Source organism: Equus caballus, chromosome 30, assembly GCF_041296265.1.
Source record: "Equus caballus isolate H_3958 breed thoroughbred chromosome 30, TB-T2T, whole genome shotgun sequence".
Lineage (NCBI taxonomy): Eukaryota > Metazoa > Chordata > Mammalia > Perissodactyla > Equidae > Equus > Equus caballus.
Window position 1 is genome coordinate 29,952,633 of NC_091713.1, and position 122,734 is coordinate 30,075,366.

The following is a 122,734-nucleotide window of genomic DNA, read 5'->3' on the forward strand; positions in this document are numbered from 1 at the left end:
ATCCTGAAAGGACTGTGTTATGAGATTGACAATGATAAGTTAGATATTTTCTCTGTTATTAAATATGTCACAATCTATTAAGGGAGAAAGACATGTCTGCAGTGGTTGGCTCACAAGGTGACAGTGGTTTATGCAAGATACAGAGTGGGACAATGGAACTATCAATCAGTTCTGCCGGGTTCATGGTGGGGAAAGACACACGAACATGGACACAAGGACACATATTTCCTTGGAAGACACAGCTGAGCTATGCCTTGAATGATGAGAAGGTATTTACCAAGCAAATAAAAGCAGGAATCTCTAACTTCAAAACCAACAGAGGGGAAAAAAAATAGACTCATTTAAAAAAGAACAAAACCAACTTCAATCAAAACAAGGCAAGAAAACAAAAAGAAGTATCAAACAGATGGGACAAGTAGAAAACGCAAAGTAAAACAGTAGATTTAAGACCAAACATATCAGCAATTACATTAAACGTAAATGTACTAAATGCTCCAAGTAGGAGTAAAATATTGAGAGCCTCGATTTAACTTTTGCTATGTGTTATTAATAATATCAGCAGATAGGACATCAGCATATAGAAGGATTGAAAATTAAAAAGTGGGAAAAATATCTCATTCAAATACTAACTAAAATAATACTGGAATAATTATATTAAAAGCAAGATAAACACATTACTGAAGATAAAGCGGGTTCCCTCATTATGATAAAAAGAATCGATCCACTGAAGGTTAACAATTCAAAATCCATATGTGCTTCATAACATGCTTCAAAAGAATGATTACAATATTATTCTATTCACATAGAGTTTTAACACAGGCGAAATTGCAAGATATTCTTTAGAGATGCACACATAGTTTGTAAAACTACATTTGAAAAAGCAAGAAAGGCATTACCACAAACATCATAATAATAGTTACTTCTAGGAGAGAGGAAGAATGGTATAGTTAGCAAGGACCACCCAGGAGTCTTCATGGTGCTGAGAACACTCTATCTTTTGACTGGTTATATTTCCTTGGGTGTTTGCTTTTTAATTGTTCATTATACCTCACATGCATGCCTTGTGCGCTTTTCTGGCATCTTATATTGATTTCAAAAATTTTAAACCTTAACAAAATTTTTTTTAAGACAGGGAATTATCCAGTGGGTATTTGCGTATGTGGATAAGAGCTTCAGAGGGAAGCTTGGGACGATGGAGAAGGAGATAGGGGAGTTGTCCTCTGAAGGTAACAGCAGAAGCCATGAGAGTGACGTTGCACCAGGAGAACATATTGAGGAAATGAGCTCTCCAGGTAGAAGTGAGGGAACACAAATATTTCAAGAACAGGGGGCAGAAGAGGAGTAATTGCTAAGAAGGAGCAATCTCAGAGCTGTGGAAGAGCACAGAGAAATGTAATGTTTCAGGAACAAAGGGAGTAGGATGTTTCCAGATGAGGAAATAGTTAACATTGACAAATTCACCAGCAAGGTGAAGGAAGATAAGAAATGACAAGAAATTATGGACACGGCAATTAAATACTCAGTTAACTTAGTAACAACAGTTTTAGTTTCTATCAAAACTATAACACAGAAATCAATTTATTTTCAGGTATTCTTGACAAAATTTCCATGTTTTAAAGACTCACAGGTTTTACTTTATCACCAGTCATTTTACCTTGAATATAAATAGCTGACAATACTGATTCAAAATTGGAAAAATTCAGCCCTTAATTCCTTGAGATACTGGTAAAGAGAATGATTAATAATCCAGCAGTTTAATCACAGAATGTGATAGAGACCGTCAATTTCCTCTCCATATTCTTCTCCTTTTCTTTCTTAATAAAAATACTCCAGTCCTTTAGATACTTTGCCACCCAACCAAAAGACTACATTTCCCAGCCTCCACTGCAGCTAGGAGGGGCTGAATGATAAGTTCTGGCCACTGACCTGTGGAGATTGCTAGCTGTACCCCAATGTCCATTCTCCTCTTTGTCCTTTGGTTAATATAAACCTCTCACCAAGCTAAAGCCATAGTGATGGATACCCAGCCACAGATGGCATTTCTCTCTGTGACCATCAGACCAAGACTGGACTGATATGTTAGCCTCCTAAAGATGACTGCCCTGGTCTCACTCCTCCCTTTCCTTCTTGTTGGCTGAAAATGGCAGCTGACAACAACTGGAGCAGCCTTGGAATCCTCATGTTGAGGGTGGCAGAGCCACCCTGTTAGCCTGGGTCCCTTGGATTACTCCATGAAGCGGAGTCCTCCCTACCTTCCACCATATTTTGAGCTCTCTTCAGTAAGCAGATTAATTGAAGTAAACAAGTTGCATGGTATCTCCTGGGAAGAGCCTTGGAAGGGAGAGAGCACCTTCTTCTAATCTTCACTCCCTCTCCTCCTTCCTAGAATGAGTGGTTACAAGTGGAGCTCCAGCAGCCCAGGTGGAATTCCCAAGGAGGTGCCCTTGGGAATTAGAGCCACATGTGGCAGAACAAGAAGATAGAAAAACCTCGGCCCCTGCTTCCATGGAACCACCATAACTGCCTGGTCTACCTACCCTTGCGGTAGTTTTCCTTTGTGAGCCACTACTCATGTTTTGTCACCCTCCGCCAGCCTAACCGAATAATTGCTGATACCTATAGTGATAGCACAGTCCTCCATATGGAAATGGATGGAAAGATGGACAAAATGGTAATGTGAGCATTGCTTCCCACGGCCAAGACATACAACCCAACAAATGTTACTAGATCCATTCAGAAGGGAAATGGGCCATGAGAACAAACATTTGTTAAGAGCTTACATTTGTCATTTAAACAGAGACTATAATCTTCACAATAATCCTACAAGGTAGGCAACATCACTAGTTTAAAGAAACTAAGACCTAGAGAGATAAGTGGCTTGGCATCACCCAGTGTATAAATGATAGAATTTGAATTTGAACACAGTTTTCATGAACAAAGTCCACCCTCCGTCCTATACCTTATTTTATTTATGAAAAAAAAAATCCAGACAGAAGATAAATTAAATTAACTCGAACAAAAATTGCTTTTGCACAAATACAAATAACTGATTCGAGTCAAAATAAAAGATTTTCTGACTCACCCTAGATACATGGGGCCCTTTTTTTTTTTAACCACACTTTTAAGAAATAAATTATTTTGCAAATTTGTAAGACAGAACAGAATTGAGCACTTCCCAGAAGAGCTTCTTAGATCAGTTTGTTTCCCTGAACCGAGGTGCAAAAAGATCCTATTATGCATAACATACTGCTTCTCGTTTTCATCCTGGAACAAACGTGCCTTTTCCAACGTTGAGGGTGGGAGCGTGGAACAACAACGTGTGCCACTAAAATAGTCCCTAGTGTCATTGTTTCTCTTATTTCAGATTCCTTGGAATTTCCCATTTTTGAGTATTCTTGGAAGGCTCTAAATGTTACTTTCTTTTGTTACTCAAAAAAGGAAAAAACTTGGATGTGTTCTCTGTAAGCTCCATACCTTGTTTGAATATTAAAACAGCGCAATAAATTTACTAATGGTAATAAAATGCATCGTAATCTTAGCAGTGAAGTCACGTAAATTAGCACATGATTACTTACTTTTGTAACAAAATTAACCTGCAAAAGGGGTATAAATGTATATAAACAATACCAATTAGGTATATATACATGATATATGATACCAATCAGGTAGATAGATAGATATCCCTTTGCAGCTTGAGTTCTTCACTCAACTTTATGATTTATTCAATATTTAATCTATGTTGATATATGTAGATCAAATTTATTTCTAATGCTATATGGCACTAGATTATAATCATATGGTAATACATAATGTGTAGTATTTAATGCAGCACAATTTATTTACCTGCTTCCTTATAGATACATTTCTAAATTTTCCTTGTTAACAATACTGTAGCAAATTGTTGTTGTTTTTTTCATTTATATTAGTCAGGATTTTTAGTTTGTTTCTTTTTTAGTCAGGTTTACTGAGATATATTTACACACAGTAAAATTTACCCTCTTTATGTCTACAGTGCAATGAACTTTGAAAAACACGTAGTCATGTAACTATCCTCAAAATCAAAATACAGCATATTTCCTTCACTCGGAAAGTTTTCCCCGTGCCTGGGGGCAGGGAATCCCCTAACCCGTCCCGAACCCCTGCCAACCACTGCTCTGATTACTCCCCTGCAGGTTTTTTTCCCCAGAATGTTCTATCAATGGAATCACATAGTACGTAGGTTTTGTGTCTACTTCTTTCATACTGTTGCAGGTCTCAGTAATTCATTTCTTTTCATCACTGAGTAATATTCCATTGAATGTATGTAGCACAATTTGTTTATCAATTCACCAGTTAATGGACACTTAGGATACTTCTAGTTTGGGGCCATTATGAATAAAGCTGCTGTAAACATTCAAGGACAGGTTTTTGTGTGGATGTATGTTTTCATTTCTCCTGGGTAAACATTTATTCACTTTACACCAAGCAAGTTTCCAATCTGACTATCCGATTTTGACTTTTCACCAGCAGTGGTTGAGAGTTTCAGCTGCTCCCCAACTTTGCTGGCATATGACATGGTCAGCCTTTTTACTTTTTGCCAATCTAGTCAGTGCGTCGTGTGTTGCTATTATTGTTCCCTGCTGAATAATGACATTGTGCATCTTTTTATGTACTTATTTGCCATCCCTTCATCTTCTTTGTTTAACAGTCCAGTCCTTTGCCTGATTTTTTAAGTGGGTTGTTCATCTTCCTATAACTGAGTTATAAGAGTTCAGGTACATATTTTAAACATACAAAACATACTGTATACTACTTTTAATACAGACGTATGTAGTAAAAGTCTGCATCATGCATGCATGGACTGAGTTGGACGTAGACCAACTTCAGGATAGTAGTTACTCTTGGAGATGGATAAGGAATGAGAGATGGGAGAAAGCTTTCATAATATCTGTAGTAAACTGGTTAAAAAGAAAGGATTTGAAATTAATACTGCAAAATACTAATACTCATTAAATGTGGGAGTAGGTCCATACATATTTGTCACATCATTCTCTATACTTTTCTGTATATGTAAAGTGTTTCTTTTTTAAATAAGGAATTACTCCTTTTCCAAATTACTAGGTGCCAGGCCTTGTACTCAGCCTCAGGAATACAGAGATAAACAGGAAGCGTCCTCGTTCTCATGCAGGGGACAGCAATTCTCAGAGTGTATTCCTCAGAACACCAGTTTCAGGAATGCTAGCAGGTGTGGTGGGAAGAAAGCAGTTTTGTGGTCAAGTAAGATTGGGAAACTCTAGGACCCAGAGTCCAGGGAAAACAAAATTAAATAGCTGTCATTATTTCAAGACTTCTTGGAAATCTTAGCAACTTATCTTGCTTGGGGAACTTCAAGAGGAAGATTAATGTGCAGTATTTCCCAGACTTATTTCATCATAGAAGATATTTTTTTTTCTTTTTGTAGATGATCCATCATGCTCCACAGAAGTCTTTGGGATTAAACTAGTCTAGCGTCCCGAGTTCTGACGTGGCAGCCACCAGGCCCAGAAGGAACCTCTCAAGCCACTCTTAAAATGGATTCAGAATACCAAATGGGCATTATCTTTGACTGAATGTGCAACGTCTGTCACACATACTTACTACTATTTTCAAATGTATATATTATGTTGAACTAAGAAGTACAAATTTCTCTCAAAGCATTAATAAACTCAGAGCAACTCTGTCATCAGGCACTTCCCTAATCACTGGATATTAAAAGTATAATCACCATTATATGTGAGTCTGAACTTTTTTTTACTTTCCTAATCCTGGAAAGATAGAGAACCACTGCCTAGAGCAGAAATAGTCTGCTTCAGAATCACGCGAGGAGCTAGTTCTCGGCCTCCACCCCTGACCTACCGAATCAAACTCTAATACCGAAGCCACTGGAATAACCGCTACCTTCTACTGAGCACTTGCCGTCTCCAGGCCCTGTGCCAGCTGCTTTCCATGCTATACGCCCTTTCATCCCCACAACCACCCAGCGAGTCAGGTGTTAGGAATCCTCCTATGTTTCTGATAAGGAAATTGACTCCTCTTGACTCAAGGTGATGTCACTCGCCAAGGTTGCACAGATGTAATGGATTCTTATTTTTATTCATCCATCTCTGCTTTTCTATGATAATTAGTAGTAAAGTCCTTACAAGGATACAAGTCTGTGGGAAGATCTGGGAAAGCTATGAAACGGAACGGAAAACAGAAGTATCTCCTTCCAACCTTTGTTTCCAAAATAAACTCAAAGGGCAGACCAGGAAGATGCAGCTGACATTGGGTCCTTGGGCAAAAAGAAGGTACACAACTGTGTCCAGTGGGAGAGGCCACCAGTAGACGGGGAATATGCTCCAACCTGATCACCCTGCAGCTGCCATTTCTACCCTCGCTGTAGTCACCTTGGGACAACTGTGTTCTAATTGATGGAGATTCCAAGAAAACAGAACTGAAGAATACTGTAGTATTATATATCTGAAAGTTGCTAAGATAATAAATCTTAAAAGTTCTCATTACAAGAAAAAAAATTAACTATGTATAGTGACAGATGTTTACTAGACTTATACAGATATCGAATTATGTTGTACACCTGAAACTAATGTAATGTTATATGTCAATTATATCTCGATAAAAAAAAATTTTTTTAAGAGAATTGAGAAAGAGGGAAGAGGGAGAAGTGGATTAGGGAAAGAAAAACGAGAGAGATGAGCTCTCAGGCACCATCTGCTCAGAGTCTGCTTTATCATCCCGTCCAGAAGATTCTGGGGCATGGGTGGAAACACCACCGCAGCATCCAAGACTAAGAAAACCGTGTGCCCGTGGTACCAAGGCATCCACTTTGCATTCCTTCATAAGCTGACTTCCACCCCCAAACCTAACCTTGCTTAGGCCAAACCTGTTTATTCTGATCACTGAAGAAAGGGAGCCCTTTTCGTTGCATAAGCAGAGAAGAACCACATTGGACTTTGCTTAATGTGGTTCCATTTTTATAAGTCATGCCCCTAATTGAGGCTTACCTAAGGATGTTAAAAATATGAGCTCACGTAGGGCAAAGCCATTCCGAGCGTTCTTCACAGGGCTAGTTAACAATTCGCATGTGTAGTCTGCAGATGAAATAAACGACCTGAATTGTTGAGATGGGAGTAACTGAAGCAAAAGGACCTCACTTTGGTAGAAATGAGTACCTGTTTTTAGTCATTAGTATCCCCAGGTAAGGCATGGGAGCTTTCTCAAGCCTCAGTTTTCTAATCTTAAAAATTAGTCCAGTTAATCTCAAAAAAACTCTTTAATTTTTAAATGTACAGAATAACCAAAATATTAATGCAGTCTTTAGGAGCTGAGACAATGGAAAAACACTTTGCATATTTTCTACATTTTTAAGCTTTTTTCTAATGGGCAAATATTACTTTTATAATTGCAGGAAATCTACCTTCATTTAAATCCACAGTAGTGGTTCTGTAGTCTGAAAAATTTCCGCCATTCCAAGGACGCACCTTAACATCATTGATTATCTTCCTAAACTATCAAAGATTTGAAATTTATTTATGCTTTGTTTCGTTTTGGTGAGGAAGACTGGCCTTGAGCTAACATCTGCTGCCAATCTTCCTCTTTTTGCTTGAGGAAGATTGGCCCTGAGCTAACATCTGTGTCAGCCTTCCTCTATTTTGTTTGTGGGATGCTGCCACAGCATGGCTTGACGAGCGGTGTGTAGGTCCACGCCAGGGATCTGAACCTGCGAACCCCAGGCCTCCAAAGCAGAGTGTGTGAACTTAACCACTAGGGCACCGAGATGGCCCGTTCTTTATGCTTTTTAAAAAACTGTCAGAAAGCCAAACACTTGGTGCTGGCCTGGATACTTTATTTTTCAGTTTATATCATTGAGGTTTATTTGACCACCAGGATCCCCTATCAAATTTGGAAGCCTCTGTTGGGACAAAAGCTTCAGTGGATACAGCTAGCACCTTACCGGTCACACACACTGCCCTAATAATGCCTTTGGGTGTGGGGTTTCAGAAACTCACATCATACATACAGACAATTCACTGATCTCACACAAGTACTAAAAATGGTAGAAGTTTTGGCGTTAGATTGGCCTGGGTAAAATTGTAATTTTGCCACTTTCTAGCTGTAGGATTTAGGATAATCCACTTACCCAAATTTAGCTTCAACATCCTTGTGTGTAAAATGAGAATTATAATATCGAACTCATATACTGCTATAAGAAACAAAAAGAGATAAATATGTAAAATGTCTACACAGTGCATGGGACAGAAGCAGCCAATAAATGTTAAGTTCCCTCTACACAATTTTTATTATGAAAACCTTTATTCCCATCAGAAACAACTAGAAGAGCTGGCTTGGGCCGCACTTATATGCTGTCAAACACAGATGAAAACTAATACACTCATTCAGTCATTCCAGTGTTTCTGGACGGCAAGTTTCGTTACATTCACCGAGCACTTTCTATACACCGTTACCTCTAATCCTCACAATGCCTGTACTGGGAGGTTATTTTTATCCGTTTTACCCTTGAGGAAACTGTGGCTCAGAGAGAGCAAGTGACTTACTCAAGGACACACCACAATTAAAAAGTCATGATTCTAACCCAGTTTTCTCTCTCTACAAATCCTATGATTTTACTACCATTCAGTTTTTATTTTCACACTGTGATTAGTGCAGGGTAATTCAGAGATGGAAAACTGGTTACCCCCTAAAGACTTGCCCAGTCTAGTAGCAGTGGTTGCTGGAACAGTGTCAGAAAAGATGCTGAAGCTGAACAGGGAATTCGCAGCCAAGATCACTCCATCTTCCTGGAGCGTGGAGAAGACCAGGTGTGCACGCTACACGCCACAGATTTGCCCTCCTGGGGCACTGCTTGGTGCCAGGGACATAGTTTGTGTTCACTACATACTTGTTGACTGACTGACCAAAGTACTATCTTCTAGGTTCCCTCAGCTGTTCTCAGGGTCAGCCAATTGAGGTACTAACATTTGCAATATGGGAGTAGCTAGACTTTTAGTTTTGCTGTGATGTTATAATTTGTTTATGCAATTTGACTTTCAAAAATTACAACGGTGTTCCACAAAAAGTATTAAAGGTCTCTTTGATTCTGATGAGTTGAGAGCAGAAAGGTTTAGTGTTTTATTTTCTGCAGTAACAATGGAAGTTATTGACTCCACTCAGACCATCTAAAATCCAAAATTATTTAAGAAACATCTAGAATGGACTATGCTTCATACTTATCTGCATAACCTTGGGAAATTGATGTAAATTTACCCTTCTCTCTTTTCTCCATTCATAAAGTGTGTTGAAAAAATTATTATTCTCCCACCTCACAAGTCAAACAGAGACTTTGAAAATATTTAAAATGAGAAAAATGAGACAATTTTGGAAAACCTACTGAATTCCTCAGAGATAGGCACAATACGCCTATTGCGCCTACAAATCGTGTCAATAATTATTAGGGGACTCTGGCTACCCCTGAGCAGCTGGTCTGCAGCAGAAACACTCCCCTTCTGCAAAAACATCCACTTTCTTCTCTCCAGCAAGAGGACTTGCATTCCCCCTACAAGAGGCGGGCTCCAGACGTTGCCCCACCCCAGACACGCCCCAGCCGCGCAAATTCTCACCCAGCCCCGAGGGGGCGTGCTGGGCTTGGGAGTCTGGCAGGCTCTGAAGCCGTTGGCAAAGAGATCCGAGTGTTCACGAGACAGTGAGACAGGAAGTGAGAGAAAAAGAGGAGAAAAACGTGTTAGAGGACGGACAAAGAAATAATCTCCTCTTAACTACGTTTGGTTAAAAGAGAAAGAAGGGAAAAGGGGAACTCAAAGATAGGTTCTGGACCTGCTTAGGAAAACACAAACTACCCTCACTCACACCCCATGATCTGCTGGGTCTGGTGAGCCTCTCCTGAAGGTGCAACTCACTATTTTTGTAAACGTGAATAAAGCAGGAGCCCATTAATCTGAAATTTGACCGCACGTGGGAAGAGAAGAGTCCGGTTAGCAGAATTCAAAACAGATGGAAGAAATTGAAAGCCCACGTCAGAGATGCATGGTCAAGTTCAGAGAAAGTCGGCACCCAGCTTCATCCACATTCCAATAAATACCTGGGACACCTTTTGCTTTGAAGCTTGATAAACTTATAAATTTCCCGTGTCCTTTCTAACCCCATCAAATTCACCAGTTGTTGCTAGCAGGGCATAGGATGTCGGTTTTTTTTTGAGGAAGACTGGCCCTGAGCTAACATACATGCTCATCTTCCTCCGCTTTACACATGGGACGCCTACCACAGCATGGCTTTTGCCAAGTGGTGCCATGTCCACACCTGGGATCTGAACCCGCGAACCCCGGGCCACCGAGAAGGGGAACGTGCGAACTTAACCGCTGCGCCACCGGGCCGGCCCCAGGCATAGGATTTTTTTAAGAGTTCCTTTTGTTTGTTAGATCCAAGGACCACAGTTCTCACCCACTTCAGTTTTTAAGTAGTATGAGGTGCCTGAACCCTCAGAGCCTTGGATGGGAGAGCAGACACTGGATCCACATTTGTGGTTCGTGTTATCCACAGCACCCGTCTGCAGAGACCAGCCCGACTCTGCAGCCCTGGACTTATCAGCCTGTAAACTGGGTGCTCACTCTGCTAATAACTGCAGTAAAAAATAAAGGGGAGGTGGGGCTGGCCTGGTAGTGTAGTGGCTAAGTTCGTGCACTCCGCTTTGGTGGGCCAGGGTTTGCAGGTTTGGATTGTGGTGAGGACCTACACACTGCTCATCAAGCCCTGCTGTGGCAGCATCCCACATACAAAATAGAGGAAGCTTGGCACAGATGTTAGCTCACGGCCAATCTTCCTCACTAAAAAAGTAAAATAAAAAATAAAGGGTAGGGCTGACCCCGTGGCTGAGTGGTTAAGTTTGCATGCTCTGCTTCAGCAGCCCAGGGTTTCGCTGGTTCGGATCCTGGACGTGGACATGGCACTGCTCATTAGGCCATGCTGAGGCAGCATCCCACATGCCACAACTAGAAGGACCCATGACTAAAATATACAACTATGAACTGGGGGTATTTGAGGAGAAAAAGCAGGAAAAAAAAAGAAGATTGGCAACAGTTGTTAGCTCAGGTGCCAATCTTCAAAAAAAAAAAAAAAAAAGGGGGTAGAAAAAAGATATGCCCTGATTATAATTTTAAAAGACAGAGAGAGAGGCAGACGTCTAATCAAATATATATTACAAACAGGTGTACAAAGGCAAGGCCAGCTTTGGGGAAATGGGAAACACGAACCTCTCTGACCGGACTGAAGGATGAGAAAGCAGGTGTTGACTCGGATGTGCTGGTGTAGGCAGGGGCTCACAGGATCACTGGCTTAACAGGGACCTGCTCTTCAGATCCTGGAGCAAGGAAAAGTTTACGGTGCCTTCCCCACCCACAGTGATACCATACCATAAACTACATGTAAAGAAATCCCACGATGTTCTGATTTCCCACGTAACACTATTCTTAATGTTTTTGTCATTTTATGATGCTTTTTGGGCAGAATTTAGCTTGCCTAATGGATGCTCTGGTAGTGGTCAGACTTGGTCATTCGCCCACAGTCAGGCAGGGCTGTTAGGCCTTCTGAACCAGAGGAAACAGAATACCAGGTACTCCCAGCAACAGTGGGCAGTCTGATCAGACATCTGGGCTACAACGTCTGTGCCAGGAGCTCCCAAGGCTACTGAACTGGTTCACTTTTCAACCTGGGGGGGGGGGGGGGGGGGGCTGGTGGACGGGGACTAGATGATCATCAGGATCTCTTCCAGTTAGTTATAAATAATCTTGAATCTAAAGGGGTCATGGAATGGGGTCACAGGATGAGAGAGAACAAGACACAGAGGGGAAGGAAAAGGAGCAGGCCCTACACAGGGCTTCACCTCCCCCTGCCCTTCAGTATAGCATCCTTCCTATAACCTCAGAGGTCTTCCCATCCCAGGGCCTCGCTGCCCCTTCAGTCCTCCAGATTTTCGGCCCAGGGCATAGGCATCAACACTAGTTTATTGGAACTGGGATGTCGCCACTCCTCCTGTATGGAGGCCCAGGGAGGAGAAAAGTCCCATATTGGAAATCTGAATTCATTTCCCGAGAGAATCATTATTATGCACCTGAGTTTAGGTTTGTATTCCTTTATCATTTTAAGGATCAAATAGGTTTTCGAGAACATAACTTCTCCTTGGAAGACTGCTTCAAAGGGAAGCTGCATTCTCAGTTCCCAACGAGTGACCTAGAAATAAACTTCAGGAAGACTGTCTTTATAGAAAAGGTCAGGGACTGTCTTTATATAAATAGCACTGTATCTAAGAAAATATTATGTGTATCTATTAGTACAGCAAAGTGAAATGAGTTGAGAATCTGGCCTATGCTTTTTTTAAAAAGTCATATATAAACTCTGATGCAAGGGCCGGCCCTGTGGCTGAGTGGTTAAGTTCGCTCGCTCTGCTTCTGCCGCCCAGGGTTTCGCCGGTTCGGATCCTGGGCACGGACATGGCACTGTTCATGGGGCCATGCTGAGGCGGTGTCCCACATAGCACAGAGGCACTCACATCTAGAATATGCAACTATGTACTGGGGGGCTTTGGGAGAAGAATAAAAAAAAAGAAGATGGGTAACAGTTGTTAGCTCAGGTGCCAAGCTTTAAAAAAAAACAAAAGAAAAACTGATACAATGTAAAATGTATCAACCGCCGAAAGAGAGACCTAAAGTATTATGTGGGATCTGAGGAGAGCACCAACTCCTTCAACACTATCTATTTGCTTGTGTCTGAGCTGAAGGGAGGGACTGATGAAGAAGAAAATATTTGAAATGGACTCTGAAAAATAACTCGAATTTCTATAAGAAAACTTGGGGAAAAGTGGAGAAGGGGTCTAGTAAGAGGGAACTCACATAAACAAAGCGTAAAGGAAGAATAAGGAGTGCATTTGGGACCTACAAGTTCAACTTAACTGACGCACAAGAAGTAGAGGGAGGGGGCCACCCAGTGGCGTAGCAGTTAAATTCACACATTCCGCTTCGACGGCCCAGGGTTCACTGGTTCAGATCCCGGGTGTGGACCTACACACTGCTTGTCAAGCCATGCTGTGGTAGACGTCACACATATAAAGTAGAGGAAGATGGGCACAGATGTTAGCTCAGGGCCAGTCTTCCTCAGCAAAAAGAGGAGGATTGGTGGCAGATGTTGGCTCAGGGCTAATCTTCCTCAAAAAAAAAAAAAGAAATAGAGGGAGAAATGGTTCAAAAGGTGGGCTCTGGGCAAACCGCTGAGATGCCATACACCACATCAGCAGTAGGTATAGTTTATTTGGTAGATGAGAGAGAGCATCTCAATATTCCTGGGAAGAAAAGAATTATGACTGGGGAAGCTTAATTTAAAGAGAATAAAGCAAATTAAAGGGAAGATACACAGCAATAGAATTAAATTTTTAATTAGTCTGGGTAAGGCTGGAGCAGCTGAACTCTAAAAATGTACTGGGAGCAACAATAAGGCTGAGGTATCAAGAAAACAAAAGAGTTCACTTTCAGTGAATATATAAAGCATTTTGCATTCATAAACTCTAGTAAAATCCTTTTTTAAATGTCAATATGCAGGGCCGCCCGGTGGCACAGCGGTTAAGTGCACATGTTCTGCTTCGGTGGCCCAGGGTTCACTGGTTTGGATCCCGGGTGTGGACATGGCACTGCTTGTCAAGCCATGCTGTGGTAGGCATCCCACATATAAAGTAGAGAAAGATGGGCACGGATGCTGGCTCAGGGCCAGTCTTCCTCAGCAAAAAGAGCAGGATTGGTGGCAGATGTTAGCTCAGAGCTAATCTTCCTCAAAATAAATAAATAAATAAATTTCAATATGCAAGTTCTGCTCCATGAGCTAAGGTTCGGTATAGTTTTTCGGGTTTTTTTAGGTTCTTTTTGAGGAAGATTAGCCCTGAGCTAACTGCTGCCAATCCTCCTCTTTTTGCTGAGGAAGACTGGCCCTGAGCTAACATCTGTGCCCAACCTCCTCTACTTTACATGTGGGACGCCTACCACAGCGTGGCTTGACAAGCGGTGCCATGTTCACACCAGGGATCCAAACCGGCGAACCCCGGGCCGCCGAAGTGGAACGTGCGAATTTAACTGCTGCGCCACTGGGCCGGCACTGGGATAGTTTTAAATTTGAATAAAGTACAGGGAGAAGGGAACCTTAAAGCTTTAAGGACGGCCCTGCCAGCATTAGGGTGGTGGCGCAGAAGTGCAAAGCGGTGACCATGAGTCATTACAAAGGTGAACTAACTCCTCAAGACAGCCCCAGAGTGTAGGAGCGGAAGGTAACGGGAACTGAGAGACGACTATGACATTTAACCTTCGGTGTCTAGTTACGTAAGGGAACAGCTAAGTCAGGAGGGAAGATGTGAGTGTACTTGGGGCCACGATGGCTTTGAGGTTACAGAGGACCATCCAGATGGAGAAGTTCCGCAGGTGGTTGGACAGGAACTTGGGAGAGACGTCAGACCTTGGGAGTCACATATACAGACGTCTGTGTTGAACCTGTGAGAATGGAGGAGTCTAACAAACAAAACAGAACGTCATGATAGGAGAAGCAATGCTATTTTCCTCAAAAGTCACAGAATCTTTTTTTCCCATCTCATCCCAGCAGATGTAAAGCTGTGCTACCTGCTTATTATGTGCGTGGGAGAGAACTGACGGGAGCCGGTAATTCGGTGAGGCTGTGGGAATGCAAGATCGGGAAGGCAGAGAGCAAGGGCAGCAGAACATTGCATTTATCATTGGCCCAAAGGCTTGTGCAGGAACCTAGATTCTTCCTGGATACAATTTTGGGCAGCCTGTTGCTGACAGGAAGTTTGCTTCCAGACTCCAAGGGAAATAGGTTAACCTGTTTCAGAAGATGGCTCACCCTCGTGTGGGCGCAGAATGGGAGAGGATAACACAGGGAGGTCCCAGGGACACTGTGGGAAGAACAGGTACGCCAAGAGCCATGAGTCAGAAGACAACTAAGTCATAACTCGACTGTGGTAGAGAGACGTCACCAAAAAGTCACAGATGGAGACATAACCGGGGCAGAGTCACCTCCAGCTGGGGAAGAATCCAGGGGCGAGGGAGAAAATGAGGGAAACCGTATGGGAGTACGCAACACTCATGCTACCTGTTTCACAATTCTGTTGCGTGACTTTGTGAAAATACTTTATAAGGAAGTTAGCAGAGGCTCCCTGAGGGGCTGTTAGCCTGAGGAACAAAATGCAGCCAAACCCAGTTTCTCTGTGAATAACTAGAGGATGCTTAAAAAGTGAAAGACGTTCTATGAGAATAAGAGTAAGCTCCTGTCAGAATCCTGGAGGGTCTGACAGCAATCATCAGTCTGATGAAGCCACGCCGAGTGAAAGCTACTGCAGTCTTAGCTCCTGGCACTTCCTCAAACACCCTGCTCGCTTCCTCCAACAGAGGTAACCTGAGAAAAGGAGCAACAGTGATATTCTTCTGCTCTTTGCGCACGACTCTGTCCCCCAGGTTCGACACCAACACAAAAGGCTGAAGCCCTCCCCATTCGGGAGGGACTCTGGATTCCATGAGGCCAACCACTAATTTGCCTACTCGCCTCCCTCTGTTTCCCACCCCCCAACCCTCACCATGTTTCTTCAGCTAGCCATCTTTCCCACAATCAGGCAATCCACAAATTAACTTGGCAGAAAGTAGTAGGAATTCGGGGGCGACTTTTAAAGGTGAAGCCCCACGAAACGGATGTCATGGTGAAGGGAAAAGAAGTACCAGTGGCAGCACATGTTGGAAACCACACTCTTCCCATCGCATTATACCTCAGAACACCAGGGAAGCAGACATACAGGCAGAAGAATAACGGAGCAATAGTTGGAGAAAATAGCAGGGGAACTCCTGCTAGAACCTGGTTCTTAGCTGGTACGGCTTTTCAGCCCGTCACTCTGGATGGGAGAGGATCCAACCACCACGGCAGTGGACAGAAAGCAGGAATATGGGCAATCCACTCCCCTTTCTCAAGAATAAGGAAAAGAAATAAAACAGAATGGCCGTTTCAGTCGAGGATTTCTTGGTTGTAAATTACTTCTTAATTCTTTTTTGTTTTTAAAGATTGGCACCTGAGCTAACAACTGTTGCCAATCTTTTTTTGTTTTGTTTCTTGCTTTTTCTCCCCAAATCCCCCCAGTACATAGTTGTATATTTTAGATGTGGGTCCTTCTAGTTGTGGCATGTGGAATGTCACCTCAGCATGGCCTGACGAGTGATGCCATGTCCGCGCCCAGGATCCGAACCAGTGAAACCCTGGGCCATCGAAGCGGAGCGCGTGAACTAACCACTCGGCCACGGGGCCAGCCCCAACTTCTTAATTCTATTCAAATTATTTTAATCATGAAAGGGTTATTAGTTATCTGCATAATGAAATAGTTCATGGAACATAGCTATAGATGGCATTCAGCTACTAGAAATAAAAACAAACAAAAAATCTTAAAAAAATACGGAATTCTATTTCTTTCTCATGCAACAAGCAGTCTAGAGGTAGGCCATTTAGGGCTGATATCAGCAACCAGCTCCTTCTATCTTTTTGCTCAGGCATTCTTAGCATGTGACTGTCACCTTGTCACCACAAGATCAACCTCCAACATCACACCAACGTTCTGGGTGGATCACAAAGTCTCAAAAACTTCAAAAAATTAAATACAGATCCCATTCCCTGATGAAAATTTAAATCACAAATTAATAGAAATTTACAGCTATCGAACACCTAACCAATTAGAATTTAAAAGACAAATGTCTAAATAACTTTTGGTCAGAAAGAGAATCAAAACTTATACTTTGCAGTGAAAAGCAATAAGTACATGACATGTAAAAACTTGTAAGATAAAGCCAAAGCTACACTCAGTCAAAAATCCAAAACCTTAGCCATACAGATTAGTAAATAAAAATAAAATTGAAAAACTTAAGCACTCCAATGAGGATTTCACGGAAAAAAACTATAAAAGAAACTAGACAATCTGGCTACTGTCAGCTCTCCAGACTCAACACACACATTGGCTTTGCGCACCCCAGACACCCTGACCTTTTCCACATTGCTAAAACATTCCACACGCTTTCCCGTCTCACAGCCTTTATACTTCCTTCTGACTAGAAGACCCCCCCCCACATAACCCCCAGCTTTTATCTAGTTAACTCCCACTTGTCCTTCAGATTTCAGATCAAACTGGCCCCCAGACAGGCCAGATCCCCCTGTTTTATGATCTCACAGAACTCTTTTCTTTCATAGCCCTTATAATGGTGCATCACTGTTTTTTTGTGATTACCTGATTCACATTTCTCAACCTTACCTGATGGTAAACTCCATGAAAAGAAAGATCATGTCCGTTGTTTTTGCCATTATATGCCCAGAACCTCATCAAGTACATGACACATTAATTATATGTTCAGTAAATACTTAGTTAAATTTCTTGATCCAGAGGGCATTGTCTCTAGCACTACAACCAGACAAATATCGTTAGCCTCAAGCCATCCATACCAATGTTCCTCCTTCTCATTGATGGAGTAACCTGATGGTGGAAAAGCATCAGAAACAAGATTTCAGCTTTCCCTAGAAACCAACATTTCTTAATATTTAAAAAGTTATTTCAAATGAATAACAAAAATATGAACACATCCATAGAAAAAGAGGCTAAATACATGACAGGCACTTCACTAGCAAAAGGAGTACAAATAGCCACAAACATACAAAAGATTAACTCCACTGGTAATCACAAGGAACATGGAAACAACGCCACTACTGCAGAGATAAGAACTACGTATATTTTTATATTTTTATGGAAGTTACTGTCAATTTTTAAAAATAATTGAGAACTACGAGTAAACCTTGACAGGTTTTACATGTAGAAATGACCAGAGAGGGAACACCGTTGTCTAGTAATGCTGTCCTGGTGGTGGACTATATCTCCTGCTTACAGTAACCTAAAAAAAACCAATAGATGCAATGAATAAAGTATCAACCAGACAGGAAGGAATCACCAGCCCAAAAGACAAGAGAAAAGAACAACTCAAGACAGAAAAGAGCACTTGAAAGATGCTTTTGACCTGTGGACATCTGCCAACTCTGAAAATTTTAACTTTCACTTTTACGGCCTCCGAGGTCAACAGGAATAGAAATGAAAGCCCTCCCTACAAAAAACACTGGGACTCTTAAGGACTATACACCAGGGGAAGGGACAACCACACTTAGACCAGCCGTTGCGTAGTCTGGTGGTCCAGGCTTCCATCACATGGGTAGCTCGGGAAACCTTGGGTCTTCAACATAGATTAGGATTATCCCGAATTTGCTGAGCTTTTAGGTACCTGGCGTAAGCAATGTAAACCTTCTCCGGAGGAAAGCTTCATCCTAGGCTTCAAAATATCCCTACAAAGAACTTTTCAAGAACAATGCGATAAGAACATCCATGCGTGCGCGTGCGCGCACACACACAGACAACTTGCACAAGAACTAACAGAAACCACAAAAATCAAAAACAGATCCACTTTAGGTATTGGAATTATCACTCACTTTGTGGCAGCATAACCTCATTATCAAAATCCAGGCAAAGTAGTATGAGAAAGGTAAAATGAAGGCCAATATTACTCACGGACACAGAGGCAAAAATCCCAAACAAAATATTAGCAAACACAATCCAGTAATACATAAAAATACGTACTACAGCAGGACCAAATTAGGTGTATCCAAGGAATGGAAAGTGGGTTTAACATCGGAAATAACTAAGTCAGAAACACCAAGCACTGAACAGATAAGACCGTTCCTTTGGATGTTCTTTAATAGATACTACGACTGCTATATCTGCACTTAATATAGCTGGCCATTCATTTTGGGGCTAACTCCTTGTTTTAGATACGTTCATAAAATATTGACATATTGAATTATGCTATAGCAGAGGCTGGAAAGTGGAGACTTTGAGTCAAATTCAGCCCACAGATGGTTTTGTTTGGCCTCTGGTATTTTAAAGAAACTGAAGCCAACATTTATAAATTGAGAAACTTCAATAAACCCAGATTTATGGCTTCTCTCAAAAAAATAGGAATATCTGGAAAATACTGGCCCCTCTTTTTACCTGGAAACAGTCAGGTACAGCTATGGAATGGCTCCCTTTAGATGCGGTGTGTGTTCTGTTTGCTAGAGTCTCTGCCACTCTGGCCAAGTGTCACTTGCCATTAATCTGGATGTGTTCTTTTTTCCCCCCCTTTTAGAGTAAACTTCAGAGAAAAATAAAATATTCATTGTTCTCTCTCTCAGATGAGGGAAATAGAAAAGTGAACAAAGAGGGGCCTATACGCCAGAAAAAGTGGAGGAAAGCACATCTGTTTGTGGACGTGAAGAATGTCACTTCGCGTTGGGTATGCTAACACCTAGTCAGCTTCACTCCTATGTATCACCCACCTGGCTCTCTAGGCATCAAGTTTGTGACCTGGGAAATGGCCTGGAAGCAGTCTGCCTCATTCTTGGGACTCTCCACATTTACAGTCTACCTCTTTAAGTGTTGACCTTAACTTTCAGAATGCAACCTTATTTCCCTAATTCCCACGTTCCTGGGGAGCACCGCGCTAGCCCCCAAATGCCAACGGAACTTCACAGTTGCAATCGCTACTTATTATCTATCTTGAACCTCAACTGAAAATCAGCTAACACCTCTGTTCTCTTTTCTCCCTTTGTTTCCTCCTCCCCAAATAAGCTGTTGCTGAATCTGAAAAAAGAAAAAAGTAGACAGGAAGGTTTACTCTGTGACCACAAAATATAATAGTCAGTTGGTATCTCAAGTGGCAGTCGATTCTCATAAACGTTTGTTCAAACTACATAAACGTTATTGCTGCATGTGGGACAAACTAGACTTCTTTTAGACTGTTTTGTCTAAGGCACTGGGAACAGCTACTTATCATGTTGTCCCTGTTCTTTGGGGAAGTCATCACCAGTGAATATTAGAATCCTGCAAGGGGAAAGAGCAGCCCAAGCCTGCAGAGCAAGACAATGTCTTTCCATCCACATATCCCCAACACAGCATGGAGTCTGACTCTGAGTAGATGCTGAGCAAACCCCTTTTGACTGACTGAATGAATGAATGAATGAACAAGCACATGCTCAAGCCTATCTTCAATCTGCCTTTTCTATTATAATACTATCATGTGGTAGTAGGGCTTCTGTCCTGACATATACAGATGCTCAAACATGTAATTCAAAATTCTTTAAATGGTAATTTTATCACAAGACCCCAGAACTGTCTACATTTATTTAAAGATGTATCCAGAAAGGAGTTGATTTTCCTTTTTGTGAAGACATTTGGAAAAAGCTATAAAGATTGTGTATACAAATGACTAAACGTGAAGCTGGAGATGCTGTGTTAGAATACATAGTTTATACTAACTTATACTCTTTATACCATCTTAGAGGTTAAAATTAGCAAGGGGTAAAAAGCTCAGGAAATGTAACTAAACTTTTTCTAAACGTCATATGTGTTTAAAAAAAAGTCTTATAAGTCTGCTTTCTTATGTTTAGACTCAACCATGAGAGAACAAGAGAGGGCCCAGAAGTGTGCGCGTCTAATACAACGAAGCTTTAATAGAGCAATATTTGTTTTAAGGGTTAGTCATATAAACAGATGTGAAAGCCATCTGTTTGCTCCATAAGTGCTACTTAAAATTTATAACAAAGGACAAAGTACATTTCAGCAGATAACAGAATATAGGCCAAGATCACACAATAGTTAATAGCACAGCAAGACTAGAATCCCAGGTCCCCCAAGTCCAGGTTGGGTGGTCTGCCCTCCAACATACTGCGCTATGGGCTTACAGTTTGAGAATAAAATTGTACGCAGAAAGTGTACTGTCTTAACTATGAAGTTCTGTTTACCAACTCAAGAATGTGCGGGTCTTAGAACGATAGTAGAGTGATCAAGTTACTCACAGAGGATATAATGAGGCCACCTAAGTTGACACACCATTGTCTTTGGTTGCAAATGTTAATTCAAGGCAATTTTAGCCTGAAATCTGAGAGAGTAAGTGCATCATCCAAGGTGTTCATGGTATTAGCAACCCAACTACTCCAATAAGAATCCTGTGTGCTCTAAGAGAAAAACTCTCCACATCAAAGGTGTGCAGGGCATTCCAGATGGGTAAATTACAAATAGACTATCTCAGGCATGTGATACTAAGAAAGGTCCTACTGGCAATATAAGAATAGAAACACTGATTCTTCATACAAAGGTGTTACACAGGTTGCAGGCAACAGTCCCTTCATTTGAAGACAGTTCAAAAAATTAAATTAAGCAGCCTCTCTAGGTGTCATTAAACAGCCAGATTAGAATAAAATTGAAACCCAATAAATATGAACTTAAACTACAATATATTTGAAAAGATTTGTTGATACAAAAGGGAATTAGGAAAATAGCAATCAGAAAAGTGATAATTACGGGATTTAAAATTTTGCCATTGTGTTTCTAGCAATCTGTCTAAGAATGCAGTACACTTTGACCAAGGAGGTGTGTAGTGTAGATTTGGTTGGTGTCTGGTATGGCAAAACACATCACAGGCTAACACAGCCTGCATCTCTAAAAAACAATTTCCTCTGGACCACTTGTATAGTCAACCGACCTTCTGGTCTTAATTTGGTTTCCTTGGTAAGTTGATTTACCAGGGAGAGAATGTACTGATAAGGCCAACAGGAATGTCTGGTCTGCCTGACAGTGATAATTGTGAAGTAGATTAAAATATTGCCTTTCATGCGTACATTAGTCTCCTACAAGTTTTATTAAGTTGTCTCAACTATACAATGTCCTTATCACCTTCAATGAGTGTACTCTCGATGCCTCAGGTCGTAAACTGAAAGGGCACATCTTGGACCTTGGTAACCTCACCAGGAGACACAGCCTGGGAGGCCCAACCTGGACAGCTGGTCAGTCTCTAATCAAAATCAGTATAATTACCAGCCCACAGAAAGCCACTGGACCCCAGAGTTCACGGTTACCACTTACTTCATGCATTCCTTAATAACTCAGTAAGTTTCCTAATAAAAGCTTCTAATAAATCCAGGGATTGTTTTCTCACATGAGTGCCTCCACCATGTAATTCTGTTCATAAGGCAATTTTCACCTTTAAGAATGGAGTGCGGGGGTGGAGGCAGGAAGAGAGGGACGGAGGTAGGAGGGGAGGGGAGCGTTGGGGGGAAAGGGGAAGGAAGAGAAAAAGAAACAAGTATTAATTCAGGAGCCCATTAGCTTGAGTTTCAATATGAGGTCTACTACTTACCAGCTGTGTGAACTCGAGCAAGTTACTTACTATCTTGGTGCTTTAGCATCCTCATCTGAAATATGGGGATAACAGGATCTACTTCATCTCCTGTGAGGATGAGTTAATATGCAAAAGTACCTAGGACACTGCCTGGCACATTGTGAATGGTTTTGCATTTTATTCCTAATAAATTTTCTAATCAAGTGCACTTTTGCATTTTGCTACTGAGACCGTAAAACTCCTAACACCAATTTTCTCAAGTGCAGAAAATAAAGTACAATGCCCACTCATCATGAAAGCAGTATTTACTCCCATGAATATGAAAATAACAAATGAAGCTGTGCTTGTTAAATTTTAACATGCACAGGAATCAACCTGGCATCTTGTTAAAATGCAGATTTTGGTTCTGTTGGCCTGGGGCAAGGAGATTCTGCATTTCTAACAAGTTCGCAGGGGATGCTGATGCCGCTGGTCTGTGCATCACACAGGCTATAGACGGTTTGATTCAAAAGAAAAAAATAACTAGGAGGAAGAAAGTAAAATAAAATATTTAAAATGACCACCAATAAAGAGTATCATAAACAGCTGTATTAGTATTCCTACAAAGACATTATAGGTATGCCTTAGATTGCACAGTAAATATATTACTCAAACATACGTTACACATATGTGTATATATACATGTGTATATATGTAATATATTTATAAATATATTACTCAAACATATATTATACACATATATACCTATAAACTGCATTTGTTTGTTTTATTCATATTTTCCTGTATTTAGGGAGCATCTTATTGAAAGAGATTCTGCCAATATTTTTGTTATAAGAATAACTGGCTAATTTATTGATAAGGTTTATTTATTTATTGTTTAGAACACAAAAGTAATATATTCTGGTAGGAAAAAATTCGATCATCTCAGAAACCTATAAATTTAAAATGGAAAATTTCTCCTTTAATCTTCCATTTCGAAGCCCCTTGGCTAATGACTATTAAGAATTTGGTGTGAGGGGCTAGCCTGGTGGTGCAGCGGTTAAGTGCACATGTTCCACTTGGGTGGCCCAGGGTTCACCGGTTTGGATCCTGCGTGAGGACATGGCACCGCTTGTCAAGCCATGCTGTGGTAGGCATCCCACATACAAAGTGAGGGAGATAGGCACAGATGTTAGCTCAGGGCCAGTCTTCCTCAGCAAAAAGAGGAGGATTGGTAGCAGATGTTACCTCAGGGCTAATCTTCCTCAAAAAAAAAAGAAAAAAAGAATTTGGTATGATACTTTCAAATATTTGTCTATTCTTATATATGCAAATATAAGGCTTTTCATCAGAAAATGGATTCATACTACAACACAATAACGCAACTTTCATTTTAAAAAATGTCCTAGACATCCTTCCATGTCAATACATAGACATTCATCTCATTTTCTTCAGTGACTGCATAGCATTCCAACATATTATTACTTATTTACCCTTCCCCATTGCCGTGCTTTTAGTTCTTCTCTGATTATTTAATATTACTAATAATGCTATGATGGATTTTCTTATACACGTCTTTGTATAGTTGCATGAATACATCTGTAATATGGTTCTTGGAAGTGAAATTGTTGTGAAGGACATGTACCACCTAAATTTTGAGAACTGCCAAAATGCTTTTCAAAAAGACTTCTACCATTGGTCCATAAACCCGCCAATTGATGCCCACATTGCAAGATGGATATTTGCAATCATTTTAACGTCTTGATAATCTGACAGGAAAGAGCCATCCCTTTCTTATTTTAATTTGCATTTTCTTGCTTACTAGTGGGATTTACCATCTTTTATAATGTCACTAGCCATTTTAATTTCTTCTGTGAATTATCTATTCATATCACTTGCCAATTTTTCTCCCAGGTTATTATTTTTTTTGGAGTTCTATGCATATTAGATATTAATCATATTTCTAATATACACATTAAATTTTGTTATGTATGATCAAATTTTATTTGTTGCCTTGCTGTCTTTTAAAGTTTTATGGTGGGGCCAGCCTGGTGGCACAGCGGTTAAATTCGCATATTCTGCTTCTTGGCAGCATGGGGTTTGCTGGTTCAGATCCCAGGTGCGGACATGGCACTGCTTAGCAAAAGCCATGCTGTGGTAGGCGTCCCATGTATAAAGTAGAGGAAGATGGGCATGGATGTTAGCTCAGGGCCAGTCTTCCTCAGCAAAAAGAGGAGGATTGGCAGTAGTTAGCTCAGGGCTAATCTTCCTCAAAAAAAAAAAAATAGAAAGTTTTATGGTGTTCATTGTACAGAAATTTTTGTGTGTCAAGTACTTCTCTCCTGGATTCTTTTTTGTGTTTTCTATTTCTTATTTAGGAAGCTTTTCCCTATCCCCAATAAACAAAATATCCTCCCATATTTTTTCTAGTAATTTCATTGTTTTAGTTTTAATGTTTACATCTTTTTAAAATTTTTTTTGGAGGAAGATTAGCCCTGAGCTAACTGCTGCCAATCCTCCTCTTTTTGCTGAGGAAGACTGGCCCTGAGCTAACATCTGTACCCATCTTCCTCTACTTTATATGTGGGATGCCTACCACAGCATGGTGTGCCGAGCGGTGCCATGTCCGCACCTGGGATCCGAACCGGTAAACCCCGGGCTGCTGAAGTGGAATGTGTGCACTTAACTGCTGCGCCACCGGGCTGGCCCCTGTTTACACATCTTTAATCACGGTGTATATCAAATTGTTTAAAAATATACTTGCATGAGACTTTTCCCACCGGTTTTATGGTTTAGTCAACACCATACTATTACTGCTACAAGGCTTAGAGAAGTTTATTATGTAAAATATCTGGACAGCCTAAAAAGAACATAGTCAGTGGTCCTAGCCTTTTCTCCATGTAACTTTTATTCAACCTATTTTCATATTGACACCCCAAGTCAACTTTTATAAACCATCGAATGATTAAACACTACTGCAAATTAATATTCTGAATTATTGCATGTTGGTTCTGCCTGTATGCAATCTACTTTCATGGTGCTGAGTCAGCACCAGAGAAGAACGTTCTCCTCATTTAGGTCTCTGCTCAGATGTCACCTCCTTAGAGGGACTTTCCATGGCCACCCTATCAAACTTCAGCTCCTTCCATACTTTTGCGCTGCTTTATTTCTTACAACTACTTGGAAAAATGACACTACATGGGCTTGTCTACTGCCTGGGTCACCATAAGGGCAGGGGCCAGAACCTATTCACCACCATATCTCCAGCATTTAGAACAACTGATATATGTTGAATAAATTACCAAAGAAAGTTCTCAAGATGTTAATATAATCAAGTCAAAACCAGAAAGTACTATGTATGCTGCAAGTGGTGAATCTGTATCTCATCAGTCACTGCATTTAGGCCAGTTAACCACGAGTTAAAGAAAACAACAAATTAAAGGAGGTGCATGTTTGACTGATTCAGGAATTCACGTTACTTTAAAAAAATGAAATTCCTCCCTAAAAGTCAAACTATCCAGTCTGCCCATTTTATTTCTATGCTTTATTCCTTATTATTAGAAGCTTATTAAATACATTAGACCATATTTATATAATGGAATACTAAGCAACCATTAAAAAAAAGATGTGATACAACCACATTTATTAATATGCAAAGAAGTTGGTGTGGGCAAAAGCATGCAACAAAATATATAATTGTATGACCCATTTGCATAAAAAAGAAGTATCAATGACGTGTGAGCATAGCACACGTTCTCTGGAGAACATACATCAGAACACTAACAGTGACTATCTCTGGGCAACAGGACTAGATTTGATTCTCATTTCTCGAAAATAAACACGTCTCACTTATGTAAAAAGGAAAAACTGCTTGTTCAAGGGCAGAAGAATGCAAGAAGGTGACTCGGTGGATCTGCACTCAGCACCAGGCCAACCTCCTCCTTCTAGAACACCTTCCGACTCTGCACAGGCTGGAGAGCTAAAAACTAACTTCCCAGACTCCCTTGCAGAAAACCTTGTGGAAGATCTGAAAGTCAACAGTCAGGCAGAGCCATCTGCCTGTGGCTTTAGCTATTCTGAATGGCACGCTTAGCCAGGGAGAGGCTGACTTTTTCTGCACCCCTATGTAGTTGCTAGGCGCCAAAAGATAGTTGTGGCAGGTCCCTCACATCTAGAACACAACCACTGCGGCGTGTTCTAACATCAGTAATTCTGACGGTGAAGCCCCTGAGTGGGGCAGAAGTTGCCGTTTCCCCATGGGCCAGTAATATATGTTCTGCTGGGAGTCGTGCCTGGAGAGCCCAACTTGAGCCCACTCCTCCTTACCTTTCAACGACTATGTAGGGAACTATGCAGTTTCAAAAACCCCAATATTAATCCCCATTCATCCTAAACTAGCTAGAGTGGTTTGTTTCCTGCAAGCAAGTTGTCAATGATACAAAAATGACAAATTGTGTATCATCAACTGTAAAAATAATTCATACTACATAAATCTGTTTCGGAAAGTGGGGAGAGCATGCAAGGCTAACACACAAAAACGTATATACACACAAGGGAAAAAAGGATCCCTAACTACATGAAAATGTTAATGTAGTCAACCCTCATGGTAGAACTATGGGTAATTTAAATTTTATTTTTGTTTATTTTTCTTTAAATTTTCTTTTTTTTTTTTTAAGGAGAAAACCTTAAAAGCCGTTTTTTTTTTTCAAAGACAAGAAACAACACCCTCGTACAGGAGGAAAAAAAAGAGTAATTTCTGAATGTCTCTTGAAATGTTTCAGGCAACTAAGAGATGAACTAAAGGCATCAATCTGCATGGAACACCATAATACGCACAGAAGTATGTCACATGGTCTAAACAGGGAGCGAGTCCCCATGGTTCATGAGCTCAGAACAAATATTTGTCTGTTCTAGGGGCACAGTCAAGCTGACTGCTCTCTGCTAGGAAAAGGGCAACTATCTTGGGAACTAAACATATGAAGTGAGACTAGCCAGTGCCGCAGCTGTTGGCAAGCTTTCTTTGTTTATAACAGCAGAAGCATATCCCTTAGAATTGGCTAGCCCAGGCATAAAAGAGAATAGGAGTGCCTTCACCTACCCAATCATTAAATGAGATTTTAGAAAACAAAAGGGCAAAAGTGAAATAAGCAAAGAAGACTTTCTTTTAAATGCTTTTTTTTTTAAGCTTTCCACTGAACATTTATATACTGCTTGAATTGCTCTTTATTCCTCCATTTTCTCTACCCATTAGCTTCATGACTTAGGGCTCAGACAAGGACAAGTCACACTTCTTTATTCACTGGCAGAAATTATCATGAAGGGTCACGATGCATTTGCAATCATCAAACAAGAAGCAGACAAAACAAACCATTCTTAAGCTATGGAAATTCCTGTCAAGGAATTTTATTAGAATTAGATTAATAAGCAAATATCCTTATAACTATTAACACAGTAGTCTTATAAAATTATTTTTTAAATGTCATTTGATACTATTTACTCTTGTAAAACCATCTTTCAAAGACAAGTTTTTAATTTTGATAAACAGTAATTTTGGATTTTTTATGGTTATTGATTTCTGTGACCCAAGAAACCTTTGGCTAGCCTCAAGTCACAAAGATATTCACCAATGTTTTTCTCTAGAAAGCACTATACTTTAGCTTTACATTTAGGCCTATGACCTGTCTCAAATTCCCTTCTGTGAGGTAGGGGGTCATGGTTCATCTTTTCCACATGGATATTTAGTTGTTCTGGCTCTATTTGTTGAAAAGACTTTCCTTCTCTGTTGGACTGCTTTGCTACCTTTGTCAAAAATCAAACGACTATATAAATGTGGATTTGTTTTTAGGCTCTCTCTTTTATTCCATTAATTTACTTGTTGATCCTTAAGTCAGTATCACACTGTCTTGATTATTGTCTACTACTTACTATCATACTCCTTGTATTGCTTTACAAAATTTAAGCCTCTATAAAAGAGGGTGTATAAATTAAGTTGAAATAAACGAATGGGATCAAGATGAGCCTAAAACAATCCTTCTGAAAATTATTTTTAAAAATTGTATCATGGCTTTGAAAACATTCCATCATTACTATCATATCTAGAGCAAAATATATTTGCCCACAAACAAATGAAAAAGTATAAATTCTTCTTTATTACCTTCAACTGAAATTATGTATGAAAAGTGTTTCATTAATTTTTCTACTCAATTTCCCACCAGGTTCCCTCAACTTAGTTATTTAATACCACAATGTAGTAAGCTTAAAGACAATCCCTAAAAAATTCACGTGTCTGAAGCTAGAAGATGGGTACACAGTCTCCCTTCAAACATTTAAACTTTTCCATAATAAAATGTTAAAAAGTCATGCATCAACTTCAGAAATGTGCCTAGTTAAAATAAAAAAAGTACATGATTTCCCTTATAAAAAGAAGTTTCATAAAATTTCTTTTAAAGTTTAACTTGGAAAAGAATATTAGGAGCAAGAATACAGTATTATTTTATAAAATAAAAAACAAAGCAACTCCCAAAACCAATTAAAAAAACCCATTGCAGGCAAACCACACATGTCTCTTGGAAGCTATTGGGCTGCACTAATTTTGCTCAAATTAGCACAGAAGAATCCTCCCCCACAACCATTATCCTTTTTTTTAAAAAGCAGATAGCCTGAACTGTCAAACCTCTGATTTTTTCCTAAAGATACAGCTTAACAGCTTGAAACAACGTTGCCAAACTGAGAGTAACACCAAAAATCTGTAAGATTTACAATTTGTTCTTAACCTGAAACTTTGCTTGGAAGCATAACACACACACCTTCCTGAGACAACTCTATAATACATTAACAACCCCAAACACTTAAAGAAACTTGCTAAGATAAAAGTGGGATGTTTATTATTTTTCTACCAGCAGCAATGAAAATCACTAGAAACTGTACTTTCGTCTTTTTCAAATGATCTGCATTTAAATCATACTTTTTCAAATAATTGGTATAGGAGATAAAATCCTCAAAATATTTAGACATCAAAGACAGAAATACTGATTTTTTTACCCATTAATGATGAGAGGAAACAAGAGATTCAGTTTAATCAAGATCTGACATTTATAAACTTTAAGCATTTAACTGAGCTAAAAGATCAAAAGATTAATTATAACAATTACAGGTAGAGAATATCATGTGTGCATTTTCTAGGTTCATTGGGTAGTTACACATCCAGAGAACCAACAAGAGTACCAATGTCAAATAACGGAATTTGAGCAAGCACTCTTAACATCACTTGTATCTAATATGCACTACATGCACATGATGCAGGTAGGGAAAGTTTATGAATCCATGCATTAACGACAAGACAGACTGGGACTACTGCCAAACGTGCACTGAGTCAATTAGGATGTTGCTCAAAGTTCTTTATACTTAATGGTTTCCATGAAAACAACTGCAGAAGCAGAAATGGGTACACATCCCAAAGCATCTTCTTCATTTGGTTTCCTGTGCTTTCTTTGCATTCTGTTTTTCTTTTGCCTAGAAATTAAAGATAGCATGCTATAAAATCTCAAAAGTTTACTTTAGATCATATTAAAATAAAATGTGTTTAAGAGGGCAATCTTAAGCTAAAGAGCTTGAAATGTATCATTTATAAGGTTTCTACAGCATTATCTTTTATAACTTGAGACTTGGAACAAACTACTCCTGGACAATTATGTAGTTATACTTTGTCCTCAATAAAAAAGGATCACGTTTGGTTTCCAGTTCTTTCTTATCTGAAACTGAAATGTACTATTATAATTGTAATAACTTAAAAATACGTACTCATTCCATAAAGTCATACTCATTGGTATTTCAAACAATATATTTAAAGATGTGCCCATTTCTCAATCAAATTGAGTATAAGAAAAATCCTTTATTAGTTTCTGCATGTTTGAATAAATGAGTTTAACATAAGAGTTTAAATGACTTTACGTAACATCACTAAAGGATTAGATATCTGTAGTGTTGATAAACCCTATGTATATGACCTAAAAAATGTTTTCACATTACTTCATTTGATCCTCACAATTATATAGCTTGCAGTAATTCCACTTTTTTAGCAGATGAAGAAGACAGAGAGCTTAGAGATGTCATCAAGTTTGACCAAAGTCACACAGCTAGTATATAACAAAACCTCAACAGAGGTCAAAGGACATGTGTCCTGTAGCAGTGCTTCTCAACGTACACACCGACGACCTGGGGACCCTGTAAAATGCAGACTGATTCAGTAAAATGCCTGATGTTCTAAATTTCTAACACACCCTCAGGCGATGCCAACTCTGCTGGTCTCAGATGACACCTTGATAAGATTTTAGAGTACTACAATATAACGTTCTTTCTACTATGCCATGTGAATCAGAAAGGAACAATTAAATTAGGCTTTTGCTATTAAGACAAAACTTCCTCAGATTAAAAAATTATGTAATTACAATCCTTTTTTATAATGTATTAGATAATACAATTATTATTCAACTGTTCGATAAAATTGAGTGCTATGCCTTAGAATATATTAAGAGTAAATATGTTATATGTACCATACAAAAAATAATAAAATTGCCTGCACGAACATTTTTAGTTAACCAAAATAATTTGTAGTATGAAATGTGTAAGATTTCTCATACAAAGAAGTTTCCTATTTCCAAATAATGAAAATACAATTCAATTTTAGACAATTTTAAATAAAAATAAGTACTTCTTTCCTTATTGATCTCTGAATAGACTCTGAATATAAAGAACGTTTAGTAGGGGTAACAATAATGAATTTACTAGTCTATGATATAAACTTTGTAATGTAATTAACTGAGCAAAGACATATAATGCAGAGAGTGTCCATATATTTATTAAACTATATAATTCAGATAAAACTAAGAATAACTTAAGTTAAAAATAACTGCCACCATTTCTGAGCACTATGTATTTTACAGATACAATCTGATTTAATTCTCATGAGTGTGAAGCAGGTGTGATTCCCAATTTACAGATGAGGAAATAGATAGCATAACAAAGTAAATAGCCTAAAAGCACCAGCTTAATAATAAGTAACATATCTGAGATTTAAACTGAAAGCTTCTATTATTCTGTTCTGCCTTCGTTAAAAAATACCACCATATTTCTAAATAGCATGGAAAAAATGTACACTGTTAAAAAATACTTTCCTTCTACATAGTATGCTAATGAGATATTAAAAACTGCTGACTCATCAGATAATTCTGTAATCGTAGATATTAATGTAGATATTATCGTGAATAACAACTATTCTTCTACCGTATTTCTATTAAGGGACAGAAAAAGTAAGTTCTGAAGATTATTTATCACCAACAGAATTATAATGTCCTAGTAAAACATGGACAAAATTCAACACTGTGAAGTTGCTGTGAATTCCCCATTAGCAACTGAATCTATGATTTTACACTATGGTAGATTATTGGTGGTTGCTAAAAACTTGGGACAGACAATGATTCAGAATTACACATAAAGGCTGAGATAAAAATTTAAGCCACAACTAGAAAGACCCACAACTAAAATATGCAACTATGTACTGGGGGGATTTGGGGAGAAAAAAGCAGAAAGAAAAAAAAAATTTTAAAGAATTCTAAGTATACTTGAATAAGTGACAGTTTCACAAATGAAATCTTAATCTAGCTGATTTTAGTTTATATTTTAAGGAACAGATGTGGTATGTGACACAAGAAGTTTTATAACTATATACTTTCAGTTACCTCCTGAGAGGTTTTTATGTAACGCACACTCAGTGAACTCATCAGATAAGGGGAGAAGCCTCATATAACAAAAGCACTCACAAGGCAAGATGCTAACCTAATTCATTAGGGCCATAAGCCCTTGGGAGAACCACAGCCTTCACCGTTTATTACTCTGTAAAATGCAAAGGCTTCCACAGCTCAACCACGTTCATGCCATCGCAGCTGTGAGCAGCTGCCTCCATTACTAGAAACCTGCACCTGGACGGGTCTGGCCTTTAGCAACACCGCCTAGCACAGCCGCATCTTTCCTGTTTGTTTCCTTCTACGCCTTCCACGCTTCGACCCCTTAGTCTACTGGGACTGGGGGAAGGGAGGGCGTCTCAACTTAATACTCCATTTCTGAATTCGACATATAATTTTTCTTAGAAGTATTGCCATTAAGTAATAACTATCACTATTAAAGCCTTTATATTGTATTTAATTATAAAATCTAATCTTAACCTAGTCTGTTTTTTAATTTTTAACATTTGCATTTATCAGCAGAAAGTGATAGTGAATATGATATAATGATTTCTTTTTTCAAAATAAGATGAACAAAAATACATTGGCGGTAAGGAAATGAAATTGATTTATTGGTAGAGAGTAAGCATTTAATTCTAACCATGGATTTGAAATTTTGTGGATGTGACATTTTAAGTGGCACAAAGCTATTCAGGAGATACCCTGTACGCCCCCAGGATCTTTAGCGTGACTTTATTCCAGCACCTATCAGAATAATATTCAGCACAGTACTATAATTGTTTATTCATTCCTTTTTCCAACTATGCCACGAGTTGCCTGAGAGAAGACCGTGTACATCCAGGCTTTAACAGAATGCCCAGAATATAGCTGCAGCTATATAAATGTTTGATGAGTAATTAAAACGTTTCAAAAATTTTAATCAAATAATGAATCTGAATTCTTTTCAGAATCTAGAGGGATAACAGATATTGCATATACACAAGAAATAAATGTATCTCAATATTGCTTGTGCAACATTACTAATCAAAGAACAGTTTGGAGAAATAGGCAAAAGCAAGCAGGTCAATAAAACAAACGCAAGCACAAGAACTGCCTGCGCTAGTGTCCCACTAACACTAGGCATTCATATACTGCCACCCTGTGTCCAAAATAATGTGAACTGAAGAAGTACAGATCTAATGCAAAAGCTGTGGTCTCCAACTATGCTTTCAAAAACACCTGGGGATATACCGTCAGTAAAATCAAACAAATATAGTCCTTTTCCTAATTTGCACACAAAAAAAACTTATTCACAGACCAACTTTAAGCAAAATACAGGGGCTGGCCCTGTGGCCGAGTGGTTGGGTTCGCCAGTTCAGATCCTAGGCCGGGATCTATGCCCCACTCATCAAGCCATGCTGTGGCAGCATCCCACGTGGAAGAACTAGAATGACCCACAGCTAGGCTATACAACTATGTACCGGGACTTTGGGGAGAGGAGGAAAAACAGAGGAAGACTGGCAACGGATAGTCAGCTCAGGGCCAATCTTTCTCGCCAAAAAAGCATATTTCAAAAAAAAAGCAAAATATGTACCTTTCAAATTTCTCTAACAACATTCGTCTGGTCCCGAATACTATTTATCTATACTTAAAATCTGACATATATAATTTAGCACAGCATTCTATATTATTATTTTGTTTAATATTTTTAATAGAGAAATATTTCATAATGTTTCATACAAAGAACACAGTATCTAGGTACTCTGCTTGTTAATCAACTAATTTTGAGAGTCAGAGGACCCTAACTGTTAATCTAAAACTTTAAAAATCAGTTTCCCATGTTGGACTTTAATAACTTTAATACCCTGAGACATATGAAGAGAAAAACATATGGAAAAGAGAAGATGTAGCAGTCTTCTGCAATAATTTTGGCATTTAATGCTAAAAGTTGAAGCATATATTTCAGGATCTGGGTACTAAGGTATACAAAAAAACCTTAACTCGCAACTCAGATCATTTAGAATTTATGATGATATAAATTAGCTGGCATGAAATGTATCTCGCTTCATAAACTGTAAAATTAATATGAAAAATATACCTACTATGTATTATGTATTCTGGTCTTTAAGTTAATGGTCCAAAATTTTATTTGTCTTCTCAAAGTGTTTCTCAAAATGTGGTACACAGACCAGCTGCATTAGAATCACTTGGGGAAACTTATTAAAGATTCTTTCCCCTATATCAGATTATCTGGGGAGTGGCCAGGTAACACATATTTTAAGAGTGCCCAGTGATGGTCACCTTCAGAAACACTGATTTACAGTATAAATTAAAAACGATTTAACTGAATTTCACTTTTATTCAACAAATATTTTATTTAAGTGCCTTACATTGAAGAAAAAAGTCTGAGAAATCAGAATTTTTCACTAACCTACGCTAGTTTTCCGTCAGTGGAAAGAATACTGGCTTAGGAATAAGAAAATCTATTTCTTAGTCTAGGCTACATTTTCTTCCCCCTTCAATGTCCATTCTAGTTCTAAATTCTATGAGAATTCAAATTTTTGCTAAACTAAATAAGAAAAAAATCTATTATTTCAATTATTAACATTAAAAATTTGTCTTCAGCTTAAAGAAAGGAAGATGCTTTAAATTCTATTCTAATATAGTACAACCTTAGCTCCTGACACTAAGGATCCTGGAAGGCTGAAGCAGTAGGGAAAGCTCTTATTTTGATTTTATACTATCAGGATGAACTAATGTCCATCTAGCATATACAATAGGCAAAAGCAGAAAAAGAAAAAGAAAAAACTTCAACAAATTTACCTCTACTCAAACCAAAAGAAATCTTTGTTTTTAGGGAATCTTAATCTAATTTAAGTATTCACTAGTAAAATACTCACCTTTTCCACTAGTGGTATTAACTGCTGGTGTTCTGCTAAAGTCTTTAACAGTTCCATAATGAAAGGCAGATAATTATGCTTCCTTCTGATGTTTTCAATCTGAAAATACAAGAAATATCAAACCAAACTAATTTTACATTTCCACTAAGTTTCTGAAATTTTAATTTTTGCATCCAACTCAAATTAGAAACGGGAGAAAATCCTCCATTCTCGTAGGAAAAATATTAGAAATAATGAGATTCTGTTCCCACTGAGAATAAAGAGTAATATAATAAAACATGTGGAGAGAGTTTCTTGAGTGTGGTTTCATACTCTTGGCTTAGCGAATAACAGAGGCTTTTAAAAATCTAATCTAAGATTACTTACGAAAACTTACCTTATGAAAGCAAACTCAAGAAGGCCCACATGATAAATCAACACTATTATTACGACGCCTACACATATAACCAGGCCAAGCCTACAGAGACCAGCTTTACTTTTGTGATCAAGAATAAACTTTCTTGGAATTATTATTCATCAAAAGGGGGTAGACAGTAGGGAAAAATCTGTGCTTCAATGGAAAATTATGCAACATCTAGAGCACACCCCCGCCCCGTTACTGATCTAGCCTCCACTGCCACTGAGCTGTTAAACACTCCACCTGGTAGGGGCTGAATTTACTTCCCTTCTCCCAGAGGAAGAAACAGTCTCCATCTTTTGTAAATTCATTTCAACATTCCTTTACTTCATATAAATTTGAGCTTGATTTCTCATTTGAACTACTTGTGACATCTTACAGGTTCCCTCAATTTCTTAATGAATTAAATAAAATCTTAACAAATGTTCACTTTATATCAATATGAGAATCATTTTATCTTTTTTTGAACAAAGCATTCTCAAACAATGTAGCAGGGAAAGATTTTGAAAATTAGTTTGTGTTTTATTTTAGGCAAATAGTAAAAATTAGTTAATTATGTAATAACCCTGCATAAGAAGATATAAATGATAGGTAGTTATTTTTAATATCACATAAGATGGAAGATAAACATTGAAGCTTTCATCCCTTACTTACCTGTCTCCATGACCTTGGCCTCTTTTTTCCTGCCTGGAACACGCGGGAGCCAGCCCCTACCACTTCTACCTCAAGAAATCCTACTTGTCTAAAGTCCATTTATTTCATTTAATATTCATTTGTTAGTTATATACGATGCAAAGCACTATGATGACACTGGTGAGCAATAAAAAGAAAAAGGACAATCCCCGCCTTCAACTGAGCTTCAAATGAATAACGATGCTTTTTCTACTGTGACCTACATTATAACGGACCATTTCCAAAGTCATACAAAATTCTAAGTTCCCTTCACTCTTTTACTCTCTTAAAAAAGCTTCTCAGAGAGATTTCGAGTTAAGAATGACATTATCAAAAACAGTCTTGCTTTTATTTTACTCTGAATTATATAAACGCTTAACATAACTAAAGTTAAATCAAAATTTTTTTAAAAACTAAAAGATTGGAAAGCAAAATAAAACAAATGAACCCAGTTGTGTATCAAATTGTTGAGAGAACCATACCAAGACAAAAGTTTTTCAAATGAATTTAAAAATACAGTAGTTTGTACATTCAAAATGGGATATATCCTAAGGAAAAAGTAAACTTAAGAAAAAAATTTTTCAGTTGTTTTTAACACTACTGGTATTGTTATTCTAAACTGTTATAATAGATATACACACATACATTATACACACATATATAGCCTAAAGCAAACAAGCAATCAGACACACGTATGCTATACATATATAGAGCACAAAGCAAATAAGTAATCATGTTAATGTTGTTAGGAACCAAGACTTTCAGCTTAAGAGAAAAGATTCAAATGCCTAACCTCAAATATAAAGCCCTTTAATCCTAAATTTGAGTATTAATATGAATTCACATTGTATTTTCTCTTCAAAAATCAAACAAGAAACAAACAAAAAAGCATTTCTTAGCTCTGAAAAGACCTAGAAATACAACCCATCAGGATCACTAAGCACCCTGAGCACCCAGATGGTGGTTTCTAAATTCCATTTCCCACCAAAAGGACCTCGTTGAAAAAATGGCTGATTCCAAGTCTGAAGCAGGAATTGTACAAGATGAGTCTGAGACGTCCTGTCATACTAGAAAGCAAGGAAGCTATCAAAGACGGAGAGAGCCATGTCACAAGGACTTAGGGAACAGCTTGAAGTGGCTCCAAATGGCCAAAAATGGGAGAATTTGAGCCTCAATAATAACTGCATTGAACTGAAGCATTAAAGAGGTTAAAAATCTGTTCGTAATAATACTTAAAAAAAATTAAAAAGAAAGAAACCTCGCTAGTTACCTCTGTAGGGTGCCAGGGAATCAACTCCTTATTCTGAAAACTAGTAAATGATGGGGGAAAAACTAGCACTTAGCATAGCGTCATGTCAAAATGCCCCACGCTACACTAAGCACGGAAGGAACAAATGAAACCTACCTTATATCTTTTTAACTTCTGCACTTCTTCTTCGATAAGTAGCTGGTTTTTGGCAACTTCTGACTGAATAGCACTTAACATATTATTACCCTGATCTGTGTCCATGGGTTCCTCCTTAGGGGAAAGAAAAAGAAACACACACCCTAACGATTGAGGCTTAAGTCCAGAATATTTTACAACGATAAACATATGCAGTTATTTTCAAATTCTAACTCTTAATATTGGTGACAGAATACCAGCCTACCAACTGCAATTTTAAAGGATAAAAGCCCTAACTACCACCTTCCCTATTTCCGTCTTCTACAATAATACATATGAATTTTTACCTAAAAACAAGCTGTACTGTAGCACACAGTATTGCTATAATCTTCTGTTAAGCTATAAAATAAGTTTGCTTAAATATACTCAAGAAAATGAGAACAAAGGCATGTAAAAAAAGGTCTTTGTCTATTACCAAATCTCCTCTCCAATCATATTTACCACATAAAGACAATCATGGAGACTACTAAAGATTACATATGAATCTAAACGTACCTGATTAACTCTGTAGGAAATACATTCTAACTTGCTTAATATACAATGAAATTACAGTAAACAGTTCATTGCTAACACTTATTCAGCACATACCATTTCTCAGTCACTGTTTTAACTGGTTCACATGTATTATCTCAGTTAATCCTCATAACAACTTTATAAGGTAAATACTATTACCCTCATTTTACATGAAGAAACTGAGGCACAAAGAGATATACTCAAATTCACATGTCCACTAAGTGGTAAAGCCAGGAGCTGAATCGAGGCAGCCTGACTCCAGAGCATACTCTCTTCACCACCACTCAGGACACTTGGTTAAATCTATGTTTTTTTTAAAAAAGAAAGAAAGAAGGAAAGGAAAGGAAATACTTTCCCTGACAGAATAACTAAGCTAGAACTTTGTACTTAAAAACATGGCCACAGGGCCAGCCGCAGCGGCCCAGTGGCTAAGTTCAGCACGCTCCACTTTGGTGGCCCAGGTTCAGCTCCCGGGCACGGACACACACCATTCTGTTAGCAGCCGTGCCGTGCTGGCAGCCCACATACTAAAAAATAGAGGAAGATTGGCACAGATGTTAGCTCAGGGCGAATCTTCCTCAGCAAACAAACAAACAAAAAAAACAACATGGCCACAAACCTCAGCAAGCTGTCTTTGCAACTCCGCTATCTTCTGTTCATATATCATTTTTCTGTCAGACACAATGGCCATTAAGTTAAATCGAATTTCACCTTCACTGTACCTAAAAAAAAGTTAAAATTTATAATGTAATAAAGAATCGTAGCACTATTACAATCAAGATCATCTATTGTGATTATCCCAATGATTCTCTGGGATAAACACAAATCTATCAATAGGCTAATGAAATAACTGACATTTTAAAAAAGCATTTATATATGAAAGAGTATAACTGCAGGAAAAAACAGCTAAATTTCATAAATCACAAATATTTTTTAAATGTTCTAAAATAAGGTTAGTACTTCCTAAATATTTAATATTTTTAATAGTTCTCATACTTTTATAAGAAATATGGTAACTCATTTACATAAGATCTCAGAAAAACTAAGACCTCAAATTTGTTAAATTAATTAAACTGGCATCTTTTTTTTTAAATTTTTTATATTTTTTTAATTGCAGTAACATTGGAATATAATATATAGCTTTCAGATGTATATTATAATGTATTTTGAATTCTGTGTAGATTACATCATGTTCACCACCCAAAACCTAATTATAGTCCATCCCCTGTGAGCCTCATCACCCCTTTTAACCCCCCTCCCCTTCCCCTCTGAACCACTCATCCAATCTCCATTGCTATGTGTGTGTTTGTAGCTGTTTTTATCTTCTACTTATGAGTGAGATCACACAATATTTGACTTTCTTCCTCTGACTTATTTCACTCAGAATAATACCCTCAAGGACCATCCATGTTGTCACAAAAAATGGTTGGATTTCATCATTTCTTATGGCTGAGTAGTATTCCACTGTGCATATATACCACATCTTCTTTATCCATTCGTCTCTTGATGGGCACCTAGGTTGCTTCCAAGTCTTGGCTACTGTGAATAAGGCTGTGATGAACATAGGGGTGCACATATCTTTATGGCTTTGCGTTTTCAAGTTCTTTGGATAAATACCCAGCAGTGGGATAGCTGGATCATATGGTAGATCTATTCTTAATTTTCTGAGATACTCCATACTGCTTTCCATAGTGGCTGCACCAGTTTGCACTCCCACCAGCAGTGAACAAGGGTTCCCTTCTCTCCACACCCTCTCCAACATTTGTTGTTTCCTGTCTTGTTAATTTTAGCCATTCTGACCAGAGTGAGGTGATACCTCACTGTAGTTTTGATTTGCATTTCCCTGATAGCTAATGATGTTGAGTATCTTTTCATATGCCTATTGGCCATCCATATATCTTCTTTGGAGAAATATATGTTTAGATCTTTTGCCCATTTTTTTTTTCAAAGATTGGCACCTGAGCTAACAACTGTTGCCAATCTTTTTCTTTTTCTTCTTGTTGCTTTTTCTCCCCAAATCCCCCGGGTATATATTTGCATATTTTAGTTGTGGGTCCTTCTAGTTACGGCATCTGGGATGCCACTTCAACGTGGCCTGATGAGTGGTGCCATGTCCTCGCCCGGGATCCGAACCGGTGAAATCCTGGGCCACCGAAGCAGAGCACTCAAGCTTAACCCTTGGCCACAGGGCCGGCCCCCTTTGCCCATTTTTCAATTGGGTTATTGGTTTTCTTGTTGTTGAGATGTATGAGTTCTTTGTATATTTTGGATGTTAACCCCTTGTCTGATATGTGGTTTGCAAGTATCTTCTCCCAATTGTTAGCTTGTCTTTAAACTGGCATCTTGATGGTAATTAACTATACTGCTTACTATACGCTTTTTTCCAAGTCATGATGTAGTTTTTCTTTTTAATTAATGTATTTTTAATATTTCACCTATACTTTATGTTTTATCCAATACGTATATACTTTTTTCCAAGTCATGATGTAGGTCCTATTTTTAATATTTCACCTATATTTTGTTTTTATTATATATAAATATGTAAAATAATGTGTAAAATGTTTGTATAATATTTTATTAATATAACGTGATTATATCCTACTGTAAAATTTCTGAATGCTGTTTCACTACTCTGATGCCAATGAAACATCTCATAGTACAAGCCTGTTTACAGTAGGGATTTAAGTTAGAAAAATTATCCACAACTTTATATAAATGGTGCTGAATCAAGATGAAAATATAAAGAAAATGTAAACCTGTTTTTGCATTAGTTCACCTGCAAGAGCTTCTCATACACAGTTCCGTTCACCAGAAAGAACAGGGCCCAGTATAACTCCAATGCTTTGAACTATGTAAAAATGTTGTCCTTAAAAATCTACTTGTGGGACTTCCATTTCCCTAGTCCTCCCACTAAGAAAATATCAAACTAAAAACCCTTGGATATAATATATATTAAAAAAAGAAAAAGAAAATTGTGAAAGGTGGAGAGAAGGCAGACAAGCTAGGGCATGAGGACTCAAAGATGCCACGGTGGTGAATTTCCTGGGCTATCTTCCTGCCTCATATACCCTGGACATGAAGCTAAAGAAGCCAGCAACCAAGAAATGCCAACCGACAGACAAAAAAGCGCCAACAAAAGTCTGCTCTTTCTCTCCAACAGGAAAGGAGCAACCTCATGAGACAGGAAACTTTTAGACAATAACAACTCTACCCATAGCCAAACACAACTGAAAAAACTGTGGCCCCAACCCTACCCACCAGCAAAGGCTGAACAGGGAGCCCAGACTTCCGTCCTCACTAGGCTGTAACACTGAGGCAGCAGGGCTGGTGTCAGAACAGGGTAAGCAGGAAGCTGGGACTTTCACCTCTGCAGGCGGTAATGGCACCTACTTGTGGTATGAGAGGAGACGAAGTGGGAAGTCACTAACACCCAGTGGTAAAGAAGCCTCCCCAGCTTCAGCATCAGTGGAGTCATGCAGAGAGCAATGACAGGGCACGCCTTCCCCTCCCAGCCAGGGTGGTATCAGTGGAAGCCCTGCTGGAGACTGGAACTCCCACCCCTGCCCAGGGGCAACAAGGAACCCCTCCCCACCTCAGGTGTCAATGGAGGTGGAGCGGGTAACCTGGACTTCTACTCCTACCTGGCAATAACAAGGCAGCATCCCTGATTTACCTTGCCAGAGCAGTGCCCATAAAACCCAGCTAAAACAGAAGTTCTAAATACCCAGAATCTTATTATTAAATACCCAAAATGGTCAAGTTTCAATCAATAATCACTCCTCATATTAAAAATCATGAAAATCTCAATTTGAATGGCAAAGATACTCAATAGATAGCGAGATGGCAGATGTTAGGATTCTCTGACAAAGATTTTAAAACAGCCATCACAGAATGATTCAACAAGCAATTACGAACACATTGGAAACAAATGAAAAAACAGAAAGTCTCAGCAAAGAAACAGAAGATATAAAGAAGAGCCACATGGGAACTTTACAAATGAAATATACAATAATAAAAAGGCCCAAAGAGGAGCTTTGGGCAGAATGGAGAAGATAAAGGTAAGAATCAGTGAACTGGAAGAGAGGACAACAGAAATTACCCAACTGAACCCGAGAGAACAGAGAAAACAGAGTCCCCCATAAGAAAGGAGAGAGCCTCAGGGACCTGTGGGACTAAAGCGAAAGATCCAACAGTTGTGTCAGAGTTCTGGAAGGGGTGGAGAAAGAAGGGGAGGTTGAAGAAGTACTCCAAGATAGAATGGCTAAAAATTTCCCAAATCTGACAAGAGACATAAACCCACAGACTCAAGAAGATTAGAAAACCCCAAATAAGATAAACACACAGAAATGCACACCAAGACACATCATACTCAAATTTATGAAAACTAAAGACAAAGAAAAATTTTTGAGAGTAGCACGAGAGAAACAACACTGTATCTACGGGGCAAAACAGTTTCAACAGTGGATTTATCATCAGAAAACATGGGGGCCAGAAAGGAGTGACATAACATTCTTCAAGTGCTAAAAGAAAAGACTGTCAAAACAGAATTCTATACACAGTGAAAACATCCTTCAGGAATGAAATGGACATCAAGACTTCCTTAGATGAAGAAAAGTTAGGAATCTGCTGACAGCAGACCCATCCTAAAAGAATGGCTAAGGGAAATTTTCTAAACAGACAGGAAATGATAAAAGAAGGAATTCTGGAACATCAGGAAGGAGGAACAATGGAAAAAGTAAAATTATGGGTAAATACAATACATTTTTCTTCTCTTAACATGGGTGAGTTCAGCAAGGTTGAAGGATGCAGAATAAAGAAAAAAATCATTTCTACACACTAATAATGATCACTCGGAAATCGAAAATGAAAATATATATCATTTGTAATTACTCAAAAGAATATAAAGTGCTTGGGTACAAATCTGACAAAACACGTATTAGGACTCATATGCTGAAAACTACAAAATGCTGATGAAAGAAATTACAAAAGATCTACGTAAATGGAGAGACATACCATGTTCATGGACTGGAAGACTCAACATAGTAAAGATGCCAACTTTCAAACTGATATAAATGTTTGACAGAATTCCTATCAAAATCCCAGCAAGAATTTTTTTAGATATAGGAGATTACATTAAAATTTATACGGGAAGGCAGAGGATCTATAATAGCTAACACAACTTTGAAGAAAAAGAATAAAGTTGGAAGTATCAGTCTACCTGATTTCAAGACTTATAATATAGCTCAGTAATCAAGACTGTGTAGCACTGGAAGAGAGCAGACAAACGGATCACTGGAAGAGAACAGCGAACCCAGAAGCAGCCCCACACAAACATGCCCAACTGGTTTTTCACAAGGGAGCAGGAGTAATTCAGTGGAGGAAGGATAGCCATTTCAATAAACAGTGCTAGAGCAATTGGACATGCATAGGCAAAAAAATATGAACCTTGACTTAACTTCACACCATACACAAAAATTAACCCAAAATAGATGACAGACTTAAATGTAAAATGTTAAACTTTACATAAATCTTTTAGAAAGAAGACAGTAGAAAATCTTTGGGCTCTAGAGCTAGGCAAAGAATTCTTAGATTTGACAACAAAAATATAATTCATGGGAAAGACTGATAAATTGGACTTCTTTGGGATTAAGAGTTTTTGCTCTGTGTAGGATCGCGTTGGGGGGATCAGGGGATGGTTTACAGACTGGAAAAGAATATTTGCAGGCAACGTGTCTGATGAAGGACTAGTAATAGCCAGAACTTCAAGGCTCAACAGTCAAAAACAAACACACCAATTACAAAACAGGAAAAAAGGCATGCAAAGATTTTCAACATCATTAGTCATTAGGGAAATACAGATTAAACCGTAATGAAATATCACTATCCACCTATCAGAATGGCTAAAATAAAAAAATTTGACAAAACCAAATGCCCGCAAAGATGTGGAGAAACTGAATCGCTCGTACATTGCTGCAATGCAAAATGGTACAGACACTCTAGAAAAGACTTTGGCAGTTTCTTAAAAAAATTAAACATGCATTACAATGCAACTCAGCAATGGTGCTCCTGGGCATTTATCCCAGAGAAATGAAAACTTAAGTTCACGCAAAAATCTGTACACAAATGTTTACTGCAGTTTTATTCATAAGAGCCAAAAAAGCAATGCAGATGGGCTTCAGTGGCCGAGTGTGTAGCCATACCACAGTATACTACTCATTGATAGAAAAGAATGAACTATTGGTACTCTTAACAGCCTAAATGAATCTCTGGAGAATTATGCTGAGTGAAAAGAAGCCAATCCAAAAAGGTTACATATTCTATGACTGCATTTATATAACATTCTTTAAATGACAAAAATTATAGAACTAGGGATTAAGGACGGAGGCTATGGGCAGGGGAGGGAAGCGGTTGTGGTTATATAAGGGCAACAAGAAGAATCCTTGTGGCGATGGAAACATTCTGTATCTCGACTGAGACACTGTTCTATAGTTTTGCAAGATGTTACCACTGCAGGGTAAAGGGTACACAGGATCTCTCTGAATTATTTTTATAACTGAATGCGAATATATAATTATCTCAAAATAAAAAGTTTAATTTAATAAAAAAAATAGATGCTCAAAAACAAAACTCTACAAAATAACTGTACACAGTATCTAACTTAATGGAGATTTGCATGTTTAACTTCTGTAAAGACAAGACGACATATTACTATGTAGAATTTAGACATTTCCTGAAATAGATTTCCTGAACACATTAATCCAATAAAAAGTAGATGTTCAAAAAGCATTGCTAAAATAACAATAAAATAAAAGTTAAAAACAAAAGTTTCAAAATCAGAACGTTATGCCAATGAGATTTGCTGAGCATTTACTTTTGTATCCTTTTTTCTATGACCGGCCTCACTGCACTGATCCAGTCATCTTGATTGCACGCCCCTAGAAAGAGATTTAAACGCATGTAAGTCAAACAAAATCAACATTAACCTTATTTCAAAAGTTTGGTCCAAAATATCTTTTCTTATAAATATTTTAGCAAATTCAGAATGGTAAAAATCCTTTTGGCATAATTTTTAAGTTTCAATTCTTATTTTCTTAGTAATGGTAAGGGGAAAGAGCATCCATTGCCACATTATTGTGTCACTTAGTAGGTGCTGGACAAATGTTTGAGAAAGTAATGAATGAGGGAGTTATCTCATTAAAACTCACAACTCTGTGAAACAAAGATAACTCCCTTCATTTTACAGATGATGAAACTGAGGGTTAAGAAAAACCAAGCCACGTGTTAGTGGCAAAACAAGGATTCGATCCTTATCTGTCTGACTCTCCACCACCATAAGTATAAAATAAAAAACTGAAATCCACATATAATGCAAAACCAATTCTACCCAGTTGTTTTAATCCTCTTTTTCACCATAAATTTTAGCACAGCCACCAGTTGTAGAGCAAAACTGGCTGTTCTGCTTTATCTTTTTCTTCCTTTATATTTGATGGTTCCAATGAATAGAGAATGGCTGATCAGATAGAAGCCAACAGAGGAAATGCAGAGATCAGATCAACTACGAAACTAGAGAAAACCAACTTCTACAGAATTAAAAGAATATTCTATTAATTTTCTGTAACGGACATAAAAAAAGCACTATTTTCAAACAGAGAGGTAACACAAATCCGCATGAGATAAACTATTGGTTCTACACAGGGCGCATGGTCAAAATGTACAAACAGAATGAAACTATGTTAAATTTATTTTAAAACTAGAAGTTTTATAAACAGCAAGTAACATTAGATTCAACTAAAACAGGTTTCGTTGGACTCAAAAATAGACCTAAAAAAAAAAGGAAAGCTTAATAAGGTAAAAATTAAAGAGTTAAAATCCTTTTGCAGACCTATTATTTTAGTACTATATCAGAACCACCAATTGTACCCTCAGCCTTGATACCCATTTATCATTTTGCTCAAGGTTAGAGTCGAGACGGAATCAGGACAAATCTAATCTCTGGCACAAAGGCCAACAGCACATTAATACACTATTTAAGTAGAAACTTCGAAGAAAAGTATTTTTATAAATTGTTAAACACTGAACTAAAGTGATTCTGAATGATCCAATTCCAAATGAAAATACCTTAATACAAGATGATGATAAGAAACGCTTACTATCCCTTATCAGCAGGTTAAAAATGACAAAAATAGCTTAAGTTCACTAAAAGAAGTAGTTTTTAAAAGTTAACTGGAAAATAAAAAATAAACTATGTAATGTATGGGTTAAAAAAATTTCTCTTAGAAAAAAATTCAAGATCCCAATTGAACTACAGGAGTCAACGTGTGCCTCCTGTCTGTTATTTAACTTCATAAAGTATGAAGAGCTGAAGGCCTTCGTGACGTTATGCTACCTGTGGTCCCCTCTGCCTTCAAAGTTTAAGCAGCACTGTGGCTAAAATGAGGGTGAACACTGAATCTTGCTTCCCGTCAAAACTGAAATACCAGGGATAGGAGCCAGATTACCTAAATCAATCGGTCCTTCTCTCAATCCGTCTAATTCATACAATCTTCCATTAACAGGAACATAACTGACAAAGTGAAAAGCATCTTCTTCTTTTGCCGATGTCTTTGCATCAAACTCGAACATCTGCTGTCTACGGTGAAGAAAAAAATAGTGAGAGACAAACAGGCAAAAAAGAAATCGTATTTATCTAACATGAAGTCTTTTTACCTGGCGAAACTGTTGTGTACTTGCCGAATCACGTCCGAATTGCTCAGTGCCAAACCTTTCATCTGAAACAGTTTTTTAAAGTAAACCATCAAAATAAGAACTACCACAAATAAAGCATTTTAGGAATAAGAAGATTATACTCACAGCTGCATCAAAACTTTGTGAAAATTCCTTAAATTCTGATAACGTCTCTCCTAAATGGACATCTTGATGGGTACAGTTCAGTAACACACTTACTATGGCTTGAGTAGCACAAGCATTATTAATTACCTATAAAATACGAAAACAAAGATATTATCAATTTGCTGAAAAGAAAAAAAAGCAGCTTTCAACTGGTGACAATGACCCCCCAAAACATAAAGTTAACAGTTTTCCATTTTTATTTCATAGTCTTAGCATAAACATAATAATAAATACGTTTAATTTCCATTCTAATTTTCTTTCAGGAATTTGCTGCAATTCTGGACTTGAAGATTCTAGGAAACCAAATAAATTAAATGAACTCATAACATCAGCGAAACCAATCCAGTCAGGATAAGATCAACCATTTGTGATGTAAAACAGAGCTGACTAAGCCAAGAGAACTCGTCCTCCCTCCTAGTCACTTCCTCCTATGCTCACTTCTACCTATCCAAAGGCAACCCATATTTCAGTACCCAGCACAAGCTCCAACTCACCTATGTGGCTTCCAGAGAAATGATCCAACAGCTCGTATGAATTTCTACCCTCATCCGAATTCCTCAAAAGGATTTCTATTGTCCACAGATTTTCCAACTCAATCATACACAGTCTGTACAGTGCTGTCATCCAGCTGTTAATTGTTTATTTAACAAATTATGTGGACTTTACATTCTAGTCAGAGGAGAAAACATTTAGACAGCCCTACTATGTGCCAGGTACTTTCCTAGGCACTTCACAGGTGTTCATTCTTTTAATCCTCTCAACAACCTATGAAGAAGTATTATTACCCTCACTTTACATTTGTGGAAGCTGAGGCACAAGATTAAGTAACTTGCCCAAAGGGCACAGAACTAAGCAAGAGGCAGAGAGTCTGGTTCTAGAATTTGTGCACTTAGCCATGATGCTAGGCTGGCTCTGTACATACATATGTTGTCTCTCCAACAAGATTATAATCTACTTAGGGACAAGGGCTTCTCCCACACTCCCTACGGAGCCCACCCAGTGTCAAGATCACAGAGCTGGAAAGAACCTCAGATGATCAGTGCGAATGATGGCAATGTTAAGCACACAGGTGAGTTAAACCTGGTAAAGGATTTTAAAAATACAGCTTAGTCCTACTGCTATATTTTGTTACCATACGGTAACTAAATATCATTTTGTAATTAGAGTCTTTCCAAACACGCTAATTCACTTAGGATTTTACAATTTGGTAAATTACCTATTTATATCCTGCCTGATTTCAGAAGAACAATTCTCAATTACCTTCCCTCTTTAATTCTTACACTCCTCTACCTTCCATGTTGCCAGAGGCTTCTGAGGTCTCGTGAAACATCCACCAGTTCTTACACTTTTGACTCAGTATGTTTGCAAAATTCCTTGAGAAGACTGCGTTCCCCCTTAGGGAACTCTCTTACTCCCAATTCTCCAACAAATATAACGAGACCACCACATTTCTGTAATTCCTTCTTATAGGATTTTCTAATCAAAACTATCTTATAATTGTTGAATTAGGGAAAAGTAACAGGAGACCTAGAATCCAATTAACATTGCTGCTGATTTCTTTTAATACACGTTTTGATCAGAATCCCAGTTCTTTAATAAATCTGGATGAAAAACTTTAATGGTTAAAGGAGGCTTCCTAAAGGTGGTTAAATAAAACTCTGTAAGACGTAGTGCTCCCTCATCTTGGGCCAAAATTACTTGGGGCTCGGTGGGTAGGAGTGAAGTTAGAAGAAGTTAAAATTTATACTCACACATTCCTTCAAAATTGTGCCATAATTAAAGACATAATATGCCCCAGTGCTAGGCTAGATGCTGAGGCTATAGCAGAGAATACCACCAAACATGCCTATTCCCTTAGATCTAAGGACTGCAATTCTGTAACGTTTTTTAAAGAATTAGAAAAAACTTGCAAACTCAAATTGCACACGCTAAATATGTAGTTTTTTGTATATCAACTATATTTCAATAAAGCTGTTTTTTTTAAAAAAAAAGAAAGAAGAATCCTGTGGTCACAGATATTTCTCTTCCAATATTAATAGTGATTTACAACGTCCATGATTTATTACAGCTCATATTGTGTGCGTGAATAATAGTAATTATGGTGTGTGTGGGTATAAACATATCTCTTCAGGTTTTAAAATGAGTTCAGCACCACCAAGTGGTCATGCTACATACAGTACAAAATTACCCAAAAAAAAAGACCTTGAAAAGTGCGTGGCCTTTCATTCATTCAAATATTTACTGAACACCTACTGTGTGCCAGGCATTGTGATAAATGCCGAACATACAGTGAACAAGAGAGCTGTGGTCCTCTGACCTCATGAAATTCACACAAAAATCACCTTAGACACATCTACTTGGGAGAACTTTAACTTTAGCTCATGTCACAAAAAATTCACTGCAGTATAAACTATTTATGTAGGCCTCAACTTTTTAAATCTTTAACTTACCCTGAGTGTTCTATTATATACTCCGGCTTTTAACACATTTTTAAATAAAGTAGTAGAGCTCGACAATAGAAACAGCACAGAGCAAGAGGTCACAGTAGGGCTGGTCCAGAACCTTACGATAATTTGGTTTGAATTCCTCTGAAAGGGCACACATATTCTCTAGTCCATCCCGGCTCTTCCACTCCCTATTTCTTACACACAATCTGATTCACACATTCATGTTGCCAACATGATCCTGCAGCCACTTGACTTTGCAAACCCTGGACTAGAGAAGAAGTACTTTTCATAGTTTATACAAAAGAAGATGGTAGATGTCCAGAGGTACTAACGGTACTAAAATACCTTAAAGTACTGCATTATAAATTATACTCAATCGTCACTGAGTCATAGCTATAAGATAAATTTAAAAATTTTTAATGTGTTTTAGTGTTTATTAGTAATCAAGGAAAGAAGGGTTGAGAATGAAACTGTTGGTTCCGAAAGGGAAAGTGATATTAAGGGAAAAAAAGAAACTATAAGATAAATGCCCTGAGTGTGAAGAACTGAGAAAGAAATACATACAAGAATAAGATGAAGAGAAAAGCAAAATAACGAAGAAAGAAATCATCTTGGACTGGAGTATCAGAGAAGGTTTCTCTGTGAATGTGGAATTTTCATAGAGCTTTGAAAGTCTGTAGGACCTAGAGAACAGAAAAGGAAATTCATTCTAGGAAGAGAGCAGGGTATGAACCAAGGAACAAATTAAGATGCTATGCTCAAGAGACCACAAGCATGGTGGTTTGTATTAATATGGTTGTAGTCATAGCTTGGGGTAATTCGTTACCTTGTAAATCATTGACCTTGAGGAATTAGTAGTTTACCTTAGGAGTAAGAGATTTTTAATAGGGAAATAATAAAAATAGTGCTTCAGAAAAATGCAGTTTAAGACAATTTACAGGAAGGACTGAAGGTCGCTAAAAACAGAAACAAGATCAGCTAATGCAAGTATGGAATAATTAAGGGTAATGAATTAGTAGAGTAAATAAAACCACTATCTCACTAATATGCAAGTCAGAATTCCAGGAGTCAGGAAAGTAACTAAAAATAAAATAAGATTAAAAAGAATAACGGGTGGGGGGGGGCCAGGCCCAAATGATCTTATAGGCCAATTCTATCAAAATTTGAAGAAAGAGACCATACAAATTTTATATAAATTCTTCAGGACAAAAAAAGAGGAAATTTCAACTCATTTCATGAAGCCAGCATTACTCTAATACGAAAACTAGTCAAAGGCATTACAAGAAAGGGAAATTAAGGCCTATTTCATTCATAAATATAGGTGCAAACACTCTACACCAATACTACTGAATTAAATCCAACAGTGTATAAAAAAAGAATACATCATGGCCAACTGGGCTCATCCCAGATATGGAAGGATGATTTAATATTAGAAAAATTCATAAACATGACTGAACACATTAACCTATTAATAGAGGGAAAACAGAGGCCGGCCCAGTGGCACAGTGGTTAAGTTTGCACGTTCCCTTCAGCAGCCCACGGTTCACTGGTTCGGATCCCAGGTACAGACGTGGCACCGATTGGCAAGCTATGCTGTGTTAGGTGTCCCACATGTAAAGCAGAGGAAGATGGGCATGGATGTTAGCTCAGGGCCAGTCTTCCTCAGCAAAAAGAGAAGGACTGGCGGCAGATGTTAGCTCAGGGCTAATCTTCCTCAAAAAAAAAACCCCAAAAACTTAAAAGAAAAAAAAAAAGAGGGAAAATAAACATGATCATCTTAATAGATGCAGAAAAACCCTTGAAAAATTTTAATCCTTCCATAACAAAGACACTTAGTCAATCAATAACAGAATGTCCTTACCTGAAAAAGAACATTATAAGAAAAAGAAAAGAGTAAACATCATCCAAAATGGAGAAACAGTAAAAGCATTCCCTTTAAAATCACAATGATTTTATTGGAGGTGTTTAGCCAGGTAACTAACAAGGTAACTTTTCAGGTAACAAGACAAGAAAAATAAATTAGAGGCATAAGGATTCGAAAGGAGGAAATAAAACTGCTCTTATTTGATACAGTAGACTGAAAACCCTCCTCCCAAAAAAACCAACAAATATTAGAGATAATACAAAAGCGTAGCAAAATGACTACAATATTAAAACCCAAAAGTGAATTGCATTTTTTTTGTACCAGCAAACACCTACAAGATGTAATTGAAGAGAAGGCAATTTATAATTACAATAGAGATATCAAGGAATTAGGATAAATCTAACAAAAGATGTAAAAGACCTCTACCGAGAAAATTATGCAACATATTAAAGATAATAAAGAAGATCTAAATAGAGATACATACTATGTTCGTGACTTAATATCATGAAGATATAAATTCTCCCCATATTGATATATATATTCAATGCTATTCCAGTCAGAATTCCAACAGAATTTTTCATACAACTCGATAAGATGACTCAAATTTAAATGATGAACACAGGGCCAAGAATAGCAAGGATATCTCTGAAAAAGAGCAGGGAGGGGAGACATGACCTATTAGATATCAGAATTTATGAAGAAGTAAAGGAATTAAGATAGTGTGGCATTGGCACAGAGACATATTGATCAGTGGAACAGAGTACATTCCAGAAAATACACACACGCGTGCGCACACACGCATATGGAACTTCGGTGTACAACAGAGGCAACACGTCAGATAAATAAGGCAAACAACGAACGTTCGAGAAATGAGGCTAGAAACAAATGGTGATCTATATGGAAAAAGATAAAACTGAACCCCTATTTCCCATGATACACAATGCATTATGGACACAGATCTCAAAAATTAAAATTTAAATACACAGGTAAGTATCTTTTACAACTTCAGACAGATAATTTCTTTAACAAGATCCAAAAAACATTGGTTGTAAAATACAAAATTGTACTCAACAAAAGACACCCAGAAAAGGTAAAACAACAAGGTGTAAACTTGGAGAGGTAGTATCAAGAATAGATAAACAACTCCCACAAATCAAAAAGAAGGGCACAATTAACCCCATAGAAAAATAACTTAAAACAGGAATTTCCCAGAAGAAACACATATGGCCATTAAGCACACGAAGACCCTTTCATCATGATTAGTGACCCGGGAGATGTAAACCAAGACCAGAATGAAGCAGCATTTCAGAGTGAGCTGGCTGGCAAAAAAAAATTTTTTTGAGGAAGATTAGCCCTGAGCTAACATCTGCCAATCCTCCTCTTTTTGCTGAGGAAGGCTGGCCCTGAGCTAACATCCGTGCCCATCTTCCTCTACTTTATATGTGGGACGCCTACCACAGCATGGCATGCCAAGCGGTGCCATGTCCGCACCCAGGATCCGAACCGGCGAACCCTGGGCCGCCAAGAAGCAGAACGTGCACACTTAACTGCTGCGTCACTGGGCCAGCCCTTGGCTGGCAACAATTAAAAAGGCCTAACAATACCACATTTGGAGTGTGCAGCTACATAGTAACTCAGATATAGTTAGTGGGAGTGTAAACTGGAACATCTACTTCAGCAAACATTTGATAGTTCCTCCTAAAGCTGCACATTTATGCATCAGATGAAGCAGCTGTTCTATTTCTGGGTATAACAGGAGAAATTTGCACATGTATAACAGGAGACATGTACAAAAATGCTTAGTCACACAACCACAGTAACTGGTGGAAAACCCAAACGCCAGCCTACAGAAAGTAAGTCAACAAACCATAGCGTGTTCACGCAATTGATATTACACAGCATGCAAAGTAAGCGGACTGCTCTGAGGAACTACTTACGCGTGAATTTTGAACACTATAACATTAAGTCAAAGTTATGCCCCCCAAAATTACACAGAGCATGATACATTTCATCAAGTTAAAATTTTATATACACACACCCGTTTTTAGGATTACAAAAAATACACAAAAAGGAAAGCAAGGAAATGATACAGAATTCGACGTCAGGGTCACACTGGATGGAGGGAGGGAGGATGAGTTATGTTAGACAATGGGTGGGAGAGAAGGAAATAACAGTTAGGTGAAGTTTATTTGGGTGGTGAGTTCTTAGGTACTTACTATATTACTGAAAATAACCAAATAAATAAATAAATAAGTAAAAGGAGGCCATTAGCATGTCATCAATCAAGGACTATCATAATTCCATTCTGAGTACCCGAAGATGATTTTTTTAAGAAGGAAAAAAAGAAAAAAAGAAAAAGATGTCATCATTGATTGACATGTCTTCCTCCTCCCTCCCCACATCCAATCCACTGCACATCAAAGGTTTATCTCCCAAGTACTGTTCACATCTGTTCACATCTATCTCTACTACGAGTCTTTCATCCACCCTTGCATGGACTTGTGCAAAAGCCCCCATGTGATATCTAGTCTTACATCCTACACCACTCCCTCCTCCTCAAATGCATTCCCTACAGGGCAGCCAAGGCAGTCTCTTCTAAAGGAAAATCTGATCGTGTCCCCCTTCTTAAAACACTTCAATAACCTTCTATCACTCTTATGATTTGGACCAAGTCTCAACCACGGCCTAAAATACCCTGCAGGATCTGACCTCTGTCTGCATCTACGGTAGAAGGCTAATAGTTGTTCTCTAATATCCATCTTCTCCTTCTTCCATATGAATAGAGAACCCAAATTTATCTGGGTCCATGGCCACCTGGAACAAAGACAACTTTCCTACTCTCCTTTGATGCTAAGTACAGCCAGGGCTGAGTTCTGGCCAAAGAGAAGTAAGCATGTGACGCTGGCAAATTCTAGAAAATATCCATAAAGGGAGACGAGTGTGTTGTCCCCTTCCTGCTGTCTGGAGCGTGGAATTGAGATAAAATGGCTGAAACTCCAACAATCATCTTGGACCATGAAGTAATCTTTAGAAGAGAATCCACACAAAAAGGAACAAAAGAGCCTGCAATCTTGCCAGTTCTTGGATGTGAAAGAGAAACACTTCTATTTCTTGTAAACCACTGCTGCTCTGCACCTAACCGCACCTAATCCTGACTAACACACTGTCTGTACAGCTTCATAGCTCATGCCATCTCCTCCTTGCGCTCTACACTCCAGTTACACTGACCTTCTTTTAGTACATTTTACTAGTCTTACTCCCTTTTGCTATAAAGCTGTGTTAATCTAGGATGATCCTCAACCTCTTTCCCCCAATTAATACCTACTTAACCTTTCGATTTCAGCTGAATTGTCACTTGGAGAAGTTTTCTAAGTTCTCCCTGAAGAGTCAAGTCCCATTTTTATGTGTGCAGTAAACAATTTAATCTCATCCAGAGAGAGACCCGGCCTTTGCCCTCAGCCCCTGGGAGATGGTCTCTAAGCTCTTGAAAAGCCATGCCTTGTAAGAGTGTCTTTGTTTACCTGGGGGCTTTGGGCCACACAGTCTAACACTGTGACCTAGGGTGGGGTTTCGGGTTAACAGTATCAGCCCAACCTGCAGAGTTGACCTCAGTCAGCTACATGGGTGGCCAACCAGGTCTATGTGAGTGAGGCCCAATAAGCACTCAGGATGCCAAGAATCAGCTGAGATTCCCTGGAAATACTGTCACACATCACTGCCAGGAAAGTCAGCACCATCTGTGACTCTATACTGGGAGAAGACAACTGGAAGCTCTGTGCTTGGAACTTTCCCCAGGCATCTCTTCCCTTGGCTAAATTTAACCTGTATCTTTTCACTGCAATAAACCCTAACTGTAATATAACAGTTTTTGGAGAGGGCTATGAGTCCTTCTAGCAAATTTCAGAACCTAAAGGTGGTCTTAAGGATCCCCCAAACTTGCGACTGTCAGAAATGAGGATGGTTTTGGGGACCCTAAACTCTGTAGCTGGTGTTCAAAGTGAGGGTAGTCTTACAGATTGTTCTCAAACTTTGTAACATAGTTCTCCTTTCACTCCATGCAGTACTGATTGCCACTGTAATTCTGCATTTCAGTGATTAATACCAATCTCCTCCAATAAACTCCAAGTACCCTGAGGGCAGGGATCACGGCTGTTCATCATTTCCCAAGCACCTAGCACAGTCTCTGCCACACTGTAGGCACTCAATCATTCCTTCCTGAAAGACTGAACAGATGGAGTCAGACAAACCCAGCACACTGCAGCAGGATCTTAAGCAAATCAGACCTCAGCTTTCTCATCAGTAAAAGGGTAACAAGACGACAATGTTTTGTAGAGAAGCATTACCAAAATGTCATTCTTGGATCCTTATACATGAATTGTAATTACTGTAATGACAGTGTCTTTTCTCGATATTTTATTAACCAACAATCCACACACACACACACACACACACACCCCCAATCAGAGCAAATGATGAGCGTTAGACAGCCAGTTTTACCACCCTAAACTGATGCAGTTCCATCCATAAATACCAAAACTATACACTTAGTTAACCCGTAGAACTTTATCACAAATAAATATGATTTTTTTTTAAAGATTTTATTTTTTTCCTTTTTCTCCCCAAAGCCCCCCAGTACATAGTTATATATTCTCAGTTGTAGGTCCTTCTAGTTGTGGCATGTGGGACACCGCCTCAGCGTGGCTTGATGAGCAGTGCCACGTCAGCACCCAGGATTCGAACTGAGGAAACACTGAGCCGCCTACAGCAGAGCGCGCAAACTTAACCACTCGGCCACGGGGCCAGCCCCACAAATAAATATGATTTTAATCTACTTTTTTAAATTTCTGAAAATACTCCTAAGAGTCCAGAGACCCTGGATTGGAAACCATTACTATAAGCTCTTGAAGCCTAGAACCAAAGATTATATGTTTATGTAATATATACTACAAAGTTTCTAGCATAGGCTCATAGGAGGCATACACTAAAAAGACTGATAGATATTGCTGGAGAATTCCTGATCTGTCAGTTTAATAAGAACTGTTGCCATAATATAGTAGGAAAAAAATGATATTATTGGGAAATCACTAATCTGACATATTAATAAACACAGCAGGAATAATATAATACAAACAAAATATTTAATTACAGTGAAATGAAAATGTAATATGGAACTAGAAAAATATCAAGGGACTCCAGAAACTACAAATTCATACTCTAGGATCAGTTCTTTTCTTTATAGAATACTTTCTTACACCTTAAAAATATCCAGGCCTCTACACATCAGACATCATCAGCGTCCTAGTGAACTCTAGTGTTCTTTAATAGTAACAATCTTAGAGATGAAGAGTTCAGTCTACATCTGTTGGATATCTACCATGTGCCAAGGACTGTACACGAAAACAAAATCCCTGACTCTCAGATTTACAATTTAGTGTGCAAGAAATATAAACACGCATACACATACATGGAAAAGATCTGGAAGAATATAAATTGTTTTCAGCGGTTATCTCTGGAGTAGACATTAAAAAGAATTTTTATTTTCTGCATCATACAATTATAATGCTTAAATAGTTATAAGCATATATTCTTATACACCTTAAAAAATAACAGAAACTTTCTTTAGATGGAGAAATATCACCTGAAAGACTTTTAAAACTATCTGTTCCCTACTTTTTCTCTACTACCTAGATCTTGAAAATCACAAACTGTGGTTTTAAAATTATAATTATTGTATTGCAATGATACATAAGTACACAAATATTACAATATATAAATGGATTATCTGTGTTAGAGAAATAATTAGAAACTCAAAATGTTGAGCATTAAGAGATTAGTTAGATAAATTATAGGCCATTTAGACCAGGAGTACTTTTAAAAGAGGGAGTATTCTGATGTGATGAGGAGTATGCATTTCAGAGCTACCCCAGCTCTGCCACTGACTAGTTGCATAACTTGGGCAAGTTTCTTAACCTCTCTGGGACTCAGTTTCCTCATCTGTGAAACGATGAGGAAACTGTAAAACGACACACGGTTGCTATGAGAATGAGTTACTACAAAGAAATTAATAATGAAAAATAATATATACAAAAGTACCTAACAAGCCTTCAATAAATGTCAGCTAATACTGGTATGTGTACTGAAATAGGACAAAGTCAAACTTTTACCATTAAGAGAAAAAAGATGCAAAATATTTTGTATAATAATCCAACTTTCATTAAAAAACTTATAAGAACGTGTCAGAGAACGAACAGAAAATGTGGGAGGTAGTAAGGCATGCGGAATTGCAAACCTGGGTTTTACACTTGGGTTTAAATTCTGGATTTACCACGTGCTAGCTGTGTGACCTCAGGCAAATAAGTTAATTTTTCCAGGCCTCAATTTCTTCATCTGTGAAGTGAAGATAACATCCTCATAGGGTTGTTGCAAGAATTAAATAAATAATATATCTAACACAATATCTGACACACAACAAGAAAGGCAAACGTTGGCTATGTTGGTATTGCTATCATTATAGTTGTTATTAATAAGAAGAGACACGGTGTCTTATTCATCTTTATATCCTGAGTGCCTAAAACAATGCCTAGCATAAAGTGGGTGCTCAATGACCACTTGCTGATTAAATGAATGAGTCACACTGGTCAGAGTGGTTAGTAGAGATGGGGGGGATTATAAGGATATCCATCGCCATCACTCTCTATTTCCGTAATTAAAGTTCTGCTATCAGAAAAAAAAGCCTGACACTTTACACAATGATAAAACAATGTTTTCCTAACCCCTAAAGTAAAAAAGCAAGAATTTTCTAATTTCTCTAAAAACACTCAATTTTCAAAAGTTGGTGGAAAATGGAAAGAAGTAAAATAATAAGAGAAAAAGGGAACAAGTTACTAAGTGGAACAGCAAAGGCTTCATTTCAACGGCAGCAATGAGAATCAGCACTTTTATTTTTCTACCTTTCTAAAGGTCAAACAGATTATCCTAAGCAATTTTTTGAGTCTCAGAAATAACTGCAATTTTCAAACAAATAAAGCATATTTAGCTTAGATTTTAAACATGAATCAAACCTCTTTTATCATTCTCTCTTTCAGCTTTTCCAAACAACAGACCAGACATAGGGAGGCACCTAATAAGGTCAGTTAAACGTTTCACTGTACACGCTAGGACAGCAGTTCTCAAAGTGTGGTCCATGGACCCCTGGGAATTCCTAAGACTCTTTTCAAGGGGTTCGTGAGCTCAAAATTGTTTCCATAATAATTTCAAGACAGTTCTGGCCTTATTCCCTGCTTTCACACTTGCACTGACAGTACAATAGCAGCGGTGGGTGAAGTATTTCAGCATGAATCTAGGCAGTAGTATTAAACTGTTTCACTGACACACAGACACAGTTAAAGAAACAACAAAACGAAAAGGTCAGTTTTACTGAAGAATGTCTTTGATGAAGCAGTAACGGTTATTTTTATTAAATTTCAACCCCAGAGTCCAAGTCTTTAAGAGTCTGTTGAATGAAATAGGTTGTACAAATAAGGCATTTCTGCTGCACCAACACACGCTAGCCATTTCGAGGAAAGGCACTGGTGCGATCGTTGGAGGTGTGGGCTAGGTCAGCCGCTGTTTTCTAGGGACATCCTTTTCACTCGGAAGAACAAATGGCAGACAAACACCCTGTTCAGACAGTGTATTTGGCAGAAATTTTCTTGAAATTGAGAGAAATCAGTGTCACTTCAAGGAAAACACGATATAGCATTTGCTGTTCTGGATAAAATGTGAACTTTCAAGTGAAAACTCGAACTTTGTAAGACTTAGATCCACCGCTGTGAGTTTAATAGTTTCATGAAAATGACTTTTCTGATGACACCGATGGTGATATTAACAAACGTGACTTGTTGATAACGTATATAATCAAACAAGTCAACAGTTAGAAGACCTGCTTAAGTCAGCGAATTTTCAAAATAACCAATGCACGATATTACCCGATCCTCATGAGCAAAAGATTATTCGAAGAGCGAGACAAACCAAAGGATTTTAATATAACAAAGTTCACTGACGTGGTTTCAAATTTCACACAGCAACTAACCTGCAACTAAGCAACCTTTTTGGAGTTTTGATATAATATCAGAGAGTATCCATAATTCTCTGAAAAAGCTATTAAAATACTCCTCTCTTTGCAACTACAAACATGTGTGAGACTGAATTTCCTTCATGTAGTTCAACCAAGAACAAAACGAAACAAAATAAAAACATTGCAACAGACTGAATAAAGCCGTGACAGGAGAATCCGGCTGTGTACTATTAAGCCAGACATTAGACTGCAAAAATGTAAACAACGCACTCTTCTATTTTATTTTGTTTTGGTAAATATAACTGTTTTCCATTAAAAAATATGTTATTTATATTAACTTCTAATAAACTTACATTTATTTTTAAATCAATAAATAAACATTTTTAAATGTCTCAGTTTTAACGGCTAATATGATAAACATTGATAAATATAATCCACATAAACAGAAGCTCTTTGGGGAATCGCAATAATTTTTAAGATGTAAAGGGCTCCTAAGACAAAAAAGTTTGAGGACTGTGACACTAGAGACACACAGGCGGAGCAGAGTTCTGCTTATAAAAAGCATTTGCTCTCAAGACTTTCAAATATCCAAAAACCATACCTGCTTGGCAAAAAATATCGTGTCAAGTCTGGAGTCCTGAACCACAGAGCCTGCTGGTTCTTCTCCTGGCTGCCACTTGAAAAGAAAAATTAACCCATGAACTGGCCTACAAAATAAAATACAAATTAGTGACACCAAACCTTGCTGCTTGTATAACACATTGTCAGTATATTAAATTTTAGTCAGCTATTTAACAAATATAATGCAAATGAAGTAAATGAGAAATTTTCTTTTTGGTGAGGAAGATTTGCCCTTAGCTAACATCCGTTGCCAATCCTCCTCTTTCTTTTGCTTGAGGAAGATTAGCCTTGAGCTAACATCTGTGACAATTTTCCTCTATTTTGTATGTGAGATGCCACCATAGCATGGCTGATGAGTGGAGTAGGTCCACACCCAGAATCTCAACCCGTGAACCCGGGCCGCCTAAGTGGAGGGTATGGAACTTTAACCACTTGGCCACAGGGCTGACCCAGGGAAATTTTTTAAAGTTTCTATTGCTATTCATAGTCACTGAATGTTGCCTAAGATGAGGCTAATAAAACTTAAAACTACAACAGGGAAAACAGAATTACAATGAAAAATTTATTCTCAAGTCTGTAGATTATTCATTTCTACCCTATATCATCTCACTTAAAAATAGAAAATAAGAACATAAAAGTAGAAGCTGTTAACCCTAAATGGAATTCCAATACATATGAATAAAGTGCATGTGGGATGTTCACAGATAAATGGTTGACAGCATACATGTTATGAAATACAGGAAGTCACCTTCATATAATTATTGGATTCATGAACAATCATCAAACTACAGTATGAACGGATGCTGTCACCTCATGCATCACAAAGTCATCCACTTTGCTCCAGGAACTATTCTTGCCCACAAAACATTAAATCACCACCTCAGGATTCTCTCCAGTCCACCTTTCACAACTGCCTTCCAAGCAACAAAAGTCCTATCCTTTAAAGACAGTTCAAATGACGCATCTTTAATTAACCTTCCCTGATCATTCGGCCAGAAGCGATCTCTTATTCCATCTAAAGTGACTGCTTTTTTTGTGGACAAGGGGGAATCAGGGGGAAGCAAACTATCTCCTTCTTACTATTAAAAACAGTAGCCATATCCCTATGATCTCCATTTTCCCTTTTTTTTTTATGCTGTCTAAATCTCCATTTTCCCTTTTAAAAGCCTACTCCCGGGCTGGCCCGGTGGCGCAGCAGTTAAGTTTGCACGTTCCACTTCTTGGCGGCCCGGGGTTTGCGGGTTCGGATCCCGGGTGTGGACATGGCACTGCGTGGCAAAAAGCCATGCCGTGGCAGGTGTCCCACATATAAAGTAGAGAAAGATGGCCACAGATGTTAACTCAGGGCCAGTCTTCCTCAGCAAAAAGAGAAGGATTGGCAGTAGTTAGCTCAGGGCTAATCCTCCTCAAAAAAATAAAAAATAAAAAAAATAAAAGCCTACTCCTTGTCCCCATTGCAAGAGTCCAGGAACTCTCCCACCAGTGAAAACCCCCGTAGCCCTCCATTTGCAACACAGGATCAACACCTGAGGGCATGCAGCTTAGGGGTATGGAGAGGCCCAGAGAGAGGATTCTGGTCAGAAGGATGGGGGGAAGAGGAAGGCACTTCCTGGCATCTGCATTTGGAATCTGAACTGTAACCTGCCCAAGAAGCAATGTGATCATAACTAGACAAGTTCTGAAGTACTATTAATATACGTTATCTTCTAAATATGCTTTTGTAGACTGACCTATTATTCATGTTTTTTATATTAAAATGCATCCCATGTTTTAACTCTATCGAACTATAAGTCAATGTTGTAAAAAACCAACCAATCAGTACTTTGTTGATATGGAACTACAGAGACTTAGTTGTTTTGTTTGGTTTTGTTTTTTAAGATTGGCATCTGAGCTAACAACTGTTGCCAATTTTTTTTTTCCTGCTTTTTCTCCCCAAATCCCCCCAGTACATAGTTGTGTATATTTTCACTTGTGGGTCCTTCTAGTTGTGGCACATGGGATGCCACCTCAGCATGTCCTGATGAGTGGTGCTGTGTCCGCGCCCAGGATTCGAACCGGCAAAACCCTGGGCCACCAAAGCGGAGGGCGCGAACTTAACCACTCGGCCACAGGACCGGCCCCATACAGAGACTTAGTTTTTAATCCCTTACAGGTCACCTAGCTATGAGCCTCAGGTTCTTGGTTATAAAATGAGAATAATAATACCCGCCTCACAGGATTGAAAAAAAGACTTAAAGGAGATAATACTTAGCCCAGGGTAACCCAAGTAATATAAACACAAAAGTTTGCTTAGATACAGACATTATTTTTAACACAATTGAAGTTATACTTACTTTAATTTTTCAAAATTCTCAGGTTCTAAACTCCATATTTCTTCTACTTGAGCTCCTCGGCAACCTGAAATAAGAAATTCTTCCTTTAGAAAACCAAATAACTCATTTTTTACCATTAAATAAAATATTAGTTAAAAGAAATGCACAATTGGGGTAATAAGACATGGCACATTAAAATGGTAAAATTGATAGTTCACAGCCAAATCCTACCACTTCCTTTACTATTTCCTAAGTTACAATGGGAGTAGATTAGTTTTATAATTTAAAAAGTTCCAAGAGTTTATTTCCACAGAGGCACCACCCCGTGACTATTCCTTCTCAGTTCTCTCAACCTCTGGCTCTTCAGCCACTCTTGTCACTCAACTGCTGAGTTTCCCCAGCTCTGTCCTGGGCCCTCTTTTTTGCTGACTGTACACTTTTTTTTTTAAGTGGTAATAACTACCACTTAACACTGACTTTCATATCACATATTTAGTACTGACCCTTTTTTAAAATTACAATTCTGTATTTTCTGTTTTTAGAATTTTATTTTCAACTACCTTAGAGGCCCCTAAACATGCTCTTCCTCTAGGGTGAGGTTTTGCCCCCCAAGGAACATTTCACAATGTCTGGAGACATTTATACTGTCACTGTTGTCACCTGCGGGGGAGGGTCTTGGCATCTAGTGGGTAGAGGCCAGAGATGCTAAATATCCTACACTGCCCAGGACAGCCCCTGACAACAAAGAATTATCTGGCCCCAAATGTTAACAGCGCTGAGGGTGAGAAACTGTCCGCTAGTAGGATGTATCATAGCAATGGTGTACTGGTTAAGAGCTTAGCCTCCAAACTCCCAGGGTTTGCATCCTGGCTCCTCCACTTACTAGCTACGTGACCATTTAATTTAACCTCTCTGCTCTTCACACTCACAGAGCTGTTATGAGGAATAATGAGATAATTTTTTACATGAGATACATTTAACACAGTGTGTGGCACACTCTAAAGGTTCACTGAATGTTAGCCAGTAGGATTATCACAACACACAAAACAGCCATATTTACCAGTGCCTTCTATAAGTAATGTGCTTTAAACGCATTTTCTCTAATGCCGGCAAGACAAGTGTTATATGGAAGAGGTTTAGAGATGTTAAGTCGCTTGCCTAAATTCACTACAGCTAGTGTATGTCAAAAAGCTACTTAAAACCCACATCTGGTTCCAAAGTCTGGGCACTTTCTAATATTCCAGATTTTCAAGTGAGATCTACAGAAGCTTTAGACCACCTGCATAAATCAATGGTTTAAAAAAAAAGTTGGGTCAACCAACTACGTAACTTTGGGCATTCACACCACTACATGACTCAACAGCTTGCTAGACATTCACATTTAGTAAGGTGAAGAAAAAAACCTTACAAATGTGAACCTATATTTATGTGAGTGTCGAAAAGGGCATGAAAGGACACTAATGCAATTGTTAACACTGGTTACTGCTATTGGGAAATCAACTGTAAAAAGGCCAAATATGAAAACATTGTACAGGGGCCGGCCCCCTGGCTGAGTGGTTAAGTTCGCGCGCTCCGCTTCGACGGCCCAGGGTTTTCCCAGTTCGAATCCTGGGCGCGGACATGGCACCGTTCATCGAGCCATGCTGGGGAGGCGTCCCACACGCCACAGCTGGAAAGACTCACAACTAGAAGTACACAAGTATGTACCAGGGGGATTTGGGGAGAAAAAGGAAAAATAAAATCTTTTAAAAAAGAAACAAACAAAACATTGTACATATCATAACAAAACAACAACAAAAACCCACTGAATAAAAGTGCCCCAAAATCTTTTGAACAGGTGGAATTTCAAGAGGTGACACCACTTAAATAACCTTAAGTTTAACACATACACATCTCTTAGTGTAAGGAAACCATAGTACTCAACTGTTAGCATCTATCTCCTTAGCTACATCAATATCTAATAATCCCCTTATGTACGTTAAATTTCAAATAATGCATGGTATAATGGAAAGACAAATCAGCAATGAGTCAAGAGACCTGGGTTCTACTCCCAGCATTGCCTTCAAGTTCTTAACCTTGAGCAAGAACATAATGTCTCTGAGCCTGACTTTCCTCACGTATAAAACCAGCTTCATCCAATCCACACAGTTCTTGTGATGTCCAAGTTATCAAACACTAAACACAAAGAATCACTTAATGCAGACCCCCCCAGTACATATTAAGCAAAAAGTTGGGTGGGAGGAGGCTTTAAAAAGTTACGAAATGTCAGAATTTAACAAATACCTTTATGTGCCAAGCATAATACTAGGCTCTGGCAAGGTCAGAAAATAATACACTATTGTCATAATACTTAACTTCACAATCTAGTAGAAAACAAGCACACATACAACTCACAGACACTGCAGCATCATAATCTGCATATGAAAGGTACATGGGAAAGCCTTCTGCAAGTTGAGATAGAAGAGATCATTACTATCTTTGCTGATGAGAAAAACTGTCATGGCTGGTTGAACTGAGTCTTACATAGGATGACCATATAATTTGTCATCCCAACCAGAACACTGTTCCAAAGTGAAAGGGAGTCCTAAAATTAAGATGTGTTTTGAAATATTTACGTAACGACTAACACATTTGTATTATGATTACTGGTGGCTGTATAAGATAGTTCTCTTCAAAAACTAATTTCAAAAATAATTTTTTAAATAATCTACCTAAAGTCTTTCTCCTCAAGAAAAATATCCTGGTGGGGCTCTCTCAAACTGTTGGCAGTGCCTTAAATTTCATTGTTCACTAGGTATGCTATCTTCCAACAGTTCTGATGACAATTCGATTGTCATTTCCCTAACCTTGCCAACAAATCTACCAGAAGTAGCAACAGGCATGGCCCCAGCTTCTGTATTTCCCACAAAATGGCCCCAGATATCTTCCCCAACCCCATTCTCAGTCATTCCATGGCATGGACAAATGACACTTAGCTGGTGATGTGACCATACAGGAAAAACTGGGTTCTCAGCCCTTAGGCAATCTCTCCAAATACAAGGACTAGACTCAATTATTTGAAATGAACAGAGAGCCCTAAGTTGGAGGCATTGTTAACTTGTACCCCTAATGAGTACCCCTAATGAGTCTCATTTTGGGGGCCCCAGCAATTATAAGCAACACTTGCTTCTGGGGGTGCCATGTGCACCATCATAACTATACTTTTATTTCTTGTGTGAAAGCCAGGCATTAATTTGCCTCTCCTCAAAACAAGGTGACATGCACCTTAGGAGCAGTCACAACAGATCTTCATGTTAAAGAAACACCACATTGGCCCCAACAGTCACTCAGAGCTGCCTCAACTCATGGGCCAGAGTTGTTGTGGATGTCGGAATTCTGCAAGACTTCCCCCTTGCAGGCCCAGGTGGAGTCCGAGCAATCACTCACACCCCGCTGTACCTGGGTTAATGCCTTAAGCCAAGAAAGGTCAACACAAAAACCTAAGGAGAAAGCTACCTGGCTTTGTAATGTCAACACGACAAGAGATAAATTAGACAGATTTGGTACCAGCCCTGTGGGTCAGGTCAGATTAATTAGAATAGCTGAGGAAAAGGCATATTTTTGTGGAAAGGATGGATTTTTATCAGAAGATAATTTTCAATAAATTTCTCCTGTTTCTGCTTATCTTCTGAGAGGAACTAGCAGATGTGCTCTGGACTGTCTTTTCTAGGATGTTAGTATAGTAAACAGACTTGAAAGATAAGAGATGGTGTCTCCCTCTGGGGTAGAGGGAAGACTTATTTGCTGGCCATAACAGTATCTCTCTAGAGCCAAAGATTGAGGTTTGCTAGCAATCTCTGTATAAAACTGGGAGTTCCGTAAGTTCAGAGCTCCTCAGCTTTGACACAGACTCATGTATGCAGCATCCACCTGGGTCCACCTCCACTCCCACGGACTCAGAGGACAAGAGAACCAATGCAAACATGAATCTCCTGCTGCCTATGGTGCCGTGAGTAATACAGTCCTTTATCTCTAACATAAAAGTTGTCCACCAGCATCTATAACACAGGCTAACTTCTTAGCTGGCAAGCAGAGTAAAATCTAACACTTCATAATTTTTAACAGACGCTGGATTTTGTCAAGTGCTTTTTGTAACTACTGGGATAATCGTATGGTTTTTCTTGTTTAACGGTTTTTTTGTTAATACGGTGAATTACACTGAATCTCAAATGCTGAACCAACCCTGAATTCCCGGAATAAACCCGACTCAATCATGATATATTGTCCATTTAACATATTATTGGACTTGATTTGCTAAAATTTTGGTTAGAATTTTTGCATCTATTTTGATGACAGATATAGGTCTGTAGTTCCTTTTCTTGTAAGGTCTTCATCTGGTTTGGGTGTTAGGATAACGCTGGCTCTCATAGAATGTGTGGGAAGTAATCTTTCCTCTCCAATTTTTTTGGAAAAGTTTGTGTAGAACTGGTATTAATTTCTTAAATATCTGATAGAATTTACCAGTGAAGCCACTTTGGCTAGAGTTTTCTTTGTGAGAAGACTTTAAATTAAAATTAAAATTTAATAAATCTAAGGCTATCCTTGTTATCTATATTTCTTCTTAACTGAGCTTTGGTAATTTGAATCTTTAAAGGAAGTTGTACGTTTCATCTAAGTCATCAAATTTATTGGCACAAAGATGTTTAGCCTATTCCCTTATTATCCTTTGAATATCTGTCAAATCTATAGTGATAACGTCTCTCTTATTCCTGATAGTGGTCTTTTGTGTCTCTTCTTTTTTTATCAGCCTGGCTAGAGGCTTATCCATTTTATTGGTCTTTGAGAAACCAGCTTTGGCTTCATTGATTTTCTTCACTATTTTTCTCTTTTCTGTTTCACTAACTTCAACTCTCATCTTCATTATTTCCTTTCATTTCCTTACTTTAGGTTTAATTTGCTCTTCTTTTTCTAGTTTCTTGAAGTGAAAGCTGGTATTACTGATTTGTTGTAGGAAAAGTAAATCCAGTCCCTGTTACTCCTTCCTGGCTGGAAGCAAAAGTTTACAGCTTCTGTTCTTAATTGGCAGACTATCACAGTTTGTTTCGGTGTATTTATGAATTATGCATGCACTATACCAATTAAAAGTATAGTTCTGCTCCATCAGTTTCTTAATTTAACAGAACTTTGTTTTACCATGATGTTATAGTCCAACAAAATTTGTATTTATATATTCACTGGGAACCCACAAATAATTTCCCCTCCGATGAAGAAACTTCTACAATAAATTTACAATAGCATTCATAATACAATAAGATGTTTCATTTTTGAAAGAATGAACTTCCAAAAGGTTCTTTAAATCCATAAATTGGATGAGGAAAAAACCTGGAAATAATTGGAATAAACTTATTTTCTCTTTGAAGCATCTGACAATGATATACAACTACCATCGCTAAACTTCCTGCAAAGTTCTTCTGCTGGTGGAGCCAGCCATTAATAGCTATTGCCTCACTTTTCATACGTGCAGGTGCAGAAGGTGGATTTACCTATCACTCTCTTACACATGACTTTATTTAAATCACTTCCAATTTCAAGTTTTCTGCACATATGAGATTGAAACAACAGCTGTTAATGGAGAGGATTAATTTTAAAATAAAGAAACTTGCCTAGTACAATATTTCTTAAAGTTAACTTTAATACATCATAATAGTTATGGCTTTGAAGGTAAATTTTATAGCTAAATCTGCAGACATGTCACACACAGCATATGTCTAAAACTGAACCCAATTTGTCGTGCATCAAATCTATTCTTCTCTTGTACTTCACAAGCCACTCAAGCTAGAAATAGAGTCATTTTCACCTCTTTCCCTACATCCAGTCAGTGGTCCAGCTGATTTAAATACAGGAAAATTATGGAATCCACTTCCTCCTCTCTAACCCACTACTTCATGTCAAGCCAACCAGCTCACAGACTCCCAGCTTCTCTCACTTCATTCCAATCCACCCTGCACACTACACATAGAAAACCTTTTTTAATCATAAAAATGTCATTTCAGCATTCAAGTATCTTTGACAGTTAAATCCCCAGTGACTACACAGCAATCCAAATTGTACAACATGACATACAATCTGGCCTCAGTTTATCTTTTCAGCCTCAGATTCAACTACTCCTCCAATCTATTCCATTACATTTCAGACACTTGGCTATACTTTAACATCACTGCTACTTAGGTTTTTTCTTCTGTCTATGCTCTTCCACGACCTGTGTTCCTGTAACACTTTGCACATACTCTAACACAGTAATAATTATAATATAACATAACCAGAATACACCATATTATAGTTTGATTGGCAGTTCTTTAGAACAGCAGTCATGCTTTATTCACATTAAAATTTCAAACCCTACCAGTGTGCCTGAGATATAGCAGGTGAACAATACTTGCTTGATAAATGATATTCCAAATATTCAGCTATGTACAATAAACAGTATCTATACCAATGATTAATTTTCACCCCGAGGACAAGTTTTAACACAATCTCTAGAATTAATAACACTTAAGGAAATACAACAGAGAAAAAAATTACTGCCCACAGAAGAGGCTGGGAACAAGAGGGACAGGAAAGGATAAAAAAGTGAAAGATGATTACTTAGGCTGGAACACAACGAATACAGCCAAAAAGCAATTATGAGGCAAGTATGTGGCCTCTGGTCCATAGCGCTAGCTCAAGAAAACACATTTCACCGGAAGCTGAAAATGAGCAAGGGGCGGAACTAGCCAAGTGGCCCGTGGCTCCCACGCAATCAGCGCGTGTGGCCACCCGCAGGGCTATTTCGCACTCAAGATGTCCTGCTTTGAATAACCAGACTCTCGGGTTCCCGGGCGGCGTGGCCTTGAGACACGCCATCCTCGAGAAGGCACACCCTGGCGGTGCCGGCAGGACTGATGGCCGAGCCACGCACCTGGGCACACCTGCCCGGGATGGGGAGCGCTCCGCAGAGAACCGGCGGTCGGAAGGGAAAGATAACGCGCGTACGGGGTCAGGGGAGGGTGGAGGCTCCACTCAATGAAGCAAGTAATTGACGGCCGAATCCCGAGGATGCGGCAGCACACCCGACAGACGCGGTCCCTGCCCTCGTGGTGTGGCTCTCCCTCAACATCACTGCGGAAACGCGACGGCCCGGGACCAAGAAGGCGCGGGAGCCCCGCATCCTCCCTCCCCGACTCCAGCTGTCCGGAGTCGCCTCCCTTCAGACCGGGTCGGCGGTGGCCGCAGGGGACCACTCCGTGCCCAGCTTGGGCCTCCTCCCGTGACCCCTCCGGCCCAGGACGGCCCCTCGGCGCTCACCGAATCCTTTAATGAGCTCGGTGAAGACCCCGGGGTCGCTTTCCATGAGGCACCACTCCCCGGCATTGCCCGTCATGGCCCCGCCACACGCCGCCCCGCTCCACCTCTCGCGCCGGCCGCCCCCCGCACCAGCTGCCGCCGGCCACTGATCTCGGCGAACCCGCCGCCGAGCTCGTCCACCCCACGTCACCCCGCCTACTTCCCGACAGCCTCCGGGCGCCGTCACCTGCAGCGCCACAGAGCGCGGGAGGACGCTCTAGCCGCCCGGGAGACAGCGAAAGTCTTCCCGGGCTGCGCAGGACCCGTAGCCGACTCGGAAGGGGCGGGAATTCAGAGCGTCGGGGGAGGGAACATCCGGGATCCTCGCCAATCTGGGGCGGGGGCGGGGCGACGGAATGGGGCGGGGCGACGGAAGAGGGGCGGGACTCGTTCCCGGGAGCCGGACCTGGAGGCCCCGGCGGCGGTGGCCGTGGAGCTGGAGCGGTCGCCGCCCATCAGGCCGCCGCCTGTCGTCGATCCCCCGCGCGGCGCAGGGCTTCTCCCGGGGGCGCCGCGGGTTCGGAGGGTCGGCGGCGGAGCGCAGGTGAGGAAAGGCGGGAGGCCGGCCCGGGGCCCTTTGTGCGGTCTGAGCGGCCCCAGGGATGCGCGGGCTGTGAGCGGGCCTCCGTGTCCCTCACGCCGCATCTCAGTGCTCCAGGCCGGAGCAGACGCTTCGCCAGACCTCCGGTCCCCCGCGCTCCGCTCCGTGCCCTGCCCATTGCTGCATGGACATCCGCGCCCTGCTGGGCCCGGATGCTCCCGAGGGTGGGCCCTTTCCGAACAGCTCCTGCTGGTACTTGCATAGTTTCGCCCAGGCCGGCGTCCGGAGTGCCCGCTTTACCCCTCCCCTTCCTCCTCCTCCACCTCCTCCTCCTCCCGCGGCTTCTGCGCCGTGAGGCGTCGCCCTGGATCTGAGGCTTGGGCGGCAGGATCTTTGTGGGAAGCCACAAGGCGATCCTACAGGGAATGACAAGGGATTGGCGAAAGATCCGTCCCATAGTCCGTGGGGATGATGGACAAGTGGAAGGGGATGCCATGCCTCAAAGAAACATGAGGTTGACAAGATATAGTGTATTAGTTTTAAAACATTTGTGATGGTTCTAAGACTAAATGATGAGTTAAAACAAAAATAGCTATTTTCACGAAATCGCCTGCATTCAGCAGGCCCCTGCGGAATGCTAGTGGTAAGATTAAAGTTTTGAAGAATGTATTGATGCATCGCTCCTTAAAGCTGAGTTTCGAGAAGGGCCTTTGGCTTCCAGAAGAAAAATGCTTTAGTGGGTAAAACTTTGGTTCCTCGTTTCTCAAACAGGTGGCTTGAGGCCTGGAGTTAGGGAGCATTGTGTTACCGACTATGTGAAGCCACAAAGTAAACAAATTTTACTGAAGGAAACCACAACGGAACAGCTTTTATGTAAAAACAAGCGTGACTGTATTATGGAGTGGAAGCCAAGAGTTGTGTCAAGTGTTTGATTGAAAAAAAAACTTGGGACGTGGACAAAGAGAACAGATTAGTGGTTACCGGGGGAAAGGAGGCGTGGGGACTGGGCACAACGGGAGAAGTGGTGCCCCTATAATATGACTGACAGATAGTAATGAACAACTGAAATTTCACAAGGTTGTAAACTGTCATAACCTCAATAAAAAAAAAATTGGGAAACTTTCTTGAAGTTTGTCCCTAGGAGACTCTGCACTCAAGCTGGGGGGCTTCTGTTCAGTATCTGCCCTCTAAGGGTACTTAAATGGAAAAGTTTCTGAGGCACAGGGGTCTAGCCTTGTTTCCTTATGAACCATAGCTAGAATGGGCCCCAAACTGTTTATGGTATTTTTTAGTCTGTAATATTGCTGTGGACTTGAAAATGTTTTCTGTGCTAAATAATACATCAAAACTAATATTTATTTGATACCCAACTTAACGTGGTGCCTGTTGTAGAAAAACCAAACTGAAAATTTAGCTCTTGACCCAAACTGGAAGTAATCAGAAAGAGGGGTTAAAATTTTTTTCATTCTGTTCTTAACATTTAACCCTAAAAGTTCACATGAAAATCCAGATTTCTAGGTCTTTGAGAAAAATGGGAGGATCTGGCAGTCCGAGGCCCATCCCACTTGGCAGCCAGTTGGCTGAAGATGCATGCCTCCTGGATGGTATGCTGTCAGCGCTTGCCGCTGTTCCTCACCACTTTTTATTGCATCACACTTGACTTGATCCATCATGTCCATTACCAATCTGCATGATACAGGTATTTGAATTTGTGGCCCCAGGCTTTGCAGTATTGTTTTAAAACTGTCTTGCACTCTGTCATAAACGTAAGTCACCTTGACTTCATTTAAAAAGGAATAAGCTGCAAACTTTTTTGACCTCTTGGGATAAAAGATAGCATTTTCAGCTAACAAATGATCAAGAGACTTTGGAAAGATAGTCAGATGTGTACCTTCAAGAAAAATGGAGGAGAGGCCGGCCTGGTGGTGCAACGGTTAAGTTCCCACGTTCCACTTCTTGGTGGCCTGGGGTTCACCGGTTTGGATTCTAGGTGCAGACATGGCACTGCTTGGCACGCCATGCTGTGGTAGGTGTCCCACATATAAAGTTGGGGAAGATGGACACGGATGTTGGCTCAGGGCCAGTCTTCCTCAGCAAAAAGAGGATTGACAGTAGTTAGCTCAGGGCTAATCTTCCTCAAAAAAAAAGAAAAGAAAAATGGAGGAATCTTTAGAAATAACATTATTTGTGCTGTTAAAAGATACCATAAATGTTCTAATGAATGCGAAGCAGAAAGAAGTGCTATTACGTATTGTGTTATTCGCATTCGCTGATTTTGCATTCAAAATTAAGAGAGAAGTGAGCAATGTATAGAACATCCACAACCAATTTCAAGTGGCAGCCATGCTTTTGATAATACTGTGATCTATTTCATTTCTTCCCCAAATTTTAATTTATGGAAGTTTAATACAACTTTAGCAGTATTAGATTCTTTGGAACGGTGTGCTTTAAGAGCGCTGGGTAGGTCAGGCCAACCCAAGGAAGAATTAACTATCTTTTATTTGTTAATCTGGATTTACAACACTTGATTATTCCAGAGTGGATTAACTGATGGCCAGGCTCTGACCTCGCTCACTGCCCCACTGCCTTCTAACCCACTGACAATGAAGCTAAGTTTTCAAGAGGGAAATGATGACAGTTGGGGGGAAACAAGTAACTAACTGTATGTCTGTGTGTTTCTCTAATTGCTTTTTTTTTCTTTCAAGATTGGTGCCTGAGCTAACATCTGTTGCCAATCTTCTTTTTTTTCCTTCTTCTCCCTAAAGCCCCGCAGTGCATAGTTGTATATTCTAGTTGTAGGTCCCTCTGGTTGTGGCATGTGGGACGCCACCTCACCATGGCTTAGATGAGCGGTGCCATGTCCGCGCCCAGGATCCGAACCTGCAAAACCCTGGGCCACCAAAGCCGACCGTGTGTACTTAACCACTCATCCACAGGACTGGCCCCTCAAATTGCCTTCTAAAGACAAATATTTTAAAAAGTAGGGTTACATACCATTTAAATGCTTACTTATTTAAATAACTTCCCAAATATATTTTATCTAGCCAATTTTTAATTTTCATTTTTTAACAGATGTTTGAGATTTCATGAATCACATATCATGAAATTCACTTTTTTGAAGTAGTTAATTCAGTGGGGTTTTTTTGTTCTTGTTTTGTTTTGTTTTAAAGATTTTACTTTTCCTTTTTCTCCCCAAAGCCCCCTGGTACCTAGTTGTGTATTTTTAGTTGTGTTTCCTTCTAGTTGTGGCATGAGGGACACCACCTCAGCGTGGCCTGATGAGCAGTGCCATGTCTGTGCCCAGGATTTGAACCGGGGAAACCCTGGGCCACCGAGGCGGAGTGCACAAACTTAACCACTTGGCCACGGGGCTGGCCCCTTCATTGGATTTTAGATATTCACAGAGTTGTGTAACCATCACCACTATCTAATTTCAGAACATTTTCATCACCCCCAGGAGAAACCCCTTACCACTTTGGAAAACAGCCTGGCAGCTTCTCTAAAGGTTAGAGAGTTAGCATATGATCCGTCATTTTACATTCATTCCCACTTAGCAGTGTATGCTAGTTCTCGTTTCTCCAAATCCTCACCTACGCTTATTATTGTGATTTTGATTATAGCCATCCTAGTGAGTGTGAAGTGGTGTCTCATGGCAATTTTGGTTTGCATTTCCCTGATGACTAATGATATTCAGCATGTTTTTATGTATTTATTGTCCATTTGTAGATCTTCATCGAAGAAATGCCTATTCAGATCCTTTGTTTTTAAATTGGGTTATTCATCATTTTATTATTGCATTATGAGTTCTTTATTCTAGATACAAGTTCCTTATCATATGTATGGTTTACATATATTTTCTTCCATTCCATGGGACATCTTTTCACTTTCTTGGTGCTGTCCTTTGAAACACCAGTTTTAGATTTTGATCAAGTCCAGTTTATCTGTTTTTTCTTTTGTTACTTATGCCTTTGGTGTCTGTGTTTTGAGACCAACTCTCTGACACCAAGTCAGTGTCCTACCGTTCAGTTCAATTCTGGAGTTTGCATCAGATCCCCCAAGTTAAAGGGCAAGATCCCCAGCAAGACTGCCGTTACTTCAGACACCAGCTGCAAGTAGGGTCCCCAGTCTCCCCACACTTCTGCCTGGCCAGCTACAAATTCAGGGCCTCCCACAACCCCCTCGGGGTCAATAATTCGCTGGAATGACTCATAACTCAGTAAAAGCACTATCCTTTATGATCACAGTTTTATTATAAAGAATACAACTCAAAAACAGCCAAATGGAAGACATACATAGGCCAAAGTCTAGAGGCACGGGTGGGATTTGGTCTTTGGAATCCTGGCATGTCACCCTCCCAGCACATTAATTTGTTCACTAACTGGGAATCTCCGCTAAGTCCAGAGTTTGTATATAGAGTTTCATTACTGGGCATGATTGATTAAATCATTGACTGCTTAGTTGAGCTTAATCTCAGGCCCTCCTCCCCTCTTAGGGAGATTGATCGGCCTGAGTTCCAACCCTCTCATCAAAGGATTGGTCTTTCTGGTGACCAGCCCCATCCTGAGGCTACCGGAGCTAGTTACCTCATTAACATAACAAAGACACTCCTGTCAATCAGGAAATTCTAAGGGTTTTTGAAGCTCTGCCAAGAACCAGGGACAAAGACCAGATATTCTTTATTATACGTCTGTGTCTTACCATCTAGCCACTTTAAAGTTAATTTATATAGCAGCACTCAGTGCCAAGGAGACCAGCTTGAAACATGCTGCCATTCTGTTTGTCGTATTTCACCTTAAAAACTTGACTGGTAAATATACACAAGCAAGTAGAGAGCTACTGTAGCTGTTAGTGATGTGATCTGTTCCCCTGCTTTAGGTTGTACCCTGGAAAGTGTGATCACAGAAGCGTAGGAAAAGCTGAGCAGTTTCTCCTGCAGAAATATTAAAAGGGTTTGTCCTCATGGTTGTCATTAATATAATGTGCAAAGGAAAAATTCCATTGCTACAACTATGGATAAATAACTGACTTCCTTTCTTATACTAGGGGTTACAGGGTCACGTTTAGGGATTTCTGTCTTAGGCATCCTCTATAGATGTAAAAGTTCATTTTGCTGCTTGCTCTACAAAAGATGCTTGAGTACCTAATATTAAACTTACAGAGAAATACTGTTCTCAGATGTCATTTTTACTCAGTATTCATTACTTTCTCTTTATAACTTTTTCATGCTTTATTTTTGATTGTGTTTCCATCACCTACAGTTAATACATTTATTATTTTATTCTGATTACAGGATTTATCTCAAAGGCTTGAATTACATTTTTAATTGCACACATTGAGACTTATTTTCAAAATACATCTTACAGGAAAGAAAAACCAATCATGCATAGTTCTTAGACAAATGGTTCAGAAAATCAACTTCCTTGCTGCGTAGTTATCCTTAAGTGCGTCTTACTAATTGCTTAAAAGTGGTGTTCAGGGGAGGGATACACAAATAAGACCTGGTCCCTGCTCTGAAGGGAACTAATGATGGTAGCTGGATGTGCTCACAAAGAAGGATACAGGGAAAGAATTAGGAGGGGGAGGATGCTGTGGTTTGTGTTGGGACCTTTGAGTCTCACCAGGTGGGCCTTGTGTGGTAAAGCTGGTGTAGAGAAATCTGATAGTGAATGTCCTTGCAACGGTATGCATCTAACAAAGGTAACTAATAAGCAGGAATAGGCAGGTTGAAGTACCACCAGAGCGTTTTTGTGAAAGCTCAATGAGAAGCTAGCAATGTCAAATGCAATGTAAAGATCAAGATAATAGAAAATTTTCTACTGGAATTAGCAATTAAGGTATCAGTCTTTGAGAAGCGTGTTAACCTTCTCAGAGTCTTTTGGATCGAAAGGCAGAGGTCAAAGCCCAGTTGAAGAGGGGGTGAGAGCGAATAGAAGAAGCAGCCACATCCACGGTGCCAGGAGTTTCGGCCTGTGCTGCACGCAGTGACTGTGAATCAGTCCCTGATGACTAATGGAAATGATCGCGGCATCTCTGGCACCACAGAGCCTAGGCCTGCACCAACATAAGCCACTTTATACCAGAGCTTTGTTTGGAAGATTGATGCTGATGTTTCCAACATGATTCTAATCCCTGTCCCCTCAGTCAGGGTCACAGTGTGAGGCTGGGCATTCTCCCATGCGCTTTTCCCCACACCGGTATGTGTTCCCCTCTCTGAGACCCAGTCTTTCCTTGCTCCCTTACCTACCACACTGCCTCACCTAGGGAACTCCCTCGGTTTCCTTATGTCTCTCCCCGCTTAGTGAAGGAGGTTGCTCTGTGGGCCAGTCGGAACAAGGGTGCCCTCCCGCTCATTCTGTCCCCTGCCTTCAGGAATCCTGTTTCTTCAGGCACGCCCTGCCCTTTCTCTACTGTCCTCTGCTCTCCAAATTGAGTGTTTCAATGTCCTCTCATCTAAAAAGGTAGAAAGATTCATCCTCCAGCTCCCGCGCTCTCTCTTACCTTCTCTTTGTAACTTGCAGAGTAGTCTGCCTGGGAAGTCTCCTCTTGGCTGCCTGCCCTCCTCCTCTGCCTGTAATCAGGCTGTTTCTTACAGCACTCTGCTGCCGTTGAGTTTCCCCTTCATGCCTGTTTGCTCAATCAGTGCTCATTTTCCAGCCTTATTTTACTTGCTCTCTGAGCATTTGACGTCACCAGCCATTCACTCCTTGAAGTTCTGTCTCCCGTGGTCCATGATACCACTCCTCCCTAGTTTCCTGTAAGTCTGTGTGCCCCTCCTTCTCTTTCTCCTCTCAACAGGCCCCTTTCTCCCTAGCTCTTACCTGTTAATATTCACCAGCTTGTCATCCTTAGCCTGCCCCACAATAAACACGTCCAAGCTTGTATCATCTTCAAAATAAAATTTCTTGTACCTCGTGTTGCCCTTTAAGCTACTACCTTACCTGTCAACATTTCTTGAAACTGTGCCAGTATATTTAGACAGTTCCTTTTCTAAAATCTGAAGACACAGAGCAAGATTTCAGAAGCCCCTTTCTGGAATGGCTTCCCCCAAGCTTTATATACCGGTCTTCCGGTTTGCCTTCTCTGTGCAGTCTTGCTAGATTATGAGACAGCAGTATTTCATCCTCCTCTGCTCACTCAGTGCTTTTCTGTTAGAACACTTAATTACTGTTTGCTTTGTGTTGTGTATATATTTCTCCCTCACCAAATAGAAAGTGATTTCCCTGAGGGCGGGGAAAAATTTTTTTTTGATCTTTTTAGTGGAACAGAAACCTCCGTCTTATCTTACACATAGTATATGGTAAACGCTGTTTGAGGTGTCTTATTGGTTGTACTCTTGTTTTGTTGGCCATGGGGAGAAGCCCAGTGCACTATAAGGTGTAGGCAGGAAGCTTGTGGCACCTGGGTTAACAGCTATACTGTAGTAAGAGTAGCGGTGGACTGATGAGGTGGTGGACGGTTGCTCCATTAGGAGGATAGAAAGGGGTATTGTTTCTGTCCCTTTCTAGGAGAGACGCTATCCCTAGTTCTATCTAGACAGCTAGTTCTAGTAGCTTTGGAGAGTGGAAGGAGGAAAGTGTGGGTAGTTACAGATGACATAAACTGTAAGTGAGCACAGTTAATAGGATGTTAATCAGTTAGGATGCTCTCAACTACACGTAACAGAAAACTTATAAATGACTTAAACAATAAGGATACATTTGTGATATATTAGGAAATTTGTAAATAAGGCAGTTCCAGGTAGCTTGATGATATCAAGGATCCAGCTTCCTTCTGTTTTTTTTCTGTTCTGCCGTCTTTATAAATTAACGTGTCTTCTTAAACTGGCCTCCTCATGGCTCAGGATAGCTACCACCACTCCAGACATCACTTGTAAATGTCTCAAGGCAGAAAGGGGAACATTCATTTTAAGAGCCCAAGGCCCTTTTTAAGAGTGAAGAAAACAGAAGTATTTCCAGCAGACTTAGCATCACACTGGCCAGAATTGTGATACATGCCCAGTGTCTATACCAGTCATGTGGCAAGAGGAGTGAAAGCATCACCTGGGAACTTGTGATAAGTGCAGATGCTTAGGCCCCACCCCACACATACTGAACTAAGAAAGAAACTTGGGGAGTGAATGGGACCCACCATTCTGTGTTTTAACTAGCGCTTCAAGTAATTTTGATGCACACAGTTTGAGAACACTGGCTTAGAGTAATCATGATTCATCCCTTGGGACTGGGGAATGTCCTGGCCTCCCTTAAAGGACGTAACGCCAGGAAGAGGATAAGAGAGAAGGGAGAGGGGAGGAATGGACTTTAGATGGGCCGGCCGCATGGCGTAGTGGTTAAGTTCACGTGCTGTGCTTCAGCAGCCTGGGGTTCACAAGTTTGGATCCCGGGCATGGACCTAGCACTGCATGTCAAGCCATGCTGTGGCAGCAGCCCGCATAAAATAGAGGAGGATTGGCACAGATGTTAGCTCAGTGACAATCTTACTCAAGCAAAAAGAGGAAGATTGGCAACAAATGTTAGCTCAGAGCCAATCTTCCTCACAAAAAAAAGAATGGATGTTGGATGCACAACCCAAAAATGTCTACACAGTTACTCAGGGAGTAAAGGGAATAAGATCTTTCTAAGTGTTGCTTTCCTCCCTCCGCCTTTTATTTTCCTCTGTCTGGGCCTCCACACCCCATGTTCAGCTGCCTGCTTAGTCTTTGAACCAACAAACTATAACTCAAAACTGTCCCCTTTTTTTTTTCTGAGGAAGATTCACCCAGAGCTAATATCTGTGCCAGTCTTCCTCTGCTTTCTATGTGGGTGGCAGCTGCTCTGGCCGCCAACGAGCAGTATCTGTCCGGGCCCGGGAACCAAACCTGGGCCACGGAAGCAGAGGCCTCTGAACTTAACCACTAGGCCATGGGGCTGGCCCAAAAAACCCTGCCTTCTTATTTGTTGCTTCTCATTATCATACCACCACTTAGTGAGCTTAAAACATATTTTAAATTAAAAGATTTTATGGCAGATTTTAATAAGCATAGATTAATAAATATTTTCCTTTTACCAATTTTACTATTTCTGTCTAGCTGCAATAACATTTTGCTTTTTGGTAGGTTTCCTAAAAGACAGAAAAATGGAGGAATCAGTACACCAAAAGCAACCGTTGAATGAGAAGCAGATAGCCAATTCTGAAGATGGATACGTATGGCAAGTCACCGATCTGAATCGACTCCACCGGTTCTTATGTTTTGGTTCTGAAGGTGGGACTTACTATATCAAAGAAGAGAAGCTGGGCCTGGAAAACGCCGAGGCTTTAATTAGACTGATTGAAGATGGCAGAGGCTGTGAAGTGATACAGGAGATAAAGGCGTTCAGTCAAGAAGGCAGAACCGCCAAGCAAGAGCCTGTGCTCTTTGCGCTTGCCATTTGCTCCCAGTGTTCTGACATCAGCACGAAACAAGCAGCATTTAAAGCTGTCTCTGAAGTTTGTCGCATTCCTACACATCTCTTTACTTTCATCCAGTTTAAGAAAGATCTGAAGGCAAGCATGAAATGTGGCATGTGGGGTCGTGCCCTCCGGAAGGCTATAGCAGACTGGTACAATGAAAAAGGGGGCATGGCCCTCGCCCTGGCTGTTACGAAATATAAACAAAGAAATGGCTGGTCTCACAAAGACCTATTAAGGTTGTCGCATCTTAAGCCTTCCAGTGAAGGTAAGGATAAGATCTTTGTCGGGACAGGGGCTGGGGGAGCGGGGTGCGCAGATACCCGATAAATAGCAGATTTTCCTTTGACATAAGACAGTTATGTGATATTTTCTAGAAATATTCTTTCATTCTCAGAACACACTGATGGGCTAATTCAAATATGTTGAATGCCAACCTGGAATTAAACACCTATCACAGGCAATCCAGAAATTAATAGTCAAGAATCAAATGCCAGATCTACAGGTTAATATCCTAAATCTTAAAATGTCACCCTGCTAGCTAGAGTGCTCACCCAGATGATTCTGGACTGTGAAAGCAGCATGGACGTGACTAAAGGTGTAGTAAGCAGGACAGCTCCTGCCAGTCGATGGCGAATAGCCAGGCTGCACTCTAGCCCCTTACCATTTGTCTCCCTCCCTGTCTCCCTAGGACATATGTTCCATGGAACCCAAAGGCTGCCTGAAATAGCGCTGAACTTAACAATTCAGGACGTTTCTTGTCTCCACGCAGTCAGCCAGGGCACCTGGTAACGTGGGGCAGTTTTTCTGTGTCTATGGGAAGAGGCTTCTGAGAAGTTAGTTGGATCTACAATAATCGCTTGGTCCTTTTCATAAGGGAAGTAAGAAAAGCTTTTGGTCAGGAATCATTTAAATTGGGGACTTGCGGAGGCCGGCCCGGTGGTGCAGTGGTTAAGTGCACAAGTTCTGCTTCAGCGGCCCGGGGTTCACTGGTTCAGACCCTGGGTGCGGACATGGCACCGCTTGGCAAGCCATGCAGTGGCAGGTGTCCTACGTATAAAGTAGAGGAAGATGGGCACCGATGTTAGCTCAGGGCCAGTCTTCCTCAGTAAAAAGAGGAGGATTGGCAGCAGATGTTAGAGGTCATCTTCCTTAAAAAAAAAAAAAAACTTATCACCTACTATGGATGGGCACTGTTCTTAAACATGGGACACACAGTATAGGAATTAATTATTTTATATACATTGTGTGCATTTTTCCCCACTTTTTCTTCGTCTTTGAATTTTTTTGATGGGGGGATTGTTTCTGGCACACCAAAGTTTGGAATTTTAATGAAATCAAATCTCTCCATGTCTTTCTTCATAGGTTTTTGTTTTGTATTTGGTTTAGAAAGGCCTTTTCCAACCTAAAGACATAAAAAGACTTACCTGTGCTTTTTCCCTAACATAGTCATGGTTTAATTTTTTTACTTTTAAATCTTTGGTCCAGTAAGAGAAGAAGAGAGGGATCCAGCTTTCTCTATTGAGACACTACGTGGCGGTGTGGACCTACGTGCTAGTTCTAATCAGAAAAATTAGTTTCTGAATTTGTACAAACAGCTATTCTGGGTTTTTAATTCTTGGTTTGTCAAATGAGGAATTAATAAATATTCCCTAAGCTTACTCCCACATTTAATTCTAAATTTTTGAGGGCAGAATTCATCCTTGAAGCCTTGTAATAATAGCAATATGTTTAGGCATAAAAGATCCCCAGGCTTCTCAGAGTGAAAAGAATTTGGAAACAAACTAAGCTACTGATAAGTAATATTTTAATACCTTAACTGAAAAGTGTATTTAAAACAGATAAAACAAGTCAAAATGTGATTCAAGTAATCAGGTATTTATTGTGTACATACTGTGTGGCCAGCACAATTCTAGAACTTTGGTAGGAGAAAAATAATAAGAAGATTTTTTCCTTCAAGGAAATTTTATTTTAATTGGAAGGACAAAATAGAAGACATGCTCACATGAAACATTTAATCATGTAAGACAATGTAAGATTTTGTACTAAAGTCTGGAAGATAGCAAGTCACAATGCTTTAGAAGTTCCTGCATATTAGTATTAACTTTTTTTTTCGTTTTAAAGATGGGCACCTGAGCCAATCTTTTTCTTTTCCTTTTTCTCCCCAAAGCCCCCCGTTACATAGTGTGTATTCTAGTTGTGAATGCCTCTGGTTGTGCTATGTGGGATGCCGCCTCAGCATGGCCTGATGAGCAGTGCCATGTCCACGCCCAGGATCCGAACTGGTGAAACCTCGGCTATTGAAGCAGAGCACGTGGACTTAACCACTCTGCCACGGGGCCAGCCCCTAGTATTAACTTTTGATCAAATTATCTACATTAGAGTTCAGAAATAGCACATAGGCTCAGTCTGCCTTAGAGATGTATTGGCCTGCACAATATTTTAGAAAAAAATGAATTCTTTGCCAACATCGCATAAAAAAACAATTATAAGACATCACATAAAAATCCATATTCTGGCTTCTTTTGAAAATACATTTTTTTGGCAACACTAAGCCAATACTTCACTAAAACGTTTGTCAGGGCACACTGTCTTTAGTTCACTGCAGTCCCACACTCTCTGTTGTATCACGTGGCCTGTTGCATTTACTTCTTTTACCCACCTTTCCCCCATAGACCTTTGAAAGTGATAACTCAGTTCCCCCTCTCACTCCCTGATTTACAAAAGTGGAAGCTACGGCCTGGAGCGGTGACACAGCCATTTATTGGCAGAGTGTGGGCTATAGCCCAAACTTCCTCAACCCTAATCCAAAGGTCTTTCACCTGTTAAAAGAAATTGTAGAAGAAATGCACTCATTGTGTTTCTTCTTTTAAATTAGGCCTGTAATACTTTCTCAGTTATTAAAAAAAATTACAAATTACCTACCTACCCGTCCGCTTGCACTTATCTCTGCTATTCATAACTGCGTATTGAGCAGCTGAAAGGGACAAGTGAACGTGAGATGAACCGAGATAGTCTGCACTTCTGTGAATTGTTCTGAGACTGTGGACCTGATTTAGGCACTGTCTACAAAGTTTCTAATGCTAGTGTCTCAAAAACGAAGAAGCTCTGTACAAAAATGACTTAGGATATAGGAGTTTTTTCTCCAAAGTCTCATATTGAAACAGTTGTGATGGAATAAGCAAAATTAGTTGACTCCATTCCCTTAAATATGTTATAGCAGTGAAACCAGCATTGCGGTTCAAAGAAATGAACTCCTGTGTATCTAGTTAGGCCTATCACATAATGTCAACGTGTTCTATCTTTTACCTAGTAATCCCACATGCCTTTTCCATTCTTTATTTTGTTAAAGGACTTGCTATTGTGACCAAATATATTACAAAGGGCTGGAAAGAGGTCCATGAATTGTATAAAGAAAAAGCACTTTCTGTGGAGACTGAAAAGTTATTAAAGTATCTGGAGGCTGTGGAGAGAGTGAAGCACACAAAAGATGAACTGGAAGTCATCCATCTAATAGAAGAGCATAGATTAGTTAGGGAACATCTTCTGACAAATCACTTAAAGTCTAAAGAGGTAAGTAAATTATAATATGTTACAGCGTGTGTTGAAACGAATAATTTATGTGTTCAAAGGATAACTATATATTTGGATAACTATATATTCATTAATACTTTGTAAGAAAAATTAAAATATATCTTGAAATTAATGTTTATTTAGAACACCACCTAACACTGTGCCCAGATGTAGTTGTCATTCAATAAGTGTTAGTTCCACACCACAAAATATGCTGGTTAATTTGACTTGCTAATTAAAAATAAATAAGTAAAATTCTTTTGTGGAATTCCTTCATAAAATACATTTCACTTTCTTACTCTGATAAAGAGCAAGTTAGTTTAGTTGATAAGCCTTTGACCAGTTCACACAAATTTTCGTTTAGAGAGTGCTGTGAACCCCAAAAGAAAGCCTTAGAGAACACATCATTAATATTATTATTGATGTAGCTATGTTGTACTGATTCATTTCCTCTTAATTCCTTACGTGTCTACCTACGTTTTTGCAATAGATCTGGAAAGCTTTGTTACAAGAAATGCCTCTCACTGCATTACTCAGAAACCTAGGAAAGATGACTGCCAACTCAGTGCTTGAACCAGGAAATTCAGAAGTATCTTTAGTATGTGAAAAACTGTGTAACGAAAAACTGTTAAAAAAGGTAAGCATTACCTTCGTTAGTTACTACTATTGGAAGAAGTTGGCGCCTAAATTTTAGAAGTACAGGCAGCACATTTTTTAGGTATTCTGAGACTTTTATCGTACCAAATTGCATTTTGACTCTAAAATCTAAGATTAATATACCCTCGTTTTTTTCTTTATTAAATAATATTTATTAGCTATAATAACAAAAATCTGACATGTAATTACGATTTTTCGTTTCAATTTTGCATTTCCTTTCTGTCTTTATCTTGTTTCTAGGCTCGTATACATCCATTTCATGTTCTGATTGCATTAGAAACTTATAAAACAGGTCACGGGCTCAGAGGAAAACTGAAGTGGCGCCCTGATGAAGACATTCTGAAAGCTTTGGATGTCGCTTTTTACAAAACCTTTAAGGTAATGGTTTGACTTTTGTTTTAAAATAAATGACCCAATTAGGGTTTAATATCTTTTGTAAAAACGTATTTTAAAGATAATATTAATAGTTTACCCATTTTTGATTAGATATTCATTTGTTTTTCCTTAATTCATGTGAAGGTGGGTATATACTTAACATTATAAGTTTATGAGTAAAGTATTTCTTTCTACCTGTGGGCAACAACCAGTTATCCTTAGATCATTTTGACAAGTTTTTTTTATTTATTTATTTATTTTTATTATTCCTTTTTCTTCCCAAAGCCACCCGGGTACATAGTTGTGTATTTTTAGCTGTGGATCCTTCTAGTTGTGGCATGTGGGACTCCGCCTCCACATGGCTTGATGAGCAGTGCCGTGCCCACGCCCAGGATTCGAACTAGCAAAACCCTGGGCCACCAAAGCAGAGGGCGCAAACTTAACCACTCGGCCACGGGGGCCGCCCTGTGCAATAGATTCTTAAATATGACACCAAAAGCACAGGCAACAAAAGAAAAAGTAGGTAAATTGGACTTTATCAAAATTTAAATCTTCTGTGCATCAAAGGACACTCAAGAAAGTGAAAAGATAACCTAAAGAATAGGAGAAAATATTTGCAGATGATATATTTGATAGGAGTTTAATGTCCAGAACATATGTATTAACAACTTCTACTATTCAACAGTAAAAATACAAACAACCCAATTCAAAAATGGGCAAAGTACTTGAATCGACATTTCTCCAAAGAAGATATACAAATGGCCAAAAGCCCATGAAAAGATGCTCAACATATTAGTCATCAGGGAAATGCAAATCAAAGCCACAGTGAGACAACACTTCACACATAGTTGGATGGCTCTTATCAAAAAGCAGAAATAACAAGTGTTGGGAAGGATCTTGAGAAATTGATACTCTAGTGTATTGCCGGTAGGAATGTAAAACGGTGCAGTCCCTGTGGAAAACAGTTCGGTTGTTCCTCAAAAAGTTGAACATAGGATTACCATACCATCTAGCAATTCCGCCACCTGTGTGTATACGCAAAAGAGTTGAAAACAGGGACTCAAACAGATCCTTGTACATGAATGGTTGTAGGATTAGTCACCTTAGCCAAAGGTAGAAACCACCAAGTGTTCATCAGCAGATGATGGATAAACAAATTATGGTATATACATACAATGGAGTATTCAGCCTTATGAAGGAAAGGCATTTGAAATAGGCTACAACATGGACGAACCTTGAAAACATTATGCCAAGTGAAATAAGCCACAAAAGGACAAGTATTATATAATTCCACTTATATGAAGTATCCAGGATAGGCAAATTCACAGAGACAGAAAGTCAAATAGAAGTTGCCAGAGGCTAGAGAGAGGTGGGAATGAGAAATTATTATTAATGGGTGCAGAGTTTGTATTGGGGATGATGAAAAAATTCTGGAAATAGATAGTGGTGGTTATATAACATTGTGAGTGTACTTAATGCCACAGAATCATACACTTAAAAATTATTAAAAAGTAAATTTTATGTTATTTGTATTTTAATGCCACAAAAATAGTTTGTGGCTAGAAATTCCCTGTTTACTTCATGAGGAAAGATTTAAAAAGCAGGGAGATGGTAACTTCCTCACATAAAATTAGCAACTAAGCTATTTTACTTTGTTTTACCTCTAGTGAAAGCTAAGCATTTTTAAATACTTCAATTAATTGATAAATCAAAAATCAGGCTTTTGGGGCCAGCTCCGTGGCCGAGTGGTTAAGTTTGCGCGCTCCGCTGCGGCGGCCCAGGGTTCAGATCCTGGGCACGGACATGGCACCGCTCGTCAGGCCATGTTGAGGCGGCGTCCCACATCCCACAACTAGAAGGATGTGCAACTAAAATATACGACTATGTACTGGGGGGGTTTGGGAAATAAAGCAGAAAAAAAAGAAAAGGAAAAAAAAAAAGATTGGCAACAGTTCTTAGCCCAGGTGCCAATCTTAAAAAAAAAAAATCAGGCTTTTTATCTTAGAGTCTTTCAAATGAAAGATAAGTAAATATGATTTGTTAGAAGTTTAATCTACTTAGAATTTCTCTGATTGCTTTTAATGATTGTTTTATTTTGTGTTCTCTCTAGACAGTTGAGCCTACTGGAAAGCGTTTCTTGCTGGCTGTTGATGTCAGTGCTTCTATGAACCAAAGAGTTTTGGGCAGTATACTCAACGCCAGCACGGTGGCTGCAGCCATGTGCATGGTGAGGACACCTCAGACAATTGAGAATGTTTCCCACCCCACAAAATGTTTACTGTGGGGCAAAATTATCAAGTTAGATATCATCAAGAGTTATATTTTCACTTGTTTTTGTCATTTCAGTTTATTTAGCACATTTTCATTTCGTTTAAATGTCATTTTCGTATCTAAAGATAATTAAAAATAAACCAAGTTTAAAGTATATTGTATATATACTTAAGTATATTATATAATTGTATATACTTGGGTCTGTTCAGTATTGTAGGTATATTGAAAAAGCATGTCTAAAGAAGAATCAGAATAGAAATTTTAATTTTACAACAAAAGATTAAGTATTCATAGTATTTTGAGGAAGTAGATAATGCTTAGAGAAGTTATTAATGAATATAGGAGTTAAAAGCTCAGAAACTAATAACAATAGTCAGGGACCTTTGGTTCTGGCCGCTGTCACTGAATGGCAAGAAATGAATCTTAGGCAAGCTGCTTCACTCCTCTTCTGTGGCTTTATTCTTTATTTAATAAGATGAGAAGAATATGTACTCTATTTGCTTCAAAGGATTGTTGTGGAAACCAGTGTCTTTGTAAGTTTGTGAAAGCACTTTTAAAGCTATACTCCTGTTACTGTGTAGTTCCAAAACACAATAAGTTTAGAATTAAAATAAGCATCATAGAGTGTTTCTTTCAAGATGAAGTTTTATGAACTTGAGGATATTGTATTTATTTTCCCACAATCTGCTGAAAATTACTACCGTTGAATTTTTCAGGTTGTCACACGAACAGAAAAAGATTTTTATGTAGTTGCTTTTTCCGATGAAATGGTACCATGTCCATTGACTGCAGATATGACCTTGCAACAGGTTCTAATGGTTATGAATCAGGTATGAAATTGTTTTATTAAGTTTACTTAACATGTATAATAATTTTATGTCAGTGTCATGCTGGATATTAATACATTTGTGAGAACAAATTGTTTCATCTCAATTTTCTCATGAGCACAAAATCAAAAAAATATGTATGAGCTTTGGGAAGGCCTATATATTGGCTCTAAACAAAATGACAATGTAAAAAGTAGTATTTTTAAGTTTTTGATTATTTCCGACATCTCAGTATGGAAAGTAGAGCACTTCTTTTATTCGTATTCATGTTTCTGATTTAGATCCCAGCAGGTGGAACCGATTGCTCGCTTCCAATGATCTGGGCTCAAAAGACAAATACAGCTGCTGATGTCTTCATTGTCTTCACGGATAATGAGACCTTTGCTGGAGGTGTCCATCCTGCTGTTGCTCTGAGGGAGTATCGAAAGGTAAAACAAATTCTAATATTCTTTCTCCCCCGAAATAAGACTCGATTCTCAAACATTCACTATGTATTCCCAAAAAACTGCTCCTGAAGGTAGTTCTGTACCTTTGCGTAGGAATACAGCTCCAGTTCTGGACTCAGCAGTAGTGGAAAGAAGAAAGTATTGCCTACACATAGATAATTTATTTCAACCAGTTCCAATGCTATGCATTACTAAGACTACCCTTTGCAAACAGTATTTTTGGTAATAATCAAAATGTTTACTTTACCTTAACTGTAAATTTTTTAATGATTCAGTGTGCTCCTTGAAAAATTAAAGTATCATTTGTGAGTTCTGTTAAAGGACTACATAAAATTAAAGCAGAGCTGTATAATCTGTGTCTTAAGTTTTATGGATGTTTCTGTGTTTTAATCAGTGCTCTCCAGTTGAGCTTTCTGAAATGATGGAAACGTTCTAAATCCACATCATCGAATATGGTAGCCGTTAGTCACGTGGGGCTGTTGAGCACTTGAATTGTGGCTAGTGTGACTAGGAGTAGAAATAGAACTTGACCCCCAGGAGACCTGCTGAATCAGAAACTCTGGGGGTGGGACTGTGTTTTAACCAACGCCTCTGGGGATGCTGAGGTATGCTTAAGTTTGAGAACAAGTGAGAATAGAATTTGGAGTCAAGACCGCGTGGGCTCTGGGTTCTGAGCTCTGAGTCTTTCTCTTTTAGTAACTGTGGACCTGAACACATTATGTGACTGATAGATGTCATGGTAGTTAATAGTACTATGAGCCTTTTAGGGTTGTTAGAACAATTGCATTGGATTAATTACTTGAAGAGCTCATTATGGCGTCCGACATAGTGCACACTGAGTGAGTGGTGGTTTTTCTCAAGAACTCGATTATTTTAACCTTAAATCATAGCTGTACAGAACAAGTTCCTGCATGTGACATGTGTCTGTTACAGATATCAGAGTCACAGACCAAAAATTAATAATCCCAGGGAACTATTTTGTTATATTTATATATACCCACACACACTGTCCCAGTGTTTGATATGTTGGTAAAAATGTCTGATGCCCCTGAATATCCTGACAACTTTCATGAGTACAGAGTCCCTAGGCTGCTCAGGAATGTATTCTGCGGCCCATAGAATAAGTAAGAATATAGAACCAGAGAAGCAGGAATTTCAGGCAGGTTCTTTACACAATTTTATTTTCTATTCTCAGATCATATAGTCTGGCCCTTGAAAGATTGACAAATTTTATGGGCAGGGAAAAAAATTGACTTTGTAATGAAAACTTGTGATAGAATTGAGTGTTTTAATTTTGGAGGTTATTTGCTTTTGCTTACGTATAATTTTTTTAATATGTATTTTGATCTTTTCCTACAGAAAATGGATATTCCAGCTAAGCTGATTGTTTGTGGAATGACATCAAACGGTTTTACCATTGCAGACCCGGATGACAGGGGCATGTTGGATATATGTGGCTTTGATACTGGAGCTCTGGATGTTATTCGAAATTTCACATTAGATGTGATTTAACCGTAAGCACCAGCATGATCTCGGAGCTCCGTTGCCATCAGGGATCTCACTAAAAATACGAAGCTCTTCCCAGCCAAGCATAATTGAATGCAGGGTGATAAAAGGATGGTAAAGTATGTGCATAATGGAAAACTTACCTTACCAAAAACAAAGGGAAGGAAACAGAAGACGACCCAAAGTATTTTCTGTCTACTAAACCCGCTCTTGGGAAATACTTCAGAATACACTGTAGCTGCCTCTCTCTGATGGAGAACTTCTTGTTGCTGGGCACTGTAAATAGTCACAGTTGTTCTTTGCATAATAACCACATTTGTACTTTAAAGAAGTGAGAGCCAAAAGTGTAAGTAGTTTCATATCATGTCACTTGTTTGAGAATTGCTTCAAGTTTTCTTAAATGTTTTCATTGGGAAAGGACAGCTTTGATAATGTCCATATACTCTGAAATGCACTGGACCATTTAACTGTGATGGAACACGAAACTCATCTGTAAACTTTTATACCGAGGAGGTTTAAAAAAAAAAAAAAGATATTTGATTAAATTTTGAATGAGTTTTACAAATTCCATTGTTTTATAAGATCACATTAATAGCAGCTTTTTAATTCAGTGAAAAAGATATTTTGTTTCCGATGTCTTGTTTACACTTGATTGTTACCATTAACCAGAAGCCCCATGGAAACCCCTGAGAAAACACTCTAAAGTTTGTGTCAGCCGAGGACGTGTATTTGGTTTGCTTTTTGTTTGTTTTGGTGTATTTTATTGCTGTGAGTGAGGGGCGTGACTTGACAGTTTCCTCTGAATTATAACAGCATAGCCACAGGTACTCACACTTTCCTTTTTTCATACTATTAAAACAATGTAAAATATTTCAAGCATTTAACTCCCCCACTCATAATCTGAAAGTATGACAATTAAAATCTCAACTATAACCAGATAAGCTTTTTTCTTACTTTAAAATAAATATTGTTCTAATTACTTTTAGCTATTTTTTTAGCCAATTGTAAATGGGTTTTAGATATTTTCTAACTGTAAATGTGTCAGTGGCCTCCTAGGGCTTTGTCCATTATTCATTTGTGGCAAAACATTCTTTTTTGATAGTGTAAAAAAATCAAGCTAGGTCTTTCAAGTTTGAAAGGCAATTTTTAAGTAGCATATTTTCCACTAACCAGTCTGTAAGAAATTTTTTCTATTTTATTTGTGTATATTAAACTTCTTTTCATTACACTAAAGTGCATTATTTTCTTAAGCACATACCTCTTCTTTGTGGGGAGGTTTAACTGTTGAAATGCCACTATCTTTGCTCATAATTGTATCATGTTTGTCTAAGATAGCTTATACATAAAACTCAAATTTTTATGTATTCTTTAAATATTAATTAAGACTTTACTGGGTCTTTATAAAGCCCTTTTCACTGTATGAAAAGTCAAACTAGTAAATGTAAATTATAGCCATTTACATGCTCGAGCAGGTTAGAGGTTTTATGTTTTTGGGGCAAGGGGGACTTTTAGTGGTGTTCAAATTTGTGTGGATATTTTCTTCTGTTTCATCGGAAATTTGGGCTCTAGGAGTGACAAGAAAATGTTCCTCTCAGAGTTGTTTGACATATTTATGCTGGCTCTGATATGTAGCCATTCCTTCAAGGCAACTGGTAGCAATTGATAAATGTTGTGATTTCCCTGAGAATGTTTTGGTCAGCAAAGCTAATAGCACCCCCCGCCTCCCCCCCAAAAAATACATTTCTTCTCATGTCATTCTGTTTTTAACCCTCTTTGTCAAGTGTGGGATTTAACGTATTAGCTACTTTTGATACATTAAAATATTGTGTTCAGATTGAATTTCAAGTTTAAAGAACCTAATAGAATTATGTAATAGTTTTTGAATTCTTTAAGTACACCCAAGATCTTCTTAAATTAAAAATTATAACATGATCAAACTTTTTATTCCCAAGAGAAATGTTTAATGGAATATAGTATAAAAGTTTATTTCCTTCAGTTATGTACTATTTCTATAGTGCTTTTAGACGTGTTCACAAGCTAATCTGAAATCCATCAGACAAGTCAGATTAGATGTGACCTTTTTGAAGTATTTAGGTAAGTCTAATTAAATAGATTAGGATATGATTTCAGAAAGAAGAAAAAGAATACTAAAAGCCACCCCAGAAGGTAACTATTTTCAAATCATGGAATTTTAGAGCTGGGAGAAACAGAAATTTAAAAGGTAATTTTTTAATTTCAGGATCCGAGGTCCAAGAGAGTGTGGCTTTGGAACACTAGATCTGGAAATCTGGGTCTCTTCATTCCCATTCCAGTATTCGTTTCCCCGCAAAATGGAAAATATTGACTCCCAAGAGTAGGGGATAAAATAGAGTTATTCAAGACTTTTGTCTTTCTAGGTATTAGGAAATAATGTATATACATGATTGCTTTAGGAGTAGAATATGGAGAAATTGTGACCATGGATACTTTTGCAGTTCATAGTAATCCTCAAGCACAATTAATGTGTTAAGAACCTGTGTTGCTATATAACATAATCCTATAGAAAAAATAAAAAACTTGACCTCATTAAGAATAAAATGTACTCAAGTGATAACGAAGTTTTATTTTCTGAATTACTTTTAGGATTACTGCTATGTTAATATTTAGGGAAATGTTTTAAAAACAATCCTAAGAAAAATAAACTTTGTTTCCTAGAAAATATGTACATATTTTCAGGATATAGCTGTAATCAGTAAAACAAAAACTAATCTTATGATCCTACTCTTCCTTGTTAGTTGAAATTTCTTGGAAATTCCGCTTATTAACACTGTTATATATTATTTAGTTTAGTAGCTTTTAGGGAAACCTTAGCGAGGGAGATGCTACGAAATGGCATTTAGTGTTAGCCCTCTGGAATCTCTTTTGCTTTATCTAATTTACTGTGTCACTGTAGACAGCCCATTTAACCTATGGGGTTCAAGTTTGCTGTCTTTAAAAAGTAACATCTGATGATTGGATCATAGAAGAATCCATGAATTAATATTTGTATAAAAGTTTAAATTGGGAATAGGGCTTGCAATACAAATTAGAACTTTTTACAAATTAAAAACAATAGGCTATGTATTTTGAAAGAGAAAATGTCTTAGCAAAATAGCTCAATAGGCTCAATAATTTTTTAAAACATTCCTGTTCTGAGTGGAAATGTGGAAGAAGGATTTTCACAGCAAAGCTGAGTGTTGACTAAGCAGTCATTGATCTCTGATCAAGAGGAGGAAAGAGTAGGTTCCAAGTCTAAAGTCCCCTTGGATAGACCTAGAAAAGCAAGCTCATCCTCTAAATGAAGAGATGCTGTTAACAAACATTTGCTTAATCTTTTAAAGTAACTGGTCAATCTACAAATGATTGAATGTCATTTGGGCAGGCTGTTTTTCTCATTTTCTGAGGTTTTGCTAAACCAATATAAAATCCTTTTGGAAATTTAGGGCAGGTTTCCTCAATAAATTTGAGAATCTGACAGTTTATGTAAGAGACACCTTTAAAAGCACAATAAAACTACATGTCAACAATAATTAAAGGGAATTCATTGTGATCACTTAGTGGATTGATTTTAATTTGACCTAAAGATGATATACCCACAAGTACAAATTTCTTGTTAAGTGATGCCCTTAGAGTAAGTAATCAAAAATGAAAAATTCTAGTCTTGTATACCACGGGTACCACGGGTTTGGGGTGATTTAACAGACATAGCTCCTCCAGAGAAATGTCATAGAGCCTCAATGTAAACGTACAAGGAAGCATTAGGAAAAATGATAAATTGAGCTCTGAAATTAGTTGTATTTACTGTATAGATTTTAGTTAGTACTTCCCTCTTATCTGCCTCCCAGTGTCTCTTATGTTGAAAGATTACTTTTATAGCTCTATTTTTATTTTCCACTTCCTTTCTTTTGACATTTTAACCTTCTGTTTCTTGTTCTAGTCTTGCTCGACCTGGGTAGTAGAAGGAATGACAAGGAAGTCACCCATATTTAGGGTTGGGATGAATCTTTTGCAGATTACCTTTTGTTCCATATAGATTTAAGATCATATTTTTTTCAAATTAATAATGGGCAGGTCTCTTGGAACAATAATTGGATTGATATATTCTCTCCCCAGATTGTTATATTGTACACCTTTTGTATTAGATGTTTGCAGAAATTTTGTGGCCTTTGAGTAAGATCAATTATTCAGACTTTGTTTGCAATTATAGATGTACCTAGCCCTTAGAAAAAGCACTTAGAAAAAGAAATAACTGAATACTCTTTCAGAATATAGCGTGTCTCAATGCTTCTATTTCCATAACTGTAAAGACCGCGCCGTCAGAATCTTTAGTCTTCTGAACACTTCCATTAGCTTATATATTCGTGGCTTGTAGCATAACAGGTCTTGTAAATAATTTGTATTGACATTCAACTTTTTTTTTGATTGGTGGATTTTTTATTTGCTAATTCTGTGGTAATATTTTTCATGCAGAAAACTAATGTAGTTAAGCATACTGTTTGAATACAATTACAATTAATGACAAGTTTTTCCTAAACCCTGAAAATACTAAATTATATTGGGAATTACTAGAAAGAGACATAAACTAGAGTTATGTTGCAAAATTCTATTACTGAAATTAAAGTGATACTTTTCCATGAGAATGAATTTTGTAAATACAATGAAAATACACAAAAGCTGTTTCTGAGCCTAAAGAGATTTTGCCATTTGCTTCTATTTAATTTAGCAGCACCAGGATTAATATTAATTTTATGAACACAAGTGGTAATATTTAATTTTAAAATATATTTAAATTTCTGTACTTTAAGAAGTTGTCAGAATTTGTGCTTGAACAAAAGAAATAGTAAGTTAGCTACATTTCTGCTGGTTTCACTTAATGAACACTTGGATTCTTAACGGTAGCGAATGAGGTTAAAGCCTTGCTATTTTATGTAGCGTCACCACATATAACTGACAGAGTGTTATATCAATACAAACATTGTATTGAAACTTCTCTGCAAATTACTTGTTAGGCTTTATGTGTAATTAAACTGTTTAGAATCCATACACAGCCAAATTAAATTTAAAATAGTACACAATTAATAGTAATCAAGAAAAAATGTTTTTCTTGCACTATTATTCTGAATATGGACTACAGATGATTTGGTGTGGTGTGACAAGACATAACTTTTGTAATGCTTTTGAGTTATATTTTCTTCCTTTTATTGCCAGCTTCTGATAATGAAGAAATTCTTCAAAGGGATGACAGAAATGAACTCATTTTTTAAAAAAAAATTGGTTAAGGGAGAATTGTTATAGTCTAGTTCTAAACTGTCCATTTGCTTTATATAAAGGCTTTGATTTCCATAATTGACCACTTGATGAGTATTTAAATTACACAAAATAATGCCTGCTTAGAATAAAATTTAAGTATGCAAGAGCCTTAAAGTGAAAAAAATGAACCTCTGACTGCCTTAAAATATGACTAGCTCTCCAACCAGGCATTCTAGTTACTTTCCACTGGGTCTGTCCACTAAGTAAGGCCTTAATAGCATTAGTGCTTCTGAAGTCCAGGGCTCGAGAAGTCTTTTAGAGCTTTCACTTTTACATCATGAATGGAGATTTAACTCTTGAGTTTTAAAACCTGATTGCACATTAGTAGTTTGAGCACCCATTAACAGGATAATCTGGGTACGCGGGTGTGTGACACATACATGTCTGTTAACATCAGTAATATTTTGTGGTAGTTAAGGTTTTTTATTGTTTTGTAGAACAAATTATCCAAGCAGCTGGATCTTATGTCACCTGATCTCCAAGGACCAAGTTGCATATTTAAACACTATGAATGAAAAATACAGTTGTACAGTTCCAAAAATGATTAATTTTTTAAGGGAATTTTTCAAGACAAAAGGCAAATATTTTGTTCAAGCCTACAAGCAAATTCATTGAAAGAAGTAAATATAGTTGTAAAACATTGCGACTGTTGTAATAAAAAGTATCCAGGCCAGTGATTCATTGAATTATATTCACATTTTTACAATCACTTTGCCTTTTAAAGCAGGGATATTTTATAAAACTGAAAGAAAACTAAATTGTCAAGCTGGTGCTGAAAACTCTATAAAGTTTGATTCATAACAAGTTTCATTTCAAAGGAAAGGACCCTGGAAGGAGGCGGGGGTTTCCTGGGTCTGTTGATAAACTCACTGAGGCTTCGTCGAGTCTTCCAAGCTTGCACTGTAAATAATATACCTAACAAAGTAATTTTGCTGTCTTCTGATAGAAAATGAATGAAACACTAATGTATTAAACTTCTTTGATGATAAAGCAGTTTTCACCAAATCCGAGAAATGTTGACCTTCTCTCCTTTCTAGCCTTGCAAAATACCGTAGTGAATATAAACCGTTTGAGACATGGAGGCAGGTGGGCACTGAGTGAACTGGTTCTGGTCAGTTGTATTATTGTAGAAAACGATAGATGTACCAAATAAACTCTATGCACAGCAAACAATTGTCTTTTTATTTCTTTAAAGAAATAAGAATTGTAAGGTTATAATATGCTTTATAAAAGCTAAGGTTCTTATAGTCATATTTGAATAAGAGGAAATTAAGTTTTGATAATTAACATTGGCCTTATAATGCCTCTAATTGTGTATGCCTATTATTTAATTATTTTAAATATATGTGGTTGGGGATTCTTTTCCAGTGGATTTCAATTAGAGGACCAAAACAACTGAATTTAATCAAAATGCACGTTCTTGAAAGAGTTTTAAAACAGGATGATTTTGTGGAAAAAAATCTACTCAAAGTTGCCAACTGGGAAAAGTTATGTTAACACCAAAAGTCAACTATGCAAATAAAAATCTTTTGTTTCAGTGCCAATTATCAGGAATTTCTTTTCTCTCAGAATTCCCATAAAACTTTTCTGAAAAGTTATGAGATCTGAGCTGTAGGTTATGCAGAAGGGTAAGAGCAAGTTACATCAGAATACACCTACCAAAACTTTGAATATTTGGTTGATTTTATAGTTGTCGTATTAAAGATGACAAAGTCAACAGTTGTATGGAGAAAGGGAGATTGCGAACTATACATTTCTATAGATGAAGAAAACTAGACTTAAAAATTTTTAACAGTATTAAACCTTATCAAGACACCTGACTTTTAAACATATTATTCAAATGATATTTTTATATTAGTAAACAGTAAAACCCAGATACTTTTTTTTCAACAGCTTTTCAACTTCCCACTTAGCTATTGTGGCAATTCAAGTGTAAAATAGGGGGCTGGCCTGCTGGTGTAGTAGTTAAGTTCACCCACTCCCCTTTGGCAGCCTCATGGGTTTGGATCCCAGGCACCAACCTACATGCAACTCAGCAAGCCATGCTGTGGTCGTGTCCCACATACAAAATAGTGGAAGATGGTACAGGTGTTAGCTCAGGGACAATCTTCCTCACCAAAAAAAATAGAGAACTGAAAAAAAAAGGTAACGTTACTTTTTCTTAAACTAGTCACCATTCTCTTTCTAGCCTATGGTTCTGGGGAAAAAAAAGCTGCTAAAAACTCATACCTAGTTTTGCCTTAGTTTTACATAATACTTTTATCCAGCTGTAAAAATATGGCGTTAGGGACTGAATGTGTCTCCCCGCACTTTGTATGTTGAAACTCTCGTCCCCAGTGTGAAGTATTTGAAAATGGGGCCTATAGGAGGTAATTGGGTCTTGAGGGTCGAGCCCTCATGATGGATTAGTGCCTGTATGAGAAGTGAGCGCTCACTTTTTCTCTCTGCCTGCCCTCTGCCCTGTGAAGATACAGCAAGAAAATGGCCATCTGCAAACCAGGAAGAGGACCCTCACCAAGAACCAAATTACTTGGGACCGGCCCTGTAGCCAAGTGGTAGAGTTTGCATGCTCTGCTTCAGAGGCCCAGGGTTTTCCGGGTTCGGATCCTGGGCGCAGATGTGGCACTGCTTGTCAGGCCACGCTGAGGCAGCATCCCACATGCCACGACTCGAGGGACCCACAACTAACAATACACAACTATGTACCGGGGGGCTTTGGGGGAAGGAAAAATTTTTTTAAATCTTAAAAAAATAACAAAAAAACAAATTATCTTTATCTTGGACTTCTCAGCCTCCAAAAAGGTGAGAAATAAATATTTGTGTCTAAACCATCCAGTCTATGGGAAATTTGTTATAGCAGCCCAAACCAAGACATATGGAAAAGAAGAAATGGAAATCCCCCTAAAATCTTAGCTAGAATCTTGGAAAACCCTGATGGGTCCACAAGAAGCCATATTTCTGAGCCATTGTGATTATAATAGCCATTACATATTGAGTGTCTACGCTGTCTAGACTAAGCACCATGCTGTGTGATTTACGTTATCTCCATTTATCAAAGTAAATAGTATAGGAAGATGGCATTATCCATATTTTATTTAAAAAGAACTTATAGGGCCAGCGCCGTGGTGCAGCAGTTAAGTTCATATGTTCCGCTTCTGTGGCCCAGGGTTCCCTGGTTTGGATCCCGGGTGCGGACCTACATACCACTCACAAAACCATACTGTGGCAGGCATCCCTCATATAAAAGAGAGGAAGATGGGCCCAGATGTTAGCTCAGGGCCAGTCTTCCTCAGCAAAGAAAAGAGGAGGACTGATGGCAGGTGTTAGCTCAGTGCTAATCTTCCTCAGAAAAAAACATAGTTCTAAGAGATTAAGTCATCTACCTACTGGTCACATCTAGTAAGTGTGATTAGTGATTTGAACGCTTCCCTGTCTTGTTCTAATAGATACACTCAATCTAAGTACCAGTTCTGATTTTTTCCTGTGGATTTAGCGGTTGTTGTGGACCCCTATCCAAATCCGTTACCCTTAGGCCTTGTAACGAGCCTCCAGTTAAAACAAGCTGTCAGTCTTCGGGGATTGGCATGTCAGCAGGGCAGCTGCTCAGTCCTACAAGACTGCCCCCGCAACCCCACTTCAGATGCCAATCGCAAGTCCAGGTCGTCACCTGTGCTTCTGACTGACCAGCTATGGATTGGGGGTTCCAATGACCCCCTCCTTGGGTTCAATTAATTTGCTAGAGTAGCTCACAGAACTCAGAAAATCGTACTTACCAGATGACCAATTTATTATAGAAGGAGATAACTCAGCAACAGCCAGCTGGGAGAGATGTCCAGGGCGAGGTATGGGGAAAGGGCGGGGATCTTCCATGCTCTCTGCAGCATGTCAGTCTCCCGGAATCTTCACCAACCTGGAAGTTTTCCGAACCCCATCCTGGTGGGTCTTTATAGAGGCTTCCGTACATAGGTATGATTGATTAAATCATTGGCCATTAGTGATTGAACTCAATCTCCAGCCCCAGCCTCCCCCCAAGTCGGAAGGGCTGAAAGCTCACACCCTCTAGTGACAAGGTCGGTTCCCCCGGCAAACCACCCCACCCTCAGGGGCTTTCCAAAAGTCACCTCATTGACATAATAAAAGACACTTTTATGGCTCTCATCACAGGAAATTCAAAGGTTTTAGAAGCTGTATGCCAGGAATGGGATGAAGACCAAATAGATATTTACTATAAATTACAGTATCACACAAGGTAACAGACTTCCTCTACTCTAACAAAAAATGGACAACATAGCAAGCATGTAAAATTTCTCATAACATAATGCAAAATAAAGGACTAAAGGACATTCCATTCTCTATTCCCTTCCATAGTTCTAATTTATCACAGGAGAATGAAATAGTCCAAGTTCTTGCTTTATCAAGGTCTCCTAATGGCAGTCTAATAAGATTATGTAGGAAGCATCAATGATGGCAAATGGCCAAAGAAGCCACCAGCTGTCCTCTGCAGGACCATCCCAATTCCTGGGTCCATCTTGACCAGAAAGCAGAAGCATTCCACTTCTCTCTTTTTGGAGGTGGGTTGGGCGGGGTGGGGGGGGAGACTAAACTTCAGCTAACATCTGCCGCCAATCCTCCTCTATTTTGCTGAGGAAGACTGGCCCTGAGCTCAAGCCCGTGCCCATCTTCCTCTACTTTTTTTATCTGTGGGACGCCTACCACAGCATGGCTTGCCAAGTGGTGCCATGTCCGCACCTGGGATCTGAACCGGTGAACCCCGGGCCACCAAAGCAGAACATGTGAACTTAACCGCTGCGCCACTGGGCCGGCACTTCACTTCTCTTAAAATCCACCTTCCTCCCACCACTAGGGAAGTTTTCTCTTCCCAGCGTCTGGTAATCCGCCCCGTGGGACTCTATGGGATCAGCTTGGAATGTGCTTCTCAGGCACTTAAAACATTCTTGATAGAAAGCTGGAATTACTGACTTCATTAATAAAGCATCTAAAGTATTTGCAATTATTCTAAAATAAGACTTCCAACAGGATAAATCTTGTTTGCTAAGTTTATCTGAAATAAACTCCGTATGAAGAGTATTCCCAGTCACAGAATAGAAGAATAGCTCTATCAGAAGTGACTTTAGGGACCGTCAGCCTAACCTCCCATTCAGACTAGATCCCTTCCGACAGTCTTGGAACACATTCTGGAAAGCAGAACGCTCCACCTCTCAACAGAACTCAAGGACCTTTCTGATTTCTGCTCATAGGTACAAGTCTGCTCTCTGGAACTACAGAGTCATTCCATGGAAATAAAGTTCATTCCATCCTACAAATTTAACATACTTCTGTTTCTCTAGCAGTACAAAGTGTGAAGGCTTGTCACAAAACAGTACAAGGATATTCCTGCCGAGCTCACCATCCCTGGGAGAGCCCTACATCGTACATCCTAAATGAGTCCTCACCACTGAGCGCTACGAAAGGCTAGGAGTTAACCCCTTCTGAAAACTGTACAGAATAAAGAATCCCAGATGCTTAATTTCTAGCTCTTGGTTGTAAAATTCCTATGCAAATTCCTAATAAAACACATTCTTTCCTTATCTTTTGATACAACTCCACTCCTCCAGTTTTAAATATCATCCCTTTTGCTTAAGAATGGGCAAGTAGGAAGACAACGATTCCACAGCGATTTATTGTTCATTATTTTTACAACTTTTTGGGGACACAATTCACATACTTCAAACATCCTCCAACATTGAAAAGGCATTATCACTTTAAATAACTGACATTTCACTGGCAAAGTGAGGAGCACCGACATCACGAAAAGTCTTCTCTCTCACTTTTTTTTAAGTAACACTGCTGCACTAGTGGAAGTAATTTCCCTTCTTTGTGGAGCCTATGAGTGTCCGTTGCACCTCCGATAAAAGTTCCATTGACAAATATTCTTGGCACCTGTTGGATAAACAAAAGTTGAGGTCACGCTAGTGTCAGAAATGTAAGACCGTTTCACATAATAATAGCAGATGCTCATATTCTGGGTACTTTCACGGGCCAGGAACCATACGAAGCTCTGTCACAAATGACCTATTTAAATCTTTACAACTCTTGAGGTTGGTACTAATTTTATGTTCATTTTGGAGGAAAATGAGGCAGAAGAACTTGCCCAGGATCACAGTGATAGCAAATGACTGAGGGGGAATTTAAACCCAGGACAATCTGACTCTCAAGCCCTTCCTCCTAATTGCTATGGTATATAAAAGGTAAAATAAAGCGGTCTCTAATAATCAATAGCGTTTAAGTGGTTCTTTTTTATTTCTTTTTTTTTGCTGAGGTAGATTTGCCCTGAGCTAACATCTGTTGCCAATCTTCCTCGTTTTGTATGTGAGCTGCCGCCACAGCATGGCCACTAACAGACATGAGCCATGTAGGTCCACATTTGTGAACTGAACCCAGACTGCCGAAGCAGAGCACGTCAAACTTAACCACTAGGCCACCAGGGCTGGCCCCAGGTGTTCTTTCTTACAGCTGGTTACTAAAAGGAAAAAGCACAGTATAACCTTCTTCCATGCAAATATAAACAAGAAAGAAAATGGCGACATTGTAAATTTTTTCTGATAATGCATATTAAGGAAAAATGCACAAATTTCAAGAATCTCAAAATGTGGAGCACTAAAGCACTCCTATGAGCATAGTAATGGGAGACTGACCCGGTCTGTCCTGTCCAAGTAAAGGGAGGAAGGATATTTTCATCCTGAGAAGAGCTCCAGAAGGACCTCAAAGATTCATGGACAAGCACTCCTGACAAACAACGCCATCACCCCATCCGTCCCAGTGAAAACACACACACACGCACAGACACACATACATATACATACAGAAAGAATAAAAATACAGTGAATTAACTCTGCTGTTTCCTAGTGCATGAGTCTGGTTGCCGGCACTGTCATTTCTTTTTCAAGCTAAGATTCCCAGAGAATGCCTGGTTCTCTTGTCCACACAAGGGTCTAGGCTCTGGGTGATCCAGGTCACCTCCTATTTTGGGGAAAAACACCGCAGAAGATATACTCACGGTTCTGTCACCAGTCATCTTGTAAAGAGCGTCTTGAAACTGGCTTCCGTATTCAAGCATGTCCAACTCCACCACTTTGTAATTAACATTTATGTCATGGAAAAGTTTTTTTGCCATTGTACAGTAAGAACAAGAGGTTTTTGAGAAAATCACCACACAATTGTCAGAAATCGTTTCCTGAAGTAAAACAAACAAACAAAAATATAATTTTAGTTCTAGATATCACCTTTCGGAAAGAAATCACGATGCAGTGGAAACAGTACGGATTCTGGAGACTCCTGATTCAGGCCTCAAACTGAATCTCCATCAGCTATTTCCTCATCTGTAGATGGAGGATAATCGTGTTCATCACAAAGGACTGTGATTAGGAAAAGAGGATGTAACAGAAGGAACATGTTGGCATGGAGTAATAACCACCACAGAAAATTCACACACAGCAAACACTTCTGTGCGCCCACACAATTCTCAACACCTCATTTAAACCTCACCACAATCCTGATAGGTCCTATTATCATCTCCACTTCACAGATGGGGAAAGTGAGGCACAGAAGAGGGGAAACAGCTTACTCACGGTCCTCAGCTAATAAGTGGCAGAGCTAGGATTTGAACCCAGGCAAGACTGACTCCATAGTCCATACCCTTAATCTCTGTTATACCGCTGCTCAAATATTCAGCAGGTGTTCAGGAGTTAAGCCCTGACCTTCCTTAACTTTCAGTTGTGAGGACTGATGTATGGTTCTCTTTAAAATTTAAGGCTTTTACTGATCCAGGTATAAAGAGCTTACACCTCAACCTCCATTCCTTCTTGTATGTCTTTTTTTTTTTTTTTTTTTTGGTGAGGAAGATTGGCCCTGAGCTAACATCTGTGCCAAGCTTCCTCTATTTTGTATGTGGGATGCTGCCTCAGCATGGCTTGATGAGCGGTCAAAGTCCGTGCCCGGGATCCAAACCCGCGAACCCTGGGCTGCCAAAGTAGAGCATGCGAATTTAACCACTATGCTACCATGCCTGCCCCAGTCCTCCCCGATTTTTGCTTGAGGAAGATTGTCCCTGAGCTAACATCTGTGCCAATCTTCTATTTTGTACATGAGTCAACGCAACAGCATGCAACAGCACGCTGATGAGTGGTGTAGGTCTGTGCCCAGGATCCAAACTCACGAACCCCAGGCCAGGGAAGCAGAGCACACTAAACTTAACTATGCCACGGGGCAGGCCCCACCTTCTGGTACATCTTTATAGGGAAAAAACTGCCATTACTGTATTGATAAGATGTTCTTATATTGTTGCTCCTGGAAAAGCTACTTCCGGAAGTGCTGATTCAATGGGGTTGAGGCAGAGGTCAGAAACTGTTATTTTCTGAAAACCTTCCCAGATGATTCTAATGACATCAGCCTGGTCTGGAAACTGCTCTCCAGGCCTAACTCACAAAGACCACGAGACTTTTCTATGCATCTGCATCACCTGTGAAATTTGTTTTGTTTCTAAATCTATGAACATCCAGGTCCTTTAAGAGATTCTGAATGGAAAGGTCTAGCACCCGGGCATCTGTCTAGGCTGCTCTTACGTGGTCACAAGCAGCACCTTCAAGAAGAAGGACAAGGGGCCAGGCCTGAGGCACAGAGGTTAAGTTCACGTGTTCTACTTTAGTGGCCTGGGGTTCGCCGGTTCAGATCCTGGGTGAGGACATGGCACTGCTTGGCAAGCCATGCTGTGGCAGGCGTCCCACATATAAAGTAGAGGAAGATGGGCACGGATGTTAGCTCAGGGCCAGCCTTCCTCAGCAAAAAGAGAAGGATTGGCAGCAGTTAGCTCAAAGCTAATCTTCCTCAAAAAAAAAAAGAAGAAGAAGAAGAAGGAAAATAATCAGAGAGAAAATCCAGGCAAAGTGATTCAGAAGTTATATCCGCCCTTGGGTGTCTGAAGGGTTCCAGGTCACTGTCTAGCTATCTGCAAGTTGGTCTATTTTTATGCTTTCTCTTCTGCTTACTCATAATATTTAGTAGAGAAGTCTGTCTCAGGGAAAGCCAGCCATACCAGAGATGTCTTTTGAATCCACTTTCTAGATGAGAAAACTGAGCCTGAGTAGTTCATAACACTGGGATTGGACCCAACCTTGTCTCAACACCAAAGCCAGTGCTCTTGCCTCCCCTGTGTGGCCTCAGGTCACAGGCACAGTGAGACCATCATTTAGAGAGACATGAGCATCTTGGGGGCTGCTAGGCAGTACCAACACTGATGCAGAGATCCCAAAGTGAGCTGAAACATAAGATGACAGTGTCAAAGTTTGTTAAACTCTCCTTCTCACCTTTTCTAACCCCACCCTGGCTAAACAGTTCATGATTTTGTATTCTTATTTTAAAAGAGGTCACTCCCTCACAATAGGTTTCTAGCATTGCTGTTAAATTCAATATGGGGCCGGCCCAGTGGCACAGCAGTTAAGTGCGCACGTTTGCCAGTTCGGATCCCGGGTGCGGACATGGCATGTCTTGGCAAGCCATGCTGTGGTAGGCATCCCACATATAAAATAGAGGAAGATGGGCATGGATGTTAGCTCAGGGCCAGTCTTCCTCAGCAAAAAAAGAAAAGAGGAGGATTGGCAGCAGATTTTAGCTCAGGGCTAATCTTCCTAAAAAAAAAATCAACAGCTATGAGTGAATACTTTTTTAGCCAAATAAACTAAAGGCAGAAATAAGTATGTGGTGGTGACTGGTGGTAAGGAACAGAGAAAGAGAAGTGAGTATGTCTTGTAGGCTGCAAGGGAAGAAAAACATACATAGAAGAGACATTTTCTGAGGCAGAATTAACTGGGCTTTGCAGTGAAAGAAAACAGAACACAGCAGTGCACAGTACCCTGGAGAGGACCATTTATGGAGCAGCTACGGCATACTAGGGTCCACGTTAGGGAAAAGAGCTGTTAAACAGCTTCCCAGGCCAAAACCAAATAGCATTCCTGGCTAAGGGCAGCCTGACTGGTAGCAACGTACACCTGAGGTGGGTATGATGGAGAGAAGCCACCAACCTCATAGACCCAACTTAGAGGGAGTGAGGACTCCACTAACAATAAATCTCATAAATTTTGACTACCAAAATGATCTAGAACGTTTTTCTCACATGGATTATTTTGATAGCAGATTATAAAACATATAGTAATTTAGTAATTCATTTGCTGAACTATATCATATTTGGCTACTGAATGAGCTTATTAAATGTGTAAGACACAATTCTTTTTCTTTTTTTTTTTCTTTGGAAGATTAGCCCTGAGCTAACATCTGCCGCCAATCCTCCTCTTTTTGCTGAGGAAGACTAGCCCTGAGCTAACATCCATGGCCATCTTCCTCTACTTTATACGTGGGACGCCTACCACAGCATGGCTTGATGAGTGGTGCCATGTCTGCACCCGGGATCTGCACTGGCGAGCCCTGGGCCGCCAAAGTGGAATGTGCAAACTTAACCACTGCGTCTCTGGGCCGGCCCCCACAATTCTTTTTCTACAGAAGAAAGTTTTCTCTTCCATCTCCCGCATCACTCACTTGGATCTGATTCACAGGAGCTGTTGCTGAATTCCCCAAAGATGATGACGTGATGTTCCCCATCCTGAAAGGAATTTTAAAAGGCAGCGCAGTTTATTAAACATTCAAGGCAATATATCAGATCACAGCCATTTGAAGAAAACCTGATATGCAAATATGTATCCAGACTTACAAAACAGAAAAACCAGTTTTACTTTTATCAGTACAAAATATCAGTTTACAAAGGATTTGTTTACTAAAACCAGAAGGGCCGGTGTCCTTCTCTAACTAGCCTCCTGATGCCCTGAGTTATTTGATAAAACCACATTCACTGTGTTTAAAGCCTGGTACAGTCATTTCTGAACACTAAATTTCAGATAGTCTTTGCTAATGATTGGCCATAGGACCTGAGCATTGGTTTAAAATTATAGTTCTGGGCCAGCCCGGTGGTGCACAGGTTAAGTTCGCACGTTCTGCTTAGGTGGCCGGGGGTTCACCAGTTCAGATCCCGGGTGCGGACCTATGCACGAGTTATCAAGCCATACTGTGGTAAGGCATCCCACATATAAAGTGGAGGAAGATGAGCATGGATGTTAGCTCAGGGCCAGTCTTCCTCAAAAAAAAAAAAAAAAAAATACATAGGGGCCGGCCCTGTGGCCTAGTGGTTAAGTTCTCGCGCTCCGCTGCGGTGGCCCAGGGTTTCACCGGTTCGGATCCTGGGCACAGACATGGCACCGCTCACCAAGCCACACTGAGGCAGCATCCCACATGCCACAACTAGAAGGACCCACAACTAAAAAATATACAACTATGTACCAGGCGGCTTGGGGAGAAAAAGGAAAAATAAAATCTTAAAAAAAAAAAAAAAAACATAGTTCCCATTTTCCTATTAAAGCATGCCAAAACTCCATGCACACTGTGTGAAACAGAGAACTTACAATGATTCAAGGATTTTGAGGAAACTAAAGTATCTCAACCACAGTGATCCATAGCTCCCAGTGTCCCAATCTATTAAGTGGGAACAATAACCGCTCCCACCCCAAAGCATTGTGTGAAGGTTAAATGAATTGATCCACAGAAAACAGAACAGTACCTTGAACACAGTCAATGTTCAACACCATTTGACATTATTACTATTATTTCTTGATTACAGGGACTCTTATCATCTCCACACTTATCATCCAAAATCTAGCTGTTAGGAGCTTGTAAAAGGAGGCATTCATTGTAACAGGAAAATATTCACTAAAAAACTGACCAGTTTAATGTCATCAAATCTCTGCACATCCCCAGAACCTGTCCCCATCCACTTCATCTTTCGTGATCAGCCAGGCCCTACGGCACTGCTGGAACATCACGATGCAAACCAACTGCAGAGTGAAATCACAAATCTTGCAAAGGGATGAGATAATAGAGACCTTAAAAGAGAATTATCCAAATAGCTAAGGATTAAGAGAGTAAGATAAAGAATTAAAGCTTCAAATGTTTCAGAAAATAGTCTCCTTATGATTAGTTGGCAAAATTTAAGTTTTTTTGTTTGTTGTTTTTTTGGAGGAAGATTAGCCCTGAGCTAAGATCTGCTGCCAATCCTTCTCTTTTTGCTGAGGAAGACTGGCCCTGATCTAACATCCGTGCCTATCTTCCTCTACTTTATACGTAGGACGCCCACCACAGCATGGCTTGACAAGCGGTGCCATGTCCGCACCTGGGATCTGAACTGGCGAACCCCGGGCCCCCGAATCAGAATATGCGAACTTAAGTGCTGTGCCACCAGGCTGGTCCCAAAAGTCAAGTTTTGATAGAAAAATTTCTCCCCCCAAACGCTTCATTCATTCTTGGTGAATGCACTTAAAATGTACATGTTGTTAAATATAAAAGTAAGCTACTTTTTATAATGTTTAGTTACCTTTTTTCAAAGGTACCAATGAAAACTTTTCTTGTTACTGTATGGCATGAAATTTTAGTACTGTTTTGTTTTGGTTTTTTCTCCCCAAAGCCCCAGTACATAGCTATGTATCCTGGCTGGAGGTCCTTCTAGTTCTTCTATGTGCGATGCCGCCACAGCATGGCTTGATGACCAGTGTGTAGGTCCACACCCAGGATCCAAACAGGCGAACCCTGGGCCACCAAAGCAGAGTGTGCGAACTTAACCACTCGGCCACGGGCAGCCCTAGTTCGGTTTTAAGAATCCACTTTAAATAGCTTTCTACATGTTATCCTTGGAGGATGAGCATCTGTTCCACATGGCCACACCTGCACACTCAGAGGAAGGGCACTCTAACAAACATCCACTTCAGTAAGGACAAACAGTTAGAGACAGACCCCTCCAAGGGAACATTATAACTCCCCAGGTTTACAATCTATTATTCTTCCTTCCCAATAGATTAGCAAGGAGACCTTTAAAATAAAAAGGGCCTGTGTGCTTATCTTAGGATGTGGTTAGGAGCATCCAGCTAGAGAGACTTGCAGCCAGCTTGGGAGGAGCGTAGAAGGTGCAGCTTTAAGGAAAAAGCAAGCTGAGTTTCTGGAGCCTAAACCAGAAAAAGAGGTTAAGCAGCATCAGCCTGGACCTGAGTAGGAGCTTTGGTGGAATAAATCAGCTCCCTATTTGGTTATCAACTAAGAACATAAGTTCTTTTATCTCAAGCGCAGCCTTCATCAGCATCCGCAAACCGTGTACTACACATGTGCATCCACCATGCGTTTACTACCGAAGCAGCTGTTCCAGTAGAACTTGCATAGGGGAATGCTTTCTTGGGGAGTGAGAGGAAGGAGGAAATGCATTCTGAAATATCACCCCCTTCTCTGCCAGATAAAAGAGAAAGCTCTGGAAGGCACCCTTTCACCTTCAAGTCTAGTTGAGCCTGACGAAAGTCATCAGCTGTTAAGGAAACGGGCATCATGGGAGAAGTAAGTGCACAACAATCGGTTCATTTCAACACTGATGAAGCAACCACTAGTCAGGCCACCTTTATGGAGCGCCTACTATGTGCCAAGGAGGCAAAAGCGCTAAATGCCTCGGAGATACTAATCACCGGAGAAACACGACGACGGGGCCTCAAGGACCTGTCAGTCAAACAGTTACACCACGTGATGACCACCTTCCCAGGGGGTTCGCTAGCTTCGCATAGAGAGTTAATCAAGAGTTCCCAGATTCTCGCAAACCTGGTAGGAGTTGCCAGATCAAGCAGGTAGAAAGAGACTCCCAGACTGAGGGATGGATGCCCAGGGGCGGGCACAGATCTGCGATCTCTGCGAGACCTGCGGGCCAGCCGCGCGGACCCAGCATCAGCCAAGCAGTGGGTCTTCCACCGCAGGCCTGGTGGCCGCGGGGTATTGGAAGCGGGAAAGCGGAGGGAACTCACTGTCCTGCTCTAGTCAGAGGCGACACTGACTTGTATAAGTCGCAGTCCCTACCCTCAAAGACTTGGCCATTTAGCAGGAAGCGTCACCTTCACCTCCTGCGCCCGGGTTGCCAGGTTTAGCAAAGAAACATGCAGAACGCTCGATTCCATTAGAATTTCAGATGCTCAGCGAATAACTGTGTAGTCTGTGTCCCGTGCAATATTTGGGATACATGTGGACCAAATTATTCGCTGTTTGTCTGAAATCCCAATTTATCAGGGCATCTTGTATTTTACCTGGGAATCAAGGCGGGGGGGCAGTGGTTCAAGCGAACACGACTCAAATATTTCCAACCTGAGCGTCACGGGATCCTCAGGTCCACAGAACCGCGGAGGGCACCATCTCGTCCCCACCCTTCCAAGGCCCCCCGGCGCCCCCCCGCCGCGCCCCCTACCCCGAGGCCGCCGCGCCGCTCCAGCTCCTGGTCCAGACGAGCCGCGTCCCCGTCCGCGCCGCGCGGAGCCAGGACATGGTCGGAGCGCGGCCGCAGCCACGCAGGGCCGCCGATCGCCCCCCGGGACCGCCCGCCGGGCCTGCTCGCCCCGCCCCGGGCTGCCCGCGCGCCGCCGGGCTGGTCCGGCTCCTCCGCGCGGCCCCGGAGCCCCTCCCCGGAGCGCGGCGTCCCCGCGGTCCCGCCCATTGTCAGCAGCCGTCCCCGTGCCGCCGAGGCCCCACCTGCTGGTCTCCAGGGCTCGTCCCTGCCCCGCACCTGTTTCATTTCAGGCTGGAGACCCTCATCAAGGCTCAGCGCGTGGAGACTGTGACCCACGTGCTCGCGAAACGGGAAGAAAAACAATGATTGTCCGCGACAATCAGAGAGCCTGGGGTGTTTCCCAAAGGCTGGCAGCGTCGTCACAGCTTCCTGTGGGACGGGTCCCGGTGTTGCTGAAGGAAGAGCCTAAATGTGTCATCTTCCAATGAGGCCATGGATGGAGAACGCATAGAAATCGTGGGAATGTTGGATTTCACATTCAGAACTCGAAGAAAAAAGTAATCCAATGGGGAATGTTCATTCCAAAGAAAACAAAGATTGTGTTTTCAAAATAAAAATGAAATTAGGAGCTAGAACTTAAAATAGCCCAGAGGCGTGTCACTATGGCTTTGAAAATAGGCGAGCGCTGCTAATGACAAGATTGTGCCACTCAGTCCTGGTAATAATAGCCCTTTGTGCGTCGCTGGGTAAGATGAGTGGGTGGGCCTTCATTTTTATTTACTGGGGACATCAAAATATGTTTGTTAAGGTCAGAGGTCAAACGGTGTGTCTCAAATTCTAAATAATTATCAGATCGATCCAGACCCTTTTTGATCCTTGATGCTCAACAAAGTTTAAGATTCAAGTTACCAAGTTGCAAAATTAGAACTTCTGTTTCTGACAGTTCTTTTCCTACTTTCGAAGGAGCTATGTTCATTGCTTCATAGAAGGATGAAAAGTAGTTGTAAAAATACCCCAAATCATGTGAGGTCATTCTTCATAAATCCGAAATTAACTTTAAAAACTAAGATATGTTATCTGTAGTGTTGTGGGGTTTGGTTTGGTTGTGTTTTCATCAAAAGATAGCTATTTAGGAAATTTACTGTATTATTTTTGTTTTGAAGTGAGATTTTACCTTATGGTCTCAAATGGTTTTACAGAATAAAGCCTATTATGAGGTGAAACAACCATGTAGCAATTTAATTTTAATAAAGGATAGATGGCCTATGTGGAGCACAGAATTCATTGGACAGATTTTTTTTTTTTTTAGAAACTAATCCAAATGCTTTTCAGATTTACATGATCTAGGATTAAATTTTTTTTTTTTTAAAGATTGGCACCTGAGCTAACAACTGTTGCCAATCTTCTTTTTTTTCTTTTCTGCTTTATCTTCCCAAACCGGCCCCCCGTACATAGTTGTATATCTTTGTTGCAGGTCCTTCTAGTTGTGGGATGCGGGACGCCGCCTCAACGTGGCCTGACGAGCGGTGCCATGTCCGCGCCCAGGATCCGAACCCTGGGCCGCTGCAGCGGAGCACATGAACTTAACCGCTCGGCCACGGAGCCGGCCCCTGGACAGATTTTTTAAAAGGGGTCCCAAAATGAAAGTACTTCAGACAAAAGTGTTATGCCTGAATTAAGCATGATATATTCTTTTTTTTTAGCATGATATATTCTTAATTTTCAACTTCTTTGTGCTTCATTGGATAGCTAAAGAAGTGATGGTTTGGGGTCATAATTGTGATTTCTGCAATAGCACATTAAGAAGTAGGTGGGCTGTTCATTAACGTCTATTGTGTGTATACCATGGGGAATGATCAAGAATATATTGGTGGGGCTGCTCCGTGGCCCAGTAGTTAACTTCCTGCGCTCTGCCTCAGTGGCCCAGGGTTTCGCTGGTTTGGATCGTGGGCGCGGACATGGCACTGCTTACCAGGCCATGTTGAGGGGTCATCCCACATGCCACAACTAGGAGGACCCACAACTAAAAGAACATACAATTATATATTGCGGGATTTGGGGAGAAAAAGCAGAAAAAAAAAAGATTGGCAACAGTTGTTAGCTCAGGTGCCAATCTTAAAAAACAAAAAAGGGTTTAAAAAAAGAGAATATAGGGCTGGCTCCGTGGCCAAGTGGTTAAGTTCGCTGCGCTCCACTGCAGGCAGCCCAGTGTTTCGTTGGTTCGAATCCTGGGCGCAGACATGGCACTGCTCATCAAACCACGCTGAGGCAGCGTCCCACATACCACAACTAGAAGGACCCACAACGAAGAATATACAACTATGTACTGGGGGGCTTTGGGGAGAAAAAGGAAAAAAATAAAATCTTTAAAAAAAAGAGAGAATATATTGGTAAATACAGCCTTGAGTTCTATAATTTTTTTTATGACTCAACGTGGTATCAATTAAAATTGGCATAACTTTAGACGTTCTTTCAAACTTGTTTTTTATTTCTTAAATTGTCAATTAAAGCTCCCACATTTTGTTTGACATCAAGAGCAGGTTTATTCCCTGTCTAGGATTGAAAGCCACTAAGATCAATAAATCATGAGATCTACTTGAAAAGGCCCTTAAGGGAGGACCTCTGTAGAGGGTCCAACCTCTCTAAGGGGTCCAGGTATTCCTTGGCTTCCTTGACTTGTGGCCACATCACGTCAATTTCTGCCTCCAACTTCACACTGACTTTCGTTTGTCTCTGATAAAGACACTCGTGATTAGATTTGTGGCCCACCTGGATAATCCAGGATGCTCTCATGTTCCATCAGTTACATCTGCAAAGACTCAGTTTTCCAAATAAGGTAATGTGCACAGGTTCCAGGGGTTTCACCTGGATACTTTGGGGGAAGGATCATTTTTTTTTTTAAGGACGATTAGCCCTGAGCTAACTACTGCCAATCCTCTTTTTTTGCTGAGGAAGACTGGCCCTGAGCAAACATCCAGGGCCGTCTTCCTCTACTTTATATGTGGGACGCCTACCACAGCATGGCTTGTCAAGTGGTGCCACGTCCACACCTGGGATCCGAACCGGTGAACCCCGGGCCGCTGAAGCAGAACATGCAAACTTAACCATTTTGCCACAGGGCCAGCCCCAAGGATCATTTTTTTAGCCTACTACAACTACATAACCTAAAACAGCCTAGAGAAAGCCTGATATTTCGTTGAAGTCTTGTGTATTTTATCGAAATCCTGTGAATTTTGCTTTATACTCATTTTCTGTTTTTGTTTTACTGTATTACTTCATTCATCCTTTGCTATGTCAGTCACTATTCTAGGCACAGGATCCAGACAAAGTTCCTGCCCATAAAAGATAACATTCTATCTTTTCTCCAATTTTTTTTTTGGAGGAAGATTAGCCTTGAGCTAACATTTGCCACCAATCCTCCTCTCTTTGCTGGGGAAGACTGGCCCTGAGCTAACATCCGTGCCCATCTTCCTCCACTTTATATGTGGGACCCCTACCACAGCATGGCTTGCCAAGTGGTGCCGTGTCCACACCGGGGATCCGAACCAGTGAACGCTGGGCCACTGAAGTGGAGCATGCAAACCTAACCACTATACCACCATGCTGGCCCTCCAATTTTTTGAACATGGTGTGAAATTTATGGTTCATAAAGATGTGTCATATTTTTACTTTGTTAAGTGCCCCCATTTGAAAAGGTAAAAACAAATTTGTGTTTGCCTGTGGAGGATCAGAAGTGGCCACCTCAAAATATGTCTCTTTGCCTTACTTTTAAGACCAAGGACTTGAAAAGAAACCTTGACCTTCCCCCTACCTGCCTTAAAGAATTTAAGATAGAAGTGCTGTCCCCAGGACAGCCCATCACCGTAGATAACTCTGGTTATTGGTAGCCCGTGAGGGTCCTTGCTAAGCCCGTTCTCATCTACCAAACATTTGCTTTTCCGTGTCTGTGTGAATTGCCTTCCTTCCCTATGAAGCCCCGAACCCCTACCCCCAACATCCTCCTTTGTCTTTAGCTAAAGGTGGTATTTAAGGTGGCAGACTTGGCCATTTTAGCGAGTTGCTCATTTTCCTGGGCTTCTCTCATGTATACGTGTTATAAAGCTTTGTCTGCTTTTCTCCTGTTATTCTGTCTCACATCAATTTAATTCATAGACCAGCCAGAAGAACCTAGAGTTGGTAAAGGAATTCTCTTCCTCCCGGGTGTGCCCATGTGTTGTCTTAGACTGAACAATATCTCCCCGTGTGTTTTTTCCCCAAATATACTGCAGCTGTAATAAACATCACGTTAGTTTAAAACCACTACTGAGATTCACTGTAAGCTTTTGGGCAATATAGTTTTGTTACCACACAAAATTGGGATTCTGTTGCCTCATGTGCATAAACAAGCTAATTAATTAGAGCATCAGCCTTTGGGAAAAGGGATCAGCTTTATTCTGCGAGATGGATCTGCAGGGAGATGGATGTGTGCCCTCAGATCTGTCTCCCTGATCCAAGATTTGGGGCAAAATTTAAGAGGTTAGGGAGAACAGGCTGGCACCTGGAAAGGCTGGTAGGACGGGTTTTGACTGGTGAGCTTCAAGCATTTATGGTAAGGTTCTAAACATTTATGATGAGGTTCTAAACTTTTACAGTAAGGTTTTAAACATTTATGGTGAGGTGGGGAAGGAATTTGAACAGCAGATCTTTCTGAATGATAGACCCCTTGCTTCTGATAAGAGTCCAACTTTTAAGTTCCAGTCATGTCCAGCTCCTTTGGTTCGGTAGGGAGGAGAATCTTTGGTTCCGCAGTCATTTCAAGTCAAGAGTTCTCCATCTGTGCATGCTCTGGCTCCACGACTTAGCACATTTTCTGAAAGGCAATTCTTAATCACTCTGTTGATAAGAGATGTGGTCAGTTGAACTGGTCCTGGTGGGCCTGCGATTACAGTTTCTCATTCTACAAGTACAAAAATTACAACACGTTCTTATGTGAGAGATCAGAATTGGCCATCCCTGGGGACGGCCCCATGGCCAAGTGGTTAAGTTCCCACCCTCTGCTTCAGTGGCCCAGGGTTTGCCGGTTCGAATCCTGGGCGCAGACAGGGCACTGCTCATCAAGCCAAGCTGAGGCAGCATCCCACATGCCACAGCTAGAAGGACCCACAACTAAAACTACACAACTATGTACCCGGGGGGCTTTGGTAGAAAAAAGGAAAAATAAAAAATAAAATCTTAAAAAAAAAAAAAGCATTGGCCACCGCAAAATGTGTCTCTCTGCCTTGCCTTGATTATTTTTAAGAACAAACGACTCTGAAAGAAACTTTGACCTCCCCCCGACTGCCTAAAAGAAATTTAAAATAAAGCCCTGTCCCCAGGACAGACCATCACCATAGATAACTCTTGGTATCCAGTAGACTGGGAGGATCCTTGCTAAGCCCACTCTTATCAAAGTTCCATTTACCAAACATTTGCTTTTCCATCTCCATGTGAATTGCCTTGCTCCCCTTTAAAGCCCCAAGCCCCACCCCCCAATATCCCCCTTTTTCATTAGCTGAAGATGGTATTTAAGATGAGAACCTCTGCCATTTTGGTGAGTTGCTCAGTTTTCCTGAGCCTCTCCCATGTACACATGTTACAAAGCTTTGTTTGATTTTCTCCTGTTACTCTGTCTCATGCCAATTTAATTCGTAGCCCAGCCAGAAGGACCCAGAGGGTAGAGGAAATCTTCCTCCCCTACAATTATTTCACAGGAAAGCTTGGGAAGGATCATTCACTTTTCCAAACAACACCCCATTCTCCAATGCTCTGACATCCACTGGGTGTTCTCCAATTCACTTCTGACGCCAACTACCTGGAGTCAGCACAGACACCACAGGTTAAGGACTCAATCCGACAAGACTGCCTCTCTTCAGACATCAGCTGAAAGTTGGGTCTCCAGGCTACCCTGCACTTCTGCCAGCCAGTTACAAATTTGGGTGTTCCTATGACCTCCCCTCAGGTTCAGTAATTTGCTAGAAAAACTCAAAAAACTCAGAGAAGCTCTATGCTTACAATTTTAGTATTATTATGAAGGATACATCTCAGGAACAGCCAAATGGAAGAGTCACATGGAGCAAGGTATAGGAGGAAGTTGGGCACAGAGCTTCCATGCTCTCTCCAGGTATACCACTATCCCAGCAAATCAATGTGTTCCCCAACCCAGAAGTTCCCCCTAAACCTTGTCATTCAAGAGTTTTCATCAGGGACTGGCCTGGTGGCTTAGTGGTTAAGTTCGTGCACTCTGCTTTGGTGGCCTGGAGTTCATGGGTTCAGATCCCAGGCACGGACCTACAGACCGCTCATCAAGCCATGCTGGCAGCATCTCACATACAAAATAGAGGAAAATTGGCACGGATGTTAGCTCAGCGACAATCTTCCTGGAGCAAAAAACAGAGGAAGACTGGCAACAGATGTTAGCTCAGGGCCAATCTTCCTCACAAAAAAAATAGAGTTTTCATCAAAGTTTTATTACTGAGTCATGATTGATTAAATCATCGACCCTTGGTGCTTGAACTCAGTCTTCAACCCCTTTTCCTTTCCCTGGGGTTGGGGGAGGGCGGTCTTTGAAAGTCCAACCTCTAAGCAGGCCAGCCTTTCCTTTGAAAACTAAGTAAGGGCTCACCATGAGTCACCTTATTAACACAGACTGAGGTACCACAGAAGGGGGCGTGTTGTGAATAACAAAAGATGCTTGAATGACTCAGGAAATTCCAAGGGTTTTAGGAGCTCTGTGCCAGGAACCAAACCAGGAACAAAGACTAAATATATGTTTTTATTACACCACAAGGATCTATCTGGTCTCTTTATAGAAACCTAGGAATAAAAAGCCATAAACAATGGAGGTATCAGATACTATTTAAAGTTCTCATACTCACGAAGGCATATAGTTCAGGTTTCTAATTTGTTAGCGAAATTAAAATATTCACCAGCACAGTAGGAAGGGAAAGGAGTATTGAAAGACTTATTCAGAATTGTTAAGTGTCAAACTGAAAGATATTTAAATATTCTGAGCCTGGAGATGAGGAGAAAGAAAACCAGATAGTGAGTATTTGATACTTAATTGGAGGAACTGGGAGCAGGATATTTCTGAGCCAAGTATGCTCTGAGTGTGTTTATGAAGGAAACAAAAGATATATCATAGATTAGGGAACTGCTGTTAAAAATGTGATAACCTGACCACTTCAATTCTCTGAAGAATTGGCATCTAGTATGCTCTAATGAAAATATTTACCTAAAATGCTTTTATTTCTTGCCAAGCACAACTTCCTTCCTTCTATATCATTTTTATATCCATAAAGTGTGTGTTCTTAAGTCTCAGGGTCAACAGACTTAGAATGATAAGGCCAGAAAATCTGTTTTCTTTTGAAGAGTGAGCAAATGATTTTTTTTTAGAGTTCTCGAGTCGCCTGTAAGCCTTGCACAAGACAAATTAATAACTCAGAGTGCCATCTGGCGTTGAACAAACAGCATTTCTTGACAGCTGTTTCTGAACCTTTGCTTTCTGAAGCTTTGTCTTTTCTCTCTCTCTCTTTAGAGGTCAATGTTGCTTGCTCTCTCCTGTTTTCTTGTGTCAAGAGGGAGCTAAACTTGTGTTTTTATTCTTACTTTCTTTTCTTATGAGTTCCAAGAGAATGAGCGAGGAGCTATATTTTTGACCTTACTGGTGAATTGAATCATAGTTGAGACTAAAAATTCACTTAATAGTATAGAAAATTTTAACTATGGATGTAGGTGAGTAAAACAGACTGTGAGTAAGCAAATTCACAGCCACAATCTAGGAACATAATTTGGTACAGACTGAAGACTGAGAAATTTCGATGGCATTTCAAAGAAAAGCCGTAATGGTAGTCGTATGCCACCGAATCTCTAACTCTTTACGATGTAAGGATTGATACAAACGTGTGAGCAACAATGCAATAGGTATGCAGCTCATTAAATTCCCTTGAATCTAATCTAATTCCCCTTTAATCTTAGGAGCTTTCCTGATCGATTTAGCTAAAATAGCAACACCTTTAATCTGCTTAATTTTTCTCCAGGGCATTTATCACCAACTGACTTCGTGCCTGGTATATATGCATTAATTGTCTCCTTCTTCATGAGAAAGAGCGGGGAATTGTTTTGTACACTGCTAGATCCCACAAAAATTGACTCAGGAAACTGTATAGGTTTCACTATAGTCACAGAAATAAAGCAAACAAATATTTGTGAATTTTAAAATTGAATAAACAACATAAATATAGTGTAAATAAATTCATTCTGGAAATTTAATAACATTTGATTAGAACAGTAGGCTGGGGGCTGCCCGGTGGCGCAGCGGTTAAGTTTGCACGTTCCACTTCTCGGTGGCCTGGGGTTTGCCGGTTCGGATCCCGGGTGTGGACATGGCACCGATTGGCAAGCCACATGCCGTGGTAGGCATCCCACATATACAGTAGAGGAAGATGGGCACGGATGTTAGCTCAGGGCCAGGCTTCCTCAGTAAAAAAGAGGAGGACTGGCAGTAGTTAGCTCAGGACTCATCTTCCTCAAAAAAAAAAAAAAAAAGAACAGTAGGCTGATAATTCTCAGAGAAGAGAACTATGATAATCTTGTTATTCATACTGAGTTAAAGTTTAAGGGTTTCTACAATACAAATATGGAAGAGAAGAGAATGACGCAAGGGGAAGATATCCAGTCAAACTCTTTTCTAGTCCAGTTCTTTTTTACCTAATGAAGCAGCTTTTCAAAGAGGCCTTCTGTGCTGATATTATATAAAGTAGCTAACACATCCTGCATTCCCTGTATCTTACTGCTCTATTTTCCTCCTGAGCTCTTAGCACCTCTTGACATTGTGTGTATGTTTCTATTTCTATTTGTCTTTCCTCAGAGAACAGAAGCTCCATGAAGGTAGGGGCCTCAACTATTTGGTTCACTACCAGAGTCCCAGGTCCTAGAACTGGATCTAGCATGCTGTAGATGTTCAATAAATGATAAATTCGTAAAGTATTTAATTACACTTTAGTACAGAATATACTATTTTAATTTAGCTGTCACTAAAATAAATTCACAGCTGTCTTTGGAAAAATAATAGAATTTTTATTACAATATCTCATATGGTAGAATAATCTCATTATAATTAATTTAATATTTCAGTTCTATTTGTAATTACAAGTCATAGAAAAAAAAATAGAAGTATTTTCTGGGGCCGGCCTGGTGGCGCAGCAGTTAAGTTTGCACATTCTGCTTCGGTGGCCCAGGGTTCACCGGTTTGGTTCCTGGGTGTGGACATGGCACTGCTTGGCAAGCAATGCTGTGGTAGGCGTCCCACATATACAGTAGAGGAAGATGGGCACACATGTTTAGCTCAGGGCCAGTCTTCCTCAGCAAAAAGAGGAGGATTGGCAGCAGATGTTAGCTCAGGGCTAATCTTCCTCAAAAAGAAAAAAGTATATATATATATGGTATCATATATATATATCCTGTTTTTCTGGAGAACCCTGACTAATGCAATATCCAACAGTTTTACCAAAGGTAAGAAGATTGTTCAACTTCTCTTTTCTATAGCTCTTTGTTCAAAATAACTTATGTCCTTAGGATTCCCAAGAAATAAAAGTTTAATTCAATGAGCCTCTAATTCCCTTTTGCTATAAATTTCCCAAACATTGGCGACCCCTAATTGCAGAAATCAATGGAAAGAATCAGAATCCATTCTGCAGGGAACTCGTACAGCACTCGCTCCTTTCATTCTAAAAGATAGGCACAGTGCGCTCGGAGGCGTGTCTGATCCGGTAAGGATCACACGCTCTTAGGGGCAGAATGCAGACTCAAACACTCATGCTCTAATTTCACGTGTAACTTTTCAACCCTATTTTTGAAATCCTTTTCTTTTTCCTTGAATTGTACCTTTTGTCCTTTCTGGGAATCCACACAGAAGAATGTAGGGGGAATTATGGAGGGAAAAACTTTTCTGGAGAGAGAGCAGAATCAATAATATCAAAAGAGGACAGAAGCGAGGGAATAGGAACTTACACAGATTCTTGGATTTGCAAGAAGAAAGATATTGTTAACTTTCCAGGGATCAAATTCTTTTTTCTTTTTTTTTTAAGATTAACACCTGAGCTAACATCTGTTGCCAATCTTTTTTCTTCTTCTTCTCCCCAAAGCCCCCAAGTACATAGTTGTATATTCTAATTGTAGGTCCTCCTGGCTCTGCCCTGTGGGACGCCGCCTCAGCATGGCTTGCTGAACAGTGTGGGGTTTGCGCCCAGGATGCGAACTGGTGCAATCCTGGGCTGCCGAGGTGGAGCTTGCGAACTTAACCACTGGGCCACGGGGCCGGCCCCACCAGAGACCAAATTCTCATGAATGGACATGGCAGAAGAAGTCAGATTGGAAGTGCCTGACAAAGAGATTGATTGTGAAGTTGTGGATAGAGCAGGTCCAACTGGTGTGGTCAACTGAGGTGAAAGGAAGAAAAGAAGAAAGCAGATAAAGGAGAAGATCCCAAGGCTCACAAATTCTCAGCAGTGCTGAGGTCTGAGCTAGAATGAAGGCACCCGGAGCCTGCAGAAGGCCACCCTTTCCTTCCCTTCCTCTCTCCATTAGATAACAATGAAGTCAACACACCTAACCCTCTGCCAGGTACTAAGGAGATTATCAAACAGCGCTTTGAAGAGCGGAAAAGAACTCATGTTTATTGATGTGTCAGATACTGCATTTGAATGATTCACATATGAAAACTCATTTAGCAAACAACAGGTTACTTGGGAACTACTTTACATAGTTTTTCTTTTCTTTTTTTCTTTTTTGAGGAAGATTAGCTTTGAACTAATATCTGCTGCCAATCTTCCTCTTTTGGCTGAGGAAGACTGGCCCTGAGCTAACATCCATGCCCATCTTCCTCCACTTTGTGTTTGGGACGTCTATCACAGCATGGCGTGCCAAGTGGTGCCATGTCCGCACCCGGGATCCGAACCGGTGAACCCCGGGCGCCGAGAAGCAGAACGTGCGCACTTAACTGCTGCGCCATCGGGCTGGCCCCACATATTTTTTTCTTTTAACTTCCTTAGCAACTCTATGAAGAGATACATTCTTACCTCCATTTTACATAGTATAAGGAGCCCAAAGCACCAAAAGGTTAAGTAACTTGTCTAAAGTTGCACAGTTGACAGACTGGACCTTTAATCCACGTGGTCTGATTCCAGGGCCCGGCTCTCCATAACCACACTGTATTGCTTCTCATGATAAAGTATTTCTATCTCTAATTAGTAGTGAGAAAAGGGAGGCAAATAGCATGAGCAAGGCCACACTTAGTTGTGACAGAATTGAGATTGGATCACAAGTCTCTCTAATTCCAATGTCACCAAGTTTCCACCATGCTATGGAGGCCAAGGACAAAACAGAGACCTAGTAAACTGTTTGCCGTGAAGGGTAAATCGAATACAGCATCTGAGATGGGCACTCAGGACAATAGTAGTGAGAGAAGTCAGTCCAGCCCTCCACGTACTCACAGGCAAAGAGAAAAGCTGTCTTTGGCATCCAAGATCTAGACTGGCACCAACAGCTAGACCATGATATTCTCCTGTTAAATATAAATAATTCCACAGAACACCAACATCAGATAAGATCTCTCTGCCATGATGGATCAAGACACAACAAGACCACTTAGTAATACTAATTGAGCACTTATACAAAAATGACCACTATCGGGGCTGGCCCCGTGCCTGAGTGGTTACATTTGCGTGCTCCGTTGCCGTGGCCCAGGGTTTCGCCGGTTCGGATCCTGGGTGCAGACATGGCACTGATCATCAGGCCACATTGAGGCGGCGTCCCACATGCCACAAATAGAAGGACCCACAACTAAAAATATACAACTATGTGCTGGGGGGATTTGGGGAGAAAAAAAGCAGAAAAAAAAGAAGAAGAAGATGATTGGCAACAGTTGTTAGCTCAGGTGCCAATCTTTAAAAAAAAAAATGACCACTATGAGTGACTGGTCCTCTTTTGCCAATTACAGCTTTGGCCTCACTCCATTCCTGCCATCTTCTAGATAAGGTAAACTACAGCCCTGCTGGCCAAATCTGGGCCTTGACTGCTTTTGTATAGCCTTTGAGCTAAGAATGTTTTTAACCTTTTCTGTGTGTGAGGAAGATTGGCCGTAAGCTAACATCTGTTGCCAATCTTCCTCTATTTTTTATGTGGGATGCTGCAACAGCATGGCTTGATGAGCTACACCACTGAGCAGGCCCCAAGAGCTGGCTTTTTAATTGTATGGCTAGATAAAATTGTCAAGGACCCACGTCATTCTTTTTTTTTTTTTTAAGGAAGATCAGCCCTGAGCTAACATCTGCTGCCAATCTTCCTCTTTTTTCTGAGGAAGATTAGCCCTGAGCTAACATCTGCTGCCTATCCTCCTCTTTTTGCTGAGGAAGACTGGCCCTGAGCTAACATGTGTAGCCATCTTCCTCTACTTTATATGTGGGACGCCTGCCACAGTATGGCTTGCTGAGCAGTGCCATGTCCACACCTGGGATCCGAACCGGTGAAACTGGGCCCGCCGAAGTGGAACGTGGGAACTTAACAGCTGCACCACTGGGCCGGTCCCCCAAGTCATTCTTTAAATCAGTTGTAAGTACATTCTTTTCGTGTGTGTACATGTTAAAATGGGTATTTCTACATCTAAATTTCCTCTTCTCTCTTTGCATAGAAAATATAATTAGCTTTTTACAGTAGTAATTTCATAGTTGTCTGAAACTGGCTTCTCATTTTGTTCTGTTTTTCTCTGTCTTGGAAAATCAGAAGGAGATCCCACATCAAACAAACAAAAACATTCAGTTATTTTGTGCTCACTCTAGGAACATCTAGTCCAGACAAACAGTCAAAATATCTAAAAGAAAAAAAAGTTCTCAAACTCTTAGTGTTTATTTTGTGAACTCTGGAAAGTATATTTACTGAATAGCCCTCGTGACATAGTTACAAGATAAGAAGACAAAGCTTTAATTAGTTTCAAAATAAAAGAAGAGCTTTTCAGGGCCGGCCTGGTGGCGCAGTGGTTAAGTGTACACATTCTGCTTCAGTGGCCTGGGGTTCACCGGTTTGGATCCTGGGTGTGGACATTGCACCGCTTGACAAGCCATGCTGTGGTAGGCATCCCACATATAAAGCAGAGGAAGATGGGCATGGATGTTAGCTCACGGACAGCCTTCCTCAGCAAAAAGAGGAGGATTGGCGGCAGATAGCTCAGGGCTAATCTTCCTCAAAAAAAAAAAATTGGTTAGCAAACATAATTTTCTTTTACTCTTATTTCTTAGAATGGCAATAGATTAACAAAATATGCAAATATCTCTGGGTGATATATATGTGTGTGTTTAATTTTTTACTACCTCAAAATTGTTAAAATGATATAAAGTGTACATTCATGGAGAAAAATTAGGTAAGCAATTATTGGTTTTCTCTGATATTCTCTTTTGTTTAGATATTCTAAATTTTTATTGTTTAGATTTTGATATTCTCTTTTGTTTAGAGAAAAAGTCAATGGTTACTTTGGTTAAATATGATAATTATATCATGTTAATTATCATATACTTATAATATAATGTAATAATTACAGAGAAGTACAAGAATGTACGGCAGACAACAGATATGACTTTCTGTTTATTAAGAGAATTATTTCTGTTTATCAAGACATTAAACTTAATATGATATATAGTTTTACTTAATATACATTTTAAGGTTGTAGTTAAAAACTTTAAGCATATTAATTATTTGTATATTTATATATTCATTTGTCTAAATAACATACATATACACGTATATTTATAAATCTTTTTTTGTTTTTATTTTTGTTTTTTGGTTTTTTTTGAGGAAGATTAGCCCTGAGCTAACATTTGCCACCAATCCTCCTCTTTTTGCTAATG

At 39.7% G+C, this 122,734-nt stretch overlaps 3 protein-coding genes across 15 annotated transcripts; 1 reads left to right on the forward strand and 2 right to left on the reverse strand.

The window, feature by feature from the left end:
- Positions 1 to 29,345: 29,345 nt before the first annotated feature.
- On the reverse strand, positions 29,346 to 70,303 carry UCHL5 (ubiquitin C-terminal hydrolase L5). Of its 7 annotated transcripts, XM_023632615.2 has the most exons (12): positions 69,435 to 69,568; positions 62,133 to 62,196; positions 59,780 to 59,885; positions 46,773 to 46,898; positions 46,629 to 46,690; positions 46,421 to 46,551; positions 44,794 to 44,857; positions 38,542 to 38,644; positions 38,411 to 38,449; positions 37,371 to 37,484; positions 34,897 to 34,995; positions 29,346 to 29,789 (listed from the first exon to the last, which is right to left on the reverse strand). In XM_023632615.2, exons 1-12 carry the CDS (start codon positions 69,508 to 69,510, stop codon positions 29,745 to 29,747), a joined length of 1,029 nt encoding a protein of 342 aa, XP_023488383.1. In that variant the 5' UTR covers positions 69,511 to 69,568; the 3' UTR covers positions 29,346 to 29,744. The 7 variants fall into 7 exon arrangements, with proteins under 7 accessions (XP_023488383.1, XP_070111876.1, XP_070111874.1 ...); XM_070255775.1 differs by lacking the exons at positions 38,411 to 38,449; positions 69,435 to 69,568 and adding an exon at positions 69,880 to 70,303 and having other exon boundaries at positions 37,371 to 37,481; XM_070255773.1 differs by lacking the exons at positions 38,411 to 38,449; positions 69,435 to 69,568 and adding an exon at positions 69,880 to 70,262.
- Positions 69,819 to 95,964, forward strand: RO60 (Ro60, Y RNA binding protein). 2 transcript variants are annotated; one of them, XM_070255771.1, is made up of 10 exons: positions 69,880 to 70,017; positions 79,106 to 79,705; positions 80,129 to 80,225; positions 82,790 to 83,010; positions 83,501 to 83,647; positions 83,908 to 84,045; positions 86,153 to 86,269; positions 87,030 to 87,143; positions 87,422 to 87,568; positions 88,946 to 95,964. In XM_070255771.1, exons 5-10 carry the CDS (start codon positions 83,525 to 83,527, stop codon positions 89,096 to 89,098), a joined length of 792 nt encoding a protein of 263 aa, XP_070111872.1. In that variant the 5' UTR covers positions 69,880 to 70,017; positions 79,106 to 79,705; positions 80,129 to 80,225; positions 82,790 to 83,010; positions 83,501 to 83,524; the 3' UTR covers positions 89,099 to 95,964. The 2 variants fall into 2 exon arrangements, with proteins under 2 accessions (XP_001490874.2, XP_070111872.1); XM_001490824.5 differs by lacking the exon at positions 80,129 to 80,225 and having other exon boundaries at positions 69,819 to 70,017.
- Positions 95,965 to 100,082: 4,118 nt separating this feature from the next.
- Positions 100,083 to 109,517, reverse strand: GLRX2 (glutaredoxin 2). 6 transcript variants are annotated; one of them, XM_070255776.1, is made up of 5 exons: positions 109,064 to 109,145; positions 107,411 to 107,514; positions 105,008 to 105,071; positions 101,478 to 101,654; positions 100,083 to 100,360 (listed from the first exon to the last, which is right to left on the reverse strand). In XM_070255776.1, the coding sequence occupies exons 3-5, from the start codon at positions 105,068 to 105,070 to the stop codon at positions 100,226 to 100,228; spliced, it is 375 nt and encodes a 124-aa protein (XP_070111877.1). In that variant the 5' UTR covers position 105,071; positions 107,411 to 107,514; positions 109,064 to 109,145; the 3' UTR covers positions 100,083 to 100,225. The 6 variants fall into 6 exon arrangements, with proteins under 6 accessions (XP_070111877.1, XP_005608088.1, XP_023488232.1 ...); XM_005608031.4 differs by lacking the exon at positions 107,411 to 107,514 and having other exon boundaries at positions 109,098 to 109,517; XM_023632464.2 differs by lacking the exon at positions 107,411 to 107,514 and having other exon boundaries at positions 109,064 to 109,517.
- Positions 109,518 to 122,734: the final 13,217 nt, after the last annotated feature.

What these genes read in the sequence shown, in the direction of transcription:
- UCHL5 (XM_023632615.2), bottom strand. Translation starts at nt 69,510, where the DNA reads ATGACGGGCAATGCCGGGGAGTGGTGCCTCATGGAAAGCGACCCCGGG. An exon ending in GTACACAACAGTTTCGCCAG is followed by an intron (nt 46,552 to 46,628) that starts GTAAAAAGACTT and finishes TCTTCACCGTAG; the next exon opens with ACAGCAGATGTTCGAGTTTG. An exon ending in ATAGAAAAAAGGATACAAAA is followed by an intron (nt 38,645 to 44,793) that starts GTAAATGCTCAG and finishes ACTTTTTTTTAG; the next exon opens with GTACAGTGAAGGTGAAATTC.
- RO60 (XM_001490824.5), top strand. Translation starts at nt 79,126, where the DNA reads ATGGAGGAATCAGTACACCAAAAGCAACCGTTGAATGAGAAGCAGATA. An exon ending in CTTTTTACAAAACCTTTAAG is followed by an intron (nt 84,046 to 86,152) that starts GTAATGGTTTGA and finishes TGTTCTCTCTAG; the next exon opens with ACAGTTGAGCCTACTGGAAA. An exon ending in TTCTAATGGTTATGAATCAG is followed by an intron (nt 87,144 to 87,421) that starts GTATGAAATTGT and finishes TTTCTGATTTAG; the next exon opens with ATCCCAGCAGGTGGAACCGA.
- GLRX2 (XM_023632462.2), bottom strand. Translation starts at nt 108,859, where the DNA reads ATGTCCTGGCTCCGCGCGGCGCGGACGGGGACGCGGCTCGTCTGGACC. An exon ending in AGCGGCGCGGCGGCCTCGGG is followed by an intron (nt 105,072 to 108,782) that starts GTAGGGGGCGCG and finishes AATTCCTTTCAG; the next exon opens with GATGGGGAACATCACGTCAT. An exon ending in CTCCTGTGAATCAGATCCAA is followed by an intron (nt 101,655 to 105,007) that starts GTGAGTGATGCG and finishes GTTTTACTTCAG; the next exon opens with GAAACGATTTCTGACAATTG.